The 128774-nt window shown below is 38.0% G+C and overlaps 4 protein-coding genes across 10 annotated transcripts in view; 2 read left to right on the top strand and 2 right to left on the bottom strand.

The window, feature by feature from the left end:
- HNRNPH3 (heterogeneous nuclear ribonucleoprotein H3) overlaps positions 1-250 on the bottom strand; it is a 7578-nt gene extending 7328 nt beyond the window's left edge. For 2 of the 3 annotated variants that reach the window (XM_026059952.1, XM_026059953.1), the window contains exon 1: positions 36-250. The gene's annotated coding sequence lies outside the window, so the exon portion shown is untranslated. The remainder of the gene's footprint in view (positions 1-35) is intronic. The other variant, XM_026059951.1, reaches the window with a different exon arrangement.
- A 262-nt stretch (positions 251-512) lies between these two features.
- Positions 513-18702, top strand: PBLD (phenazine biosynthesis like protein domain containing). 2 transcript variants are annotated; one of them, XM_026059962.1, is made up of 9 exons: positions 513-1076; positions 3348-3447; positions 6081-6179; positions 6706-6815; positions 6933-6962; positions 7474-7562; positions 8727-8905; positions 10724-10786; positions 15828-18702. In XM_026059962.1, the coding sequence occupies exons 1-9, from the start codon at positions 993-995 to the stop codon at positions 15938-15940; spliced, it is 867 nt and encodes a 288-aa protein (XP_025915747.1). In that variant the 5' UTR covers positions 513-992; the 3' UTR covers positions 15941-18702. The 2 variants fall into 2 exon arrangements, with proteins under 2 accessions (XP_025915747.1, XP_025915748.1); XM_026059963.1 differs by lacking the exon at positions 15828-18702 and adding an exon at positions 12043-15818.
- Positions 18703-20289: 1587 nt separating this feature from the next.
- Positions 20290-35563, top strand: ATOH7 (atonal bHLH transcription factor 7). Of its 3 annotated transcripts, XM_026059967.1 has the most exons (4): positions 20290-21288; positions 21399-21507; positions 24619-24714; positions 33639-35563. In XM_026059967.1, the coding sequence occupies exon 4, from the start codon at positions 34245-34247 to the stop codon at positions 34731-34733; it is 489 nt and encodes a 162-aa protein (XP_025915752.1). In that variant the 5' UTR covers positions 20290-21288; positions 21399-21507; positions 24619-24714; positions 33639-34244; the 3' UTR covers positions 34734-35563. The 3 variants fall into 3 exon arrangements, with proteins under 3 accessions (XP_025915752.1, XP_025915751.1, XP_025915753.1); XM_026059966.1 differs by having other exon boundaries at positions 20290-21507; XM_026059968.1 differs by lacking the exons at positions 20290-21288; positions 21399-21507 and having other exon boundaries at positions 24688-24714; positions 33948-35563.
- Positions 35564-45047: 9484 nt separating this feature from the next.
- On the bottom strand, positions 45048-94936 carry MYPN (myopalladin). 2 transcript variants are annotated; one of them, XM_026059964.1, is made up of 19 exons: positions 93990-94936; positions 83695-83870; positions 82036-82114; positions 79824-79971; positions 77854-77925; positions 77505-77646; positions 76219-76242; positions 74041-74157; positions 72923-73289; positions 69866-70453; positions 68061-68208; positions 55654-55875; positions 54953-55102; positions 53009-53088; positions 52363-52489; positions 50669-50876; positions 49804-49969; positions 47419-47552; positions 45048-45294 (listed from the first exon to the last, which is right to left on the bottom strand). In XM_026059964.1, the coding sequence occupies exons 1-19, from the start codon at positions 94934-94936 to the stop codon at positions 45125-45127; spliced, it is 4065 nt and encodes a 1354-aa protein (XP_025915749.1). In that variant the 3' UTR covers positions 45048-45124. The 2 variants fall into 2 exon arrangements, with proteins under 2 accessions (XP_025915749.1, XP_025915750.1); XM_026059965.1 differs by having other exon boundaries at positions 82036-82087.
- Positions 94937-128774: the final 33838 nt, after the last annotated feature.

The raw sequence follows: 128774 nt of genomic DNA, 5'->3' as shown, positions 1-128774 counted from the left end.
GGAGACCGGCTCCCTCCGGTCCCCTCCGCACTCACCAGCGGACCCTCGCACACCCCTCGACGTGCCCCGGCAGGAGCCTCTGCCTGGAAGACGCCCCTCGCCGCTCCCAGCCGCCCGGCGAGTTAGGAACCTACGCAACCCCGGCGGGCAGGATGGCGTCTCCGCCGCGCAACTATCGCGATAGCCACGCCGCGCTCCTCAGCCCCAGCCGGCAGGGAGCGGCACATGCGCGCCTGCGGGCACGGGGCGCCACAGCGCATGCGCGGCGCGACGGCGGAGGGGGAGGTGAAGCCGCCCGCCTAGCCCTTTCATGGGTAGCGCCGTGCGGCCCCACGGCGCATGCGCCCTCGGCGCCGCCGTCACGCAGTGCCCTGTGTTTGCTTGGCGCCAAGAGGCGCCCGCGCGCGCGCGGTGGGGGCGGGCTGTGTGAGCGCTCCTCGCGCCTGCGCGCGCGCGCGGCTCCCTCCTGTCACGGCTGCGCGCGGGCGCCGCCTCGCGCCGGCCGTTGGCCGTTGGCCGTGGCCGTTGGGGCGCCGCTCGCGCGCGTCGCGCAGCGCTTCCAGCTCTTTCGGAGCTGGCTTGGGAGGCAGGTGGGGGAAGGCCGTGCGGCTGGGGCGCACGCAGTGGTGGCTCGGACCTTCTCGTCTTTACCGCTGTGGTGAAGCGGGGGCAGGCCAGGCCGGGGAGCCTCTCACAGTTCTTCCCCTCCCAAATGCCTCACCGCGGGCCCGTGAGGGCGTGACTGGCGTAGGTAGCCAGTGCTGCAAGACAGAGCTGGAGATCTGCTGTAAATTACTAAAAACAGCCAGGTGTCGAGCGCCGGGGGCGAGAAAGGGGGCTTGGGTCCGTGTGCGCGTGCCCGGAGATGACGGGGTGGGAAGCCGCTGGCTCCTCCTGCTTTTAGGGAAACATTAACTTCCAGAGCTGTGCTATCATTTGGAGAGAAAGGGGAAAGTACAGTATCAAAAACAACGCTAAACAGGCGAAAAAGAATGCAGATTCCCATTTTTACAGTTGATGCATTTACAAACCGGTCATTTTCTGGAAATCCTGCGGCAGTTTGTCTGCTTGAACACGTGAGTTTAAAAAGTTATTTTGCGAGGGTGACTAAAACGGCATTTGCCTTTCTGTACTTGAACTGAGCCTGAGCGCTAAGGACTGAATTGCACTTTCTTTCAGGGGTTCAGCTTGCAAGCATTGTTTGCTGTTGCTCCAGAGTACTTCTGCAGGGGAATTAGCACAGCAATACCTTTTTCAATCAGATTGGTTTTGTACAAGACATGTATTTTGTGTGTTTTTACAATAGGCTAATTTTATTCGAAGTGAGTTAAGCCAAAAAGAAACATTGAGGATTCAAAATGAAATGTCCGAAAGGAAATGCCATAACATTATAGATAGTACTTCGTAGGGTGTTTTTTTTTTTAATTAAGTATTTAGGGCTTTTCCCTCCTTTTTTCACAGAAAGAAAGAGAGGGACTATAGACCTGGATCTGAGTCTTTCACCTTTAGTGTGTCTGGTTCGACTTTAGCCAGGTTTAGACAAACAAGTCTTTATCACCTGAAAGTTGCATGATAGTTTGAGTGCAGTTGATGGTAGTTGATGTTCTGAACAATTTTTGTTCTAATTGGTACACTGTTGACAACTTCTACCAAAAGCTATTTGTTAAACTGGATTAGAGAATTTATTAACCTTTTATTATTTGCATGGTGTCACTTGGTGAAAATTATAAGTATGAAAATATAAGTACTGCAGTCAGTGGTAGCTTGTATTGACAATATTAATCCTATGAACGTTCTCTCATACAGTACAGCATACTTGCCAGCTCACTGGTAGTTAAGATTGAGAACATACCACTTTAGAGGTATTTTTTTGCCTTCTAAAATCTAAATGCTCCCTCTCAAAATGAAGTTCCAGTAAAATTATGAGCTTCTAATTACGTTTTTATATATTAAATTAACTTTATTACATTAATATATATTTACCATGAGGGTATGCATGCTGCCTTTGGGGTATTTAGGTTTTGCATTTTAAAGTTTTCTCCACAGTGCTTAGGGTTAGAGGCTTCAGTTTCGTGTAAAAGGTGAGATTCTAATTAATTATTTTATTCTAAGCTCTAAGAAAATATAATGCAGCTGACAGCAAAATTTCTCTTCTCCCCTGTTCCCTTCAAAGCCTCAGCAGATGCTTTACAAAAATTGTTGAGAGTAGTGCAAGAAAGAAAAACCTTTTCTGCCCTTCAGAAGTGCCACAGGATGGCAGTATTTCAGTACAATTCCGGTATTTTTAATAATGCTTTGGCTGGCCTTTGTTTTGGATTGGTGTCTTTGGAGTAGTTGACAGCCAGAACCATTTTCCTGGACAAAACAAGACTGTCACTATAAAAGGCTAGGATGTTGTTTCATGGTATAGAAACCACTGTGCAAATAGATGTCTATTATACCAATCAGTAATTGTTTCATATCTGTTGTTTGCGATCATTAGCTAAAGCTGATTAAAGTTAGTGAGGGTAATAAATAAAAACAGCAGGGCACATCTTAATCTGTCAGATATTGCCCCTGAGCAGCTTATTTTAGTACTTTCTTTCATTTGTGTCTTAATATTTTAAAGACCTCAAGTTTGGCCAATTAGTCGTCAGCATAATTGTTTGGAAAGCAGTGGAACAAGGGGGAAATAGAATTTTGTGCAATCACTGTAACTCATGTATCCTGGGATCACTATTCACTGCTTATATCAGCAGGTAGTTAGAGCAGAATGTAGTGAGCTTCAGCATTTGTCTTTCAGGTTTATCTCCTCTGAACTTACGCTGGTTTATCATCTTGCTCCCATCTTTCACACAGTAATATTGAGGGTACACCAGTAAGCACTGGTCAGCCATCTTAGCCATTGTCTTAGCCATTGCTACATGCTGCTAGCTGGCAAGGAGGATCTGGATGGATTTTTCAGAGTTACAAAGAGAGTGGTATTTAATTTGAGTTGCTGTTAGTAATGATGTACCAGCATGACTTTCGTCGTAACCTTAGAAAAGATTTGTGTTCATGGACAAACTGAGTTTAGAATAGGGTTTTTTTTTTTTGTGTGTGTGTGTGTGTGATTTTATTCACCGTGTTCCAAGAATTTGTAAGCTACTGGGACAGATATTTAGAAATGCTGGTGTATCACAATAATAAAAATAGTTATCCCATTTCATGCTTAAAGATTTGGTTTTATTCTCAGAAATTATTTTGAACTAAAAATAAAATTATGATTTATTATAATGGAAAAATGAAATAACTGTATATATTTGATAGAAAGTTTGATTCTGCTGCTTATGGCCTGATTTTCATTGGGTTTGTTGTCTCAACATTAGGACTTGAATGAAGACTTGCACCAAAAAATTGCAACAGAAATGAACCTCTCAGAAACTGCCTTCATCAGAAAACTGCGCTCCATGGATGACTTTACCAAAAGTGAGTCATTCTGTTTACCCAGCAAAATCTCTTATAAAGAAGTAGGAAGACACTACAGGTACTGTTTTTAAGGAGTGGTACTAATTTATAAGACAGCAAAAGCAAAATCTTGGAGTTGTCATGCATCTTTTGCACACATTTTCTTAAAAATATTTGTGTTGCATATCAAATGAATTTTACAACAGATGAACATTTATTATTCATAAAGTAGGCAAAATATTTTAATACCTTTTACTAAAAGAACAAGTTACATATAGAAAATGTATACTTAAAGTGCTATGCAAAGGTGCTTCAGGTAGTACTTCCATTATAACCAATACTTTCTGGAAATAATTCTGTATTACATAAGCAGAAGAATAGAGATGGAAAGAGCTTATCTTTTATATAGAAGACTGCAAAGTGAATAGAATCTGTTCAGTAAATCATCATTCTTTTTCCTTTAGTGTAACAGAAACTTCTGATTCTATAACGTGCTGTTGTATCATCCTTGTACATTATAATATTGTAAGTTAGGTTACATTTCACTGAAACTGGGATAACTGTAATGTGTTATTTGAGGTGGGTTGTCCCAAACTCTCATGAGCTGTCTATGGAGCCAATACTGAAACAAGCAGGTTTCCAACAAAATGGAATTGAAATTGCCCAAAGCAAACACATTAGGCTGCTCAAACATTTGATTAGTGTGAGTGACAGAGGGGTTTCACTGGTGTTCTCTAATAGTGTATGTGAGGGAGGATGAAAGAGGGAGACATTGAGGAAGACAGAAAGCATCAGATAAAATTGAGTCTAGTCAAAATTGCTGTGTTTATTAGTTTTCGGCTACAGTGGTTTGCTGATTCTGCTCGCTTTGCAGCTATGCAAATGGTACTGGTGGCATAAGTAAGGGACTGGAGCCCCACTAACCTGGAGTTAGATTCCAGGTTAAGGTACCATATTGCCATACCCTCGGTTTTGATATGATGTGGTGGAAGAGACAGATAAACAGAGCTTTGGGGTTATAGACTGTCTGAAAGAGGCCCTAAAACAAGCAAGCAAAGAAACTGTTCCATGTCATTTGCTGTTTTGTTGAGGGAGCAGGATTTTGTACAGGCTCCGTAATTAAAGAGAATTTTCTTGAAACAATAACTGTTGTAACTTACTCCTATTGTTAATAAATTGGAATTTTGTTTCAGGGTTAGACTAACTGCTTGAATCAAGCAGTTAAATATTTTTCATTTTTCATGGTAACATTTTTCATGCTAACACCTTGCCAATACGTATAATACACTTATTTATTTTCAAATCTTCCATATCCAACAGCACATAAAATGCCAGCTTCTAGTTCATTAAAGTGCTTTTGATATTAACAGGACTAATGTTTGTGAGGTCAGACCTATGCAGTTGCAGTACAGGGGAAGAATTTTTTGAACCAACTCAGTCACTGAGCTATACCTAAGCATGTGTGAGGTATGGCAGAAGCGAGAGGAGTCCCAGCACAGAGTGTTAGGGACACCAGAATGTCACTTACAAGACCATCATCTGCTTCTGGAGCATAGGATGATTTAGTAAGGACTCCTGGCCAGACAGTATGTTTCTGCAGGACTAGGAGTTTAGGATCAGTGCATTTCATTTAACGTTCATTAATGAAAATCTGCAGTATTTCAGAGAGACATTAATTTATGAGAGAAAGAACTGTTTTCTTAGCCTGAGTACAGCTGTCTCTCTCAATCATCCAGCTGGGTGTCCTGGGTCACAGTATGCTTGTCCGTCTCCAGTTTGTCATGGCTGACTCCATTTCCTCCTACTTTCAGCCATCATTTCCACTTGGGCGAGTGCATTAACACCACAGCAGGCTTGGCTCACAGCTGGCTTCCATGTCTGCCCTATTTCAAATTGCTTCTCTGTGATTTTCCTCAGTTCAACCACTAGGTTTTGTGGTGATTCTATTTGTTTTCATTATGTAGGGGACTCTGACTTTAATGCACTAATTTTTCACAACGACAATAACAAAACTTGGTTATATGAAGTCTCTTTTCTTCCTTTTGCACCTTTTAATCATATTTGTATGGTAATTATTCATTTGAAATATATTTTCATGAGCTCTGTCTTAAATACCATAGTGCAAGAACTCTGCAAAGTTTACAGGAAACCAAAGATAGTGCACTTGGCTCCATTTTTTTTTAAACAACAAATGTGACTTTTAGTGAAATTAAGGATAAATATACGTTAGAGGCTTCTACCAGTGTTGGCTGCTGTTTCAAGCAAAATAATTCTTAACTGACATAGCTCTCATATAGATTCCATTATACTAGTAAAGCTGTCTTCACTGGTGTATCTTGTTTTACTCATGGGGAGAGAAAATGGTTTTACTGTAGTGATTAAAGAAAAGCATTGTTTTGCTAGTAGGCAGCTGCTTTGCTCTTGTAACAAACTAGCTTTCCTATATTAGTAATATACTGGCTCAAAGAAGAGACATGACTCAAAAGCACTGGTTATTCCAAAAAATCAGTACAGAATAGATTCCTTAAAATGTGTTTACGACTGAGACTGATTATAACATGCATTTTGATTGACTGAAATGTCATCACTTTGTAAAAAGTTTTGAAATAAATTGAAGAAAAAGGCTCTTCCAAATAATAAAATTTCTTTTTAAGGTTCCTGCTTTGGGCTGAGGTGGTTCACTCCAGCCRAGGAAGTTCCTCTCTGTGGTCATGCTACGCTTGCGGCAGCTGCTGTATTGTTTCATATACAAAGTAACGTATTTTTACAAGCAATTATTGTAACTTTTAAAAATTCCTTTCTGATTAAGAAAATCTCCCTTTATTATTTCCTACCGCAAACACACTTAAATCTTTGGTACATTTAGAGAATACATGCAAAGACCTTAGATACTGTCTTTTATAACTGTTCTGTAATTCTACATTCAGATTCCCATGCCCCACTATCACTCTTGTTAAAAAAAGAGTCCTAAGTATGCAAATTTCATTTGAGAGAGATACAGTAGAGTTTGATAAATAGGGAATATTGGCCCTTCTGTTAAAAACTCCTATACATTCTGGGGATATGCAGGAAACATTCACTGGTAATTGCTGTGTTCATTAGCCTCAGCAGCTTATTGAGTTAGCTGGGAATTTTGTCTCAGAATACAGTTTCGCTGTGGTTATATTTTAACTGCGTAACTAACTTTCTGAATATACTGGGCTACTCTAGGAACTATAATAATTTAGATTCAATTCTTAGATTAAATATACAATGAATGTTGTAATGCTGTCTCTCTAGAAAACACAAATTCAGTTCTCACTTTTGTGACTCTGAGTGGCGAATTGAAAGCTAGACAAGTGGAAGATCATATTGTCCTGGACTTACCGCTTTACTTAACCTACCCACAGGTCAGTGAAATTTTTATTCATAAAAGGCTTTAAAGAAAAAATATGTGTGTATACGTATACTCCCCGAATATATTTATCTGTACACTTTTTTACAAATTTTTTTTTTTTTTGCTCTAGGTATTTCAGGAAGTAGAAGAATTAATAAAGGTAAAAATAGAATGTGCATGTGATGTTCAAAGCACATTTATAATAACTATACTTACTTTTGTATACTAAAAAGACTGAGAAGTGACAACATCATGTTGCTTGATGCACTCCCCTAGAATATGAGGTCTGACTACTGCAATTCAGAAAATGGAGTTCTCCAAAATGCTGCGGCTCAACTTTGGTCTCTCACTGACTGGAATGTCAGTATTTGAGTGACATCTTTCAGCTTGTTTTATGCATGTGAGGTCAAGTCTCATGTCCTTGCCCGTGCCTCAGTTCCTGAATTTCCTTCCAAGTTGCCGTCTACAGAGCTGTTATGCATACCCATATTCATTCTACGTGCACTTAGTGCATTTGCTTTTCTTGCTTGCATGTACTTGAGGGCTGCATGAAAGACCTTGCATAAGCCCTTTTCTAGTGGGGGAATTTGTTCTAATAAAAATTTTAATGATATAATATTTTATATTCAAATTACTTTGTTTTTCTTTGTTTCCTTTAACTTTTTCACCAGGCAGCCATAGGTGACATGATTGTTCAAGATCTCTGTTATTCGCCTGACACAAAGAAACTCCTAGTCCGTCTCAGTGATGCTTATGAAAGGTGTTTAACACTTTTTTTTTTTTTAATCAAGCATGTAGAAATTGTGTCCTCTTGTTTAACCACTATTCCTGACATACTAGGTTCTTTTATCTATTTTAAAAACAGATGGAGATTAAAAATGCTTTAAACTCTCATGTTAAATAGTTATACAATCTTCCCAGATGAGCGTATTGAAACTGACAAGCTAAACAAGATCAATCTGAAACCTACCTCCAAAAAAGGAGGTATAGGAAACAGTTGTAACAAGAATGTATTTTTCCCCATCCTGCCGAGTCAGAAATGATTCAGTAACTTAGCAGGAAATTAGGAGCCCTGTTTCTTCAAAAAAAGAAATAAGAGTTTCATAGCTGTAGAGTTCCACTCACAGGGACAGGGCACACTGGCAGGATGGCATGTATTCATACTCCCATTTGACCATAGTCTGCTTACACATACTTTACAGCATCGTAAATAGCTTCATAGAGAAAATTCCATTTCAGATTATTCCAAAGCACTTTTTAATCTCATAGAGAGCTGCATTTGATTGGTGAGTGAAATGTGATTTGAATATATATTGTCCAAACCCGAACTCTTTAATCAGGCCAAATTACTATTAATTTTACTGGCAGCTTGACTTAACTGATGGTTTGAAGACTGAGCTAGTGGGAGATGGAAATATTCCCAGCTGAGTATTCAGTATTTTTACCTCTTTTGGACTTTATTTCGTAGGGAGGTTTCTGCAACTTCACAGAACTGAGACTGTTGTACAGTGCTTTAGGATCCTATAAGGATCTCAGTGGTGGTGTTTGCTTGTTCTGAAAATAGGTGGAGTGGTTACTCTTTGCATTCTGTAGTGCAGAAATAACTTTTCCAGAGATAAAATACTAAACAAATGTGCATTTTTGTAGCTTATATTCCAGGATACTCAGTTTTCAGAAATATAGATAGAAAATATATGGTTTGAATTTTTTTCTTTGCTCACTAGGAGCATGTTATATTCAGTGCAGTCTTCTCTCAAATGACGTTGGCAGAACACTCAGAATCTTATTCTCCTCTAACCTCTAACATTACCTGTTTTGAGATTGTAGAGAAGACTACTTTGTAGTTGATGTCTGATACTTTTCAGTACTTAATTGATGTAAAATGAAGAATATGGGCTATTAAAATACTGTAATTAAATTCAAGATCTGTGTTGGAAGAACTGCAAGTGAGCGCACAAAATTTTCTGTCAGCTGAGAAGACGGGAAAGGTGAAAGGACTCATACTGACTCTTAAGGGAGATTCCAGTGGAAAACATGAAGGCTATGATTTCTACTCCAGATATTTTGCACCTTGGGTTGGAGTTCTGGAAGACCCTGTTACAGGTGTGTGTTTGTGTGATAAAAGACTCTTATTCTTGTCTCAATTCAGTTGAAAAGTTCTCATTAAACTTCATAAATCAGGTTTTGTACTTTGGATTCTTTCCTCTTTTATAAATGATGATTTTATATGGATAGCAGGAATATACTTATTAAGGTAAAAACTTTTATGACCGATGCCAAACTCATTCAGAAAGAATCAGCTTCCTGCTGTCATCAGGCCAGATATTCCTGCCTCTTTTTCAGATCTTTTCCCTGTAAATGTTCTAATTGGAGAAAAAACAGAGACTAGGCAGGTAATGAGTGAATATTGCAGAAGAAACACCCATTTCTGTCACAGTGTCCCATAATTTTTGGTGCTTCAGCTGAGATATTGCCTAGTTTCATGACATTTTACTGTGGATATTCTCAGCCCTATGAATAATATGAATTCAGTTAGTTAAATGTTCAGAGGCAAGAAGGATAGTTTTCTGCTTCCTGTGCTGTACTCCTCAGTGAGTATGATAATGATTGCTGCAGAAGGGTGAAAGTAGTGTTGTTCGCTTCGTTACCAGTTAATCACAGGATAATCATTAGTCAGCTGAGAGCTTGGTCAAAACCTCTCATTAAATATTTTACTAAAAAATTGAAAACTGACCAGACAAACTAAACTTTCTTAACTGGGATAGTGCGAGTAATTCATTGCTTTAACAGAAAGAAAGGTTTACAAGAAATGTAAGCCAAGTGTTTCAGTTGTTTATTAAGCTTCCAATCCTGCTTCCTCTTAAGAGCCAGAGAACAGAGTCTTGTGGATGTATCTGTTCCCAGAGCTCCTTCTTGATGATCTGTGGGAAGACTGGTATTGATAGGTAGAAAAGGCTATTGCTTATCTTCCATCTGTGAGTGACCTTTCTTTCACAGAAAGACATGTTTTGAATATATTGCAGAATTATACTTTTAGTAGTGTTATGGCTTTGTATTATCTTTCTTCATAATGATTTCTCAATAATGCTACATGGTCTTGTGTCCTTGAGCACTGATAATTATAGTTCGCAGTAGAGTTTCCAGCAGAGCTTATTTGCCCGTAGTAGCTAATACAGACTGAAGCAGCATGTCTGCCTATGGATCTGAGAAGTCATCCTTAGTTTTTAAGCCATCTGCCAGTAAGAAACAAACTTGTTCCAAGTTGGTCTTTTATTTTCCAGAGGCTGTAGTGAGACCTTAAAATCTCTTTGTGTCAAATCCTGATGCTTACTGACATTCAAGAGGTTTCTACTTTATGTCCAAGACTGAAAGAAACCTGAATTTCTGATGTGAAAACTGTTAGGAGAGGGAATTTTTTCCTTTCAGGCCGCCTCTTAAGTCCACCTATTCCTATTCTTAACAAAATATTCAAAGGCCTGTTCAGACTCTTTTGTGGATAGCTGTTTATATTTCAGTGAATAACATATCTTGATGTGTAAAATTTTGATTTTGACTTTAATATTTTGAAATTTTGTTACTAGGAAATTTCATTTTTGGTTTAAAAAAAAGAGTAGTTTGGCTGAAGTATTTTAACCTGTACTATTTGTTATTCTTACCAACTGTGGCTTATCATGAAGTCCCAAAATTTCCATTGAAGTCATAGGATGAGAAAGTAATATAGCTTGATCATGAATGAATGAAATTCTAAAGTTTTAAGTTCTGTCTGCTTTGCAAACTCTTAGGAGTTTTTACTCTAAACATACTCACGTAGCCCTTGATTTGTTTAACAGCACTTGATTTGTTTTACATTTTGAATATGATTATTCTATAAAATAGTGATTCTAATTTAATTTTGTACTTTGTCTTCTCATTTCTTTTAAGGGTCTGCCCATGCTGTTTTAAGCAGCTACTGGTCAGAGCAGCTGGGGAAAAAAGAAATGCTTGGTAAGAAGAACTGTTTTGTTGCAAAGCTGCCCATTTATGTGCAAGCTACCCACTATAAAAAGAAAGGATTTATATTATTGCTACAGTCCAAACTCTAATATCACATATCTTTCATTGAGCTACTGTGTATGTAGTACAGACTGGAATACTGCTCATTCTCCCTATCAATTTTCTTAATCTTAGTAGAATAATATGCAATATTTTGTGTGTGAGGCAAGCTGTAAGAAATTACTTTCTTCTCCTTGTACCAACATGACAGACAGTGCCTGCAGGGAAACTGAAGTGTTGGTTTCTGGATCTTAACTCTCTGCAGTTAGTTTTTGATCTCAGGTTTTGGATTTTACCTCTCACGACCTTTCAGCATAACTGAAGCTTGAACTGAACTTCAGATGATGTTGATTATTTGTCCATTTTGACTGAATTTGGGTTGTTTCTTGTTCTCTATGGTTTGCATTTTGGGTATCAGGGAAAAGGTATCCTGTCAGTATTTTCATTCATAATGTGTGCTGTTCAGTGCAATTTGGACACTGGAATGTTAGCTGGCAGCATTTTCTTTCCTTTCATATGTATATAAAGGTGAGACTGAAAGATGGCATGTGTTTTCCATCTGACCTAAGAATTTGTTGAGAATGACTCTAGATTAATCCCTTCAGTGACTTCTTTAGGAAACCTTTTGATTTTAAAATAGGTATTGTTTTTATAGCTAGATAGGAATAGATTATCTATTTTAACATTCTGATTCTGCTTAAAAATGTGCTTTATGCTACTGGTTTTTTGTTTGTTTGTTTCTAATACCTATATATTTAGGAGCAAAGATCACTTTTTGCTCAGGATAATGTTTGTTTGCACTGTAGCAAGAAAGAATATAAGAAAGAATGGGCAATTAAGTTTCAAGAAGATAAAGAATATGACTGTTTCAGCATGAATTGGCCTTAAATATATATGAGTGGGGATAAGATACATGGGCCCCAGCAAATTTTATTTGCTTGTGATATTTTATTTGCAATCTTACTTTTAAATGTTTAGGCCTTAGAGAAGGAATTTGAGATGACCGGATCTCTGAAGTCAAAGAACAGATTTATTATTGGTATTTTTGCATCTTGAGAAAATAAATGAGATATGTTAGTTGGGTCACACATTTTGTTGTTAAGCAAGAAACTGAAGAACTCAGTGGAAAAAGCCAAGAGAAACTGTTATACCTGACAGCATCGCATAAAAGAAGCATTAGGTGTCTGTCATGCTTCTCATGTTTCTAGCACTCTGCCAGGAAATGGAAGAACAGAAGCAGTACAAAATCACCTTGGTACTCCAGGCCCTGTCTGGCTTCCTAAGGAGGCGCGGGGGAGTTATCATTCCTTTGTGCACCTGACATCAGTTAAGTTTTCAGTAACATTTAGAACAGAGGTTGGACCCTTGAACTAATCAGGTTCCTCGTCGATAAAAGTAAATATTTTTCCAAACAAACAACTACCGTGAATACTTGCCTTCCTATATTTGGCCAAATTAATCTCAAAATGGACTTCTTTTGAGAATGATAAACTCTTTGAAGGACATATTAGCCCTCCATAGCTCAGTATGATAATCCACAGTGACTGAGACCCTGTGCATCATGGACTGATGGAAAGATTTAACATTCTGTTCTGAAGATCTCATATTTGCATTTATATCACACAAATCTGTGGTAATTTCTGTAAAGTTGGAAGAAAACCCATACTTTCTGAAGAGGAGAAGGTTACAGAATGGCTGTTTCTCAGAAGGTTTGACTTTTTTGGATGTTAATGTGGGATTTGAAGCTTTTCCATCCCATCAGTGGACACTGAAATCACTGCATTACACTAAGTAATCAACAGAAAATCTGTCTGTGTTTAGAAGATACTTTCTTCTACTTTTACGTTTTCATGTATTTTGTTTGTACTGGATTATGTCTCCTCTTTTAGAGAAACTAACTCAAACAGCAAAGACGATTTGTGCTGTAATCAGTTCCCCTAAAGTATTTAGGCGGGAGAAAGAAGCCCAACATCCCACAGGGGATTTTTCATATTTCATGCATGTGTGTCCTCAGACGTCCTTTTTATGGAAGTTATGCAATATGGATTTAAAGAGGACAAGTTCATTTGACATCTGACCAGTTTTCTCCATTCTAAGATACCTTTTACAACTATACATTAGGAATACAAGCTTTCCAAACAGGTTACAGAAGAATTTCCAAAATATTTTAAAGAGAAGGAGCTTTATGCAGGACACTTTTTAATTTAAGGGAAAGCTTAAACTCTTTCTGTACCTCTTTACTTCAGAGAATTGATTTGTAGGGAAATTTTGCCTCTAACTTTTCTGATTCCTTCTCAATATAGAACTGGTTTGTGGCTTTTAAGGTGGGTTTTTTTTTTTTTTGAAAGAAAAAAAACCCCTGATAACTGAAAGATACCCATTCACAAATTTTTCCAGGATTACTTTCAGCACAAGGTCCTGTCATTTAACTTTTCAGCATTGTAACATTTTGGTTTTTAATGTAGGAATTGCTTCATAAGGTAGAAGAAATCCACCCGTATTTGGGTGTTTCCCTAATCTGACATCTGATCAAGAGAAGAGTTCTGCAGCATTGTAACCACAGCTTTCATGTTTTCCAGTTAATCTTGGCATATAGACTGATAGAATTTACTGTCTTTTTTAGTAGATACTCTCTTTCACTAGGGCTACCTCAGATTTATACATTAAGTGTAACATTTCTGCCAAAGGAGAGGTGTTCTCTCCATCAATCACTAGGTTCGTCCATCTTCTTTCTTAGATTAAAAAAGTCTTGGAGATCTTAAGCTTCACTTAAGCGATACACAATAACTGCCTAAAAAAAGAGCTTTTTCATCAATCCTTACATAGGGATTAGAAATTCAGCCTAAATAATAACTTTTAAAAATAGATATTTTTATAAGAATGACAGTTGTTTCTGACTTGATGTCATTATCATGACATCATTATCATGACATCATGAAGAAAATTCCTAAGTCCTCAAATTCTGTAACCAGCAGTCATTTAGATGTATCTAGTCTAATAAGAAACTCCTCAACACAGCAGGTTAATATTAGTTCAAGATCACCGGCCTCCTTGTGAAGGCAGGGATGCATATCTGCATACTAAAGTTCAGAATCTTTATACATAAGCTTAAACTTTTCTCTAACTCAGACTAATCACAGAGGAATTCAGGGTGCTGTGAATTCAGCTGCTGTCTATTATTTCTACAGATCAGAATGTGCATATTTGTTTTTATTCTGGGAATAGTTTATATAGCAGGAGATTTTCCTGGTAGATACAGATGTGGAAGGGAAGCACAACTGGATGATCCAAAAATCAAATGCACACCTGAGATGCATGAAAGGCTGTGAAGACATTGCTATTGAATGAAATGTTCCGGTTAATGAAATGTTCATTGCGGGTCTGTTTACTTTCAGACATAATGTGAAATATCAATGCTTTTGTGTGACAGAAAGAAATGATCAAGTATCTTTTTCAACTTGGGTAAAGTTTTCTTAGGTGTGGTTTTTTTTACCTTCTCATTTGGCGATTTCTTTAAAAATAAAATAAAATGGCATGCTATCAAAATAATCTCAGTAATCCTGCCATGAAATGTAAAGCAATACTTCCACAGTTTAAAAAAAATAAAACCAAAACCAAACTTCTGAAGATTTGAAACAATTTTCCCCTTTTCTTTAAATCTGCTGTCACGAGAGTGGGAGAGCTTAGCTGTGGATCCGCATTTGGCAATAATAGTTCATCAAATTTAGCATGGTCTGGTTCTTTAGAAGTCCAAAATATTTCAAGTAAAAAAAATTAGTGCATATATAGATATTGTTGTCATAAGTTAAAAACAGTAACTAGCACGTCTATAAATGGAGAAGAACAGAAAGTATCAATATTGATCTTTATATAGCTCCAGTGCACACTGTTTTGGAGTGCTTTGTCTCAGAATCTGATACCCTGTTTTCATAAGAGTTTTCTTGTCAGCTGCAGTTACGAAATTGTTTTGAAGTGTACTATATATACCGTCTGTTAGAGATCCTGTACTCTGTTGGGATCTGAATACAATCTCTATCAAGTTTACAAACTGCTGTTTTCAAACAGTGAGGAAAAATATACCCTGTAGCTTCAAACAACTTTTGTAATAAAATTTGGAGAGTAAGAAGGTTGTGAACATCAATGGTTCATTGTGCATGTACTGCCTTTTACAAAAACGAAGTGACCTTTGCCAAATGTCATCTTAATCAGGCCATTTTCTGATCAGCTAGTTACACAACTAAAACTAGACTCCTGAAAGAAGACTCAACAGGCGAGGAGAACGTTATCTTCCCACCTGAATATGACTGAACAGTTTAGGCAAAGGCTTAGCTTTGTAATTACTTACAAGTGGAAGGCTATTTCTACTCAAAATTTTATCCAGGTAGGTTAAATGATATATTCAGCATTATACAAAACAATATCTTTTCCTTTATTTAGGAATTTGGTCTCACTTGGTGGCAGCTTAAGCAGCATCTAGGTCATTTTGAAGACCTCTTCCACTGGCTACTTGAGTTTATTTACACATTGACCAAACACATTCTTTGAACCTAGTACCTAGCTCAGGTGCTCAATACCACTAAAGTGGTTCTCCATTCTTATCCAGTTAATATTCTGTGTTCATTCTTCTTATGTACGGAAACAGTCTATCCGATGAATGGGAGAATTCAAGACGCGTTCAGATATACAAAGGAAACTTGGTTGGCTACATCACAAAAAAACCATACTTTGTTACTTATATTAGCTAGTATTTTTGTCACACTCAATACACAAGTCAAGTTGTAGTCTGAGATACACCTTCAACTAATTTTCACCTGTAAAAACAATTCATCCAGGGTATCCCTGGGACAGAGTTCGCCTTGGTGCTTCTTGCTTTTTGGGGAGAAAGAAGCCTCATTTCCCTGAGTTTTCATGAACTCTGGGTGTGGATTTTTTTTATTTTTTTAATAATTTGTAATACTAGAATTGTAACTTGTGGATTCTTGTTTTCATTTAGCCTTTCAATGTTCTCGCCGTGGAGGAGAATTGAAGATTTCACTACGTAATGATGGAAGAGTTGACATTGCGGGGCAAATTGCTGTTGTATTAAAAGGAAATTTGACTTTCTGAAGAAATTGACACTAGCAGTTTTGTTGCCCACACCTCAGTTTGTTCATATTATGCTAATTCCTTCTTAGTTATAGGTGGTAGATCACCACTGTCTTCAAAAACCTTTGATTGCTTAATGTCCATTTAAAAACTTGCTTGAAAATGTTCGCTTCTGATCTTTAAGATCTTTGATTTTATCTTTTTCACTTTTTTCTCACCACTTCATATGTACACTGATCTCAGAAATTGTCCAAGGACAGCTGTTTTCTTTTTCCCCTCTCAACTGACTTTTTTTCCTTTGCATTCAAATCCCATCTTAAAAGCCATTTCTCCTTCCTGGATTTGTTTGTAAAGTTCTCTGATCCATAAAATAATCACTTTTTCCATATTCAGTCATTTTGCATGAAATATGACTACAGTCCTTAAAAAAAAAAAAAAAGTTTTTACTGTACCTAGAAATTATGCTTACAATCTATGTTCATTAATTAACTTGAATTAAGCTGTGAAAAAAATAGAAATAGTTTAGAAAAATGCTTTGTGGTTCTTTTTTATGAATAGGATTTTCAAAGATGGCTGGTATTGTGGTGGCTTATGGTACTGTAGCTTGGTTGATATTTTTAATTAAAGTTTTAGCAGAAAGATTTAGGAAATTAATAGTGATACCCTTAAAATCTGAAAGAAAACATTATTGGTTACAGTAACAGATTTTACTTTTCAAAGACTGAAATTTTGCTCCTAAATTTAAGTCTTCTGTAATTTTCTTCGTAGAGCATACTGCTTCAGATTTTGTCACTTTTTCCTTTAGTGTTCTCATCTTGCTTTTCTCCAGGTTCATTAGGAATATTGAACTGTTCCAGTTACTCTAGCTAAAACTCTATTTCTTCTTTCTAATCACTTCTGTCCTAAACGTTGCTTTAATTTTTCTTCTTTGTGATCTTTCAGGATAAAGTATTTTGAATTCAAAGGCATTATCATACTGTGGGAACAGCTGGATGTGATATAAACCGTTATAAATGACAAGGAACTCTGCTGTGCCAAAATCCCCTGTTGCCAGCTTTTGCAAATTTTATCACAACTCATAATAGCTGATGTTTTACTTAAGCTGAAGCAGCTGGAGGCAGGTAACAATGTGAGACTCCTAGGATTCATTTAGCATAAAAGTTTCTGACTCCTGTGGCTACACAGAACATATTGAAAATGTGATTTAAGTGCGCCACAAAGCTCCAGAGTTGGGTGATGAACAGAAGGAATCTCCAAATTGAAACGCATATTCTTTTTCAGTGTTTGGTCTTTTTGAACTTCTGGGACCTGACATATAATATACAAACATGGGATTATCAGATGCAAGACATGGCTATGGAGGCAACTGTCAACAGCAGTGTTGCAATGGCATATTTTGCAGCTACCTTGACCTTGCCTTTTCTTAAGCCAAATAGCTGCCCTTCCTGCTAGTGACTTGGACCTTCCTGCCTAGGAGTACTGTGGGCATGTTTTGCTGCATTTGTCACTCCATAGTGGCTTATGCAAAGAGTGAATCTGGTCCATAATCTGGGATACTTAAAAAAAAAAACTTTTTAAGAATATAAATGAACAAAAGAAGCAGTTATTGTTCACCTGTCCAGATTTAACAAATAGGCAGTACAATTTTCTTACCCAAGGGGACCAATAATCAACAAAGCTCAGTAAATTTTAAATGTACCTGCTATCTAAATTTCCTGACCAAATCGATATACTTGCTGCTTAATGCATTTTTTTTTTTTCATAGTTTACTACTACTTAGTCTCTGTTTTTGCTCAGGATAGAAAAATCACCAGAGCTCCGGTGGGAGACTATGCAGTAATGTGTTTGTAATCAACAGATTAGTTCATCAGCCATGATTTATTAATGATGAATTAATTATACCTGATTGTGCAGTTCTGCTGCCTAAATGGAGCTTTAAAGGCGTTATTTTATTAATCATCACTGTGCTAATTGCAGACACTTACAGAAGGATCACTAATTAAACATGCAACCATATGCAAAACAAGCAAGGCTGCTGAGAGTGGCAAGAATAAGAGCACTCATTTTTTGAATAACAAACTTTATTCTTCCTGAAATATTGTGTAGTTGACCTGGTGATGCTAAGACTTGGGCATTGCACATTTTCAGTCAGCAGTAAAGTAAATAAAATGTTGGGACATATTCTGTCTTTCCTAGTGCAAAAACTGTAAGTTGTGTGAAGAACTTCAAACTAAGTTACTTAGAGTTTGTGTAGCCTTGTTCACATGTTCATGCAAAGGATTTACCTATTAGTTTTATTAGCTGTATATAGTTAATCAAACTTAACCTAGAGCCAAGGTACTGAAAACCGATTGCTAGTTGCCGAGTTACCTTAGCTCCAAATAAAATGTCCAGTTAGGTTTGAAGTGAGAACTCAGGCTGATTGTTTACTCTCAAAACTCCATGAGTTTCATTTCAAAAAGAGGGGAACACACTGATGTTCAAATTTAGTAAAGTTAACTTCTAAGAGCCAATTCAGTGTGGAAAATGCAGAAAGGAAACAATACTTAAAGGTAGATTTCTGTGAATGGAATATTATAATTTAAATAAAAATTAGGGTCATTTGACCTTCAGTTTGTGCAGCACAATTTTTAGGTACTTATAATGCTAATAATGTCTAAATGCTACAGAATTTCATTTCATGCAGACGTTATCATCATGGACTTTCATGGACTTTTTTTTTCTTATGCAGGTTGTTAGGCCTTCCTCATTAATTAAATAAACCTTCCTTTCAGAGAGACTTTTCTGGGACTGCCTGTGTAAAATTATTACAGTTCTGAACATAAAAGTATGGAGTTCAGTATTATTCTAGGAAAATAGTTAATGCCTCTTGATTAAATTAAAATGTTATATCAGTAATTAAATGAAGATACAAATTGGAAAGTTGGAGAACTGTAATGTCTCTTTGTTTAGGGTTTCTGGTGCAGGGAATTTGCAGAACTGTTCTTTGCTGCTCTCATAAGAGAGTATTAATGTAGCACAGGGATGTGTTGAAGCAAAAGCTTTAGGTCAGAAGGAGCAAATTATGGGAAGGGAGTATACAGCTGAAAATTCCTATGTGTTTGAGTATTATTTACCATGAGTGTCCTACAGAAGGTTGTTCTAAGCCACTGTAAGTTTTGAGGAAATCTCTTGCTAGATCCAGCAGCCAAGATGTGAAAATTCAAATGTACATTTGCTCATGTTACTTCTTTAGCATGTGCCTCTGCAGAGGCACAGCTCAGGTAGGGGCCAGGAAGAAAGCACATAACCAAGAGGAAGGGTGTGAAATAAGGCAAAAAAAAAAAAAAATCCTTGAGCAACATAGACCATTAAGTTTGTTGCTACAGAAATTAAAGTACAGCTGAAAAGGAGAGAAAATAAAATGAGAAGCCATTTTTGTATACAATAAGCAATTTGACAGATTTGCTTAAGGTATTCATGAAAATCCTTTGCATTTATTCTTTGGTGTTTAGATGAGGATAGACAGAGAGCATTCGTTGACACGTTATTACCAAAATTGGAAAGTATTGCAAAAGGTGGAAATAAAAGATTTTACAAATGTAGATGCAGCAAGAGGTCATAGAAAGGAGCCATGTGTACCATAAGGGATAGAAGGAAAATTAGCAACAGATGAGGTAGTTGTTTCTGAGACTGAAAGATTTCTTTGTCTCAGTATTCATCAGAGTGACAGGGAAACATGCCAGAAACAGAGGGAACCTTCCCAGGATTAAAAAAAGGAAACTAAATGAAAATTAAGGGTGATGCCAAATCAGGTGAAAATTAAATTAGTTCAACTGAAAACTGAGAAATTGCCAAACTAAGCAGTTTGAATCTGAGTTCTTTTTTGCAGAGGAATAGATTTGTCATTAAAATAATTCTCGGATTTATGCAAAAGGATGGAACACAGGATTTTTCACAATCACTCAGTTACTGTCCTTATTTAATTTCCTAAAAGTTATTACCAACAATAACTCAAAAGTTTCAGAATAATGGGGAAATAAAATAAATGAAGAAATATATCAGATATTAGAAAAGTGTGAAAGAAAAGTGTTTAGATGTTGGTTCAGTCTAAGACCTTTATTTTGGTCTTAACATCTAAAACTATATGAAAAAATGAGTTATAAACACTTCTGAATTTGTTGATTTCTTTAGTGATTCACTTAGCTGTTGTGTTTTTGCCTTACTGATTGTCAAAAAAGGACATTACCTGGTTTTATCTCCATGAATCATATAAGTATACAAACTAGTTTTATCCACTTTACAGTGTTCTGTAACTTTTTTGTGACACCTGCGTGCTGCCCCCCCCCCCATCCCCAAACCAAAATCCTCTTTTCCATAAGTAATTTTTGGCCTGTGAAAAATTACAGGGTGGATTAAATACATTGAGCAAACCCAAGAAAAATCCTCAAGAACATTTCTAGAGTAGTAAAGAGGAAGGAATGGGAAAGAGATGGAGTGAGTATGTTTGTGAGAAGATGAGGATGTGCCTTGCATGTGTAGAGACTTTGGAAGCTGTAAGCACTTTAAGGGCAAGTTCCTTTTGCTACTATTTGATGTCGATGATGCAATGACAATTTACATGATCTGGGGATCAGGTTGAGAGATACTCGGCTGGGCAGAGCTGGAGCCTGCAATGCAAGAAAATCGGGAACCTGAATTTGAATCCAAACGTGGCCTCTACTAACCTTTTGTTATGCTTTGGATCCGAAGCAAAGGAGGCTTCTCTGAATGCCCACCCTGCCCCACTCAGTTCAGGTGGGAAATTCCAGCTGGCATTCTTGCATTTATTTTGGTTTCAGAAAGCCTCCTTTCTCCAAAAACATTTATGGATGTAAACAGAAATAAATAATAATCTTGATGATCATGATAATTTCAGTCAATCACATTCATAAAGAAATGGCTCCTTTCTGAACAAAATCATTCAGTTTTAAAAACAGCCTTCTGGTTTGTTTAATACATTTAATTAACATTTTATTTGCAGCAGTTTTCTGAAGACATATATGATTGACTTATGTATTTAGCATCGCAGCCTCTGTTCTTACCTTTGTTTTTAATAAGCATGCTTACTACAGCTTTCAGAAACCTTTCAGCAGTTTACATTTAATAGCAGCAATAGACAAAGTATTCATTTAACAACAAACTGCAGGCATTTTCTCAATAAAGTTACAATTTCAGCAGAAAAAAATGTAGATTAAAAGCAAACACCTGCTCCTGTAAATTACTCTGCTGCAGGTACCAACCCAGGAGACTCTGCAGATGGTTCTGTATTTGCAAACCTGACCTCAACACCCCATCATCAATCTTCGACTGATTGATTCTCTCCAAAGCAGCGCACACCATATCCCAGGGTACTAGAAGACACCTTTGAATTAGTCCCAGATAGAATACCAATTAATTGGTACTTTTGTTTTGTTTTAAAAGTTCTTAACAAAAGGTTCAATTGTGTCGTCAAGCACAGGCACCGACTAAAAGGTGGTACAATCACACAGTGCCAGGAAGAGGTCCAAAGGGTGTTGTACTTCAGGAGACCTAATCTTTGCTAGATTTCCCTGATATCTGAGATGTGGGTAAGTTGCACTATGCCCTAGGGTTGTGAGATAGATAAAAATAAGGTGAAATCATGATCTTTAGACTGGTGCAATATGAATTCATTACTTCAGTTAGCCTTCCCTTCCAGCCAAGAAAAACTGGAAGAGAGCTCATAAGCTTGGTGTGTTCATTTTCCCTCCTCACCTGTTTTCAGGTATCCTACTTCTCTTACAGAGACCTGAGACTGATTGTACTGGTCTTCTCATAACTGAGACAAACCTCCTCATTGTGCTTCGTTCAGTGTGTATCAATGCAAAACCTTGTACAATTTATTGAGACCAGTCTAATCAAGACGTCATTTCTCTGTCTGGTATAATTCATTAAACATGTTCTAGGAAAAAATCCCTACTAGATACTTGCTTTTATTTCCTATGCAGTCTTACATGTTCCTATTTTGTCACCTATACTGCCCAAGATTCATAGGAAGACACCGAGTGATACAGAGATATGTTCTGGGCTTCAGTGACATCACTAAAATATTTGAGTTGTTTTCTTTTCATTGAACATTTTGAATTTTAGAGCTTCTTTATTCTCAGAATGCCTGAGATGCATTGGATAGCTTCCACTCACCTTAAAGAAGAAATATGCTTTCCCTAAAGAAAAAGATTTAGAGAGTAAGGGAACTTAATCTGCATGCAGTTTGCCAGAATACTTTGTAGTTTCAGTATTTTACTAAATCTCTGTCTTGGAACACTAGATAACTGTGGTAGTCTTGTGTGTTTCCTGGATGCATATATATGTGGCGATCATCTAAGCTGGTATCGCAGGCTGTAAGCTGTGTGCTGAAGCCAATGCCTTGTGATCTGAATATAGCAGAAAGAGATCCAAATTTAATATAAAACTGTAAACTTGTGGAAACTATCATATTCCCTGGTAATATGTCTATGAAATGTTTACATTTTCTTCTGAAAATACGTTCTGAATTTCCAGTTCATGGCTTTCTAACATCATCCTCCAGCTATTGGATCTTCTTATGGCTCTGCCTCTTAGATTAAATAACCTCTGCTGTAAAGCTTGCATTCTTGACTTTTTGGTGCTATAGAATTTGGGCTGGAAGTTTTCCTGGTGTTTGACTCTAAAATTATCACTGATTCTTTAAACTGATAGTGCTTTAATTCAATGCACATTTTTCAGTCAGTCTGAATTACAAAACTGTGGTTATTACCATGCTCGGACACTCTTATTCTTAAGCTGTAAAGAAAAATAAAGTAGTGCATACCTTTTTGCTTCTCAAGGGTATATGAAGAAGACCAGCTGCATTAGAAATATAGCTGCAGTACTGCATTTTTTGCATTAGGGATTAAGAGCTGTGTGTAGATGATGACATTAACCAAAATATATGTAATTAAATGAGCAAGACCGTGTCATTTATTTTGGATATTTAAAAACAGGCCTATTCAACAGAAGTGGCTGAATATATTGCTGTAAAAAAGCTTTTTATTTGAAATTTCAACTATGATATTAAGGTTGAGAAAGCTCCTCATCCTCAAATTTGGATCATTCAGGAGAAAACTCCACTAAAATCTGATAGAATGTCATTTGAGAATCTTAATATCTCTAAAATAACAAGCCATGAAAAGAAACAGCTAGCTTCATGGGAGAAAAATATTCCAAACAAATAAACAAGCTTTTTGATACTAAGGATATTGGATGAAGTAAGTTTCTGCTTTTATTCTATTCACATTTTGTCGATTGTCATTCTCTCGTACCTAATGGGAAACACTATCCATTGTGCGTTCTAAATCCAGCGTTATCTATGACCAATCACTACATTAAGTGTGTCTTTATTCACAGCCAGCATTACTGGTAGCTTTTAGAATGTATCTGTCACTTCTAATTCGTTATAGTTTGTCAATGTGGCCCTTGGGAGATTTGAAAATCTAATACGTCAAATGTTGTCCTGTGCCTAACATGAACATTTTAATCTTTTGGAATTGCATTTCTTTTGATGGAGCAACCTCTGTGGCATCCTGCTGTCCATCTGGACAAAGGAGCAGATGTGTCATATGCATGTGTACGTGTGCGCTTGTCTATCTATGGCAAGGTGCAAACCAATCAAGCTACAAAGTTCCTAGTTAATTTGGAAAGCATTAATTACAACAACATCAGCCCTTACAGTTAACAGTGTAAACTTTTGCTTAAACTGAGTGTGGATTACTTAATTTGCATAACAGTTTAATTATAAAGTCAAAATGTAATGGTAAAGTCCCATAAAAATGAAGTGATGTGTGTGTGTATATATATGTATCTCCATTCATTTTCTTTTAATTCTTCCTTTTCTTTTACTCATATTTTTAATCCTTTCCATCTTTCAAAATTTCAGTGAAAACCTTATTGTACTCTGTTTTTTTTAAAGTAATGAAAAATATGCTTATGGAAAATAGAGAGATTTAACGCATGCCTTTCCAAAAAGGTTAATGCTGTTCTTTCATTAGACAAGTCACTCTGTAGTTCACACTAAAAACATTTTGAATTTAAGTCCTGGTCCACCAAAACTTACAGCTATTTTTAACTTTGCACACTTGGTTGGTCCCATTACATAAACATGTAGGATTACATAAACGTGAGGTTAAGCATGTATGTAAAATTAGCATGTATGTAAAATATGGAACTTCTAATTAGTATTCTCATTTTTGTTACTAACGGGATTTTTGTAGGACAGTTCCTCACCCAACATTCTGAAACATATTCATGGAATATCCTGTGATTTTAAAAACTGAAGAATTTTGGTCTGCAGTAGTGTATTTCAAAATACAGTCTTCTTTATAGAAATATAATATTTGAAATTCCGTGAGAGGGGGTTTTTAATTTACAAAACTTAGTACATTAAATCTGGAATGATATATATCAAATGCATTTGATCCATTATTTAAATAATTTAGCTGATTTTTAAAATATTTTTGCCTCATTGAGAAAGTCATTTAGCTAACTTTAAAAATATATTATTAAATAAGAAAATTCTTCGGTCTCAGTTTTAAGAAACACCATTTGACAGTTCAGGTCCTTGAAAATGTTACTGAAAATACTGTAACTTCTCATATGTATGTATTTCTTTGAATGGTCTTATTTATTTTTTATATTTTTTTTAGTGCGAAAGTGAGAGTTAAGAATACTTCTAAATAAATATCTGAACTGCATTGCTCCTATCCCAGAAATGCTGTTGTGAAATACTTTGAAAACTAACGGTAAGTACATTCATGTAACAGTTTTGCAGGTATGTAAACCTAAAGATAATAAGCAAAAGTCTCATTTATGTAACAGCTTTGACCATTAGGAGCTTTTAAATCATGCATCACTGACTTCAGGGGTGCCTTTGTCAAGCTACTTGCAGATCCTAGTTAAATCAGGCATTTCATATTTTTGCCCTCATTCGCTTTTGTTTACCAGCAGGAGACAAAATATTTAATTAGTTTGGGGGCATTTATAATCTCCTCTGGGCCAGCTCCAGCCACAATGCTGGACGCCACTTCTGAGTTAATTCCAGTCAGACTGGCCCCTCTAGTACAACATATGGGTAACCTATAAGCCTGTAGCAAAAGTTGCAACAGCAACTATTAGAGGGGCAGGACCTCCCTGCTGGGAAAATACTGTGCAACAAAGCAAAAAGGGGCCAGCGTCACTAGTGGAGGTCAAGGCAACACTTAGACCAAACAGCATCTGGCAAACTGTGCCAAGTGGAAATCAATGAGAAGCAGGGCAGTGGGTAGTAATTTTATGCCTGTTTGCGCAAGAAAATAGCTCCTCCTGAACTAAAAAAATTATTTAGAACAAAAAGCTTACAGCATTATCTAGCGTCACTATCTTCACTGCTGTTTTTTTCTTCCAGTCAATAGATTATATTGCACAATTTAGTCATGATTTTGTTTTGGGCAGGCAACATTTATTGTAGCATTAATTATGATTTGGAAAATGTGGAGATTTGAGGGTTTTCTTCCTTATTGGTTAGGTAGCAGATATGGAATTGTAATTCATTTTCAAGGTGCATTGCATACTCTTCTTCATATTACAACAACAATGAGCTGAAGGATTTGAAAAGAAAAAAAAATAAGAAAATTCCTAATGTTATAGACGCTAGATCCCAGCCACTGTAAACTGGTGTAGCTGAGCCCAGCTTAATCCTTGTCTTATTTTTCCTCTTCCTTTTATTCTCACTTTCTGTTCTTGCCTGTATCTCTGTATATATCTCATCTTGTGGCCCTTCTTGTTTTACCCCCCGTCTTTCTTTGCTTTTACTCTTTCCCTGAAATTCCCAATGGTCATGTTTATCTTAAGTATTGTAAGCAGAGTGCCATTGACTTCAGTGGGAGTACTTAGAGCATAAAATTAAACATACACAAGTCTTTACAGGATTATGGCATAAATCTTCATATTTTATCCCTTACTGAACCTCTTTCTTATGCTGTTTACTGCTCCTCAGAACAGGGACCCTTCCTCATATTTTTCCTTTTTATAGATCCCTTTTCAAGATGTATTTCTGTTTTCAAAATTTTCAGCAGTTATTTTCTTACTTAAACTGACTTATATTTTCTTGCACATGAATTCTTATCATATGTTGAGAGAAGCAGGTTGCAAATTGTAAAGCCTTTATAGGTACCTGTACTATAGGTACCTGTATAGGTATAGGTACCTGTTCAGTTTCTATGTTTAAGAATTTTTGTGGTTGTTGTTCTGAATTCTAAAGAAAATATCCATTTTAAAGGCTAACTTGTGAATGGTCTTGGTATTCTTTGTTTAACAAAAAATAATTGTTTATTTAGGACAACTAAAACCAAGCTATTTGCAAAACAGCAATTAATTTGTTTCCAAAAAATTAGTGTGTTTCTTATGATGCAAATGGTATAGTCATATTAGGAAATACGTAGGATAGGAATTATAGGAAAATATAGCAGTCATATGTATTAGTTATAAGAGCGTTCCATTACATGATTCAGATGTGCAAATCTAATATCTTTCGGGAGCCATCAATGGAAGATCATGCCCCCTTCACACTCCTACTGCTCCCAGCCACGTGGTCCCACCTATGCACCTAGACCAGTCTGACTGACCACACGGTAACTTGGTTCAACTTCCTAACCCAGCAGAAAACCAACCCTTGAAAAAATATTTCTGCTGGGTTTGAGAGTTGTATAGCTCACTGTACAGTCAGATAACACAGCTCACTGTGCCAGGTGGGAGGATAGCCAGGAAAGGAAAAAGGAGGAACAAGGTAGAGAGGGGCGAAGTAGCAAGCTGTAGAGCCTGGCTGTGCTCTGCACCGTCTTTTCCAGACTGAGGAGTCTATTCTTACTTAGTTGTTCCTTTGACAAAATCCATTCCATACCTGTGGTTATACTTACTGCTCTTTTCTTGCATCATCCTTGCATGCTCTTTATAAGATTCCTTTCTTTTTTATATAATTTTGTTAAAGCAGTCAGTTGGAATTTTTTTTTTGTCTAGATAACTGTCTCAGGCTGAATTTGTTTGGAAAGTTTAGCTAAAACATAGCAGATTCAACTGACATAATAAGCTGATCTGTTTTACTTTCGTTCAGTGGAATAGAAGGGCATCCGTAGTCAGTTTTGTATCTCAGACTGTGGTTTATATTACACCTAATATATATAACTATATAGTGTACCCTGAAACATGTGTGCCCACAGTCTCTGCTCCATCCCTCCTTTTCTGCAGCCACATGGTGTTGCCACTTCCTTTACACTGAATCAAGTAATCATGTGGTTGTCAGTTAAATCAATTCAGTAAACTGATATGATGGAAAACTCTACCACCATGTAAGAAAGAATGCTTTTTCCCTGGGTCAGCTTGGGGAACTGACTCACCCTATGGCTGCAAGATAGTCAGCCTTGCCAGGGCTTGGGAGGAAGCAAACAGTTAGGGACAGGAAAGGAGCAGGACTACCTTTTTTGGTGAAAACCTAAATTTTCAGCAGATAAGATGTAAAATCAAATCACACCCTCTGCTGAGATGAGATGACACCTAAACTGCATTACCTTTGTTGCTCAAGATTGTCTGACCATATCTTTTAATTAAGGAAGAACACCCTGACCTGATTTTTCCATTAAGAATTTTTGGTTCATCCATTCTTTGTAGCAATGTTTGGATTTTTTGGGGGAGTTCATTTTCTTTATAACACCAGGGTTGCTTTAATGTCAGGGATCTCATTAACCTTTGGTTATGTTTATAAACTTTTGCAACTAAGTAAATAAATCCCAGTTCACATATACTGGTTCATACATTGTTGGGTTTTGGCTGCTACCATCTCTGCAGAACCCACTTGGAACAAACATCTTTGGCTTGAGGTTAAAAAGACCATCTCTGTTTTTGTAGGGCAGCGGGCACAGGAGGTGAAGCATGGGAATTTATCTGCCTGTAATCTCAAAGATCCCCTTATATATGTAGAGGTGACTGTGATGCACACAAGTGAGAAATGGGCAGGATGAGAAGTGGATGAGAAACACCTGGAAAACTTAGAGTGTGGAGGCAGTAATAGAGGGAAGTCAGGACCAAGAGATAAATAACCCCTAGAGTACTGCTCCCTCCAGAACCTGAACCTGAACCCAAGAGTCCTGAGACTATACATTCCTCCTCTGTGAGGAAATACGGTCGAATCAGCTGGTGAAATATGTCCCAACCACCTACTTCATCTTTCCAGTCCTGAAGTACCTTGTGTATGAAAAGATAATAATTTACCATTTGGGCTACTAGTTACTCTTTTGGAGGTTTTTCAGAACAGGTTAGAAGAACATCTGTCAGCGATGATAATAGTAGAGTAGTTCGTGTCTTGAGGCAGGAGGGTAGACTTGATGTCCTCTCAAGGCTCTTTCCCTCATCTGTTTCTCAGTGTATAGTGTGAATAATGCTCTGTTATAAAGTCAGGCTCTATAGTAAAGGAAGCTCTTGTCTGGAAGACTCCTGCCTCATTGAAATTGAAAAGATAGGAAAAGAAAAGATGGTTAAAGAAGCAGAACAACATCCTAAAGAGCTGGATTCTATTCTTGCACATGCGCCGGTGCCTGTGTAATGCTAAGCAAGTTGCTTTATTTTTTCTGAAGTGATTGCTGAAGGCATGTTTATACTGCCTGGTGCTACTGAAGCTAGTGCTGAACAAGTTAATTCATGGTTGGAAGATGAATGGAGTCTCAGCGTTCTGCCCAGCCTAGTTAGCTCATAGAGCAAAACTTACACGGCAGTACCGCTTCCTGTATCCAAGCTTTCTTGTACAAAGCTAGCTGAACTGGGAACGAAAACTCCTTTGTGCCAGATAGATGCTTCTCCCTTGCGTAGTTCCTATGGGCTCCCTTTGTGGAAAACTTCAGGCCAGCTTTTGCGGATTGCTGAACACTCACAGGTGGAACTGACATTGATAGATACTTTATTTTAAGCACACCAAAAGCTGTATGATGCCACGCACTCAGAAAATGCCCCAGCTTTGTAATGATCTATGTCAAAGCTCTTTTTGCTGTCTTAGGTAGTGCAAAGGGTTGCAATATGATTCTAAGTAAATGGAAACATTTTTCTTTTTATGAACTGTAACGTATATATGTATGTGTATATATATGTAATAGTAATCACATTCAACACATAATATAGGTGAGAAACATTTTAAAGGTTCAAAACAAGTTCTTCTAGTACTATGACAAAATGAGCTCTTTCTCATTATTCCTCTTTTCAGGTGGTTTTAAATCTGTTGTAGAAGCATGCTTTAAAACAAAGTTACATTGCAAGATTGTTCTGTGCAGGATTACTGAGGAAAGTTATGCTTTATGAGTCTCACCTGGGGGAAAGCTACTTGAGAAAGATCATATGGAACAAAAATGGGATGACTGGCAGGGAGAAAGTGATAAACTGAGAAGAAGGAATAGTGAGAGGGTAGTATAGCAAGTAGGCCCTTAAGTGTGGTTGGGAGACTTCTGCTTGCTGAACTGTTAGAAAGAAAAGCTTACCCCAGAGAGCCTTTAGGGCAAATGAAATGTTGTAAGGCCTCCATAGAACAAGGTCTTCAGTATGAGGTTCGGAGGCACTAGACAAAATTATTGTATACTCATTTTACTGCTGTAAATAGCTATTCAACTTCCTGTAAGAGTTAGTGTCTGAATTTCTCTTCAATTTAGGAAACAGCATTCACTTGTGAATTGTTCTGTTTGCTAATTGTCCTATACCTGTGATAGATTTACAACAATGTAAGTAACCAAGGAAGAAAAATACATTATTCCCCACAGCACACCTTTCTAGTCTGTCTCATGAGCTGAGTCAAATATTACTAGAGATTGGGCCCTTAAGGACAGTCATATTTTGGTAGTTACCCACCTGCTATTAATTAAGCAGCATACGGTATGCCAGGCTTTCAGCTCTGCTCAGTGTAAACTACCTTTGAGGCTCCCACAGTGGTGAGAAGTCTTGATGAGGTTTTTGGAAAGGATCTACCTAAGAGGAAGTAGAAAGTGAGTCCTACCTAGGAGGAAGAGGTAAGATGCTTGCTTTGATATATTGCTCATGTGTGTTATTTTTAGTATAACTAGAGGAGAGAGGATGTTGAGGAATTAGACTTTAACCAGAAATGTTACTTTCCTGTCACTTGCTTTTAGAATTAGTGCTTAGCCCCAGTCATTCCACTACAAAAGTAATTAGACTGTATTTTCCATAGTAATACATACAGGTGGGAAGGTATTGAGATCCTTCTAATGGATGTTGGGATAATCAGCATGTGAGTTATTAACTTGGATATCTAGCAGACATTTTTAAAATATTTTTCATATGAAGTTGTAAAACCTGAAGCTAGTTCATTTCTTTAATTAACTGAAACTATCTCTCATTTTCCTAATATTAGTGGTGTCTCAGAGATGATGTAATAATTTGGCTTATGACTGAAAAAGCATTCTTACCTGTCTCTCTTGTTTTTCTCAGAGAAAAACATAATATTTTGATTAAAGATATCACTTTAGCATTGAAATGTAAATCAAAAATAACACTGCTGGGGTCATGGAGTAGCTCTGAATTTGTACCTGCATAACTAGAGGAAAGATTGAAATCTGAGCAATTGAATAGACATAGAACTTCCTTCTGGTAATTATAATGTTTCTTCTGCCTTGAAATTATATTTTGACATAATAAAATAAGAGTAAGAGGGAAATTCTTAAGAAATGACTGATCTGCAATAAAGATGAGGTAAGTATAAGTTCAGGTCTTAAAAAAAATTTAGCACCGTAGCAGTATGTCACAGCAGCATATATTAATACTCCTTGGAAAATTAATGTCATAAAAATCTTGAGAAGCTTTTGAAAATTTATTTCAAATGATAAAACGTTGAAGAAATGATTAAAAATAAATGGAGGAGGAAATAAGATTACATAAGCAGTACCTGAGGCAAGCTGAAATATTGGGGAAATCAAACCAGGTGAAGGAAATCTGGGAAAATTTCAGAGATATCCTTTCTATTATTGACTGAGCAACAAAGCAGTTCATTTTCTAGTTTGAGATAACTCAACTTCATATGACTAGGGGGCTATGCAAATGAACTTAATTTATTGCTATGGATAAGACCTTAATATTCCCTTTTCTGTGGAAGAATCAGACAGCTTTTCCAGATAAGAGTTAAGTGATTTTTTTTTTCTTGCACACATCATCAAACATGAAGAATTGTTTGCCCAAATAGTAAATGTGTTTATTTACCAAAAAGCAGAAGCTTAAAAAAAAAAGAAGTCATACAAAGAACAGGCACTTTGTTCTGCCAAGTAACAATTTTTACCCTGACCTATAAGCTATAAAATCTTGTTATTAATCCAGACAGATTTTGACCATTATCTTGTGATATGATAGTAGATCATTTCAGGTGCGGTTACTGCTTGTGCAGTAAGAGGTCTAAAATCTTAGCCTCTCTCTTGAGATTATATCAATGTATTACTCAAAGCATGATAATGATGATGAATCGATCAGGATGGGGGAAGATTAAAAGCATTGTCATGTGCTATCTTACTATTCATTAGTGGAGTCAAATATAAAGTTCTTGGGAGCTGTGATTTTCAGTATACTTGAAGTTTTCATTATAATTCATACTGGCATAACACATTAAGTTAGAAAGGAAAACTGCTGATGAATGAAAAAATATGGAATTGTACCATATGATATTTTAAAGGGGCACTTTTCATATTCTGGTTAAAAATTGACAGTGCTGTTTTAACATTAAGAGTGATTAATTATCTGAATTGAGTAATTACTCTCTCATGAGAATGTGATTCTATGCATGATATTTATTAACTTATGAAACACCTTTAATTTTAGTGTTCTCTTTTACATTAAAAACCCCTTGAGATTCATTTTAAGAGAGCACATACTTAACTAATGCTTTTACTTGGGCATAATAAGCTGTAACACTAAAATATGTTCTAACAATAGCATGAAGATCACAGGTGTGTATATATATATATTTTTTTCTCTGCTGCACATGCGGTGCTTCCCATGAAGTATCTTCAGAAACAAATGTCTCTAAAGTTCTAATTGCTGATCCTTCTGTGAAAGACATATGGTGATGCGGTTTTCTGAAAGGTGCTGTTTCAGCGCTCTCACACACAAAAATAATCTGAAATTGTCATTAAGAAAGTAACATTTTCATGTAGGGTAGTAGTTCTTTATGTTTGGGAGAACAGGTCAGTGTACACAGATAAGAATGTTGAACACTATAATGAAATGTGGTGAAGTTATACTTTAAAAATTGAAGATGTGGCATACATTTTGATAATGGAATAATGTAGACTCCCTACCCCAACTATCATCGCTGTTCAAGACCATTAGGATTCAGAATATTAAGAGCAGAGCAACTGGGCGTGACAGCCTACATTCAACATCTGTCATACAGGGGGGTCCATTAGTGTTCAATTGCATCCTATTGTTTTTGGATTATTCAGCCTCCTTTCATTGTCATTGCTTCTGCTAAGGATTAATCAGCTGTTTACAACTAGACCAAGTTTTGGGGTCATAATGAAAACAATTGAGCTATAGTTCTAAATAAATATGCAGTATTCAGTCCCTAATGAAAAAAATTACTAATTTATGAATGCTGGTAACAATTTAATTAAGTTTGAAATCAATACAGATAATAAATCATTGTGTGGCAGATTTTTTTTTAACCTTTTGCATATCTCGTAAAATAATCATATGATGTTTCCTTTATGTAGACAACAGTCTTTACTCATACGAGTACAGTGGAACAAGGATGTTCTGATTATGTTAGGTGTGTGTCTGGCGGCTTCTCTGTCATTACAAGTGGTAGCAGAAATGATCTCTTATTGCCAGCAAGCAGATTTCTTTTAATGTTTAACTTGATCTTGTTTTCACATCCTCTTTTATTCTCTTTATTTATTTAGGGATATTCCTAGGAAGAAACATTTTATATTTAATTTTACATAGATATATATACTCTACATGTAAACATTTTCACACATAGTGTATTTAAAAATGGGCAGTTTTAAGACTATTTGTATACATATAGATTCTAATGTGTGTCTATAGCACAGCCTCTTCAAGTAATTTTACAATTATTTTGTTAGATAAATCTACAGCTACGTTTTTACTGTTCAAATATATTTCAAATTATTTTCATAACATTGGATTTTACTGACATGTAAACATATAATCCCCCTTTTTTTCTCAAGCCACTACTCTCTGCAATATCATAAATATTTTATACAGCATTAAAATTGTGAGTCCTAAAAGATTTCTAGTGATACTACTCGTTTCAGTATTATATAGTCTGAAACAGTAGTGTGCTCTGCCATATAGTGTTAAGCTAATTCTCTTCTGTTTCATTATAACAGTTATTTCTTCTACCCCTAATACTATCTAACCAGGATATTCAGATTTTTAGTATAAAAATACTACAGTGCACAGAGGTTTTTTTTTTTCTTTTTTTTTCCTGAGTTGCAACAGATTACCCATTGAAAGGATCTTTTGCTTAACTCCCTGAGTCTTGTGGGGCCAGGCAGACACTACTCCAGATGGCAAGTTGTTAGGGCTGGACAGAATGGCTTTGGAAGACTTCTCAACAGATGAAGGCTGTAATGTTCAGTTTTTACTGTTCTTTTTTTTTTCACCTCCCCCCCCCCCCCCCCGTCGTTCCCAGGGTGGGAAGGTACTGGGATGGAAGCAAAGTGCCACCCGCCCACCTGCTACCACCTGTTTAGCTTCTGCGGCTCCTATAAAGCCTCTTCTTGTCTGTAAGACACAATCATTGCTTGCCAGCAGGAGTCAAGAAAGGAGAGATCTTTCTTTCTGTTGCAAAGTTACATCTTTGGATCGCAACAGTTTATCATTTCAAAACACTTTCTCCTGAACTGAATCAGAACTTCTTTCATTTGAAATAGCCATTGGAATTGATGTGTTTTTAATCCATTAAGATCTTTTTTGGATTAAATGGACCCTTTTTCTTCAGGAATTGACATTTTGAGAATGGAAACTTCATTGTTTTCTATCTCTTTGAGGTTAAAGAAACAAAAAGAATGAAAGCATCGGACATTGCAAACTGTTTATTCTTTTGTTAAACAATAAGAAGCAATTTTCAGACAATTCCAGAAGAGCATACCTTTTTTTTTCCTTTTTTTTTCTGCAAGATGCTATGAAAATATTCCTGTCTGATATCTGGAAAGAAATTTGAGAGATACACAGGCTACTCATAGAAGTGCTTTCCTTACCACTTTTTACCTACTTCATTTTAAAAAGTGAAGCGTGCATGCGTGTGTGTGAAACTAAAGCTGCATCAAATATGAAAACCTGTAAATCCAGTCATTTGGATTCAGGTTTAGAATTGGACGTCCAGTGCAGAAGCGGACCGGGCTGTGTAGTGAAATGCAGTTCAGAAAGGATGGAGAATGCTGCAAAGAGAAGACTGGCTGCCAATGCCAGGGAGCGGAGACGGATGCAAGGACTGAACACCGCCTTTGATCGTTTGAGAAAGGTAGTTCCGCAGTGGGGTCAAGATAAAAAACTCTCCAAGTATGAGACCCTTCAGATGGCTTTAAGTTATATCATGGCTCTCACTAGAATACTTGCTGAAGCAGAAGGATACAGTACTGAAAGAGAATGGATTAATCTTCACTGTGAACACTTCCGTCCGGAGAGCTACCACCAATATATGGGACAAAAAATGGCAACCGACAGTGATTCTTATGCACAGAGGCTAATCAGCTATCATCCTGAACACTTTCAGATAGCTAATTAGAATTTATTATAAACTAAATATATTCAGCAGGCCAGATGTGTAATTTAATAATTGGAAAGAATTAACCTTCTTGAATAAGGTAATATTGGCATTATAATAGCTCATTCTTGTTTACATCTTATAGTGTTTTGACAAAATAAATTTTCTTTGAAAACCTTAAATCAATATGCATTTAAGGAGGTTGAATTTATTTGTTTTTACTGACAGAAAACACATACTTTTAATGTCAAATATTTCAGACAATTCCTTCATAGTTCATTTGATTCTTTTATTAAAAAAAAGCATTATTTAATGTGGTGGGTCAGGACAATATTTTACAGATCATGGGCCAACTTGGCCCTTGCTATAACTAGATGGAATAATACCAGCTATGCATTTCATTCCACATACTTTTTTATTTTTATGTCAGCTTTAAGGTTGTATTTTTTGTTTTGTTTTCACATTAATGGCTCCCAGGGAAAAAAAGTTTTATAGTGTATTGGAGTTCTAATCCTCAGAGAACCAACTTTCTTAAACTTTGTAAGTTTGACATATGGGTTCCGGGCAAAGTTGTGTAAGTTTGCTTTGATCCAACTTACGGTATCTCTTGTATGCTCAAAACAGAGCTAATCTCGAGTCATGTACAGAATGTTCTTATTTTAAATGGCTGTAAAAGCAAATGTGATTATATGCTGTAAATAAGAATGCTTGTGTGAAAATAGTCTAAACTTTTAGGTTTTTGTAGGCTTTACTAACAATGTTTGGGTTTTTTAGTTCTTGGTTTTTTAAGTTTTATGTTATCTGGAAACAATAGATTTTGTAAATCAAAAATAAAGTGTTTCTATGAAATGTTGTTACTGAATACCTGAAATTCCTACTCTGGGAATTGCTTATTGGTGGCTTTCCTGCACTGAATGTTGTACTACTTCTGTCACAGTCCTGGCAATTTTATGTGCAAAAAAATCAACAAGCAAATGTTGCTTGCTACTCATTTAGAGTAGGAAATGTGTTTTCTGTACACTCCACAAACAGTCTTAAAAGACAGTGTTTGGTCTACAAAAAAAAAAAGTGAGAAAGCGTTCTTGCAAAGCAGTGGAGTTCAGTTCAGCCCTGCTGGTGCCCTGGATTTTTTGGGGTTTTTTTGTTTCTTTTGCTTGTGGAAGATCAGAGGGATCTGAGTAACAGGCGGAAGAGGAGAGGAGGTTGGAAAAGTAGAAAAGTGAGTAGGAGCAGGACAGCTGGAGAAGCAGATGTGTTTGTAGCAGGCTGTAGAGTCCACGAATTGCAAATGCAGGCGTCTGTTGCGATGGCAGCAAGCTGTGAAGCCAAAGGCCACTTCTGCTGGTGCTGCTGTCGGGCGTTTCCAGAAACAAGCTCCTTGCTAGTCTTAGCTGTGTGGGAGCRGGAGAACAGGAGCTGCTGTCCCAAAACAGCTGTTGGTGGGTTTCCAACAGGGAAGGCTGGCAGGTTCCCTGCTGGCTCCTGCCATAGCTGATATTCTAGAATTCTTCCAAATGAATATCTTTAATAGGAGTTATTTTCAACAATTAAGCAGCCTTCAATGAAAAACAAAAGCACCAATAAAAACTGAGCTGTGTTTTGGGGGAGAGGAGCTCTGCTGCGAGAACGGTTATATACGACAGCCTGACCTTGTTGTCTGTCTTGTCTCAGAACCCATCTTGGCGTTTTGCCCTTAGGCACTGTCCTGCAGACCAGTGCGTTTCCTAAGTCAGGAGTTGCACTGCTCCTGGAACGAAAGCTGCTGGGACAGGCTTTCAGGTCTAGGTTAAACACATATTTTAGAGGCACAAAAGGGGCATTGTATCTTGTGAGCAACTTTCTTCTTTAAGCGCTGGTATTCTGGCACCTTTTTTAATGTTGCTGTATATTCCAGTCTCTCTAAATGTAGTAATTAATAGAGTTAATAATTAAAATATGGACTACTTATGATTTATATTATCACTTTATTGGCAAATGGAGAGTGTCCTTTGGTTCTATGGATTAAACCTTGGAAGATGAAATCACTCACTGATTTCATTACAGAAGCTTACATAGAACAGAATTAGTTTTTGTCCATCATGTGGTCAAGTTAATGCTGTTTGTTAAACATAGAATTAAGTGTGGTTTTTACTCATCGTTAAGTGAGGAGTTTATGTATGTAATACTGGTCAATACAACCCTTAATTAACTCATGTGCCATCTTACACTAATTCATTAGCTTAAACTTTGGGCATTGTCTTTCTCCTCTTTTGCATTACGGTGGTAGGTTTGTGGGTAGTAGTGTTTTTTTTTTTTTATCCTGAAAGGGGAATATGATACAAGTAAATCACGCTATTATATAACATGCAAAACTTGGCTTAGTGAAAAATAGCCTTCTAAATCTTATGTGAAAGAGGTAAGACAATACAAAAGTAGAAGTACCAGATTAATGTGTAAGAACGGTACTGATGCATTTGTGCACTACAGGCATATAATTTAATCTTATGGGACATGGCATTGCCGTTTATCTATATATAATGTACATAAAGTTATATAACATATATGTGTATATGTATGCATATATCTCTTCCAATTTTCTTTCATGCAGCGTTGTAATTCACCATCTACTGCAAATGATGATTGATATAAATTAATAATGGATTAATATACAGTGAATGATTAAATGATAATAAGCTCACATAAGGAAGAGCAAATCAACATAACAAGTTAAAAACTATGGTCATATTACCACAAATTACCAAGAATTGAAAGTGAAGCCCTGGAAGGGGCTTTAGTACAGTGGATGGCTTGTTAACACATTGTGAAATAGTCCATTGCGTCCACCGCTGCTCTTGACCAGTATGGTAAGATTAAAGCCCCCATCCTCTCGGACCTGGTTGTGCTAGGGGGAGTCAAATGTTTCGTTGGTCTGTTCGACTGTGGTGGAATCCGTGAATAATAATTAGTAGGGCAAACATTGTCATTGTGCGGAAGGCTCTGGTTCTTTTCTCCTGGGGGGTGGTGGCTGTGTGCAGTGTTAGGCTGGAAGCTGGAATTTTAATTTACTGTAGCACTGGTGGCAGCAGACTAAGTTCTTTAGCATCTGTATAACTGTCTGTCTGTATGTTATCTATCAAAGCTTTTTGACCTCACTTTTTTTGGCAGTGGGAGGAAGTTTAAACATTAACAATATTTTCTGAAAGCAGTGTGAAGATCAAATATTCTCTGCGCAGGTTTGGACTTTCAGGTTGGACTTCTCAAACTCGGTGACTCTTCGGGAATTCATTGGTTTCTTTGCTTGGCTTTCCTTTACAAATATTTTAGTGACTTTTTTTGAGTTTGATTTTCACTCCCAAGTGTTTGTTCCCTGTGGACTGTTTAATGCTTTTCAGATAATAGCAGTGACCCTTGTTCTGTACCAGACTATACAGGTATGAGCTTTTGAAACCTCCTCCCCGCAAATTACTTTTGCTTCCAGTGGGGCTTCAAATTAAGTAAAAGCTTAAATGCACAGAGCTTGATGTTTGATCAGGGGCTGAGTTTTAAGAGCTCAGAGATTTTTGTCCCACTGGCGCAGTGCAAAGCTGAGATCCTTCTATCGATAGTATCAGTACACAGAAATTATAGAACCACATTATCGTGAAAACATTAGGATGAGAAATGCTTGTTTCATGGAATATTGGTTGCATGTGTACATGTTTCACTATTGAAATTCAGTGTGAAATTCTAATGAGCTGTTTGTGGGAAATCAGCCTTTATTCTTCTAATAGGTTCAGACTGCGTTCCAGGGTTTTCTCCTTGAAGTAGCTGTAGTTACTCTTTTTCTGTGATTCTTTGAACCCTGTTTTGACAAGGCGATCGCAGTTATTTTGGAACAAAAAGCTGTGGTGACTTTTTGATTGTCGGTGGCTGAAAATGGGAACTAGGGTAGCACGTTTCCAAAATATATGTTAGTAAGGGAAAGCCAGTGGTTTTCTCATGTCTGATTATTTAGGTCATCAGAGGATATATATTAGCATATCTTATAACTGTTATTCATTCCTGTTTTTTAGGCTTCTGTTTCGCCTCTCACTATAAGGTATTTAGGGCAAAGTCTGTTCCATATACACGTACAGGGCAAAGCGCAGTTCTTGACTGGAATTCCTAAATGCTCATGTAATATAAATTATGCGAAGTAAAAATGTTGCTAACCTTACTTGTGGTCTTGTAAAGTCAATGACATTGCAACTTCGTTGCACGGGGAAGGGTAAATATTGTTAGTTTTTTTTTAATATTTAGCCAAGTTTCCTGTACCTTGTTAAGTAGAATTTCCCTGGTGAAATCTGCGTGGAAGTGACTGCCATGATATGATTCAATATGTACAGATTTAAAAATATGATTTTTCAATCAAATCTTTAATTTTCCCAAAATATGTTTCCACCTTAAGATAATGAGTACCTTTACACGTAGGTTTCCAGCTACTTAGGTTAAACAATATGAACACAGTTTTCTGTAATTCAGTAGTGGAATTTATCTAGATTTTTAAAATCCAATAATAATGTACAAAACGGCTACTTTTTTGCTTTAAACAAGTATAACTGTTCTCTATAACATGTTAGTAATGTTAATCATTTTCTCTGATATCTCTATAAAATACCCAGTAAAAACAAATGCAGTGAGAATAAAGAAACAGTTATTCATTGAAGAAACAGTCCAATGTTTCCTCTACACAGATTTGTTGTAACAAACATTGATTTCAGCCATTTCTTGGGCACTTTTTAAAAAATGCTTTGTTTTGTAACTTTTGTTAAACTTCAGGAAAACATTGCTTAAAAATTCAAAGCAAAATCCCTGTATAGTATTTAAATGTATTTTCTACCAAAGAGTACCTTTTAATACTGTGCATACTAATATTTTTCCAATTTGTAGTTCAGTTTTAATTTGTACAGAAATTAGCATGCAAAATATATCTTAACTTATACAGAAATTGCTGAAAATGTCTGCTTATGTAACTGCAAAGAGTAAGGGGGACATATTTGGATAACTTCCTACAGTCTGGGGTGCAGAATCAGTTCTTTCAAAATTCCAGGATGATAGCTTCAGTATTTTTCCATTTCTTTACAAATCTGTATGTCACGTGCCTACTAAAGGATTATATGATCCTAAAGGATGGGCAGTTTCTGAACAGAATTTTCCATTGATTGAAATGAAGAATTCCACTTAAATTCAAAACACATGTGGCCCAAGTTTTCTTTTTATTATGCAATAAAAGGTTCTTTATAGTGGATTTGAAGTCTAAGGGCATTAATAAAGGAGTTTGATGCTGCTCAGCAGAAGGGATAAAACATGTAGGAGCTGCTTTAGCTCATGGAGCAATAGCTGAGCTAAAATAGCTTTAAGAACATTGCCTTTCACCTAGCAGTCACAGAAGTGCATAAAAATCAAGGCGTGTAGGAATAGAGAAACATGGTAAATTGGGAAAGCAAAACCAGTACCAGCAAATGTAATGGGGACACATAATTCCCCCCTGCCCCATTCCCTTCTAAATAAGGGCTACAACATTCAGCTTCCTTTGAGTGTTGGTTTTACATCTGCCACTCATTTAAAAAATTATTCTGTAGTCTAATAATGACCCCTTTTACAAGGAATGTGCTGAATCATTTAAGTTGAAAACACATAAGGAGAAGAGCAAAATACAGTGTGGTTTGTGTGTTTGGCCCTCATTCAGTTTTCACTCGTCCAGAACTGGATGTACAGGTGAGGGCTGAAAAAATAAGTCACCTGTAACAGGCCTCCAGTGCCCTCCTGCACAGAGAAAGTCCAAGGCGCTTTGGTCTAAACCCAGTAAAGTGATATGCGGGGGGAGTTGTGTGTGGACTGGGCAACCAGCGTGATGGACGCATCCTGCATGAATTTTTGAGACACAGTGCAGTTCAGCTACTGCAGTCTGTAGGTAGCAGTACATACCTAGATAGGCTTTGGGGATTCATTCTCCAAGATGTTGAGAATTTGGCGGATCTCCTGACCTTCAAGCATGCAAACTGTTCTAAAGAATCCTTGACTCCTTTTCTGGTACCCCTGAGAAAACCTGTTCTTTCAGACTTTGATGGAGGGGCTGAGGTTGTCAGAAAAAGAGTACATAATTTAAAACTGGGGCAGAATGGGTATTAAGAATTGTCCCCAGTTAAAATGTTTAATGAATTTATGTTTAAAAAAACATCCCAACTGTATTTCACAACTATCTACTAGAAGCATGGCTTGTATATATCTGACATGATAGTATTTTAGGATTTTCTTCTACATGATCTAAGGTCTGATTCTATTAATTTCATCAGCTGTCAAAGCCAAGTTCTGAAGAAACCTCTGGTCTTGCTGCACACTTTCACAATTGTTTGAAGACAGGTCAAGGACACACTCTTGTATGCAACTCAGAAGCATTTATTTAGTTTAGGTGAGATGAAGGGAAAATACATCATTGAACAGTCAGGTGCTTGTTTTTTTCCTTTCATATGCACTTAAAATTTACTTTAAAACTGCCATTAATGTTTTCCTCCCATTGAGAATGACTTTGGATCAAAAAATAAAAAATACTGACTTTAATCAAATAATATTACAAAATAGAATTTTAAGGCTCCAAGTGAACTTCTTTATATTGGAAATAGTAAGGCAATTAACAATGAATCACTTCTCCAGTATTTAATATTTAGAATATTTCATTATGTCTTGCTAATCATTTATATGAAATCATTTTCCAGAAACTAATGAGTTTAAACCTTGTAGCATTAAGAACACAGTTCTTAAATTCTCATTCCAGATTTGTTCTTTGCAGTATCTATCGTTACTGTTAATGGTTACAATTGGCAACTGTTTACATACTAAGATAAAGACTGCAGATTTGGCTTTTTGTATGAGGTGTGTGCTCTCATCTGCTCTTCACATGAGCATCCGTGCGGCGTTCAGAAGGTGTGCTCCACCTTCCCTGTGGAAGCAAAGGAACTCAGTCCAGCTGCGTTAGGCAAGAAGTCCAGTGGTGTCAATGCAAGCTGCTATATGATGCTGCTGAGGGCTGGGCCTGCATCAAGCTGAGCCAAACATTTTAAAGCAAAGGTGTAATGCCTTTGCTTTCTAGAATTGCAACACAAAAGTTGTCATTTTCCCTATTTCTTGAAATAAACTGTGCCTCTGTTATGTCACATACAAAACCATGACTAGGAGGAAACAGGGAACTTCTGAATCAGAAAACATCCAGTTAGTGAGTCTTTTTCCACAAAGTCTTATTTGTGACAAGAGCGCATAAGTACTACTAATTAATAGCATTTAGATCCATTCGTGTAAGCTTCTTTTACATATTCATTTTATAGGCTCAGTGTATGCAGAGCAGAAATGTTCTGTAGCAGTTAACAAGAACAAAAATTAACAATGACTACAGACCGTTTAGGATCAGATTCTGCTTTTGTTTGTATCGGCTGCACTCCAAGTAATTCCATTGACTTCTGCGTTGTGTAGGGAGGTGTAACAGGTAAAGTTCTCATCCTTTTGCTAGTAAATACAGTGAAGAGACACTTTCTCTTAGTGAAACTTCTGGGGCCTCTTCTTGAATGACTAAAGATTACTCCTTCTTATACAGATTTTTGGGAAAAGTCTTTCACCGGTAGCTTTTTTTCTTTCCCATTTCCAAAGAACTGAACATACTTTTTTTTTTTAATGTTGTACCACTTAACTATCAGCTTGTCTATCGAGGTTTATAATGATGTAAGTCTGGAGACATTCCACTGAAATCACTGGGAAAAGGATGAAGAGATACGGTTTGCATGTTTCCTTTACGCACTTTGTGTTGTAATGTATACCGAGTTCCTTGGGCATGCTGTCTGATGTTGTAAAATGTGAGAACCACTACTGCTGTCAGCAATACTAACAAGTATGATTCCAGCACTGGTAACCTGATATTTGCTAATAGTAAACATACTGCTAATCCTGTATTCTAAACTTTGTAAAGAACTTGGGTAACATGATTACTTTCAGAGCTACAGTTGCTTGTTAAAGCATGAGTTAACCCAATCAAAAAGGAAAAGTTTGTGCTTGCTTGATTTCTTTAGTTTGTACATCTCCATAGGGTATTCAGACAGGCAGTGGAAGGTAGAATAATTTAGAAAGTGGAGACTAATTTAAGTCAGAAGGAACCTGAGGAGGTCACCTGGTCCAACCCTCAACGCAAAGCTGGGCTAGAGGGCTAACACAGCATGCTAAGCAGGACAATAGCTTACCTAAGCCTATGCTAGGTATAAAGCCTGATGACTGATATACAACTTTGAATACTTTGGATCAAAATCTACTTTTCATTTCTGGCATGAAGTAATGGGACAGGGCTGTAGATGGGAGCCGAATTTGATCTTTTCTGTCGTAATTTTCTCTCTTCCCATTTCCCAGTGGTGGTGGATTAAATATGCAATGTCCAATAACTCTCCTCTGGATTACTTACCCAAGAATAGTCACTAGCATGGGAAACTGAATTTTGGGCTGCCCAACTCTGACTCACTTTGGGTTTGGTTTTAGAATCCCTAGGCCATCCTGAAAACAATTGAAGAGAAGAGGAGCAGCAGGTTCTCTGTTCGGGAAATCAGACAGACCCACAGTGTGTCTCAGATTGGGTGCCCAATAATTGAGTCACCTGAATCAATGGATCGCTTTTAGGAGCTATTAGTTCTGTTTTGTTTGCTGGGGAAGAGGTACAATATGGGCAACAAATGGTATTTCTGCTTTCCCACTTCAATACCTGGACTTTCTTGTCTCTCAGGATAAGAATGTATTTTAGCTTCCTGGTCTGTTCAGGCTGGAGTGAATTACCTGAGATTTCTAACAAAGACATAAAAATTGTAATGGTGGTTTTGTGTTATGATCCCCACTCAGATAGGAAGTGGAACAGTACTACAAATTCACTTCCTCTGAACCCTTAGAGAGCCAACAGGTAGTGACAACATAAGTTGGTTTTGTACGAAACCCAAGGGTGAGAGGCTATCTCAGTCTCTGGCTGTATCCGGTATTCTTTTGCTCTTAAGATAACTCAGTATTGTTCTCTTTGCATTTGCAATGTTTTTCAGTTACATTTTTAACTTTGAAAAATCCAAATAGGATCTAAAAATGAAGTATCTGTTAATGTCTTTTTTCATCTCTGTGACTCTGATCAGGACTTTGTTGCATTCTGTAATCATGTTTAAAGCGATAAAAAAGAACTGCTTGAAAACAAAGTCCAAATAAGAGCTATAGCAAGAATTTAAAGATCATCTGTATGTTCACAGATTCTGAGTGCTGGGAGGTGTTCGTACAACTGCATAGATGCTAAATATATTTAAATCAATTATGAAGTGTCATTGCTTAACACCCTCTGTTACACCCTTCTGCACATAACTGTTTCTTAGATTTATAGCCTTTTTATTGAATTAATGGAATTCTATCTGTTTTAATAGTAAAAAACAGACTTGCAATCGTTTCCTAAATGATAATGAAATTATTTAATTCTACCAGATCATAATTTCTTTTCATTTAGTTCAAAAATGAGCTAGATGGTAGATGCACTTTTTCTTTTAGACATGTTAAAAATTAGGAAAAGGGGATTGATATTTAAAAACCCTGAAATTACAAGCTTGATATCATCTGTATTTAAAGGCAGAGAATCGCTATCATTGTATTGAAAAAAATATGAAGCACATTTGGAAAATAATAGTTTCAGCTATGGGCTCTACAGAACGTGCTTCAGACAACAGAAAGTTTAGTTTCCTATGTTAGAGTCCTACACACGTCTTGTGCCTTACTTTATGAATCAATGCACCATGAGTACACGGTTCATGGAGCACACACACACACAAATATAAATATATAGGGTATACAGCTGTACCTACATGAAATGCTATACTTATCTAGCCTTGAATTCAACAAATCTAAGGTTATCTGGCATAGTCATATATAAAAATGAGTTCCATCTTTTCCCTTTTACTTGTGCTTTGTGAATATCAGGCATGTCTTTAGAATTACATTCAAAGTCATGTTGTTTTCCCTCATTCAGGATTAGTATTATTTAATGTCAATGTTTTCACTGGCAGTATTCCAGCTAAACATCATCAATCCTTAACACGGCTTGCTACAGGTACAGTAGCTTTAATTCAAGCAGTAAAAGTGGTATTGGCTTTTAAGTGCTGAAAACTACATCCGTTTACTATGTAATTCTTAGCAAACTACACAGTACTGAATTTATTGCACAACACTCCATACCACAATCATCCTGCAGTAAAATACTACGCAAAAGTCTTGTATATGTTACATGCAACAGTTGCAGCAGCATTACACTTATTACAAACAAGTTGCTTGTAAACCTTGAGTATCTTGACTTGTACCTCTTTATTTTTTTCACAGTTCTAGTACATCTGCAGGTATAACTGGAACGATTGTTTGTTTGTATTTCAAAGTTCTTCACTTTCCACTACATTATGAGATGGGGATGAAAACAGCATTGGGCTTTCAGTAGTGGGGAAGGCAGAAAAAATGTCAAGTCCTTGACCAGTAAGGTTTGCATACCGGCTGCTACCAGGTCGGAGCTTTATTGGTTGTGGAATTTGGCGGTGCCACTGAGCTGAAGCAACAGAAACAAAATGGGCACAAAAACCTCTGATTAAGTTAGCAATGACACAACAGAAATCAATACAAGCATCTGTGAAAAGTCACTTCCAATGCCTGGAGAAAACAGAATATTGTTGTTGCCTGTTCTAGGACCTATTCCTTCAAATATTATCATTCACTGAATTTAAATGTTGGGTGTTCTTATTGAAGGTATGGATGGATTTCCAGCCCTGCTCAGTTCAATGCCAGTGTTTCTCTTGACTTCAGTAAGGCCAAGACATAATCATTTAATCTTTGAAGCCTTCTCCAAAACTCTTTGGAGAAGAAACTCAATCAAAAATAGGCATAAATAGCATGAACAGCAATGAACAAACTGGACATGACTCTAGTTTTGTGCTACTCCATTCTCTGGCAGCTTTTAAGATTTTGGGGTTTTTTTTTGGTGTTTGTTTTGTTTTTAGAAGCCACAACTTAGGGAAATATTTAAAACAAATGGTTACAATTTTGGTTACCCTCTACTATTTAAAACTAGTAACAAATGATTCCTAGTTTTGTTAAATATACTGAAATATAATTATATCAATAGTTATAGAATGCAAACACTTATTTAGTGATTTAAAAATAACATGCAATATGTTTCCATGTGAACAAATACTGTTATAATATTGTTATAATATTTAGCTATTATATAATACTTAACAGTTGTCATTCGTGAAACACTTTACAAAGGCAAATGAATATTATCTTAGCCTGTATTTATTCATACAAAAGCTCCAGCTCTGCACCCAAACTTGACAGACATATCTGTCAGCAATTAAAATAAAAAAGCAGAAGTTCAGGCTACAGTACTCTGAGAATAGCTTAATGTGGGAAACCTATAATCTGCACATTAAGCATCAGTAGGAAATCCTTATTATCTTTCTACACTGAATTTTAACTCTGTCTTTCTGGAAATATTTGATAGGTCTGGAAAAAGAGCCTCTTTTTTTCTTGCAATTGTCAGTATGTTTTTATTTAAAGCAATTCTCTGTTTATTGACTGTACTTTTTTTCTTTGCGCTTGGAATTGCAAGTATTGGACCAACCTTTAACCCCCTGCCCCAAAACATTCTAAATAGTACAAATAAAACAGGTTTCTGCCGCTTCCCTTGGTGGACAAGACTTGCAAACTCTTGAGAAAATATGGCTAGAATTGGGAAACGTTTCTTATTTCCCTTCTTTTTCCTTTTTGTAGCTTGCATCCTTCACGTGAAAATTAAATTTATCTCCTCAACATTTGGAAAACTAAGGAATTAGTTCTCATTTTTTGTGATCTTTTGTGAATCAGACTCTCAATATTACATTACTATTGTCTGTATCACCACAAGGTGGCAGAAAACTGACAAAGATACACTGGTAACTTCTGGTTATTCCTGAGAGTTAAGTTGCTTCTTTAAAATGAGAAGTAAAAGGTTCAAAATTGTTCTTTTCAAAGGTATGGCTGTACAGCAATAGTTTGTGGCATGTGTTCTCTGTTTTATTATACTAGTTAGGTGCTCAAAGTGTGCTCTTTTAGTTTGGTTTGGATAAATTGTCTTAAATACTACATACATCTCGTATAGATGCAGAGTGAATAAATGATGTGCTGGAACTGAGCCTTCCAAGTCCTAGACCAACAAATTATCATCTTAGCTAGCCTCCATTAATTAGGCAAAGTTTGCATCATACTTGCTCAATGGAAGAAGGTATCTGCTGGCGCCCTTTCTAGTGCACAATTTATTCTTCCATCTCGGGCCAGTGCTATAACACTGGCCACTGTGTTAGAGGAAACAGAGTCAGGTTAACTTGGCTACTTGTTTATTATATGTTTATGTGTCTGAGGAACGGGGAAGGTGGAAGGGGTGGAGTATATTGTGCAAAACTCTTACTCTCTTTTCTCTTTACCTGCCTTTAAAGAGATGCAGAAGAGCTTAATCTGACCATTTAACTGTATAATTCTACCTCCTCTTGGTGACCATTTTAGGCTGAGGTCATGCTGTGACACTGCAATTTCCAATCCACATCAAAACTGTCAATTTAAGGACTGGGAACTAGATTAGAGCTGGGACCAGACAAAGAAGATAAAATCTGATTTGTTTTATTTACTAGCCCATACCTACCATATATGTCAAGTCTAGCAGTGCAAGAGACAATACCAGCTTCATTTTTTGCGGACAAGGTGTACCAGCCAGCATCTGCTTTCCTGGCCGGCTGAATCAAAAGGCAGACGTACCCTGTTGTATCTTGGTGCATACTGGGAAAACAAGTGTTTTGGAATTAGTATTTCTCAAGAGTATATCAGCTTTGAGATTTTACATTATGTACATTAAATACTAAACTGATAAGTCATAACTTCTATTCCTAAAGGGGTAGCAGACCAAGACCTGTATACTCAATAGATTTGCTCTAAGTATGGCCTCAGCCAATGATCTGTGTAGCTGAAATCTATTCTTGCTCCTCATAGTTGGGCAAAGCCATGGCATGATAATGTCAGCTGAATTTTTGCTCTGTATGCATTAATACTGGAGTTGTTTATTGAATTTCAATGAGCTAAACTAGTGCAAAGCTGCTGCAGGGCTGTACTGTATTTTTTCCTAGTTCAGAAGGTGGAAGAGTAACATAACAAAATACCAAGAACATCTGTACAAAGTTGTGATATTGTTCACAATAGTAATAAATGGAAGAAATTAGAGCCATCTGAAACTTTCACGTGGCACTCTTTTCCATCAGAAAATGCTTCAGTGGCAAAATCTTAAACATTAGTTTGGATGAAACTCTAAAAGAAACCTGCTTCATTTTTCGCTGATCTTTCTTTGCTCTTCAGCAGTTCAAAACTTTCTGGCTGCAATTTCCAGGCAAAGCTATTAAATGGTATATCACAGAACTGATCTCTAGAGCAGCTCCCCTGGTCTCTAAGTTGTGGTCCTTTTAATCAACCCAAATATTTCCCTCACCATAAAGGAAGAGGTGGGAGATAAGCATATCAGAATACTCTCAGTTGCAGAAAGTTCTGAGATTTTACATTTTGTTTCCGTATGAACTGGAATGAAACCTCAAGCCACAGAGTTTCAGGTCAAGAGGACATTTTGTGTTTCAGGCAGCCCTACTAAAAAAGGGAGAAAATATTCACCCTTTGCTACTTGTGCTACATAATTTGCCTGTAATCTTTATAATGGGACATAGTAGTATGGAGGCTCATGTATCTCCATATCATGATACAAAGAAGGTCTCTTGGCTTCAAGCAGGAAGATAATAATGAGGCAAGATAAGGACAAGCAAGGAAAATGCTGCCCATTGCTCGTGTGGATCCCTGGGGAGCCACAGGAAGCCTTGGGGGCAGGCACTCTGGTTATGACTGGCTGAAAAAATAGAGTTGTTACAAGCCTAATATAATTTCTGGCTTTGTGAGGTGTGGGAGGTTTCCCTTAGCCATTCCTCTGCTGAGCTGAAGCAAATGCTTGTTTTCTAAGGCTTCTGTGAAACAACTGGAAATGAGGCATTTTAGGCAGTTGTGCATTTTACATAAACTACAGTGTTTGCATGTATATGATCAACATTCCTGTATAAGTACCAGTACTTGAAATAAATCCTTGGGCAATCTGCATAGAGGCTGAGGAATAAAAACTGCAGGCTAGAGAAGATCAGAGTTAGGTGGACTATTTGGAAAGGGACAGGGAAGCCACTGGAAGGTAATATCAAGTAAACTTTCCCTCATGATCACTGTGCAGGCATAAGAAGTGCTGCTACTGAGCCAGTTTTCTTTGCAGATAGTCTGCAGGTTATGCATGTGAAAACGTAGTACTTCTTGAAGTTGACAGCAGAGAGCCAATGACTGTATCAAAGCAATAGTTGGAGCCAATTAAAACATTAAAAATTAGATTTATATAGAAGTAGAAATCTTTAAAAAAAGAATGAAAGCAATTAATTTCTCATGAACTACAGCCAAGCACATTCTTTTATCATCTTTTCTTTTTCAAAACCTAAATAGTGATGTATCTGAACAGAAGAGCCGAACCTGAACATTGTTGCATTTTATAAGCATGGATCAAAATCCTTGCCTATATTTGTTATCAGCCTATGTATATGAAATGCTAAACTCTCTAAACTCCTGTGCTGCTGGGCATTCAAACCCATGTTCTGACTGTTCTGTGTCTGAATTCATCTATAGTTAGAACTGAACTGAGGAAAATGCATTTGGAGAGAGAATAAGCTGCTACAATGCATAACAAATGTCATCTTTGATAACAAGATGCCTTTGGGCATATGGTCCAAAAGGGCTATCGCTGCTATCTCAAACAGCGTCTATATTATGCTCTGTGCCTTCATTCCAAACCAAGGACATAGCTCTTGTTCACCTCGCAGTGAAGCCACTTTCTTCAAGCTTTATGCGAGGAAAGAAATAACTCTAAGAAAAAGAACACAACATGTGCTTATCACGCAGCATTTCATTGGAACAACTGGCCCACCCACAGGATACTCGAAGCATGGGTGTGATGGTACAGTACCTCATCCTCTCTCTGTTTGATGGGATGGTTTCATTATCCTTCTTCCAGTAGAATACGGGGGGTGGCATTCCCACTACTCTGCACTCTAATCTGACCGGGTACCCTTCAGGAACGCCACAGTTCTGAAGCTTCTCCAAGAACATGGGGGCTCTTTTTACTTCCTTTGCTGAAAAAAAGAATGAAAAATTGTTCAACTGGTATTATATTCTTTCCTTTACATTGAACAATAGGGAAGCACACAACCAAAGATCATTCTCATGATATCATAGCAAGTTATGAATTTTTTAATGGGATATTGGAACACAGGTGAGAAGCTACAGCACAGCCTTCTTAAGGAAGCATGAAGAAAAAAATATGCAAAACTGATGTTTATAAAAGGAAGTATGCATATATATTGAGTCTAAACCTGCTGCCATTGCAAGAAACTAGTGCCAGATATAGTCCAGATCTCATAACGCTTGCTATTAAAGAATAGCATTCAGGTTTCTCTTTTCCATTGAGAGGAGACCTCACTGGATCTCATTTAGGAGAGTTAATGTATGCTCATACATAACAAATTTAAACCCTAAACATTTTCTGGGGAGAAAATCAAGAATGTCATTTTTCCAAGACAAGAGAAGAAAAGTGATGATGAGACACTGTACAGAATTGTCACAGGGCTCGGTGGACAACAGGAGTGCACCTAACAACTGAGCACCAGGTCCATTTCCCTCCGTCAGATGAGTTTTATAGCCGTTAAACTCTGCTACCGTCAATGGATTAGCTATTTATTTATACTTACCTGTAGGGAAACTAAGCACTGTACTTTCAAGGAAATCTATACAAATAACTACAGCATTATGACTAGTTTTTCAGTGATTCTTACCTACAACAGTGAGCTCCAGACTAAATGAATTTTGTCCCGTTTTATTAGTGGCAAGGCAAGTATAAGTTCCAGCATCGTTTTGTGTGAGAGGATCAATAAGCAGAGAGTGAACTCCAGTCTCTCTGACCAGCATCTTGTGAGTGCCATCTGGTAACACAGGTTTGCCATTCAGAAGCCACGTCAGGTCTGGAGTTGGTAACCCACTCACCTAACAGACAGTGAAACAGCTAGAGGCAAATGGCAAACTGACACAGATTTTTAGTAAGTTCATATGTAAGCCTTTATTCATATGTCACTTGAATGATATCAGAATCTAGGACAGAAAGATTTCTAAACTTTATTTTAATTTCTCAGCTTTTTTCATTCAACTTTTTTTTTTTTTTTTTGCTGATTAGCTCCAAAAAGGAGAAAAACAGAAAACCAAAAAATCCCAAGAGAAACAAACACATGATAATGCCTACGTTTTTCTTAGCAGTAAAGGAAGAAAGAAACTTGGTTACATAATCAGATTCACAATAAAAACTCCTAATAATCAGTTAGTTTCCAATTTTTTTAGTGATGAGTATAAATCAAAACTCTGAATCTAAACCACTACGTAGTTTAACAGAGATGAAAACAAAACCTCTTAATCTAGCATGTTATAGAACACTATAGATTAATCTAAGCATTTTACAGAAATGTTACAGGACTCTACTATACTCTTTAAGATTTTTCCAATAGACAGAAATACTTACGTATGGTCAAAATCTTGCTCTCCAAACAATATTCTACAAACCAGAGAAAGAGAGAAGTGGAACTTGCCCAAATGAGAACTGCTTTCTTCCAGGTTTGTGCAATACCAGACATACTTTAAGGCTTCGCAAGCTCTGCCAGGAGAGCAGAGCTAAGAATAACTAAATTCTCTGGCATGCTCCCTCGTAAGCTTTAATTTGTAAATTTAGCAGTAATGAATCTTACTCGTCTTCAGAGAAGCATTAACTTCTACTCCAGAGCTTCTACTCCCTTCTGTGTGGGAGATATTTTGGGGCATGGAAGAGTTCAGTGTCAGCATCACCACCTTTCAGCCTGTGCTGTTGGGACGCAGAGAAACTGCCAAAATATGATGGAGCAGCTGAATTTCTTAAAGCTATTTGATAATGGAGTGCCCCCTGTATGTACACTGATTTCTGACAGCTCTGCCATGTGGGGATTTGAATCCAGAAACTGAGGTGTTTCCTTGTCTATGCATTCTGGGGAAGCATAAAATGAACTAGGCTCTGTTACCTCTTTTTAGAGAGTGGGAATGTTTGTTTGAACAGAATACAACATGCTGAATCTTCCCTTTTTTGTGATTTTATGCAATTCTGGATTGTGTTCAAGAATCTGATAATGCAACAGAAGGACCTGTCATTCCCAGATGAACTTTGGGAGTTTGGATTGGTAAAGGATAGGGTGAACATCTCTAGTAATTTGAACAACCCTGTAAGTGAGCCTTCTATTTTGGGGGTTGTGTTTTCTGTGTTCTTCATTCCATGCAGCATGTGTTGAAAAGAAATGCCCTGAATCAGCTCAGAGAGAATGGTAATAAGCAATAATTAAAAGATGAAGCATTAACACTTTATAAGAAAGCATTGACTCAAGCAATAAAGCACCTGAAAACACCTACCAATAGAGAGACAGGGAAAGTGAGAATGAACAGAGGAAACAGTTAATACCTTACAATCCAATCTACAAAGTCGCCCTTCATGTGCTACCATGTCACCTGGAGCCTGTAGAAAATACGGCCTGAAAAAGCGTTCTTGAACTGCTTCTTTGTCTCCTTCTGGCACCCGGGACCGTGTTCTGCAACACAAAAACTGCATGTATATGTTTGGAAGCCAAGCTAAGTTTTTTCTAATGCTGAATAAAAGGAAAAAATGCAGAAAAGGATGAACAGATAGCTTGAGTTAAAAAAAGTCCGGAAAGAAATGCACTGATTGTAATTTAATACTTACATATTTTTCATTTAGAAAGATTATCAAATTAGCTATATCATATGGTGTCATTGGATTCCCAAGTTCTCCTTTGTTTCTTTTTGTTTCTTTGGCTGAGTTACTTTTTGCTAATCCATCCCTTTATTCTAACTCCACTGCAACTAGTAAGTGAAATAATGCTTTACACTGAAACTTCCCTGTGTTTGAAGATAACCTTCAAAAACATTATATTCTAGAAGTGACCTGATGGGAGGGAACTACTGCCATTATTTCCATTTAACACTTGAGAACTGAAGTACAGAGTGCACTGAAGTATAGTAGCTAGTTATTTTGAATGCCTTGATTAAAAAGCATGAAAAAGGTCTGAAGGACTTGTCTTTCCTTTTACCTGTGAGACTGAATTGTTGATATTCGGCCCCGAATAGGAATAGTCTGAACCATCAGGTGACCTGAACAACTGATTCTCCCCTGCAGACCAGAGTGGAAACAGAATGTATTGTTGGTTAATAGCTCATTTCATTTTAAAGTACAAATATTTCATCTTTACAATGCGTTAGGATTTATTTGTATAAAGTATGTGAACTACAGAGTTTTTAATATCTTTTAAAAGCAAGTGCTTCTAGCATGTTGTGAAGTGCAGTTGAGGAGGGGTGGGGCTTCTTCTGTCTACATCAGTGTATTTCTCAGACTCTCGGGCTCTGGCAATGCATTTAGCAACAGTGCTATATTAACCGGCTTAAGTACTGTCCTTGGTTGTTTGCTCCTTCCACTGTGTCTCTAACTCCTTCGTACTAGCTCAGTTGTTTGTGCTGCCACATTGAAACTGGAAAAAGTTAGGCTGAAATATAGCTCAGAAAAAAAGGTAGTTTTTCAGCTGGAAAAAGTTCCCTGATCTAGTTGACTGTGCTGCTAAATACACAGCTGAGCTAGCACATGGCGTTGATGAGAGTGGTATTATGGGACAAGACTATTTGCAGATCCATGTCATCACAGCCTAGGTAATGAATAATTTTGTTCAGTAACTCTCCAAATTTGATGCACCTGTTTATTTCCCTTTGCTGTGTGTTTCAGGAGAGTCCAGCTGTAACCTGGCATGCCCCTTTGTCGGATTTTTGGAAAAGGTTTGTTTGGACACTTAGCATGGGGATCACAGGGTACATGGGCCTGCCTCCGTGAAGGAGTAACAGAGGCTCTGTCTGCATCAGTACATTAGGAGTTGGTCAGTAGATCAAAATGGTCGGTGTTGAGGGCTTTACATCTATAGTTAGTGCAGTTTGAGATTTATACTTAGGACTTGATTTGGTCTACTCTTTTGGGTCCAACGTCTCTACCACAAAGCTAGGTGGTTTGAAGCTGTGTAAATGGTCRGTCACTGGTTCTGGCCCTTGCATTTCCTTTGGGTTAAAGCACTTTTCATAAACACCTGGAGCAGTGTTTCTGGTTTTGTTTCCTCCAAAAGGAATTCAGTTTGTACACAGCAAAACCTTTCTGTGAATCAAACTGATGTGCAGCAAGGGGTAGAGCTGGGAGATTGACTTCAAAACCACGATATGGCTTGGAGCCTGCGTGCTAATGTAGAGAGCCAGAGCTTAGGCAGTGTGCTAGAAACACTGATAAAAGGACGTCTGCAGTCTGCTTAGGTGCAGGGAAGCTTTGGAGGGTGTGTGCAGAGATGTCTAACAGCCTGGTTATGACCAGTGATGTTTATGTGACCCAAATGGAGGGAAATACTTTGGTCAAATATTTTATTTGTGAGTTCATGAGAAATGTTGAATTCACACCAACTGAAAGGAGGAAAGAAAAAAAAAAAAGAATCCTGAAAAGACATGTATGTTTCTTTTAACTATTATTTACAAAGTGAGACCTTCACATATCTTCCAGACATCTTTTTGCTTTGAAATCAATGGGCAGTAGTTGTCAAAAAGAAAACAAAATATTAGGATGTAAAAAGAGGAGAACTAAACAATAGAAATTACATATGACATTTTTGGTAAAAAATATTCTTTCTGTCTGAAATATCCTGTCTGTCTTGTCACTCCATCTCAAAAGGTAACTGTCAGAAATAGAGGAGGTTTGGAACATAGGGCAGGAGTTACTAATCTGAAAAAAAATATGTCCTGAATGATTGTGCCTGGGATGAGTAAGAACAGGGAAGTTGTTTCATCATTCTTCATTACATAGTTTCCTCCCCTGTCCTCTGAAGCATCTGAATTTGGATACTGTCACCACTTGAAGTCAGACTAGGTGGCCTGATCTGTGTGCCTAATAACACATCTTTAGACACACTGAAGATGAAATAAGCATTTTTGTAAAGGAGAATAAAACACCTTACTTGTGGGTTTGCAGCCATAATTGTATAGTTGCCATCATCATCATTAGTTGTAGCTCCAATATGTAAAGAACACGTTCCATCTCCTTCTCTATTCATTTTGAAATGTGCGTTTTTCTTTGAAATCTGCTTGCCATCCTTGAACCAGTATACCTGTATTGATCAGAAAATCCCTCAGTGGTTTACACTTGCTCTGTAGTGGAATAGTCACTAGGAAACATGTAGATAAGAACATGGCACACGTTGAACAATTGCTAGTACAAATTTTAGAATACTATAAAGCTTGCAGATCAGTTACAACATGGAATAGAATTGTTCCAGGTTGAAATTAGAAGGCTACATGTATCTTTTACATAGCTGGGATTGTCAGGCTCTATTCTCTTGGCTATAGAAGCATTGTTACTTATCTCAAATCAGCTCTCATATTTCTGAAAAGTTAAATTTTATGTTTTTATGAAACTCTGTTTTTCTTGGAGGTAAGTGGTTGTGAGGCAGTCCATGCAGCACATTAGGTCTGATACATGCTGAGTAGCAGGTATTGTTATTTTAACAGGTTGGGGAGAATAATTTGTTTTAGAGCTCTCTCTGCAGAGCCATATACTTAGAAGTGAGATTCTTCAGGCAGGACTCTTCAGGCAGGGTGTGTAGAAAGTAGGGGATAATTGATTTTTATTCCTCTATAGCTGACAGTGAGGATTGCCTACCTTGGGAACAGGTATTCCAACTATTTTGCAAGTGAATGTAATAGGAGATCCTTCCATGACCCGAAAATGCTTGAGTCTCTTATCAAAAATTGGTGCTATGCATTTGCCTGTAGGGATTTCCTCGTGCTGGACTTCATCGTCTGATTCATCCACTGGGGTACGTTCAAGGCGAAATTCTATCTCATTCATGAGCCTCTGCTCAAAGTTTGAAATCTTATATTCCTGCAGAATGAGAGAGGGGATGAGAGAAGCAAGGTACTGAACAAGATTAGTCATGTTCACTTGTATTTCCAGTCATTTGCACTTTTAGACTAATTTTAAAATGAGTGAAAATTAAAAAAACTATATAAACTGTAGCTTATGGAAGAAGTCTGAATTTGGTCTGCAGACATAGATTCTCACTGCATCTTCAATTTGCAGGATTCAGCTAATGAGACTGAGTTTTTTCAATGGCAGCTAAAGAAATAAACATGTAATTCCTCTAAGTCCCCATGAAAAAACTATACTGCTGCACACTCTTGATCAAAAAAGAAAATTAAAATATACCACTTTTTCAAGGATTTGTGTTCAAACATTAGACACCTGCTCATTACAAAACCCAATACTGTTATATATTTCAATGCAGAATCAAATAAGGAAAAGAGGAAGCTAGCAAAAAAATGAACTATTTTCAGGTTAACTTAACCTGAGGCTAAAGCATAACTAGATTTATACTGGTGTAACTGAGAAAGCAAAATATGTCACATCCTAAATCCTTAGCAGAATGAGCATTCTGTGCAAGAAAATTAATATATCCTGTGTAAAAGACCAATTCTGGCTTGTTTGATGTCATTATGACCCTCCTTCATAGTCCCTGAAGTCAATTAAAAACCTCTCATTCCTTAGCCGAGCACTGCTTTGCAGCAGGAAGTCTCCTGTCAGCAGCAAGAGGAGTCTGTCCAAATGTCCCTTGCTTTGATATGTGAAGTTTCAAGCCACCCAGCCAACAGCCACCTTCAGTTTTTGACACCGAAGGTAGTTTATCCTGGGAATGGCAGAGGAGCACACATATACCTGAACTGACTTTCCTGGTACCAGAGGCTGCCTAGCTACATTAACTTAGCCACTTGCAGGAATATCTTGCTTAAATCATTATAAGATAACTTGTGGGGAAGCTTGTACCATATATAGGCCTTTGCCAATAACCAAATTAGTTTGTTCAGAGCTGGGTTTGTGCAGAGCTTCTAAGTCCAGAGACTGCAACCCTGCTTCTGTTGAAGGACATCCTAGTCTGAGCACTGACAACTCCGAGAACAGGTCTGGGTTTTGTTCTGTTTCTCTGGCAATCTTCAGAATCTCACTTTAATCTCTTGGAGAGTGATATTATGATGGGTTTTGTTGCTTTGTTATATGAAGGAAATTATCTGTGGCTCTGAAGAGAAATATTTGAGCAATTCTAAACACGCAATACTCATTTTGTAAATAGAACTTTAGTGAATAGTGAGGATGTAGCCTATCCTTAGCTATTTTCCATTTGCTGAAAAAACAAGGTCAGAAAATGCATCTTGTCTGCAATCCTTTATGAAGTTTATTAAAGAAGCAGCAAAGATCTGCTAGCACCTGACTTCCATCCCTGATTCCTTCACGCTGCTGATTATGCGGTTGACCACTAACTCCCAATAAGTGAGGAGCAAAGGTGGAGAGGCAGCACAAAATTTTAGCTAACAAAGTTCTGTTTTCCTTGGGATTCCGTAGAGACAGAAGTGGCCAAGGCTTGAGAGGCTGCAGGGGAGTTTTGAGGAGAGAGGGGTCTGGGATTTGGGGGTGAGAGAAAGAAAAGGTGACAACCATGAAGCCTAAGTTTAAAAAAAAAAAAGAAAGAAAAAAAAAAGATGGAAGTTGCCCTGGTAGAATAAAGGCTCTAGTAATATCTCTCTTTGGCACTGTAATGGTGGATGTTGTACATCGCTCTCTTCATCTAAAATCTTCTTTTTTCGGGGTTGCTGTAAGGTCTGTTCTATTAAGGATTAGCTATGGAAGGAAAAGGCAGATGGCTCAAGGTGGAGAAGAACTGAGTATGAAGAATAAACTCCTTGTGTTGGAAACTGGAGTCCTCCTGCACTTCTCCCTATTTCTTTGATGCTGCAGGGCTGTTCCTTCCACACAGCGTTGGAGCGGTGCCTGTAACGATGGGGTAACAAGCAAGAGTTCACAGCGAGCTCAGGTCGCTGGGTCTTCACTTCAAGATACCTTCCTTACGGGAGCACTCTCCCTCCGCTCTGCCAAGGCAGTCTGCTCTGTTATACTCTCTCCAAATGCACCACTGTGTGTACTGCTTAGCAAAGCAGAGGTTTGGAACTTGCAGGTCTGCAGAACTGCGTGAGCCGTGCACCAAAGGGTGGAAATCTGCCACTAGATGGTATCGTCCACTTTCTTAGTTGGCTTTGTTTGCTCTGTGGTTGCCCAACAGCTGGTGAGCAGCGAACAGCCTTATAGAGTTTCATCCTGTTCAACTTTTTTCTTTCACACGACATGTCTCAGCAAATCACTTTATATAATTGGCCGAACTCTAATCTCAGTTATGCCAGTATGAAACTGGAGACACTGATTTCTGACCAACCAAAGCTATCGTTTTTCCCTTTAGACTGTGAGTGAGTGTTAGTTACAGAGTTCTAAAAGAAAGTTAAGCAATCAAATTTTTCCCCCGATATTGGGAAAAGACTATGTGTTTTGGGAAAAAAAGATTCAAGTAAAACTCAGAGAGTGACTGCTATGTTTTAAGAAGCAGCCACGTCACCAAAATGCACTGCAGTCAACTTTCATTTGTAGAGTCTCCCACAAATTAAGGAGTTCAAACCTAAATACTTTGTTGCAAGCAGTGAACTGAAAAACGTACTTGGACTTTTGTTTTTCTTCCGTTTCTTTGAGAGCTGTTAATAGATTCCTTCATGTTGTTTACATAGCTCTTGACAGCAGAGAGCAAACGCTTTAGCAAAAAATTATACCTACTGAGGAAGGATTACCTTGACTCCCTGAAATTTCCAGTAGGACCTGAAGATGCTATAAATAGTTCTTCCAAGGATGGATTTGTTTTCAGTGGTTTCACATGCTGTGTGGCCTTTGGAAATGTGGAGGCTAATTAAGGATTGATTAAGTTAGAAGTAAGCTCTTTCCCTCCCTCCCTTTCCATCATTTTATAATCTGACGCCATGAAAAAAGGTCAGGACAATACAGCAAATATGGTACAGAGATTCTTATTTCTGCATGTTTAAGCATGTTACTGTTTTATGTGTAATGAACCTCTCCAAAATTATGTAATTATTTCTGGATATTGGGTATTTGACAGTCTAATTTTAAATCTAAAGGCACTGTTTAGCATATAGGTTTCTCATTTGTCATAATATTTGAACACTTTTGAGTACTGTTATTCCCTTTGTAAAGATAGTGAATTAATTATTTTTCAAGTATCGTATATTTATAGGGCAACAGGGCTAAAGAAAGAGTAGGTGAAGTGACCCACAAATTAGTTATCCCAGAAGCTAGACACAGTAAATTCATGAAGAATTTTTATACCAGGAAGGCAACTTTGAACTTAGGTTAGAGTGAAATGGGCGGGGATGGAACGTGTTAAGAGTTCCTGGGGTGAGACAGCAATCTGCAAGCAGCACTTTGGAAGACTGAAAATTAGAGCAGGGGTTTGGGCCTGCAGAAGCCAATAACTCTTAGTTTTACAGCGTGACATAATAAAGAACAAAGGACAAAACAAGCATCTACTTTCACACAGTAAGCAGTTAAATCTGGGAGCTGGCAAATCAGTTATGGCTTTTTGAACCTTCCCAATGGTTAATATCAAGCAATACTGGGTGCGCCAATGCTCCCTAAACTTAGCTGATGTCTTAAAGCACCCTTAGTCCCTACTGTCACAGTTCAAAGTCAGAGGCCTGTGTGTGGCATCCTTTTTTGGCAGAAGGTAAATTTGCCAGTGGGCTGTCCTAATTATATACAATTTTTAATTGTATTGAGCTGCATGCATGTTTCATTAGCCCTACAAAGTATGAATGTGATGACTTTTTTCAGAATCATGTGATTAATTTCTAGATCAGTTTTTTGTTTTGTTCTATTTGTTGATGGTTATGTCAAAAGAGGATTTTGGAAATGAGAAAAAAACTGATGACAAGAATAATGTTTCAGATTAAAAGGTGGGATAATGATGTTGTACCTTTGATGCTTCCTGACTTGTATAGCTGAAGATTGGGGAATCATTGCTTGCTCTCTGAAGTCTGAGGGTCAGTTTTTCATCATATGGTATTCTCTAGCAGAGGGAAGTAATGGGGTTAGGAAGGCATTACCATTACACTTTTAAGGCATCATGTTAATGAATTTGGTGTTGGCTTCAAAACAAAATGCTAGTGAGTGGAGTTAGGAGGCAATGAAATACTGCAAGCTCATGAGAGAGTCCATTATTGTTTATAGATAGCTGGGTTAGATCAGCATTTTTTCATGCTGATTCTTTTTTTCAGACTCATTGCTATCCGAAAGAAGTTGTGGTATGTAATAAGAAATAAATAGCACGAGTGTTGCTGTAGCCATGACGGCATACAGATGAAAGCAAAGCAATGCTGATAGAGATAGTTAACATCTTTTATTACCTCTTCTCCAAAGGTACAGGTTTCTCTCAAATTGTCTAACCAACTAACATAATCAAATTAAATTTAGAGCCATTATTTTCAATCTTAGTTAACCTAATGTTTCCTGCATCTGTTTTAGATCTGAAAAAGGGTTCTGTGCCCATCCTGCATTCTTTTCTTCCTGACTGATTTGTAGAAGGTATTAACTTCTTACAAACTTTACTTCATTAAGAAATAAGGGCAATTCCTCCTTTTCACTTTTCTGCTTTGCAGTAGAGAATATGTTGGGGGAAGGAGTACATTTCATGGGGGGCCAATCTAAAGTTAATCATAGCTTAATCAAGCTTTTCTTTCACACATTTTTTGAGTGTATGGGATTCTGGAAGCATGTGCAGACACACAAAGATATAAAATAAAAGTAGCAATTACCAGAACAAATACATATTGCTGCTTCATCAGCGCCGAACTGTCATTACTGGCGGCTGCATCTCTGCCCGTGGAAGCCACAGGAGTCATTGTGTTTCCGTGCAGCCGCACCAGTCTCCCTGGCCAGTAATGGTGCAGGCTGACTGCATGTGTTTGGACTGCTCATTTTAAGGAGTTACGTTCAAGGAATTACATTTTAAATCAGAAAATACTGAAGTTAGGGTTCCTACAGCTCCCAAATGCTGCTTGTATGTTGTATTTGTAGTTCAATTTTTGTCTTTCTAAGTGTGTTATTTTGTATGGATATCTTTTTTCTATATGTATATAAATTTACACACAAAGCAACAAGACTACATTAATATTGCTGTAAAAATTTTAGCACTGACTTACATAGCTTGAAGGTGTCGTACCAAACTTCTTATAAAGAACAGAAATCTCTGAAATGGGTGAAAATATACAGTTGTATAGAGAATGTAATATTGGGGGGGTTTGCTTGGGTGGTAGATTTTCTTGTTGGATTAGCAAGAACAGTTAATAGTTGTTAATGTGGCTTTCTGAAAAACTATTTTTATCATATAAGTTATAAAACTATTTCTGAGTATGATTACGTAAGTGGAGCAGGACAAAGTGTTTGTGGTTGTGGTTCAGACAAGTATTTCGTAAAGTGTCACACAAAGAACAAGGCAATTTAATCACTGGGTAAGATGTTAAAACCAAGCTGGAGGTCAGCATAATGAGGCTAAAAGAAAGAGTACAAAGGTTCAAACTCTATTTTGGGGTCAAAAATGCAGGGGTTTGGGTCATTTCTGGCAACTTTCCTGGAACATGGCATTTTCACAGCCAGGAATTCACACATTTGTTTAATATATGGGCCAGATTTTTTAAAGTGCGCCATATTCCAGCTAGAAAACTGTACAATTCTAGCTCCTATCTGGGCGCATACATGTCCTGTACAAGTTAAAAAAAAATATATATATATATGCTGAGAAGGCTGTAATTTTTTTAAACCTAGACATTTCACTTCCATGCAACAACCTTGCATTAGCAAAAGGGGAGTAAGCAGTGGTGGTTGCATTAATACTGCCAGAGTACAGGTAGAAGAGCAAAAGTCTGTTACAATTGACCAGAGCGAAGGCAGGAAATACTCTGTTGAAAATGCACCTTAAGCAGATCTGTACCATTTTTCTCCAGTTCTTAGTAGCACCTTGGAAGCAGACTGGGCAGGATTATTGCCTCAGAGCTGTGTAGTTTATTCGGGGTGTGATTTGACAATGCAGCTGAATCACTTTAGTTGCCAGCTTGTGCTATCAGGGGCATTCCCCCACTTCCCTCCCTGCCCGTGTTCATCTGCTCCCACGCTTCCCTCCTGCCGTCACCAGTGCTCATCCAACCCTACAGTGACCTGTTTCACAAAGGTAAGCTAGAAGAAAATTAACCCAAAAGGGAAAAAAGAAAAAAGAAAAAAAAAAGTGAGCAGTTTTCTGTTTGACTTAGTGTGGTGAACCACATTTCCAAGGAGTCAGGCAAGTGCCAGTGGGAAGTTGGGCCAGATGGAGAAGTGAAATGCAACCATCCTTGGGAGCTGCTAGCATTTGCCCGGATTTGGCAGTACTGTTGTAGAGTTCAAGTGGATGGTTGTAATTTGGCTGGCATGGTGTACTGTCTTTAGTCCAAGCACTGGATAAGCAGGATCACTACATTGTCGGTGGCTAATTGGGAATGGTTTTGAACAGAAACAGAAGGAGGCAGAGCCAGTGCAGCTGCTAAAAGGAGGGTCATGTAGTGCACCAAATCACGTGGAAGGGTGAGGACTCTATGCTTTCACCCCTGATGTACTTGCCCAAAGCTCCCTATTTGCCTGCACTGCCCTTTATCAGGGCCTGACCCAAAGAGGGGTTTGTGGAAGCATCGGTTTGCACTATGCCAGGTTCATAACACTTTTCGGTGCATAAAGCAGCTTAGGTCTTGCATAGAAATGGCACTGGAATTGCAGAATAATCCTGTTGTCTTTAATACAGAAAAAAATTAGGGATTGCATGCATGACAGCCTGAGAGAGCAAGTATGCATACAGCTAAAGAAGCAGAAGCTTTACAGCATAAGGAAGCAATCAGAAGTATGGGAAACAAAATCTCCTCACAGAATATACAGGGCAGTCTTGTAAAAAGGCTTGTTGAATAGGTACAGCTTCATCAATACATCATGCATCTGCATCAGACACATCATTTGTCTCTGTTATGGATTTATATAGTCCCATCACCATCATTTTTGAGCACCTGAAGGCAGGGCACCTTTTATGGCAGGGCTATTACCTGCATTTTACATATGAGAAGTTGAGGCCCAAAGAAGCTAAGTGACCTGCCCAGGTGAACCCTATTGGTAAAAAAGAGGAATTCCATAGGCTCTAGCAATGCTGATAAGTTTTTTTTAGGCATCTTTGGTTGTGAATATGAGTCCTAAAATCCTGCATCTGCTAAGAGGTATTTTGTTGTTGACTTCAGCAGGATTCAGATCTTAGTCAAAATAAATGCTGGAAGTTAGTAGAAGGTTGTAGCATCAAAATAATCTGATGTTGACATGGTAATCCATAGAAATTACCACAACTAGAAGGGCTGGAGAAACTTTATTCAAATATCCCACATACTGTTTAAAAAAATAATTATGATTGCCACTCATTGCCAACTCCAGACAAGTTTCACAATTTAATTCCAGTTTTGCAATTTATACTAGATTGGCTTTTTAGCAGAGTTATTCTAAACCCAGTTAACAGTTTATCTAAGGAACTGGTGTATATTGCATCTCAGTTTCTGTTTCCAAGCTTTCCCTTGAAGCGCTGCTTGACTTTAAAGTCTAATCTAGGGTACTCTGGCTGAAGTCTTTGGTTTGGTTTGGATTGCCTCTCTCTCCCTGGGCAGTGGGAATCAGAATACAGCAGATCCAATGTGGATTTTATTCTTCACTTATCATGTCCCATGGAGAGATATCACTGAAGAAACATTTCTTGTAAATGATTGTGCCCTCTTACATACTTCAAGGCACATGAATACCATGCTATCCAAATGTAAATACAAACCTTAAAGAGTCTAACAAGTCAGTTGTAGCACAGAGCTAAACAATATTTGAAATATAGTTCAGCTCAAACTGGTAGTTCAAGAGGAAAACGGAAGAGAAAGCAAATGAAGTGCACACCTCCAAATCCCACAGGCTTATCAGCTGGAGTGAACAGCTTAGGAGTGTGTGCAAAAGCATGAGAAGCTCAGGTTTCCTTTCCTAGGTGATGAGTTCTACAATCCAGGGTCCTTACCGGAGGAAAACCTGTCTCTACTTGGCTGTTGATTAGATTTAGATCTTGGGAGCACAGCTGCAAATGACTGTTCAAGTATTCAGTGCCAAGACTATTGAGAGTTTATACTTCTTAATACCAAGATCTTGTAATCTGTCTTTGACAGGTTCTTAAATCTGTTTTCATTTCTATTACAGAGCAAACAAGCTTCCATGAGGACTCCTTGGGGTCAAATTCCCATCCAAAATTGTCTATGTTTGCTGACCTTTGGGACATGATGTGAAGCTTGTTTTTGAGCAAACTTTGTTCAGAGTGGCTGAATTAAGTGTAATTCTTGTGCTCTGGGGAATGGAGTTCTTGATGGTTCTTGGGACCTTTCTGAGACTGACTGCTCAGTATGGGAACTGACGTGTTTTATCAGTGCTGAGGGATTAGCCGTGATGTGGCAAGCGTGATGAGCTGGGTGCTGCATATGGCTTTACAGGCCATAGCTTTTAATGATCCAAAAGCTTTTGGACAAACTTTGTATCTCTTCTGCTCTGAAATTTCTTGTAAAGTATTCGCTAGTGAAAGTGGACAATATTCATTTGAGGGCTATGAATAATGGCACCGTTTTCTAAACAGCTTGAGCTTTATTTTTGGTCCTAAAAATAAGGCAGGAGCCATGCTGCTATCTATGTCACATAGACACAAGACACAACCAGAGAAAATTGCCACATGGTATTCTTCACTGTAAATGGCACATATATGTGGGCACAGTTTATAATTCTTATAAGCAAGTTACAGAATGGATAACCTGGGCCTGGGTACTTAATCTTTAATTCTTCCTTTCCTTTAACATTGCGGTTAATTCCTTTACTTTTATTACAGCACAGTATTCTGAGATTTATCTACCTTTTTTTTTTTTCTATCAGTTATATAATTTGTATAGCAAAGTTTTGAGGAGATGATAATATTGCTGTTAATTTTTAAGATTTGCCCATAAAACAGAATTTCTTTTATTTGTAGTCCCATTGATAAGAAGCCTGTGAATAGCTTGGGCATGGCTGCTCTTTTGATTCAACTAGCAGATGAATTACATACAATACCTGTTTTTTTCCACTTGCCAAAATCCCCCCAATTTGTCTGCCCATTCCTTCCTGCACTAATTTGTTTCTACATGACATGTTCCAGCTGAACCCTAACAAGATACTTTGTTTGCAAGCGCTCATAAGGAAAGCAAAAGGCCCGATAGACTAGATAGAGAGCACCAACAGTACCCCATACCTGCAGGCAGGGAGTTAGGCTGTTCTCCTGGGAGTGAATAGCTGTGAGTTAACTGTCTTCAGTCAAAGGAAGAAACTGAACTGAAGTCTCCCATATCCTGGGATTTATCCTAACCTCCTCCTGCAATTGGATAACCTAATTCTCATTTAGTGTGTCTTGCATTTGAAAGAATTGAGCAAATCCTACTGAAGAGCTTTGGAATAATTGAACTACATTTGTTTAATGTTCCTATCTGTTGATGAAACGTCACCTGCAATATAATACACTACCATCTGCATAAATAACAGGTGTGGTGGTTTTTTCTGGTAAAAATGACAGCTTGTTACTACATGTACTTGGTCAAAGTTGCAGCCAGAATCTTAGCACAATCATATTTTTATTTCTGTCAGCACTGCATGACTATCGTAGCTGTAGAAGACTACAGACTAATCTGTTCTGTCTCATGCAACATCAGCAGAATTACCAACTACATTCTCATTCTAGATTTCTTTATTGTTGGTGATGAATGATGTACTGGATGAAACAGAAGGAATACATCTGGATTAATGGATATCGTGCTGGTTGCGTAATGCTGACACATAGCAAAATCTTGACTTGTAAGCTAAACACTTTTCATATGGAAGTCAGTGACAGATAATAAATAGAGCACCAGGATGCAAATCACTCATGTCCATTGCTGCATTTTATAGAGTAATATAAAACAATACCAGTACTTTAAGACACAGACTTGTCACCTGCAGCTTTCATTCTGGATGATTCCTACATGTTCCACAGATATTGTAAATGAGATTAAATGCTACTATTGAAATACTGAGACACAACCGAGTTCTCTCAATAAGAAAAATGCTATGGGATACATCTTATGAGAAGGAATTTTTAAAATAGCATGTCGAAAATATAAGGAAGCCACCCTTTTAAGATTCTTATTGGATACAGTACTTCTCCATTCGTTATACTGTGATCTTTTATACACAGGATAGTTGTGTTAGTATTTATGAGAAAGTGAATAAGAAGCCCTTTGCTGCCCTTATAATAACCAATTTAATGCAGATGTGCTGTATATAGGATGAAAATGTCTCCTTTTTAATTTTGTGTTAACCACAAGAGGAAAAAAGATGACAAAATCTATGGGGGTGAATTCAGCATGCCAATATATTATTCTCAGGATGTTGATTTTTGTATAAATGGTAAAGGAATAGGAATTTTGGCAAATACTGTGCATCTTCTAGTCTTTAAATAATTGCTGCTTTTATTGAGGAAAAAACTCAGACTTGAATTTGCTAGAGTCAGCTAAAGCAGTGACTTTCCCAAATGTGGAAGAATAAAAGCATTAGTGATTCACTATGGGGACTGAGGGGGAAAATGAAGTGACTTTTACTGAGCAATCCTAAAATTGTTGTTTTCTAGTTAATTACCATTCACATTCTAATCACCATAACAATTAAAGAAGTGCCAGCTTTGAGCTTCTTCTGAGTTTGGGGGACTTTGAAATCAAGATTTTGGTTTGTTCTCATACAGAATAGTAAGTAAGTATATAAATAACTTTTGCTGTCAGCAGATAACTTTGACAGTAGTAGTGACCGTTGTTTCTAAAGGGGTTATCATGCAGTTAACTTGAAACACTGAGCGGTATTTCACAGTAGCTGTCTAAATAATTTGTCTTACTATCATAGCAAGTACAAATCGTAACACTTGTGATTCRTCTGCAAAACATACCACTTGCCAGTTGTTTTACTCAAAGTGGTTTGGCAGTGTGATCTGTCAGAAGGAAAGGTTAACAGCAAAATTAAAAAAACAGGGATTACACTGCAGTTGTCCACAGAGGATAATTCACTCCATGGACTCCATAGCTTTTTGCTTATCCTTGCAAGTTCTCTGTCGGAAGGGCTGATAGACATTGTGGAAAGTTCCCTTATTCGTGACAAATCAGGGCAAACAGCTATTTGTTGTGTTAAGCCTGAGCTGGTGGGACAACTATAGATGGCTCCATGGCCAAGGTGAGGGCAGAACAGTTGCCTGCAGACGGAAGAGCTAGCCTGTAGTCCTTAGTACATCCTGCTGGTATTCAAGGGCAGCCAAACCTGTCTTACAGTGATTTCAAACTCAGAATATTATTTCATTTTTTATTCCTGCTTTAATTTCTAAATTTTAATTTTAATTGAATTTTAATGTCACTGCCCAGATCTGGTGGATTTGTTGATTCCAAATAAGACTGAACTGATTCCTTGAGCTTTGTAAAAGGCTTGTTATTTTGCTAATAGTGTCAGCCCTAATGTTTGGTGCCAGTAACAACTATCAAAAACTTTATTTGTTAAGGTCCTAACAAGTTCCTGTCAATTCATATAATTCAGGAGATTTGGAAGAATATGTTTATTGCCAAAAAATGAAAACAGCATTTTAGTTCAACCAAAGTAAAAACAGAAACTTTTTCTTTACACAGTTTGATTACTTTACTCCTTAGTTTGTCTTAGAAATACATAGTGTGTGAATGTGCAGGTGTGCAATGAGTTGAGCAACTTGTAAAGTGAAAAAAATAAATCCAAGGTACAGAAGCTTCTGTGAGAAGAAAAAAGTTTTACATTGCTACCATTCTCTATTAAAAATGTAATTCACTCACAAAGTAAAACCTCTACAACCGCATCCCCTCATACTTCCTATTTAAAACTCCAGTTTGCTTTTCCACATTAGCACTTACCACAAAAGGTTACTCTGCAAAGTAGCGTAGCAGCTCAGCCACACAGCCATACAAACATCTATTGTTCCACAAGTCATAATACATGTCTTGTTCATGAGTGAAATTTATTTTAATAACACTTGATTTTCTTACCTGCTGACTACTATGTTGATTAACATCCTCTCTGAAATGCAGTTTTCTTTCCAGGTCCTTTAGAAGTGCCACTTTATTGTCCCGAATAGAATCATCTGTTGATAACGTCAGAGGCTTCAGATTTTTTTTTGTTAATCCCTGTGTTGAGCTATTAAGAGAAAATTCTGTTACTAGCATGCAGCAACCAGTATATTTTTTTGTCACCTGACTGATATGATATGTTAAGCTTCAACTTTCTAGAGGAACCTATCATTTACTTATGCAGAAGCTAAAGCATAATATAGGATCTGATTTTTGGTACTATTTTAATGGTGCATCCCATTCCCATTAATGCCAGTAAGAAGGAATTAAGGTACACATCTAAAAGAGAATAAGCATAATAATACTATAATAACCATCTTGGTTCCATTTCTGGAATAATGATTTCACAATGAATGCCCAAGACATGTACAGGTGTTTCCATAGGTACACAATTAGTACATTTTACTGTATCAGGCAATAATTTAGAAAGTTAATACAATTTCTTATCCATCTTCATTTTATGTTTTCAGCGATCATTCACTCTTTCTGTGAACTTTTACTTCTTTCACTTCTTCTACCCTTTTATGAGACCTTATGAGTGCAAAGAGAATAGTTGTGCTTGAGCACTTGTGCACCCACTCTGAGGACAGGCTTAGGCAGAGTTTTAGAACCTTTACTCTGAACATAACTTTCTTACGTATGCCTGCCCACAATGCTGGGGCCATGAGGGATGCCACGCCACGCATGTGCCACAGGGTGATTGCTGCACTCCGGAAGAGACTGGTTACCTTTCTGTGCTGCGCAATTGGGAGGTCTGAGAGTAGGAGTGCAATAGTGGTTTGAAGGCAGGATTTCTTCACGGAGAGAGTGGTGAGTGCTACCTACACAGGGTCGCTTTTTTCTGTTAGAATTATAGATTGGTGGATGTAGTATCGGGAAGATAGTTAGGAGACTGCGTCTTACTCGTGGCTATCACTGCCTTGAAATGTACCATGGGTAAAAGTGGGGAAAATACTTCTTACTTTGTGCAGAATTTGGAGTTCTTAGTCGTGCTAACACAGGGTTCATGTAGTCTGTAAAAGGGATATTAATTTCAACTCTACCAGTAAAAAAGGGACTCTTAAGGCAACAACCTTTCCTGTACATCATCATCCTTTTTTGCTTGTTTGGAGGTAGCCATTCTGTCACAGCAGTCATTCTGACTGTCAGTGGAAACATTTATGTGCAAACCATTAACTCTCCTGAGATTTTCCAGGGGGCTTTAAATATAGAAGGTATTGCAACCAGAAAGATACCTTTTCATAAGTTATTTCTTAGATTTACCTGGCCTAAGAAATAACTTATATTATGAGGTATCTTTTAAAACTTTACTCATTGCTTACAATAAATAAGAATGTTTTTATAGCTCATATAGACGAATAGTCTTAGAGTGACTAATCCTGCATGCTCATGAAATCTCTTTTCTCCTGCTAATGCAGTCCTGGGAATCTCTGCCTGCGCTCCAGAATTCTTGTCTGTATCTCTTTTTAAACTCCCATTTCTCTATCTTCATTTTATATTACCCTTGAGGTATCTTGTTACAGAAGCTACTATCTCTTTCTTCCTTAACTGAATGTAAAGGTTAGATGAAATGACCAAAATATATGAACAGCTTGTGCTTCTATTTTATGAATGACTTACATATCAGCAAACTTCCCACAGAACCCCTGAACAGAAATGCATCTTAGTTTGCTTCGTAAGTATTTCTTGCCCCTGCTTCGACACATGGGGTTTACGCTACTTACGTAAGTGGTGTACTTCTGGGCAGTCCCATTGCGTTGGTTGATGGCACAGTAGGAAGTGAAGGAAGAACAGCACTAAGAAAAGCTACTGGATTCTGCATCCGGCTGGTGGGGGAGATAGGAGCAGGAGTCACACTTTGTGGCTGAAACTGTTTCCCGCTAGATGCAGGAACTATTAATGGAGGCACCATGGATTCTTTAGGACTTGGTAGAGACTGTTCACTTCTGCTTGTAAACCCTCCTGAAGACCTTGACTGGGCAGATGGAGAAGTTCCTATGAAATTTTCCTTGTTATTTGTTCTTTGGGTTCCTTGAGGGACATTGCTGAATGATGTCACTGAGGAGCTAGAAGAGGAATTGGTGGGTGATGTGGTCTGTGGTGGTAGGAACTGCTTGGGTCGGGTGTAGCTGAACGATTGTGAAGGAGACGCTTTGCCTTGTTTGTACATAGTTGAGGTGAGCTGTTGGTTGAGTGAAGTAGCAGAATTCAGTAAAGCTGAGCTGAATGACAGCTCTCTTGTAGATGTCTGATGCAGTTGCTGTTGTTCAAGCAAGACCTGGTTGTGGAGCTGTTTTAACTGCGTCTGATCACTGCATTCAAAATAAAGATGAGCAAAATTGGTCATAAGCCAAGGTAACCCCCAAGCATGCTGGCCGATTACATTTCCATATGTAACTATCCACATGTGAATTGGAAAAGGAAAAATTCTATGCCCTGTGACATAGAGGTAGGGAAAGCTGCTACATGACGTATTCTGTGACATTATGGGAAGAGCATAATGTTAGCTGGCTGCCAAACAAAACTTTTCCTTCCTCTCCCTTGCCAGTGTCACAATAAAAGCTTTTTGGTAGAAAATTATTTGACTGAAGATGATTCTTACATTTTAAAAGAAGAAATATAAAACTCTTACCTGAAGACATTTTGAGGGATAACATTGTCAAATTCTGCTCTACATCACCATAGTACCTCTCCCCTTGTGTAACTGAGAGTAGGATTGGGTTTATAGGAATTTTAAATGAGTATTTGCAATCCAGATTGCAGTCATTCATCTCCAGTTAAAGTGGGTTCTGAAACCAGCATTTTGGCTAATAAAGCTGTGTAACAATCCGCCACAGCAGAAAATAGTTTAGGTGGTGTTGATGTTCAGTGACAGGCCAGAGAGTACATCATTCAGGGAGGATGTGCATTTCATGCCATTTTTATTTCCTAGATGCTATTTATTGTAGAGGTCCTCAGGGTTTATTTACTCTGCAGTTAAGGAAATTATTTTGCCATGTCAGTGGTTCATTTTGTTATTGTGTATATGGAAATATAGCATATGGAAAATAGGCTAAATTTTCCCCTTCCAAAAACATAAAGGACATAGAGGATATGAAAAATGATCATGTAATAAACTGTCCAATATTAATTAAATATTGTTAAAAAGTGAGAAATGTAGATTAGATGTAGAAGTAGAGATCAGCCAAAACTGATACTGCCAAACCAAATCCATGAAGTCAACAGAGCTCCTTTTTAGATAAAAGAATTATTGTTTCTATAATTTATGGCACAAAAATCATATTAAAGGCAGATTAAAATAGCAATTTCAGGCTTTCGAACACTAGAAAATGGCAGGACTGAAATTGTGCAGTCCTCTTTTTTTCTCTTTCATCTGCATAATAATGCACTCATTTGTTACAGTTTTTTTCTGAGAGAAATCCTGCTTTATGCAAGCATTGGGCAACATAAATAAATAGAGCTTCTGCTTACCCCTTAAACACCTTATAGCACTGAAAGAAAATAAGGCTGAGAATATGGGGCTAACAAATAAAAATCATTGCTCCAAGTTCTGCTTCTGCTATATGATATGTAACTTCTGTTTCCTCCCTTGTAAAGTTGGTACTATGAAATCACATCCCTGCTTAAGAATACCAACGAATTACTTTATAAAGTCCTTCCTGGGCCTTTAGTTAAAGCTTCTGCCTGTTTAAGAAATAAAATGAAGGCCTCCATATGCTCTTTGGAAACTAGATTGGGGAGGTTCTGAGCATGCTGAAAGGTTGTTTCTTTATTAGCAGCAGCGTGTACAGGCGTACCTCGGAGATATTGCGGGTTCAGTTCCAGACCACCGCCATAAAGCAAATATCGCAATAAAGTGAGTCACACAAATTTTTTGGTTTCCCAGTGCATATAAAAGTTATGTTTAAACTATACTGTAGTCTATTAAGTGTGCAATAGCTTTATGTCTAAAAAAACAATGTACAAAATGTGACACAGAGACACAAAGTGAGCACATGCTGTTGGAAAAATGACGCCGATAGACTTGCTCGATGCAGGGTTGCCACAAACCTTCCATTTGTTTAAAAAAAAAAAAAAAAAAAAAAAGAGGCAATATCTGCAAAGTGCAATAAAGCGAAGCGCAATAAAATGAGGTATGCCTGTATTCCGGAAATTGTCCTCTAAGAAAATTACATTGTGCCTTAAAATTTCCCCTCAGACTTACAGTGCAGTAATCCTGCAGGTGCTTATTTGTTCAAGTGTTTTCACATCATCATACACCTCCAAGTTATTTTATCTGTTTTAGGAGGAGATTACTTTTGTGGGATATAAAGTCATGAGGCATAGCCCTGTGGACCTGCGTTTGCTTCCTTTAATATGTATAAGACAAAATATGTCTGCTTTTAGCAAAATTATATACTCAGAATTGAGAGAGAGACATTTGAAGAACCTGCTTTTATTTTGCCGTACACTAGCAGTATTGTTCATCCCTTGTTTACAGCAGAAACCAGTGTGGAATTAAAAAGGTATTTAAAAGCAGAAAATATTTCCTTTTGAAATTGGAAAACACTTTACTTTTTTCAAGAGGAGTATACAGAAAAAATCTAGCTTCTAAGACTACAGTTTAGTTAGACCAGCACCATGTGATAAGGACTTTTTTTTTTTTTTTTTTTTACTGTGCCTGAATTTTTTGCACCTAGTGCAATAGTGTCCTGGTCTATGAATAGGTCAGGTACATGTGATAATAGAGATATTGAATAATAACAGTGACACTACTGAGACTTAGAATCCCTTTTACTTACAGCTTTGGTTTGGCCAGTACCGGTGGGGGCTCCTTGGAGGGCGATGTTGGCTCTGGTATTTTTGTTGCCTGTCCATTTATCCTGTCCGGGAAATAGCTGGGTCTGATTTCGTTTGCAGCCCCAGGTCCATCCTCTGATACTGATTCACTTTTATCATCTTCAGGCAGCTTGAAGTGCACACGGAGACCTATCTTGGAACTTGATCTGGGTTCGTTGTGGTTCACAAGAACACCTTCGAGTTTAGGCTTTGGGGGCTGGTTTGCCACAGGGTGGGAAGGAATACTTGGGGGAGGTTGATGTTCAGCAGCAATTAAGTTGATGGAGCTCATTGTATGAAGAGTAGCAGCATTACTTCTGTCTTCGGATGCTAAAATTGCAAATATTAAACTTCTGGTTATACATAAATACCATGAATTATAATGAAATAAAATCATGAAAGTTGCAATTTGCAAAAACTCTCCCTAATGTCCTGTCCAGCTGTTGGAATGAGTTATTTGACCTCATTTATTTAACAACCAGTTCCTTAACAAAGGAATGTCATAAAGTGAATAAAAAAGAGCCATAACTAGTTTGGAAGATCCTTTAGTGGTCTACAGCCATGTTGCCCATGAATTCTGCCAGTGTCTTCAGGATACAAACTTTCATTACAGAGGAGTCGCAGCTTTTTTAGTTGCGAAGAGCACTGCCAGACCTCTAAACTGGGGGCAACAGTGTGCTGTGCCTTCATGCGCTGGTTCTTCACTCACCTACCTGCTTTGTGCCTTAGGAAGGTAAATCATTTAGGCAGTATCGAAGGATCTGTTCTGAGGTTTCCTGCTTTGGGCTCTGCACTAAAGGTTTACAGAAACAGCAAACTAGGCAGAGACCACAGAGATTCCAAAAATGGCTACTGCCCAAATCCTGAGGTCAGACAGTTCCCTTTGAGGAAGGGCTGCTGTGGGATTCACTCCGTAACGTTGCTGGCTCCTTCACAAGCGTCAGTGGTGTGTTTCGAACTGGGGAAGGGCACTGTGAAAAGGCAGCAATCTGTGCGTTGGATACGCGGCCTGGGCTGCACTGTGCCACAGCCTGCTGTGCTTACATTTACTGGCAAGCAAAGGACTAAAAGCATCTCTTACCTTTGACAGTTAGATGAGCTATACTAGATACTGTGCCATATTTATTGCTCGCGGTACATGTAAAACTGCCAGAATCTTCTGAGAATACTTCAGCGATTACCAGAGTACAAATTTCCTCTGCAAAGCATCAGAGCAGTGTTATTACTTTAAGCGAACGTGCATTGAACAAACACACAAAGACTCGGCTACCCTGGGGGACATTTCTTTAACGTTTTCCACCTTGCTCAGTTTGATTTTCGTTTCATCTGTATTAACAATTTTGGCAGGCTTTGTGTGCAGCAGCTGTTACCAGCATTGTGTGCAGCAGCTGGTACCCTCTGTGCTCCAACATGCCCAACCGAAGCGAGGAAGAACAGGTGTCAGCAGTGCTTGGAGAACATGAGAAATGTCCTCCTGTGCACATGAAATGCAGCCTTTTTCTCTGAAGAACTTAAAACTGAATTTGGAGAAATACAGTGGACTCTGACCTCGCAACTCACTAAAACATGGGTTTTCTAAATCTGTTTGCACATTGAAAGATTAGTTATAATTAATTGGGAACAATTCAAGTTGAGCCACCCTGTAAGGTGAAGAGATGCAAAATGCATACATTTAGGCCAGCATTTTTCAAAAGTGCCAGTGCAGCTTTGCAGGTAGGGGGGATTCTGCTAATTGTCCCTATGGAAAGTTGCCTTTTCCCTTCTTTGTGAAGACTCATGTAAGCACCAAAAATGTGTGTGCAAAATTGTACTAGGAAAAATGAAATTCTGTCTTGAAAAATCAATCTGGGGTTAGGATATTCCTGTCTGGGCAATATCTGGCATGTCTAGGCAGCAACTTCCAGCTGATGACTACCTATGGTGGTGGGATTTTACATATTTTGTTTGGTCAGGTAGCTGGGAAAGGGAGGAAGGGTAACCTTTCAAATATATTGAAATGTGGGCTGATAGCGTTTCTTCAGTAGTCAGTGCCTACTTTGCTACCGTTTTGCAAGAACCTTTCCTAAAAAAACACAGGTTTAATATTTTCTCAGTATTTCTGTAGAAGACTAAAGCACATTTAATTTTTTTTATTTCATATCATCACTGAGGAGAATCTAGTAGCAACACAGAGATTATTTGCTAACAGCTATAGGAGAATAATAGTTTATTATAGTACTAGGATTATAGAACTGATTTAAGGCATTATAGTGTCTAGTTTATAGTACTTGGATTTGCCAACCATTGCGTGCATGGAAATCCAGATTCCTTCTGAATGAGTAGCAGGCGATGAGGCAGTGACAACTGCACCCAACTGATTACCCTCTAAAAACTGTTTCACATTACTCAGCAGTGATGCCACTGGACAGTAAAGGAATGGCATCGGTGCGTTCTGGTGGAAGCTCCATTTTTTTCCTTCTCAAGTCTAAGAGAGTGTTGCAGAGAAAGGGAAAATACAGGATTTCTCAGAGTCTCTTTCAAGACACTTGTTGGGTTAAGAAACTTTTAATAGGGCAGGGAGAAGGGTTATGGAATTCCATATTCCATAAGAATTAAAACTCATTTAGTAATTTTCTCCTTAAGAGGGGCAGTTTTACTTTTTACCAGTGAAAAGCGTAACTACGAGAGTGATTGTCTCGTGGAGAGGTAATCAAAATCTGTAAGGCTTCTCTGCTCAAATCCTGCAGAGTAGCCTATGTTCTGCTCTGACCCTCAAAATTAGCAAATCCAGCCACTTTTACAGGATTTGCTGATACCAGGGGTGGAACACCTGATGTGACACTCTCGTATTACACTGGTAGGGAGCAAAGGGAATGGCTGACATGGCTAAACATCTGATGCAATGCTCCCTAACTGGTAAACCAGATAAAAATAGCTCAGTCCTACATCATCTGGTGTACTTCTGATCCCCAGATACAAGAGAGTTTCATACGTTCATTTTGTTAATCTTTAGCTCATAAGCAGGTAACAGGCCCTAAGACGGAATTGTGTCAAAGCAGAATAGAAACATTATTTTCTTCAAAATTATAAAATCAACTCAAGTTCTAGTGCATTTTACATCCTTTAAACATTCTACAGTGCAATGCATCTCACCAATAGCTACAGAACATTTTTAAAGTTACCTTAATTTAATTATGGAGTTAAAATAATTCTTATTTTGTGAGGTTAAATCACCATATTTATATAACCAAAAAGGAATAAACCTTTAGATGATACTCACCTGCTTCAGCCATAGATCGTGGTTCTAAAGGGAAGAACAGAATTAGTAGATTGAATATATTTACTTTTGCCAATACAATTAATTTTTTTCTTAAAGACTAACTATAAAGCTTGATCTTCTCTTTATGATGCAATATTCCTTTTGATGCAATTTTCTGTTTAAGAGATGGCAGAGACAACCAAGCCTTGTACTCAACAGTGTGTCAAGTCTACTGAATGTTTTTCCTTATTTCAGTTGGCTAAAATTTTGGTGAAATATTAGACTTAAACTTGAAACTGTTTTAATGAACCAGTGTTTGTCAAATTGAATCTTTTGCCTGATCTCTTTGTAGTTTCTCTTAGAACATTTACACTGAGATTTTCTACACCAACACAAGGTGCTGGAATCAGATCCTTAGTCAGAGAAGGTTTTGGTGGAAATATCTAGTTATATTTAATAATAAACCATTATATCTTCATGCTTATGTTTTATTTAGAATTTTTCTTTTGAAAAAAAAAGTTCTTATTTACTATAATGCTATAGTGCACTATAGTATATTTACTACAGCACTTATGAACAGGAGGTAAATTCTGCACGAAGTAGTTTTTTGCAATCTTAGTACTATTTTAGTGTGTCTTGAAGACAGTTTCTGAAACTATTACACAGTGAAATCAAGTTATGATAAAACGTTGTTTCATTCAGATTTGTTTTAGTGTGAGGTTTAAAGGACTTCTATCAAGTTTTAGCAGTTATAGCATTCCAGAGAATTTTGAGGAAACTGCAGACATTGGGGCTACATTTGAAAATGATAGTAGGAGCATATATTTACAATATCTATCAGGTAGCGTGTGCGCACACATGAATGCATGAGCGTACACATGTATCAAGTCACTTTTGCAGATAAATAAGCAATTAACAGTCCATTAGCATTAGTATAATAGCACTTGACCTTAACTGAAAGATGGGGCACTTTACAGGCGATGGAACTATACGTAAATGGTTATGAAAAGAAAACCAAACACAGCAGAAATAAGACTGAGTCAGAAGAAGACACTGAAATAGCAGACAGAGGAAAGTAGAAGGCCAGATGATACAATAGTTTGGGGAACCTCAGACAAATACTACCTGTGAATATTCTGTTCAATTCACCCCCAGTTTTGGCTTTTGGGACCCAGTTTTTATTGTCATAAAATATGGCTTAGGTAGTTCTTCCTATTGTGATAAGAAATTCCAAGTGTTGCTAGGTTAGGAATTTTGTTGTGTGCCTATATTATGTTAGATCCAACAGTTCCACACAGGAAACATACTTTTCTGCAATATCCTAAAATCTGGCGAATCTGCTATCAGTGTTCCTTCTCTGTACCATTCAACCTTTGGGGAAGGAGCTCCTTTCACCCGACATTCAAAGACAACGAGCTGCCCTTCAGAAGCTGAAATATCCTGCAACATCTAATAGAGAGAATGAATAGACATGGTCAGTTTTATTGGTCCAGAAGTAATATTGATTTTCATAAGATTTCATAAAGCCACTTAAATCTTTGAATGCCTTAAAATGTATAAATAATTCCTTTTTTTCCTTTGATAGCTATAAAGTTTTAATTAGCTCTCCATACAATTAGCATCTTTAATTTTCAAATATGTCATAAAACAAATTACCTTTGTAAATACAGGAGCAGCTATTATAGGTCTTCCATCCAGTCCTTGCAAATAGTTAGTGGGGCTTTGAGCCTGTAGATTGCAAAGCATCACATGATGAAGTTCAGGTATACAGAGGATATTATTCCATATACAGGAGAAGCATGGTGTGTCCTTGCATGCTAATTAAATCTTTTGAAAGTTAATAAGCTCAACTACCACTCCTCTTGGATGTTAAATGGAGAGGGCTTCCCATTCATAAAGTAAAAATGTTATTCTAGGTTAACTAAATTCTGAGACTGAATATTGAAAAATGTATTGAGCTTAGGATAGCATTCCTGTTATAGAGCCTTAGACTAAAAAATCATTCAGGTGCTGTATACTGGAAATACAGAAAGTGTTTGTTTTTTTCCTAAGAAAATTGTGTTCCAGAAGGAAGTGGATACCTGACTCTATGCCGAATTGCAAGGTAAATCCTTGTAAGGTCACCTGAGCTCATGCAAAGTGTGTTTTATGCTCTTGGAATGGCACAAAAGAGATGTTAGTGGGGAAAAGTGCAAAACAGAATATTTAATGGGGTGAATAAAAGTTGCTGTCTTGTAGACTGCTCGTAGTGATCTTCCTGGATGGATTGCTGCCTGAGTGCCATAAATGCTGTTTTAAAACATTGCCTTATTGTGGTAATCATGTCAAAAGAGACTTTATTGCAGTGTATTATAATACCCATCATTAATACTTCAGGAAGGCAAATCTATGTAGGCTGCTTGGTGTAGACCCCTTTTAGGCATCTGACTTACAAAATATTCCTGGATGTTAATAAGGGAAAGTTAAGTCATGTGTGTGACTGCTACTCTAAATCTCCTTTGCCAAAACCAAACAGATTTACAGAGGTGGAGTATCACCCTATTGATCTTCAGTGAAATCAAAATGAAATTACTTTCTCCCTGGCAAAACTTCCTTATATAACTTGATTAATAGCATTTTTCTTTTTGATGGGAATAGAAACTGCCCCAAATCAGCGGAATTAGTCATGCAGTATCTTTGGAGAACATAGACTAATTTTATAGGTAGTGTCTTATAAGCCAACAAGATTGAAAGTGGTAATTTTTGAGGCAACTGTCAGTCCAGAGTTAGGCAGCCTACATCAATATGTATTACAAAGGCTTAATTCTATTGTCATTGTAGTTGAAAGTAAACTCCCATTACTTCAGCTATTCTGTGCCCGTTTATTGGTTACCACCTAGTTCTAGGCTGTAGACCTTTTAAAGGCAGTTCAAAAGGAGTTTCTTGTTAACATTTCAGTTTTATTTGTTTATAACTTTTGAACTAAATATGGCTAATAATTCCTATTAGGAAAGAATCCATACTTCAGAGTAGTCTGATAGTTTGCAACAGAAAGGACGAGAAATACATGCTAAATTAATTAGAAACTCCTCAATACGGATATTGAAATGTTATGTGCTAAACAAGCATAACTACATATAAAGTAAACATAGTAGTGAAATGATTTAGCCTAAAATAAGTCTCACATAAAGAAAACAATCTGAAGTGAGTTTTGTAGAGAGAGAGGAAAAAATTATCGTCTGTCACTGTTGGAAGCGAATGAGTCAGTGGGCAGTATGAAGACGCAAGCGAGCTTACTTGCACATCCGAGTGTCCTTCACGGCATGCAGGGTCTGACCTGCCGGAGTGCACGCGGTGCCTGCCACTGCCTGGGCTGCCGGCAGCTGCTCCGTTTGCTCACCGCCGCAGGGCTGCCTGCAACCTGGGGATGAAAGGTTCCCTTCCCTCTGCCAGGTGCTAAAGGTTAGCTGGCAGGCAGAGCAGCTCCGTGTACGTGACTACTGCATGCTTAGACCGTTCAAAGCTGAAGTTCAACACAGCAGAGCACAAACTAGGAAATTTGGGTGTTCTGAATCATAAGCTGTAGAAGAAATACCTTTTTAAGGCTTTTATTTTTCCTTGGAAGTACACCATATTGTTTCCCATACCTGATTAACTGGTATTGACGCAGGCTGAACCAGTACAGACACAGGCTGGACCATAGCAGATGATGCCCTGGAGGTTTCTTGATGCCTGGCTGCAGCTTTAGCAGCAGGAGATGCTGCATTCAAAGAGATGTCAGCTGGCTTTGGGGTGCTGTGAAATATGAACCAAAAAGAAAGTTCTGTTGCTTATAGTATTCTTGTGTAGCTGGAAGCTGGAGCTACGTGTGTCCCCTAATTATGTCCTTCCCAGCTCCATGGCAATCTCAGCCTCACTTCTGGGATTGGATTCCAATTGATCTAAACAGATATGTACTCCCAGGTAAATTGCATTTTGTAAGAATTGGGCTGCATAAACTTCAGTTATGCCAAATGTAATAAAATGGCCTGGATTAACTCAACTGTGGCTTGAAAGCTGCTCTCATCAGCTCAGAGCAGCGTGGAAGGGCAGTGCCAGTTTCTCAGTTGTGCACGCTGCTCCCTGAGATGTATGAAGATATGAACCTATAAGGTAATGGAAATACTTTGGTCTGCTTAGATACAGAATCAATAATTTTCTGCTGAAAAAGTAGAGAGAGAAGTTTTCTGACAAACATCTGATGGAGTTGTGGTAGTGTACAGGTTGGCACCTGTTCACTTCTGTTAGGTTGTTTCTATATGGAAGTAAAACAGCTGGCCCTATTTATTTTTACTGCTAAGTGGAATAACGCAAACAATGAAGTCTTTTTACTCCATTTCTTCAAGTATTGCATTGGCTGCTCTGGCATGTAGCATGGGCCCCTCAGGAAAGCCAGCCTTCAAACCAGAGAAAGCCTTACTCGGGTTGAATGTACAGTTGCTGAGATCACTGATTTCTCATTCGAAATTTAGAACATTTTTAGCAGCTGTTCTCATATTAATTCCCTTCAATTACAGGTGTCCAGGTTCTTGTGATGACAGCTGGAAGCTAAGCAAAAATAAAAAGATGCTCTATTATACCCAAACCTTATCTTTTATGATTCTATCATTTGAAGACATCCAGCTACAGTGTCAGAGCGGCGTTTCTTTTTTCTTAAGAAATACAGAATGCAACACATTTCTTCAAAATTTAATGAGGTAAGCAACCTAGAGATGCCATCAAATGATCAGGATCATGGTCAACGCTACATTAGCATCTAATGATGTGAATGAGAAAACAGTGTTATACCTGAGACATTTGGAAAAGTCTGAGCTAGAACTATGAAAACTTAGCAACTGATCCCAAAACCTGTGAGCCTTTCTTGCTCTGATGTTTTATATTAACCCCTAAATTTGTCAAAGTCAATGAACCAATCCAATCTGGAGTATTTTATGACTTTGAGGTAAAAAATCACGTAAGATTGGATTTGCCTTATGTTGGCTTGAGGTCAGTCAAACACACTGTAGTATTTTGTCTTGTATTTTAAAAGAAAATGAAATATGTAGTGAATATAACCTGCTTTAATAAATAATGAAAAAAAAATGGGAATATAAGTCTATCTGATCAAAATTCTCTCTTTGTGAAGCACTCATTGCTTTTGGGATTGAATTCATGTATACAAAGGAGTTCAAAATAAAACATCAATTCTTTTGGTTTTCAACCAGTCTGACTATCTTCCCAGTTGCTAGAAGGACTTCTATTGATTCTAACACCATTGGATCCGGTTCTAAATGCACAGGGAATGGATTTCACTTTGGAAAAAAAAAATTCTGAGGCTTTAGGTTAAATGTGTCTGGCAGTTTTTCTTTCCTATATACTCATCAATTCAGTTAACTCCAGTTCGCATATATTAATTTCCTTATATTAAATCTAAGTAGTCCATGAATAGTAATTTTCTGCCAAAGCCTTCATGACATATTATATTTCCATGTGAGAAATTTTACTGCACTGTATTTTCAAGGCAGACACTTAATGCAGTATTTAAGTCAGGTGTAGTCAAACAGCATCTGTTTTAGGAAATTAATTTTAGTAGCTTAATTTAGCATATTTCTTCTTTTGTCTACATTTAATATAAAAGTTTCAAATAATATTTTAAAGTTTGTTTGAGCACACAAACATATGCCTATTTGTAAAACAACAACAACAACAAACCCAAAACCAAAGCTTAACATGTTGGAAGCTGCAAAATATTAATGGAAACCAAAATTTCTACACTTACTTGTGTGTTGTTTTTTTTTTAACTATGAGAAATATGGGAGATTTAGTGTATTTCAAACTTACTGATCCATTTCGTCTTTGATGGGTTCTCCTTCAGACTCAGAAGAGGAGACTCCTACAAAAAAAAAAAAAAAAAGAATCACTTAGCAGAGTGATTTTTGGAGAAATTTGTCTAAGAATCATGCAAACCTTTACTAAGACTTCCTCTAGAGCATTCTAAGGATATATATTATAAAGCTATGCCAAAAGAAAGAATCACATTGCAGTGGAAATTAACCCAAACTGCATACTGTGTAAGATGCAGAATTGCTATTGACATAATGCGGATTTAGGACAATATGTAATTGAAATGAGGAAAACATCATCCAAGAGTGAATTCCCACCTGGGTGCTCCTCAGCTTCTCTTTAAAATGACCCTAGTATGATTTAGTCTTTGATTGCTGCTCTGGGTCAAGTAAGAGCTTTTTTCTCAGATACCTGATTCTACGAGAAAAAAAAAAAAAAAAAAAGGTGTGGAGGAGAGAGCACTCTGGAATCACATCTATTATTCTTATGCTAGTGCCTTGTAGYGCAGTCTGGAGAAGAAGACTTTAGCTGAGTTTACTAACAGCTGTCTTACTGAGGCATTTTACACTTCTGATTCAGCCTTCACTGCATCTGGAACGTGCACTTTCTCTGTGCTCCCTGCCAATGAGCATCTCCACCAGCCGTGGCTTCCATCCAGCCTCCACTGAGTTAGGTAAAAGCAGGCCTTGGCCCCAGTCTTGAGAACTAGTAAATCCCTGCCAAGCACAGAGATCACCCATTAATGTCAGGGGCAGTGCAAATGCTAAAAAAAGGATTTGTCCTTTCACTGTCAGATTGGAGACGTGAAAGAAGAAAAACAGCAAGGGAAAAGTACCCTTGCATTCAGTAGGGTAGGTACTTTAATTTATGAATGGTCCCACTGTTGTCAGTGATGGTACTCACAGTATGATATTTCTCTGCCTGGCAACTGAAGAAATACAGAAGGAGAAAAAAAGATTCTGTATGTGTATTTTAAATTCGCAATCCTGTTAGCACAATGATGGATGCAATTTAAAATCTTACCAAAAAAAAAAACCTGACAGAAAGACATATAACAAATATCTTAAGCCAGGTAGGATATATTAAATAACGTAAGGGGAAAGAAGAGACTTAAATTTGCTGATACATACTCTGTTTTGTTTGCAGCATCTATTGCGCAAGTAAAAGATCAAATTGCTAGCATGTATTTTGGTTACAAGGTCCCAATAGCAGGTTAGGATCAGGCTACTTTCACATTTTTCTCATTGAAAAAGGCGAAAGCCATCCTATATTCAATTTCTACTAATGGCTGAAGGGAAAAGGGATTAATAAGAATTAGATACAAAGATAAGGCTTCTTTTATTTCCCTAAAGTAACCACAGACAAAAAATATAGGGTGGCATCAGAATCTCTATATTTTTAGACTTTCATCTTACAATGAGATCTATTCAATCTCTGGGAAGCAACACAATAAAAATACATGTAACAGGAAGTCATAATACTTGTTTGAAGGGTGTTTTATAGTGAAATAATAAATGTGTTAATAAGGACTGAAACTGTTAACTTCCTGCCAAGTATTCTGTGCAACAAATCTAATATACAGTTACTATACAAAATACCTAATTGTATCATAATCTTGTATTACCAATTTCATTCCGCAACAATTGCTAACGTTACCTTCTATGTAAATCTCTGCAGAAGTGGAGTCTGTTCCATAGATGTTTGAAGCAAAGCACGAGTAACGTCCTGTATCCTCCTCAAAAGCTTCAACAATAACCAAGGAGTGGCGATCTCCTGCCTGGATAATTTGAATGTCTGGTGAGTTTTCAAGTTCCTTTCCTTCACAATACCACCTGTAAGGCAAAAAATGTTGTTTATCTAGGCAAACAACTTGACAACTAGAATGACAATGTCAGAAGTCTTTCTCACAATAAAACAGGTGGGTTTTTGCCTGAGGGTTTAGATAGGGTACTGCAGGCAAATTGAATCAACAGTCATAGGAATAAACTATTTATGGTTTTCAGACTATGTAGTTGCAGTAAATAACAGAACTCCTTTCTTTGCTGTATTTAAAACATATTAACAAACTAGTTTACATAAGTGAGTCTAGCAAATACTCTTCTAGATATACAGATTTCATTGGGAAAGTAGAAGAAAAGAGAGCTCTGAATTTGAAACACTATCCATCCAGCTCTGAATTCCTCTTGAGATACATTCAGATCTGTATTGTGGCTTAAATCATAGCAAAAATAACTGAATAAACAAATTTCCCTCCAACTTGGGATTGCAAAGTTCATGTTGATTTAAGATGTGACTGAAATTTACTGTAATATATCTGTATTTTTAGACAAGTGGCAGAATTTGAATAGCCAAACGGAGGTGCGTTCACCTTTACCCTATCTCGTCTCATAAACATAGATGTATATAAAACGCCTACAAACAATCTTTGTGTTTTCTGTTTATTGTTGCTTTCTTAACAAGGTATGGTTGGTTATGCATTTCGTGCATATGGGTTGTCATACTGCTGGAAAATTTTTCATACAATTGATTTTTTAAAATTTATTCAATTGTTTCACCAACTATAAATGGTAACTTGGTAAAAGTGCCTCCTAGCCTTTTGATATCTACAAATGCTGTAAAAGCTATGAGAAACATATTTATTATCATATTTTTCAGCAAATTATACTAGTTGTGGAAAAGCTGAGGACAGGTATTTCAATAATAAACTATATTAATGAGTATTTCCTAGCTCATGCTATAAGGTACTTTGATACATTTCCATCTCAGATCATTAAGAAAAGCATTAATAAATACATTTGTCTAACCATTCAATTGTATTTGCCTCTTGGAGGCACAACTTTTTAGAGCAGTTTGTGATATAATTTGGCCGTGAAGAAATCCCCAAGGGAATATCTTGGCAAAAAAGTATAAGGCAAGTCCATACCATGGAGAACCAGAATCTAGTAGAAGCATAATGTAGAACTGAAAAGTGAGCCTCCAAGGGCCTGTGAGGTATGAGGGAGTACAGAGCTGGAACTTAAGTGCTGATTACATAGCTAAGAAGTAAACCGTGCACTATTTGTGCACCATCAATCCTAGCCATCCAGCGTGGCTTTCTTAAAGTAGACAGGGTATTCCCCAGTCTACTTGGAGTTGCATATTACTGTAATCTGTAGCTGTACAGTCAACTGACTTGGGTGTACAGCCTGGAAACTGTATGGGTCAGTCTTCTGCAGGGGAGTTCCTGCACGGTAGAATGAATCACCCTGCTTAACACAAAATTCCCTTTTTACAGGACAGTACTTTGTAGCTAGAGAGCTGGAGCTTAAAGTCTTGTTTTGTGTCTACATCTGTTTGCTTATCCTCTTTTAGAGCTGGCAGCCTCTGTTGTAAGAAGGACTGAAAATTGGTCTTAGAAAACAACCTTTATGGAAATAACACTTTCAATTGCAACAGGCAGTCACGTAAATATTATCATGTTAAAAAGAATGAGAATAGGGTGTCAAATGCCCCAGCTCTTTTCCCTGACATTTCACAGCTGATGTACAGATTTGCTTCTGTAAAATACACTCACATCCCTCTTGCAGTTTTACCAGTGAGAAGCTGGCACTGCTTTATACGGACAACTTCAACCAAAGTTACCTGGTTCTCTTCCAGGTAACTGTTCTCTAATTGAACATTAGAGTTGTGATAGACAAGCTCGAGGACATGTGGCAACTGTACTTTAAAATGTTACCAGCCTGATGTTGGTTTCTTTGCTGGAAATTACTCACTAAGAAGCAAGGGTGGCAGATGCAGGTGCATTCCCAGGCCACGTGCCTCAGTTCGGCTCTAATGAAAATGAGTTTGCTCTAAGACACTAGAGTTATGGATCTAGGATAAATGAACATCTATATCACTTTTGCTAAATGTTAATAACCTCCAAAAGAAGGGGCTGTGCAGTCAGGAGGCTACAGCTGCATCTTAAATTGCCACAACTGTTTGCTTGAAGTGAATGTGAGCCAGAGCCGTAAGGGAATGTTCCTCTGTCCCTCTGCATTTTGACTTAGCTCATTTGGTAGGTTTTCCACCACTCTGGTGGACAAACTGAGATGCTCTGAGATACTTTCTGTCAGTGAGCAGTCTGCCTAGGACAGCCACTTCGCTCCAGGATGGCTTTCAGCAGCCTTTCACGCTACCTCTTAAGCCTCAAAGAACTTTGTTGAAGGCATTTCACAATACAGCGTGAACAGCTCTCTGGATATTTTCCAAATCCAGGCAATGTGCAGCACCTTCGGAAATTTAAGAGACAGCTGTCAATATACAAAGGGAGTAACGACATCAGCACATGCCCTCGGATACCAGGGGGGTTAGTACACATAACAAGATAAATAAGAACTTACTAGGTGTTCTGGCTCAGACTACAGGTCTAACTAACCCAGCATCCTGTCTCTGACAGTGGCCAAAAGAAGACACATAGGGAAGAGTGTAAGAACAGAGCAAGTACATATATAAGAAATGCATATATTTCTCCTGAGTATCTACCTAGTCCTCAAACATCTTTTTTTAGAATGTCTGAGGGAACACTGTGAAATAAGTGTAAAAAGGCAAATTCACTGGTCTTAAAAAGATTGTCTATAAACTGATGGATTTAATGGATTTCACTATCACTATATATATATATATATATATGTCACTATTATTATTATTTTACTATCTATTACTTCCTAGTAGATTAGATTATAAGGTTCTTTGCTAACATTTTCCTTTGCAAATCCTACTTTTTATTCCTGTATGGTCACTTAATCCTGTCAATAGTTTAGGTATATACATATTTATTTTGAAAGAGTTGGTTTTCATTTCTGTTCAAAATATATTTCCTTTCAAAATAATGATTTTTCTAACTTTTTTTCTTCTGATTGAGCTGTAATTCCACCACAGTCCAAGGATCTTCAGATCCTCTAATACAAACCCCTTCAAACAGAAAGAACAGCTACATTTATTTTAGATTTTGCCCATAATGACTTGCCCAAGTCAGTTATTTTCCCCACTAGTAATTAGCTATAGCCTTATTTTGATGGCCTGTGCTCCCCAGAAGTTCGTATTACGTTTGCTGTTCTGTTCAGACATGTAGATGCAGACACCACACCTAGCAGTGGAGATGAAAGACAAGGCACTTGGTATTCCAAACACAAACAGCTAATGCTTGCAATAAAGCAACAGCTCTACCAGCTGTGAGTAAGTAAAGGAAAATTTTAGCAGTCCCGAGGGAGAAGTACAGTAATGTGCACTACCAGGTTGGTTGAAAAGGTCCTTTGAAGACGATTAGTGCCATTTTTAGGTTCCAGACACAGAAATTATATAGGATTCCTGAGATCCCAAAGGGCAAATTTTTTGATTTTATACATGGTTTATTTTTCTGTTGTGTTCAAGAGTTGCAAGTGGTGATAACTGAGGATGGTCACGTTTTCAGGAGAGAACACCTAGGGTTCATGCACAGTTGTGTGACTACAGTCACAAATTGGGTATTTGAATGTGCAAATGGCCATTTGGATGTGTAATTCATGTAGGCAATTGTGTAACTTGGGAGCTGAGTCATGGCACTTACTCATGTCTTTTTATATACCTACCTCATGCCTCTTCCTTATGATGTAGTCTTGTTTTATCATGTTAGCTTTAGCACTTATGAAAAACTATTAAAGAGAGGAATATCTATGTTCTAGAATTTGATCTCATTTTCAGCAGCATCTTTTCAGAATGTTAAAATAACTTAAGCAGTACAGTAATATTGTATTTTGGTGTCCTCTCAAATGTGATTCCTCACTCAAGTGAAACAAAGCAAAACACATTACACGAAATGTTGTGATATAATAACCAGTAAGATATAAGAACTCTTTGTGTTCCTACTGATCAGCTTTTCCAATCAACCTGTTGTGTTTGCGTAGATAAGTCTGTATTGCATGCCTTTGTGAGGCAAAACCTAATTTCCTATAAGCAAAATTAAAAACAGGTTTTGCCTCTTTGCAAGCTATTTCTCCCAGTTATTTTAGTAATACATGAGTAGTATATTCCTTTAATAGACTCAAACAGACGATGAAGCAGGATTGAGATACTTCTTTTCTTTGCAGTTATTTTTTCCTTTGACCAGTCCAAAATTTGCAATGTAAGTGATTTAAAACTTCAGGAGTAAACTTCTGTTTCAAACCTGGGTTTAGTTTTCCTATGCAATTTGCTCTTTAGTCACTAATTTCATGTTACTTAATGTTAAATTATTTTGAGATAAAGCCAAGAAAAAGAGTGTGGTAAAGATGCATTATCTTTTTGCACTGCTTATAAGTGAAGAACAATTATTTCTGTCTTGTAAGCTTTAGGGAAATCTTTGGTATGGCTGCTTATTAACTTTTTATTTTATTCCTACCATCGAAACATTGTACTTGGTAGCAATGAAATGTCATTTACAAGAGGAGTTCTGACATTGAGATACGTGACATGACTAAAGTAGCAATACTCTCCGTTGCTGACATTTCATTCCTGCCATGAATTGTAATGATAGCTTCATCATACAAGGCAGGTTCACATTAAGCACAGGCAGTGTCATCCACTGTGCCAAATTCATCCTAGGTATAAATCCATTGACTTGATTGGAGTTACACGTAACAGAAGTTTGGCTCTCTAGCCTCGGAGTTCTAAAACAGATAACTGCTTTCATTTGGCAGAAGGAGAAAAAGATTCTTAATCGATCTTATGTGATTTTAGTGTCTCTAAAATCTGTAATTAATTGCAGATCTGTTTTCCTTAACCAAAGCAGTGCTAAAATGCACCTTTTATGCTATCTATGCCTATGTTAAAGAATGCTTTCATGGAAACCGTATGACATACAGCCTGTTTTTAGAACATCAAATCCTCATGACACTTCCAGGATGGCTGTGTATGCCAAACCATGCAACGTGATTCATAAGTAAAATTAACCTAGGAGTGATGAGCCAAACAGTTTGGAGAAATGTAGGCACCTCTGAACTTGAAGGAATAAGGAGTGCTCTCCTCACGGAGAGGAGTGAATGTCATACCTATCATTAGTCACATAGAAACAGAGCTGTAAAAGGAAGCTTGGGAAGGAGGTCATCAAAACCTTTAATTCTTTGCAAATATGCCAGACACTTCTCTTACATGCTTATTTCTAACCAGCACTATAGTCAGAGTAAATTAATCAATCAATAATTGTGGAAATGTTCTTTAATTGTGAGCTAATGTTTGAGCCCGCTACAAGCCCATGTACTATAGGATCAATCTCTATTCCTCTTTTTTATGTCACTGCATTTATTCATTATGACACTGCATGATGATACTTTAAAAAAGGAGTAATATTTCATTGAAACTTCTTTTTAGATAGACAGGCTTAACCAGCTTTCTCTAATGGTATGCTTAGTTATGTTTCTCTAAAACATGTGGGCTTATTTACAATGATACTAGCCAGTTTTATATTAAGGCTGAGTTACCTTTAGAATGATTTGGACAGGTCTATATTGAGCCAAGCAGGTTTTTAGCACTTCATGTACTTATACTTTCAATCAGTTCCCAGCTTGTTCTCTTGTTCCTCCATCCAGTTTTCTGTCCCTGACTGAGCCCTCCTATATACCAGCTAGTTACCCTCCAAGCCTGTAAATTATACTGCTTTTACCACTGCCAATGATATTTTGACCCTGATCCATCATGTATGTCATTTACACCATTTTTTACATCATCAGTTGTTTTGTACTTCCTCATTTTCAAACACAGTATTTTCCATGGTATTTCCATCATATTTTCGAGTCCTTTCCATTCCTGTGATACATCAGCTTGTTTCTAAACCTCTTATCTCTCTTATAATCCAAACTATATCAGTATAACCATCTGATTGCTCCTAGCGGTGACTGAGAAACTACATGACAGAGCTTGCTGAATCTTGTTCTTGTTTCACAATGTTCTGGATTCCCACAGTACCACTCCTACATTATAAGTGTATACACGATGAGCATTATAAGTACCTTATGATTTATTTCTGTGATTAGGAAGTCCAGTGTAAGTGACAGAGGACATGGGACATAGTCAAGCATGAGCTGGCACATGAGTGTCCAAGGGAAACTTGTTTACCGAGCAGGGCCTTCAGCTAGGTTGAGGGAAGAAGAAATCATGCCTTAGAGCCAGCCAGCATTAAGCTTTCTTTCATCAGTTGCTGCCTTGTCAATTATTCCTTTCTTGGGACTGCTGATTTTTGTATCTATCTTGTTTGTCTGTTAAATACCTCTCTCCCTTCCTTGCATAGATCCATAGATTCTGAATTAGCCATAAACCTCAGAAAGCTGTTACCCTCAAAGCAAGGTGGTTGCCAGTTCTAAGCCTGGCGCTGGAGACAATTCAGCAGCTACAGCCAGCAGGATGCCTTCTTCACTACTCTGGAAGCTCTGAGCAGCAGGTCAAAGACAAGCACTATTTTTAGTGAACAGTGCATTCTCACAATTCCCATGGTTTGTGGAACACGTACCCCAAAGTATGTTATTTTCTGGTTTCCTTTTGCTGTGACAGTGACTAAAAAGGCCATGATCACTGGCAGCATATGAAAATTTATCACTTAGGCAAATGGATTTCTTTACACCCTTTCATAGAGTTACTCCTACACATCGGAGCTGAAAGAATCTTGAATGAACAGGAAAAAAAATTTGTTAACAATTATAATCAGGAAACTCTTTTCAAGCAGCTAACCTTCCAAGCTTTCTCCTTAATACAGCATGTATGAAAACACACACACACACACACACACGCACACGCACACACACAGGGAGGGAGAGAGAGTTCAAACTTACCCCCTTGTGACTTATCTTTTGTTTGTTAGTTTAAATTGTGAAACTGAAACCTGAGCCCAATCTTTCCCTTTTTCTTGGCGGCTTGGGGCTGATTTTCCCAATGGGACTTCTTTGTCTCTGTCCCTGCCTCCCTTGTCTAGGGCAGCAGCACCTGAGTGAATGATTTCAGGGTAAATTAGCCTCTCTCTTCCTTCATGCACTGAAACCCTCATGCCCTGACAGGCTGCAATGAATGCAAGGTGCCTTCCCTTCTGTCGCTTCATTCAGAGCATGCTTGAGCAGTTAATGCAACTGGCAGGAGCCTCATATTCTCTGGTAACCTGTTTGTGTGCCCATGCCCTTAGAAAGGTACCCAGTCCGTTTTGGACTTCTGGGTTAGCTCTTCTAAGACCCTGCTCTGGCTACAAGCGTGAGCCAGCAGAGCAAGGGGGCATTTCTGTTTGGTGCTGTGCAGTGCCTGACTGCAGTGTATTATCAGTGGAAAAGGCTGGCCGATACCTGTTTTATGAAAGTGTAATGGCTCCCATATTGACTGTCATGCACATGAGTAGCTTAATCTATTATTAAAAATAAACCGAATCAAATGTTGAGATAGAAATTTCAGTGGAAAAGCTTCAGTTTTTTGGGGACAAAAATAAACCCAGCTTACAAAGATCCTGTCATGCAATTCCATGAAATCAAGCAGTCCCTGAACTGAGTGCAGAGGCGTCCTGGCCATCCGTGGATCACCATGGGACGACTCATTGTTCTGGGTTTTCTGATTTGCCCTTGTGAGGCTTCAGTGACTTTATAGTTCAGCTTCTAATTCAGATACTTGTTAAATGCCTAAACTTAGATGGCATGAATACCCCATCAGTTTTATGTTGTATCAAAGGCATAGGTATGGTGCACTTTTAAGAAGATGGTGCTGTGGCCTTCTGGAGAAATGTATATATTTAACAGTGTGTGCCAGAGCATATGTGTATAAGTGAGCAAGTCAGTGTTCTTTTCTGAATACAAAGAAAGCGGGATTGAGTTTGTGTACAGATGTATACACATAAGAGAAAATTATTTCAGTTGTTTTCATTGTATTATAAATAGTGAACAATGAGAGAAGAAAAAGTTATTTCTCATGTCTAGGTTAGGGATTCTATTGACATTTTTAATATCAAAAGGTATTATCAAGGCAAGTGGCTGGAGAAATCAGTCTCAAAATCTTTAGAAGCAAGAGATGTCTTCAGAGAAGGGTGCTAATATCTAGGGTATGGTAATATTCCCTGTCTGTTCAGCTTTTCTGTCAAAAAAGTAAATTTCTGGCACTGTTTTCTTCTTTGATCAGACTTCTCTAAGGCCTTCAGTTTAAGGGCTGAACTCAATACAACATTTGTAGCAGTGAGTTTGGACACAAAGCATAGTAGAAAGCATATTCTTCCTGAACAAGATATTTCCCTCCAGCTTCAGCACAGATACCTGTTTTATAAAGAAACTATTTAGTCTTTTAGATATTTACATTTCTGTCATGGACAAGATACCCAGTGTGGCATCATGGGTCAAGGTCTTGTTAGGGATTGAGAACCTATGGGTTGCTGCTGAAGGCACTAGTGGGACAAAATAGTCTGACAGTCACAGTTCAGAAGAGGAACCTATAAGCTGGGAAACTTCTTGTCTTCATGACAAGATTGTCCATAACTGAAGACAGGCCAAAACAAGAGGATTTGTTTGTAGATCCTTGTTCCTATATCTTTAATAATGTGTTATAAAAGCTTCTTTCTTCTGAAAATATAGCAGCTGGTGTGTCACAAATTGTGTCAGAAATCCAAGGGAGTGGAAAACAAAGATTTTTTACCACACAAATCTTTGGAGCGTCCATCTTTGGACATTGAGATAGTTATCACTTGATGATGGTGCCTGTTAATTTGGTGAGAAAGATGATAAAGGTGTTGACTGCGGTAGAAGTGGTAGTAGTGCTGTACCCATCTTTGCCTAAGTATATAAGGAAGTCAAGGACTGTAACGAGATTTCATTAGATGAGCTGACAACTGGAAAACGTGGACCATCTGTGAAGCTCAGAGTCCCTTAATTAGATGCTGAAGACACAAACATTTCTTTTCAATATTTAGAAAAGCAACAGAGATTTCTAAAAAGCCAAGAAAAGGACTGGCAGCCATCTAGACTAAAGGTATTTATGATACTGCAGATGTTAGACAGGATGAAAATACGTATAGCACTTTTCTAGAAGATAGATAGAATTTTCCTTTCTTTTGGATTTGTGCAGTTCCAGCAAAGGAAACAGAATTCCACCATTGTAAATGAGAGGTAAATTTGGCCCTATGAGCTCTGCATGAACAAATTTAGATTTAGAAATACCGATGAGATCTAAGAATTTTCGAGATAAATACAAAAGTTATAATAATCTGTTTCTTATTCCATTGATGTCACTGATGAATAAAGTGTAGCTCTTTCACGTTTCCTTTCATCTCCAGTGATCTGTGCAAATATCGCCTATTTGACCTTCAAAATCCTCATAGATATAGGTGAAAACTGTAGCATCGGATTTAGCAGGCTAGTCACACAACATGAATAAGTATCAGTTAATCAGGGTGTTTTATACACAGTAAAACAGAAGTGATTTTTTTCAAGGTCATACAGGAATTATTGTCAGAATCTGAATTAGAATTGAGCTGCTCCTGGCTATTTGTGTAATGACTGAAATGAACTCCTTTCTTTTCTATTCATTTATGGAGTTTTTTTGTTTATAGGAACCTATATTCACTCATCTCAAATACCTTCAAACATCAGCCTGAGGTCTCATGGCCATTGGTGTTTTTAGCTGGTATACACAATCAATCACTCTTTTTATTTCCATAAAGATAACTAGCATTTCTCATTCAGGTGGTAGCACTTTCTTTTAGTTATGAAAGTACAGCTTTTTAAAAACAGTTCTCTAAAATTCAAAGACGACAATATGTGCCCCAGAATGTATTGTCTTAAAATATAGGCAACCTTTTGTATGATTTGAAGAAGGTAGTTGTTTTTCTTAATCAGTTTTGATAACCAAAATCAAAGGACTTCAGCTACAGACTACTGAAACATATACATCAAAATGTCTGAGAAGGGTAAGGCATACACCTAATGGTACAGAAATACAAAACGGCAAGTGCAGAATATGTTTACCTGACTTCTGGTGCTGGGATTCCTACCACAATGCAGTCCAATTGCACTTTGGTTCCTTCAGGAACTTCCCTGCTCTTCAGTTTTTGAGTAAAGCGTGGTGGTTGTCCAATGGGCTCATCAGAATATGCAGATGCAGATTCTGACTCTGTTTTTAACTCTGCACTTGCTAACTGACTGATAGATTCCAAGTCTGCTGTCTGTTGATCATCTATTTTTTCAAACGATTTCTCTGGTTTATTTTCCAAGTCTTGAGATACTGGAATGGAAAGTCTTTCTCTGTTTTCTGATGTACTAGAAAAGCTAGAGCTACCTTTTTGAGCAGGCTTATTCTTAGAATCAATTTTGCTCCGGTAGTTTTTGCATGTTCGAGGTCTTATTCTTTCTGAGTTGTGAGCTTTGAAAAGTGACGAGAGCTCCTCAATAAAATCGGCTGCCTTGTTTAGGAATTCCTTTTTCGATTCTGATTCAGAAGGAAGATGCTGTTTCTTCAGATCTTGAGAGCTCCCTTTGGAGCCCTTTGTATCTCTGACATGGTCCTGACAAAAGTTTGAGTGCAGGCCATTGTCTGACGTTTTCAAAGCTGTAGACTGGGCCATTTGTTTGTTTGAAACTGTTTTTCCTGTGTTTTTCAGCGGATCAGAGGGATGATGTGAACGTGCCTGAAGCTCTTCCCGTTTAGTTTCAAGTGGATTCTGATCAATAGCTTGTCTTGCAAGGTTTACACTTTGATCTAACTCTTCTTGGTTCAAAAAGGCAGAGAGATCTGGAAGGTCATCTTGGGCAGCTACCTCATCTGAATCGCCAGAAGTGTTGCCATAATGGAAATTACGTGAAGCTGGTTCTGATCTACTTCTTTCTCTGTTCCCTTGGTGTTTAGTTTCAGCTAAATAACTTTCTCTCAGAAGTTGAGATATTGAAGTAGAGGATTCTAAACTGTCGTCTTGCATGCTGTCAACAAAAAGGACAAATAGGAGCACACCTTATCAATAGCAAATTTGTTGATTGCACAGAATCACAGGCTTCTGAAAAGCAGAACACAACATTTTCAAAGTCCATCTGTGTGCTGACTATTAACTTGTAAGGATGGCCTTGTTTTACAAAAAGCCTGCTTCTGTACACACTCAGCACCAGGTACTATTGCCTTTACTCAGTAAAATCCATTTTTTATTGCTTTTTACTATGGGTAGCGTGTATGGTTAAAGCAACTCCAAGTATAATAATTTGTTCCAGGCAAAACATCAACAACAGAGGTATTAACTGAGTTTCAATGTGAAAATCTTTCTGATTGCTGATGTGTGAGCTAAGAATCAGGCTCATCAGATAGATTAAATGCTGGGTATTTCAAGGACTGAAAGTTGTGGGGGAACGACAGTACTTTTAAATTAAATAAATTTAGCTTGAAAGACGCTGAGGTAATAAGTAGATGAACCCTCAAAAGCATTTGAGGGATGAGAGGAGGAAGGGAAGGGGGACAGAAACAAAAATATTCTATAGTGACAATTCTTCTCTTAAAGATATTGCATTATAGGAAACAATAATGGTGTTCAGTGTACTATACCTTCTTAAATTAAGCATTATTTCTAATGAATTATCTATTTACAGTAAGTAAAGTAGAGAATTACATCATTATTCAATATGAACATCACTTGTACTGTAGGCCTTTCAAAATCATTATCTTACATCATGCTGGTTCTGAAAAAATGTACCACCAATGAGAAGACAGTATTGGAAAGCCCAATTTTAACCTGACTGCCTGATAAGTGAAGCTAATTCTTCCCTTTTGATACTTAAGTCAGTACTTCTGCATGTTATTCTCCCTTTTATCTACACAAGAGCCAACATGAACGTAGAGGGTTCAGACATCCTATTAACACAATCCTCTTAAGGTGGCTTAATTATGAAGACAAATACTATTCACAACCTTTCAGAGAGATATTGAAACAAGTAAATGCATGACTATTAACTGAATCTGTTTCTCAGAAGATGCAGTGCACAGTATCTTTTCCTGCTTCATTTATGGCTCTCACAGATGAGCTCTGGCAAGTCTTGCTGTGATGGTTTCAAATATTACTACACTGAGGTTTCTGATTTGTCCCATTGCAGAAGGTACTGTTTCTGCAGTGGCATCAAGAGAAGGGAGCGTGCATGCCCTTGCCTCAGCTATTTCTATTCACAGCCTTATGTAGTAGCTTAAGCTGCCAGAGAAAGAGAAGGAAAGTAAAAAGGGCATCTCAGATGTGAAAGGCATTCTGCTTTGCTGGAGGCACAGGTACCCCTGGAGAAAGGCTGGTAAAAAGCAGCTGAGGTGGTAATATCTGGTATTGCTACAGTATTTGCTCCATAAATATGAGTGACAGCTCTTCTTCCTTATTTTTGAAAATGGAAGCTTCCTTTTGACCTTTTTACATTCCTCTTTGCTGAATGAATGTAAAGCTATTATATTCTGATGTGTATTTTGAGACCTAAATCCCTCTATCTGATGCAGATCCCTCTATCTGATGTTTTATTTTAGTCATATGAAACAAGCAAAATCAGTAAAGATAACAAAGGCATCAAACCAAAATTTTGATAAGGTTGTGCCTATAGGAAAAATGACAAATAAAATTGCATATAAATTATATGCTTCTAAACACCTAGTCTAGTCCGCAGTTCAGATTCCAGTGCTAAAGCACCCCTCGCCTCACTCTTAAAGCTGAGCCAGGTTCTGCAATACTAATCAAACACTTGATGTTAAATTATCTGGCACAGTGTTTCAGTGAAGCTGTGGCACATAAGAGAACACTGATTTGGGAAGCCCCAAATTGTTGTGAGCTGTTTCATGACTGGATAGAAAATGTAATATAATCTCTTAAGAGAACAAAGAGGTCTCCCTGAGGCATAAAGTTCCTGCTCTGTAGATACTGCTTTTGCTTGCTCAGCTTTTACCTCTTAAACAGCTGTGCAACCTCACTGAAGCCGAATGTGTTTAAGGGGTTACGTTATCTTGTTTATGTGCTGATAGCGTACTCGGTGCTGTAAAGGTCACAGCTAAATCTACAGTTTCAACTCTGAAGATCTTATATACATTCTAACATTAGAAGTTTACAGCCTGAAAGACAAACCTCACACGTGAATGAACTGCAGACCTAGAATATGGCTATAACGTAGGGCCAAGTTGTCTTTAGACCTGGACCCTATGGAGCCTCTTTTTATCCTACTTAAAATCTGAATGGAAAATGCAGAGCCATAGCTGACTCTTTTCTCTGCACCATGCAGCTGGCTTAGTCTGAAAAAAAGAGAGCTGTGTATGCTTTTAATGGGAGGTCATAGGAGGTAGAGTCCCTCCCAGAATGTCTCTGGAGGGATGCAGCTTCAGTACAACCTTGTTAATAAGTGGCTATGGCTAAATGATACCATCTGGCTTTGTGTATCTTTGTGTAGTTTTAGATGCTGCAGAGAAAGGTCGTTATATTTTACATGGTTGGAAAGGTGTAACTATTGTATAATTTGTCTTGCTAGGTCTCTTGATCACTCTTTCTGAAACATTTCAGAATCGCACGTCTTCATTCCATCTCAACGTCTGTAAATGTCATCAGAGCTGAAGAAAGAGGATGCAGATCTTTAGAGAGCACTGGACAGTCTAAAGAGGAAATGCAAGCAGAGAAACAATACTGTGTGATCAAAACCTGTTGCAGTCAAAAAAAAGGTAAAGGACTACCCCATTAGTTGCGTTAAGAAGGTTTATGAAATCATCTGACTGGCTGTTGAAGGTTCCGTTTCCCTCTCTGTTTGTTTGGATTTCTCATTTAAGTGCCATGTCTATTTCCACAGAGGCTGTTAACCAAAATGCAGCTTTTCTGCAGACAACCATAGTAAAACAACTGTTTGTTCATGATGGATATTTGGGACTTTGTTCTGGGTCTTGCATGTCTCCTATTCATCTTTTGAACAAAGCGCTGAAACACAAAAGAAATAATTTCTAATATGAGGAGACTCTCTCAAAGAAGATACGTTTGGATTGGCAAAAATAGCTGTACAAGGTTAGTCTGCAAAAAAGTATGGTGCAGAAGCCACTGTGTGATAATAAAAGGAGAAAAATTACATGAAAATTACTGCAAAAGGAACAGAAACAGGGTTGCTTATACCTCACAAAAATATGAAATGCTTGATGCAATGAAAGTAGTCATATCAAAACTTCCTTGCACTGCTGGTTCGTTCTGACTAGCTGTAATACAGTTGCACAAAGCACCGTCCATTCAGATGACCAGACGAGGCAGCACAGCTCTACATGGAAGAGCAAAACCCATTTGTCTATTACAGTCCCTCTGTGAACATGTGGGAAGCAAATGGACAAATCTCTGGTTCAGCCCTGTCTCTGCCCCTCTGAGGACAGCTGAGCAGGTGTGCATGGGAAAAAACAAGCAGCTGCTCAGCAAAGGAGCTGCAACAACTTCCTTCCTTCTGTCCATCCACGCAGAAGGAGAGCAGAGTGCTCCTTCTGGCATGGGGAAGCAAGATATTGGTGAGAATGAATCTGATGCCAAATTCTTTGTTCTTAGACAGCCTGCACTTTTCTTCAGAGCACACTCAGAGCCGAATGTTGTATCTAACTCTTTTCTATTTTCAACTTGTGTAGAAGATAATTTTTTATTCTATTTTTAGAAAGGGAGAAGTTGGGTACTAATCAAATGTAAAACTTAAGGTAGTACTTGGCCACTGAAGTTTTAAAATGTTGTGAATGACGTGTTATTTCTAATCAGATGGAAAATGTTGAGTTTCCAGACAACCCAGTTATGAATGAGTCTTGAGAGATGTCTGGTTTCTTTTTTTAACTACAAGGAGTAGTACTCTTCAAGCAGTACAGAGGGCTGATTGAGGGAAGCACTGGGTAGGCTGAAACCATCCAGATTTCACAGTCGGGGAGAACAGTTTTGTTTCGAATGAGGCCAAGCATGCAGCCGGACAAGGTCTCTGGACTGGATAGCCATAAGGCTGAATTCAATGTGTTTTCCGAAATATCTATTCAAGCCTTCTTTCCAGTGAGCAAAAAAGGCGCTACCAGAGGAACAATTGTGCTGTCCTAGGTTTGATTAATTGATAAATAATAATGATAGTGATTAATTTAGCCTTTATATAGCTCCTGTCTAAGCTGCAAAACTAAGATCCAGGTTTGAATCCTGTCTTTCTCTTTGCTTGACCTTCTGGATTGTTTAGACTGAGGATGTGCAATTGGCCTTGATATGCCCTCCCTTTAATATTTTCTGATTGAGACTTTGGAACAGAAATGTCTTTGAGGCCTCACAGAAACCACCCCGCACTCCACCAGTGCATATTGGGATAAACCTCTGGGAGAGAGGCAGTGTGTGACACACTGCTGTCATCTCATGGAGCAAAAAAAAATGTATACAGTATTCATGGCCATCTCAGAACTCTGGTAAGGGCACACTAGACAGGAATCTGTGGTGTCAAAGAAAGCACCAAGAATTTTGCAGACTGAAAAATCTCTATCTTAATGAACCGGTATCAAGGGAGCGAATTGTAAATAATAGCTCTAAACTGGTGTCATTTAGGACTGAAAATGGGATAACTCCAGCAGTCAAGAGTTCTCCATTCTTGACTGCTTCTTTAGCTACAATACCAACAACTAATGCATTGAGGACAACATTTTTTGCTCTCCCTGTCAACCAGGACACTAGCAGCAGTGACCTTGGACACCTGTTGTTATTGAGAGGCATCAGAAGGTGTCACAAACAAGACTCCCTGCATGTACTTCTTCAGGCTGTTGAGCTAGTTTCCGTTAGCCAAGTAGCTGCACAAGCATGCTGTGCCTATATTTTATTAGCAAAGTAATCTTTAGGATAAAATACACCCAAAGGTGGAATTAGCTTCCACAGTTTGTTTTGGCAATGACTTGACCTAAAAATCATTTTGTGGAAGCTTGCACCATGTCAGGTGGTGTACCCCTTCATTCCCTATTGCATGGGGCTTGTTAGACTGGTTGCTCAGTCAGTACCAAAAGAATCTGGGCTCTTCCTAAGAAAACAGCAGTAGTGAAATCTCAGCAAAACTGAAGGGATTCCTGGATATGTCTGAGTTCAGGTCATCTTTTTTTATGATAAGAGACAGCTTTGAATACTTGATGCCCTAAAGGCAGTTTTTTCAGACAAACACTCCTTCATGTAATAAAGAGGTTAGCTGCAAAAGAAGCATTTAAACACTTTGTCTTTCGGTTGGATTTAAAAATGAGTAAATGACTCAATACATGTTGTTCCTGTCTAGCTTTTCAAGCTACCATATGTTTAATATAAGACTGTTTTTGTATGAAACCCTGGTATCAGAACATGGAGCAAAGCTGCTTCTTTCTTTGCACAGTGGCACCTTTATGGGCTTTACACACTGAAGCTCTGGACCTGGATGTCCAGCACCTCTGTTTGGAAACTGGAAAGCCTGGCAAATATTAGAGGCTATATCCTTTTCCAATTAATTTAATTGCAAATAAATTCCATTTACCCATACACTATTGAACACTAACAGTTGTATGGGTGTTCCTACTGTATGGAGATGACAGAAGTGATCTGTCTTCCAGACTTTTGAAGATCACAATCACATTCTTCTGTGCTTGCAGGAATTCGCACTTAGCAGTTGCCATTGTCACTGTTTCCGGTTACTGCCTGTTGACATGCTGTAGCTGCTGTGCGACAGACTTGGAGACTCCAGGCATATGAAAGGTTAGGCTGGAGCAGAGAACAAAGGTTAGCTGTCTTGTGTGTGTTTGGGTGTGTGTGTGTAAAAATATTTTTAATAACTGTTATTAGAAAGCTACTTAAAAGAAAGTGATTTACTTTGCTGTTTTAAACACATTAGTACTTTTGAATTCCATTTCTTGTAATGAATCAGAAAGTCAGGTTACTGAACTCCCCTTTCCAAGTAATGTAATTAAATAATGGAATTTGAAGAGGGATCCTCCAAGTCCAGGAGCATACCAGTATCTGATGGAAACAAAATTCCTCTAAGAACAAGTAGGCTAAAGGTTATGTCCATGTTTAGGAAACGTTCTACTTTGTCATGTATATCTTTCAATGTAATTTTATATTCTAAGTATGGTTTGCATTTTCTTTAGTCCCTAATCCATTTTATAAATTCCAGACCTTAAAACTGGTCTGGAATAAATAAATAAATTTGATTGCAAGAGGCTGGTAGTTGCATCTTGCTCACTGTTATATGATTTTATAAATAGTGAAAAGATGGGTAGCGGTCTTTTAAGTATCTTCACATATTGCTGCCATTGGCTTGAATGTAAATACTGTTCAAGGGATTTCTTAATTGTAGTTATAACTGATGTATGGCTGCTGCTGCTTCTGTTCAGATAAGCAGTTTGAGGCCATCCTCTGTAAATATAACCTGTAGTAGTCCAGCTTCTGCCCTTAGCTACATTGCAGTATAAACCTGGAGTAACTTCTTTAAACTGCCCTGGATTTACTTGGAGTAGCTGTGAATCACTCTCTCTCACCTCCCAGCCCCTCTATTTCTAAATGCCAAACAGTTGAATTTTTAAGCAATTTCAAGTGAAATGCAAACTTTTCCTCTACAACCATGAATGTTAAAGCTTGAAAAGTGTGATGGGAAGCTAAAGGGAAGAAAGAATGGAAAAGGTAAATATAAAACATCCAATATTTGAAATTTTGGGAAATTTCATTATTTTTAAATAAATCTTTAATGATTTGTGAGTTGGATGATGCCTCATGTCTTTTGAATACTCGTGATTATGGACTGGGGCCTTAACTGGTAAAACTACTTTTAAACTCCCTTTAAACTTGAATTCCTACCTGGATTTTTATAAGAAAGGGAATATAGAATTATTATCTATACAGAGTTAAACAATATCATGCCAAATAATAAATAATTTTAATTTACAGAGATATATTTAATATGTGAATACTTTATGAACATTATGTAAATAATATCAAACCACAAGCAAATGATTTGAAGCTAAGACTATTTAAAAGAGTCTATATTTCTGTAGCAGAGGATCCATCTAGACTGCTTTTTGGAGTGATGGTAGCATCTTCTACAATTCTTTTCCTCTTATTTGGAAGTGTTTGCCATTTTACCCATAGGCATTTGAAGGTGACCCAAAAGGTAGAAGCACCTATTTTGAAAGAAACTTCTAGTGCTAGAAGTGTGAGAGGTGAAATGTGTTCTCCTTCATTACCTCTGTATTTTGTCCCTAATGTCTTTTGCTTTTCCCACTGACAGCATAATCACACAACCCACACAAGAAAAAAGAAAAAAGAGTTGGACTTTATCCTCTCAGAAATGGGATGGGATAAATCTTCTCTCCAAATCACTCTACAGAAGACACTCCAGTGAGCATACGCTCACTTGGAACCATGCCATTGAATGCTTGCTCATCTGGCCTGTGACCTCCAAGTTACAGTAGTGGGGCATCCTAAGCAGTGTAAAATATTTAACTCTTCTTCAAGGAAAAAGCATGCTCAAATCTCTTTATCTTTTTAAACAATTCCTTCATACTATCATATAATAGAAAGACCCTTGTGCTCTTTTTAGTCTGATCACAAAATAGTCTTTATTTTTTCATGTTTAAAACTATCCCTTAATAGTGATCAAAGCGAGAACTTAGACCCTTTCTTACCCTTGCCTTAAATTCTTTGCCTCCTCAATGAATCTTCTTGAACTACAAAGTAAGCAATATCTTTAAGAAAATGCAGATAAGGTCAAATTGAAATTAAAATAATTTTAGTCAGACTTTTAAACTAGAAGGTCAAAAAAGAGAACAGATGGCTGCAGTCTTTGAGGACTGCCAGGGATGTTCCTCCATCCTCCTCTCCCATTGGCCTGTGAAGGCTGGGCCACAGATGTTAGGACAAACTCCGAGTGTGGTTCTTCAAGTGCTGCAGGACACGCTTTTATTGACTCAAGTAATGCTTGCAGTCCAGTCCCCTTTAGGGATTAACCATATGAGAAAGAGTTTACATGAGTGGGTCAAAAAGATCGAGTAAGTCCACAGTTTGGTGCTGAGTGTGCGTACAGAAGTCCGCAATGGAAAATAAGACTAACAGTGAACAATGTCTTTTACTCTGGAGCAAACACAGGCAAACCACGCTGCAAGCCTTTCATGGCTAAAACTGCAAATTCACTTTCATGAACTGTGACACAAATCATTTATACTAGGTCATTTCTGTTATTCCTGTTAACTGTGCAAGTGAGCAGTGCAGAGATCCACAATGCATGAGGCTGAGGATTGCTGGAAGGTCTTAGTTCAGGACTGAAGGTACAGCCTAGCTTTAAGTGTTAAAAAGTGATTTGAAAGTTTTGTGCGTGCTCCCTCTAGACTGGCAAATTACTGCAGTGCGTAAAGTGCTGCACTGGTAATTTATGTGACTGAAACCCTGCGCAACGTTCTCTGCGTTGTACCCGTGCACGTCAGTGGCGCCGATATCAAGGGCATGGCAGAGGTGTACCTGAAGACCAGAAAACTTGTATAACTTGTAAAGCCAGATGGGGCAAGCACAAACTGGGCAAAGAAAAGCCCTGGAAAGCAGTCTTTCTGTTTTGGAGGTATGCAGTCTAGATGGCGTTTGCACATCTTTTTGTTCAGTAATTTAAAAACTATGGGCTGTTTTGTTTTTCAAACAAGATTCAGTTTTCATAAAATGTTGGTTCCCAGTGAGAAAGGAAACCTGAGCCTTAAATTAGACACAAAAAAAATCTGACTTGTATTTTTGTTACAAGTTTTTTTTTCCAATTGCACCTTTCACTCTGTTTTTCACACTCTCACTGTATTTTTTCTCTTTGTCTGCTGTTCTCTCTTTTTTAACTTTTTTTTCCGTCTTCTGTAAGAACCTTGCAACATAAAAAAAACTGTCACACTAGATTCATATTTACTAATTTTGATGTTTAAGTGGAATTTAAATTAGGCAGAATTAATTTGCCCATCCTTGTAGAATATTGCTGTTTTTGAAAACAAGTACTAAACCAGTTATTAGAACAGTGAACTGGGTTTTTTTTGTTTTGTTTTGTTTTTTGCCAGTGATATAGACTATGATTTAGCCTGCATTATCCAATTGCTGTTATGTTTGTATTCACTTATAAAATATACCTCGGCTGCTAATTCTTAGCAGCTGTTGGTCAGAAACATTCCATTGGAACCACATCAAAACCTACTGTAAAATCTCTAAAGACTGTACAGGAACAGCAAAACAGCACAGAACACCCACTTCTCTGTCATCTTTGATAGTCTCGTGAGTACAAAACCTTACTCCTGAACTGACTGTAAATGATATCTGATATGTAAATAAGTAATTCTGTTCAGCTACCAGAACTTAGAAACTTCCTGTTGTTGTTTAACTTTGTTAGCGCTTTCTGAAAGAGAAAAAAAGGGGAAATAAATAAATCTCCTGACCTTATGCACCTTCAGGAGGTGTAGAAGAGGGAGAAGAGCAGTGTTGAAGTTTATGAAATGGTTCCATTAACATTTGCTGATTTTGTTTTCACTTAAACTCTAGAGCTTCTTCAAAATGTAAACCTCATGACCAAAACAAAACGGCTGATCAAGTAAGCAGTGCCTTTAGCATGATTTGTATAAAGTTCTGTTGACGTAAACTCAAGAGCTACTCTGTTCTCTTGTAAATTGTTGGCGTATTATTTTGTAAAATTTAAGATGGGCTTCTGATTACTGCTTAATGCTGCAATATATTGGGCCAAACATTTGCCACTGACAGTCAAATGCTTTTCTGAGAGAGAGAGAGAGAGAGAGAAAGAGAGCAAGGGAGATAGAGAGCTCAAGGGGGAGAGCTATGCCCTTCTAGCAGGACTGTTCCTGCAGCTGTTGTGTACATTAATCCAGAGAGCAGATCTCCCAGCACTAAATATAGCCAGTGGGGTCATTTTACATGACAAAATAAATAAATAAATAAATAATAGAAAGTAGTTAACTATAGGGTCGTGTTAAATTAGGCTTGATTTTGTTTAAGAAGGAAATTCAGATTATGGTATCTTAGTTAAAGGGTGAATACCCAAATGTAATTATTTCAGAATGTGGAGGGAAGAAAAAGCTGGAAGAAGAATACAGTCCCGGCAATGAACTTTTCAGGTCATTACTATCTTCTGTTGACTGTTCGGAGGAGTCAGACTGGCTCCAAGGGAGTTTTGAGACCACCAGTGCTATTCAAGCCCTTTATAACGCCGCAGAACACTGTTTCTCTTTCATTGTAATACACATGCCCCAGCATAATTTAAGTCAGCCACTTTCAAAATGATTTATTCCCTGTATATGTCTTATCAGCAATAATTAGCATTCAAATATACATGCTCATCAAACCCCTCTGCACATGTGCAGCAAAATCAAAACACAGACCAATCTAAAGTTGAGGCATTACCTTTTTTAATTGCTCCAGATGTCGCTGCCCAACCCTGGCAGTAAGTAGAGATGACAATTATCCAGAAGTGTGAGATTAAAGTTGCAGAAGCAAGGGTCCTTAGGAACAGAAACAGCTAGGAGTCCATACGGTGAAGGAAGTTAACCTTCGTTTTTCCGAGGATGGCTGTAAGAAGCTGGACAACCTGTCACCACCGGAGCAATAGCGTTTGTCAGTTTGCAGGTCCCAAGTTATTTTGAGCAGCAGGAACCATGTGCCCACGGAGCATTCCACCTCATTGGACAGGAGACTATCAAGCACAGGGATCCCACCGCTCCGGCAGCACCTATGGGCACGGAGTGCCGTCTCCTTCCCCTCGAAACGTCCTCTGCGGATGCTTTTGCAGGTTCTGCTGATTTATGCAAGGGGCAGTGGATTTGCACTGTATTACCCTTGTCTGCCTGGTTTATACTTCAGCCTTTTAAACAGAGTTGTTCTTGTTATTATCTCTATGTTTTGATCGGAACTCAAAGATTACCGTCACTGGGAAACCCACTGTCAGGTAACAATTTAAAAGTTTTGCAGCTCCAAAGACAAACTCGGCAAAAGAGTGTGTGTGTGTATTATTTTTAATAATGCACTATTCCTGACTTCTCAATGTTCAATTCAATAAACAGTGCAACAATGCACAAATCCTTAAAGATGGCCTTTAACTACAAATCCTCAAAAAGCTAGAACCTTCCCCCAGTCTGGGGAAAAATAGTTAGAAGAGGTAAATGAGACTTAGCTGTAAGTAAAACTGAAATAGCAACATATGTGAAATAATTTAAAAATACTTTAAGCAGTACACAGAGAAAGCCTATTATTATATAGAATACCACTGTAAAATTGAGTTTCTGGTTAAAAACGTGAGTGACTAAAACCTACCCTATCACTTGGAAAGTGTAGAGACTAGATTTTCTTTTCTACTCATTCTAGATACCAGCAACAAGAACAAAAAAATCTGTATTACTAAACTTTCCAGCTTATCAGGAATGATGCTTGATTACTGATATATTATTTATCAAAAATGCTGGTGACAACTCCAGTTTTACAAGATTATACAATGATATGTATGTAGTATGGGGAGTCAGTAGATGGCCCTTTCCGCAGCTAATGGCATGATTAACTGACCTTTAGACCTTCTTCCCATTTTGTCAAAATGTATCAAGTGAGGTAGAACAGAGGTTCTTGCATGGGATGTAGTAGTCAGGAAGAATGTTTTACATGTGACTTTTTCATACTGCATAACAGTATGAAAAATCATAGGTAAAGGTAAATCCCCTTATGTTTGAAGGTGGTTTTCTTTCTTTTTCTCTCTCTTTATAAAATATTATTGTCAGAATAGCTTGTGAACATCAGTTTGTCGTGTGGTTTCTTCAGTGATATGGAGAAGTTGTATAGTGAATCCAGCCCTTCTTTTGGGGACGAGATAGGAATTTTGTGGATTTGGTGATGTCTAATGTAAGTTTATACCTGGAACAGAGGTCAAGTGTGTTCTTTATAATATTTGTAACAGTTGATGTGAGCCATACAGTGCTGACAAGAAGTGGATATTGATACTGGACTCACACTGCTGTGGTTTGGACATTACAGTTGCTATGGATGAAGGCTACAAAATCTGAAGCCTGAAAATGAGGTTCAATGTGTCTGATAAAATAACTGTAAATCCATGTAGACTTCTGCTGAGATATAATTATTATAAAAATGTGGTATAGTCACTCCTGGTATAGTAACTGGCCGACTGTAGGCAGTAATAAACTGCTTGATTTACTTACACTTGTAAAACGTTTCTATTCAAAATGAACATACATTTTTAACCAAACCTAATTTTTCAAAGTGGCTTCTGGCTTTCAATTCCAGGAAAAATTGTACTGGAATACTTTTATGGGAGAATTCTTAATCACAGATGCCACTTACAATTTCTAATCTCAAGACTTTTTTGCTTAACAATCTTATATGACATAGAATACCTTAAGTATTTTAAACACTTGTCTGTAACTTAACATGTCTTTGCAATTGTTTATGGGAAGTGGTTGTGTGTAATCAGACTTTAGAGTAACTCTGTAGAGATTATATTTGAAGCTAGTTTATATGTCTCTAAATGGCTTAAATTTGGGGAGTTTGGGCAGGAGGGGGGAAGCAGATTTATCTGATTGATAGCTAAATAATCTGACCGGACTGCTAGATAATAGATAATTCTGTAAGTGATTTGCTAGATATAAGCAGAGGTTCAATTCTACAATTTGCTGCACAACCCAGCAATTCAGCTGACAAAATGCGCTGCAATTATGGAAATCAATTCTCTATCCTTAAAGTCAGTAGCAATTACATAGCTTTTAGCTTCCACGCATAGAATCAAGAAGCAAATTTAACCATTCTTGACTATATGGGCAATTAAGAACATAAATAGGGAACCAGCAATTTGCAAATAGTTTAAGTGGTGCATGGCCAGTTAGTGCATGATATGCAAAATTACACAATCCAAAGTGATTATTGACTGAAGCCCATCTGATCCAAAAATATATGCAAAAATTTTCAAATGCAAAAGAGACTTTTATATAAGATGCTAGAATCACAAAATCTTTGAACAATCTATGCAACAAGTGAACTAAGGATTATACAGAAACAACAGCACTGAGAAACCTTAAAAGTTATGAGCCTTTACTGTGACAGTCAGACTGACCATAGTAACAGCAAGTGGTCCAAGGACAAAACTTCTAGGAATTGCAGGAAGTTAGGGCATACACAGTAAACATGCAGGCTGCTGCAAAGCCATCATCTTGGTAGAGCAATATCAGAGAATTTCAGATTTACTGGTTTGCAGATGACAGCATAGAGTCCATGGAAAATACTGTTGTATCCCTATGACTACATTTTTAGAAGACAGTAAAATCAGGCTTTTGAAAGCTGAGCACTAAAAAATCTTACTGTGGCGCTTCGAGATACCACGACCTCTGGCTTTATGTCCTCTTGTCTTTGCTGGTCAGCAGAATGGAACATCTACCCCTCTAGATTAAGACTCAGCATTTGAGAATAAATTACATGAGCATCAGACATGCTGGCATTCCCCACATCTTGTCTGTCAGAGCCCAAAGTACTCTTTGGATGACTTTACAAGCAGAAGAAATGAGTCTTGAAACTGAACTTGATACATGCCTGGTTGGCTGTTATTCCACAGTAGGATTATCAGACTGTAATTGCAAGAACTTTCAGGTTTTCTCATAAATGGAAAATTCTTGATCTTCTAAATATTATGATGAAGTTAATGTAATCCTATTAATGGCATGTGCTGAACCATTAAGAAATGAGATGCTTTGTTTGGTAGAGAACAATCATTAGAAATTCAGCTGGACTGCCCAAAATTATATGATGAGACTCTTGGGGTCATCTGAAGGCTTCCTCAATATCAGCCACACTGTCAAGTCCAAGAGTGAGCTTGCAAATATGCCTGCGCCTGGAAGGTGCCCTCTGAAGTACAGTATTGGAGAGTTTTAGAAGCTTAGAACATAAGAAAGAAAATGGTACCTGAAGATCTGAAGAACACATTATCCTTCACAACATTGATCTACCACCCTTTTTTTTTCGAAACAGCTCAGAGAAGAGCCAGAACTTAGCATTTACAAGGCTCTGGCATACTATCCCAAAGTCACTAAAGCAGATGAGCACTTTTTTGGGGCAAGTGGGTAAATAGATAGGGTTGCCATAGTTGTAGTGATTTCAAGGTTGCCATTAAGCCAGTAGTACATATAGAACAGCATCATGTACCTAGCATATAGCATGTATTTGCTTCATTAGTTTGGAATAAGAAATTCTTCAACTCAAGCTACCTCCAACGCACAATTATATGTGTACAAAGGTTTATTTCAGTTTTAGAGGTTAGTTCTGGAAATAGTGCTGACAGCTGCTGGTTGGCAGTAAGCTTTGGGACAGATATTACAGAGCAGCCCTGATTAGTTAGATAAGATACTTATGACAGAAGCTAGTGATGAAGAACAGCTGGACAAACTTCAAAAATGTCTTCTGAGAAGGAATACGGCTTTAGAACAAAACACGGCTGAGGGCTGCAGGCATTTACTGCCAAAGGAGCATCACCTTCAAGTAGGGCTAGAACCAGAGAGAGGGCAGAGGCAAGACCGGAAGCTCAGGAGCGAGCTGAGACTCATGGAGGTCACACTGAGCCGCAGGCAGCCCCAGAAGGAAGAAAAGCGACTGTGCACCAAGCTGAGCCTTAGCAGTGCAACTCCCAGAAAAGAGGACAGCAGTACCACAAAGAAAAACTTGCTGGCAACATGTTTTAACAATTGGTTTGTGAAGGGTCTGTGATTTTAATGAAGACCAACTGGACTAGACCAGGCCATTTTCAGATCAGCTCTGGTCATTTTATGCACAGCAGCTGTTGGTATGTCTGTTTGGAGATCAAAGCAGGTCTAAGTGATTGTTTCTGCTGTTACTCTTTAAAAGCAAGTACATGAAATGGTACCATAGCTCAGGTGATGCCTTATGCCTCATTCAGCCAATGGTCTAATTGTGTAGTGTGGACACATCTGTCAAAACACATGCGCAGAATCACAAGAAGACGTTGAAGTCGCAAAGAGACCTCAGGAGCACAAGTCACGGGGTGGCACAATCGTGCTGCCTTCTGGAGCTGATCAGTCACTATCAGCACCCGCGGCATAACCGGAACTGCTGCTGCTCCTCACAGCCTGTCAAATGTTTCAGCTAAGCATCTGTCATCTGAAAGGGTCTGTATACACTCAGGTATCTTTGCCCACAAAAATAGCCTTTCCTCACACAGCAGTGTCTCTGGTAATGAAAGCTCATCCTAATATCTTGTTGTCTTTGATCAGTTCTTATTTCAGGAGAACATAACAGTGCAGTGTGTTTAGTCTGCGGTATTAAAAAGCACCACCATTGCCTACAGGAGAAAATTTCCTCTTTTACAGCTCACAAATTTCTTGGCTTAGTTTCTAAACCAATGAAAGGAGTTTGCAATCTGATTAAAGAGAGGGGCAATGTCGCGCATGTCACAGGTTGTGTTTCTGTACTAGAAGTGTCAGCTGATGGGTAAGTGTGTTATGTTGCCATGTCTGTCACTGCAAGGGACAGGCAAGAGTGCCAGGGCAGATCTAGAGACAATTGATGCATGTTGTGTAACACATTGGCAAAAAACCCACAACGTCCTCCCCTCCCCCCCCCCCAAAAAAAAAAAAAAAACATGATCCAGCACTGTTTAAAAGTACCACATTGCAAGGAGTGTGGTGGGCTCTGACATGCAAGCAACGGTGGCCAATTTCCTTGCTCTAACAGGACACCTAAGTACCACTAGACTACATGCTCTTGTGAAGAAGGTCTGTGTATCCTGAGAATTACAACTGGGAATTGTACAAATTTAGATCCTCCAGGAGTTTTGTGTGGTGACTGGGAACTGATACACAGGTATGAGAAACGACAAATCCGTGTTTAGATTGTTAACAAGCATGAACAACCCTTTAGTGTGTCCTATTGCCTCTCTGAGTGTGACCAAGGGGTTCGCATCCAAAAGGGTCCAATTCTTAGCAAGAAAAACTGGTGTCAGATATATCATAGTAACTTCTTACCACACTGTCGCGAATGGGTCTGTGAAAGTATATATTTGAACACTCTGATCCTTGCCATTAACCTCATAAAGGTGGTGTACAACACAACAGAAATTTGCTACTGATTTAGAGGGACATAGTATATGCTTTTGCAAACCAAATACTTGTGTTGCTGCTTATAGGATATAATTATAAGTTTCACATGGACTTTATTAAGGCACAGTCTACAAAAGAAAGACACTCAAAAGAAAAAGTGATACCTTAACTCATAATAATTACACTTGAGTCTGCAATTTTCATAAATGAGAAAAAGTTTTGAGAAACCATGCAGAAACTACCTTCTGCACAAAAGTTTTATTGGATGTTTTCTGAGTGGTGATTGGGAAACACCCAAAATACAATACAGCGGCAGACTGTGTTATTGCCCATGAATATGTGTAGTAGCAGCAATAATCACTGTGTTCTTGTGACTACCACATGTCACTTTAATTATGCAGGGCAGGAAGATACTGTTCATACAGCTATCTCATAAACTGAAAATGCTTTACCTATTACTGTTTTTATTCCTATAAAGCTTATACCAGATCCACCAAAACTTGTAAAAATGTCTTAATCTGCAGCATGTGTGCTAGCAATAGCTTGATGGTAAAATATTTGCAGTGTGATGTTAATATTTCTAATGATCTCCATAAAATAAACCATACTGTTGTCTACTTCTTGCAATCTGTCACTTATAAAAGATTAATATTGAATTGATTGAAGAATCCTACTTCCACAAAGGTTTATAAATGCTTCCTCCTTGGTACAAAAATAAAGGATTTTTAGTGTGTATTTTAAGTTAGAAAACAAAAAGAATTGATTAGGATAGGGTGTGCTATTATATAGATATGGTATATATCATGGAAAGTGAAAAATAAGATGCTAGGTAAGCACAAAAATGATGAGTAATTGAAATACAAGAGCACAGAATCTTTTTGTTGTGCTGTGTTATTTTGTCTGTTTTTATGTTTGCCCGATAACACATATTATAGTTGTTTTGAATGGCATAACTTTATTTAAAAATCACCCACAGCTACTGAACAGGCACTAGAAGTCAGTGTGATTAAAAGCAGAAAACTTACAGGGCAATCCAAACTCATAACTACCTTAATGTGATGGAACTACATAATGTATGGCCATCAACATAAGGCAGTGCTTTCCAAAATAAAGGAGTCTGTATCTTCCAGTTAAGAGGGAAGGAAACACTGGGAATTATCTCCTTAACCTAAACATAACTTAAATTTAACCTAAAGTTACGTGCTCAAAGTTTGATGTTGTGAATATTGCCCAGGATTCCCATAAACGCCATGTGGGATCCTAGTAGGTGCAGTGAAATTGCAAAAAAGGAAAAAATTCAGCAGATCACCAGTTGAACTTGCATAACTTATCCAGTAAAGCATTGCAATATTAAAGATAGAATAAATTCCCATTTTTTGCACTTCTGTATAAATAACTATATTACAAAAGGGAATGTATTCCTCTAGTGCATACAAAAGAAAACAAAATATATATAGCAAATCAAGGGAGCACTTAATAAACAAATTAGAAAGAACTCAGGATAAAATGCTATTTAGAGAGTTAGCATTCTATTTACATATAAAACAAGCTAAATTTCAAGAGTGTGTTGGTTATGTTTGACAGGCTTTTAAGGACTCTATAGACTGATAGATCTCTTACATAGTAGAAGGGGAGAGAAGGGGAAAACTGGAAAAGGAGAAAAAAATCTCACCATATCTGAACAAGATTTTCTACAAGATCAGTGTTTTGTCCATGATTTTACTCCAATTCCAAATTAATATCAAAATTATTAAAATTGCCTTTGTAATTTGTTCTAGTGTTCTGATAGGATTTTAGATTGAGATGTTTCTTAAATTCCTATTGAAAATTCTGGAAACAAAATTGAAATGTTTCATTTCTATGAAAGTACTCAGTCCTCCTTAAAATTCTGTGCAGTCAAGTTCTACTGACTCTGGGATTTTGCAGCTCTCCAGGGAGCCCCGTGGAGCGGAGGGTCACGCACCCATTGTTGGTTTGCATCCCACCAACTGCTGATCTTGTTCATCCCAAGGCTGAATTCATTTCTTTCCAATTTGGAGTATGAAATAGTGAATTAGGTAAGCTGGCTTTAACGGGCTGAAGGAATAACTTCAGAAGAGAGGCTTAGTACCTCTGTAATCTATTTGCAGGTTGAGTATGAATGTTGACTCATAAAATCTGCACAGCCATATCGTTACACTAGCTTATTCCAAGGGCAGTGAGTTGTTCCCTGCCCATGCAGCTTTGGAGAGCAGCAATTTGTCTTTTCTTAAAGCATCAGTGATTAGTTGTGGTTTGAGGTGTTATGTTTAAARGTCCAGTAATTTGAACAGCAAGCCTTATTTCCCTTTTAGATTATAGATGTTAATGAATTATCTTAAGGCCATTGTTCTTTTGGTAAGAAAAGTGCTTACAGCAGTTTTCTGGATGTTTCTGGTAATGCTAGTTCAACAGTGATCTGCAAACCACATGTAAGATAATATCAGTTGGACATTTTCTATTCATATCATTATGCAGTGCATCTCTTTGCCTAAGCCTTCCAGGTACTGTGTGATTCTAACTCAGATTCTAATTTTAGAAGGGGAGACATATCAGAAGGATGAAAGAAATGGTTGCTCTTTTTTGTAGACAGCACAAATAATAATGTTGAAACATTCCTTCAGTGTCCATTTCTTTTTCAACCAGGCCAAAATTTTCAGTGGCTTTATCATTACCAGAATAACACCCATATGAGGTTTGCCTGAGTGTCTCTACAGAATTTTTCAGTCTCATAGTTATTCGGGTGAAATGTACTAGTGATTTATAGGCTCTGATGCTGTTTCCACCAAAATGAGTGATTATTCTGTCCCTAACATCAATAGGAGAATAGTCAGACTTTTCCAAAGAGTTAGTTATAACTACAGTAATAAAAAGAGTCTTTCAGTCATCCACACACAGAGCACAATCACTTCTACTGTCTTCATCCAGTTTAATCTAATGTTGCACTGATTTGCTTTTCAATATGAATCAAGAAATAAAAATATATCATTATTTTGTTTTGTTTTAATAGAGTTGGTACAGCTTAAAAATGTTATAAAGATTTTTATAAAACCACAGACATTATCCCCAGAACATGGAATTATTGATGTTACAGGGGGCTATTGTAAAAGGGGATTGTAAATCTGGTGTGTAGGTACATATATATTTTGAGACTATGCTGTATAATTCCGTCACACTGAGTCTAAATATTCATTCCCATTACAATTTGATCTTGGAAACTTGATCTTGATTTTGATCTGTTAAATAAGGTTCAGTGCTTACCTCTTTTAAATCCCCAAATAAACTACCAGATAATCATCGGTCTTTCCTTAACATTAAATTTTGGATTCTTTAAGGTGGATTCCCTGCTTAAAAATTTGAAGAATACCTAGTCTTTATTTTAAATGAAGATCTTTTTTCTTGTTTAATATTATGCTTTGTAAGATCCTATCTTGTATAGTATTAGGGTTTAAAAGAACTTGGTCAACTTGCAAAGATGCCTATAAAACTAAAGAGTTAGCAAAAAGTCTCTGTTCACAACCATTTTTATATCTGTTTTACCATTCCCTGTATAGTTAATATTTTATCAGGTTCTTCTAGATTCTTCCTTTTGTAAGGGAATTTCTTTTAAGTTGGGATATCTAAACAGCATTCTACCAGCAACTGGGTGCTTTAATTTGCTAGTATTCAAATTTTAAAGTGGATAGTTTCCCTTTATGGTTCAAATATTAAGTGCAAGAGCTCTGCCTGGGAATGCTCATATGGCTGAATAGGATCTCCTTGAAGTTACCATCACCTCTGGGTGCAGGGTTTGGCTCACATCAGCCTTCTTTCTTGAACAGGGTCAGAACTGCCAGACTTTAACAATTTGTAGAGCACACAGCAAATATTGATATATAGAGAGTGACAGTTGCCAAAAGAAAGAAAAGTTTGATGCAACCTGTTATATAACATTGTTTTTAAAAGTCAGCAAAAATCAAATACAGAAAAAATAGAGGTAATACAAATGAGGATTCCTATTGATTAATCCAATGACTGGGTTGAGATTATGCCTGGTAAGCAATAGAAACACAGGATCAGAAATCAATGGATTAAAATTGATAACCCAGAGACCAGGTTTAATTAATCGACAAAATAGCAAGGAGACATGTTTTTCCGTTCATGACTTTCTTTGGGCAAGTGAAGCAGGAGGAAGCTTGGTTTGACATTGATGCCAAAAACAGACTGAATGGTGTGAGATTTACAGTCAGGGTTACTACTCCCAGCATCTTCAGAGACCACTCTGACACTATAGGGTTTCACAGTCCTGATTCTGAGACATGACTGTCCAAAACATACCTTAGAAGGAGATCTGACAATGCCAACTCTACTGTCTTCACCGAATTTGGGGCTCCATGTGATATGTGAGATTTGCATTCCTACTGTGACCTTCTCCTTTCCCCTCCTGTCCCCTTTTATTTCCTCACTTTGTCTTATTTTTAATAAGTCTGGCTTACCAGACAAGACTAATTTTGCTACGTTCTTTCAGGTCTCCAGCTAAAACAGCAGCTGTTGGCACCAACTTGGTCTGATGCTGGTACAGGTTTGCCAGATCTTGGTGTAGCTGGTACAACCATGTGCTGGGCTTATTTCCCTCATCAGTGAGATTATAATTAAGAGAGGGCACTAAGATAAACACTGTGCTCCTTCTTTTGCTGTTCTTTTCTGTGCTTTGCTCTCCCCTTTTTTGTGTTTTGTCTTACTTGAGCTTCAGAGAAAACAGCATTAGACCCTAGCAGCTGCAGCTCTACCCATTTCCACTGGCTTCTTTACCTCTCTTCAGAACTTATGTCTCCAAAACATCTAAAAAGGATGTTTATTGCCATGATTAATACCAGCTGAACAGATTGTCACAAGGACTGGTACAAATAGTGGGGGTATTTTGTTACCTAAGACTAGAGGAAAAGGAAACAAGGAAGGTTACTAAAGTGAAAGCCACATTTAATACTTTGTATTTTGAATGTTTTAACTTTTTTTTCCTTCTGTACTGTAATAACAGTTTTAAAATATTTTTCATGGTAGATATATCTATGGTTGATATTAAGCAGACCTGGTATCCCAAGTGTTCTGCATTTGTTAACTGCTTAATGTTGTCCAGTGACAGGGTCATCATATACATGAATGCTTTTGGCTTTGGGTTGAGATTAACACAGCACCACATTGTGGATTGTGTTTTAAAAGTTAATTAAGAGTCAGTGTAGTGAGGTGTATTTTGTAACCGCATATATCTCGGTTTCCGATTACACATTTATTAAACAAAGATTTACAGTGCAGTCCTTATTCTTATCACTTAAATGGCATTGCACACCTAGAACTAAGAGCAGAATTTCATCCAGGATGCTTACACTAAATTCCAAAATCCGTAAAAAGTTAACTGAGAGCCCACCTGTAAGTGCTTTCAACAGAAAAGAACAAAATAATTCTGGCTATTATTTGTGGAAACCTGATTAATATTAGTTGCCATGTAATAAGGAAAAGATACTCAGAGGTTGTTGCCTTCTGTCTGAACTAGTAATATATACTGTTTATATAAAATACAGGTATCTTCAGCACTTGTGAATAGCCAGTATCTTTTTTTCTAATTAAGTATAGTAGCTTTCCAGTGGATTTTTTTGTTTTATGTTAGAGGCCCTGAGGCCTACAGACAATTAAAACGCAGGGGACTAGACAGCTAGTAGTAGCCTGAGGCAACTCAGCCTAATGGTAGTGTATGCCAGGACTTTTAGAATTTTAGAATAACCAAAAATAGAGTGAATGACTGGACTTCTGAGCTTCAGAGACTTTGACACCAACAATAGACAACAGAACTGTAGAGAAAATCAGCCTTAGTCAGATATTCAGTAGGACAAAACCTTCAATAACTTTGATGACAAATTATATTGAGATACATCCCTAATTAGAATGTCTTAGCTAAAGGCTTGTTGCTAGAAGAGAATAAGGAGAGATCATTCATGGACAGTCAACATTTTTTAACAATTTCTTGAGCACACTCAGATTTTTGTCAGTGATGTTTATGGCAGTCAGCTCAGCTCTGGACTTGTGGTCATCGGATCTCCTTAGCTAGGCAGGCCTGGGATACAGAGTTTGGAGGACAGCAACATAATTGTTCGGTGGGGTGGCTGGAGGAACTAACTAAGGAGAGCTTGAGATGCAGGAGAGGATGGTAAGCTCCAAGGACAGTAAACTCCAAGGAAAGGAGAGACTATGTACAGCGTAGTACGATGCTGCAGTAGGATGAGCTGAGAAACAGCCCTGCCTGAAGCGCTATAGGTGGGGAAGAGCTACGATACCCATATTTACATGGAAGATGTGATCTCAGCGCCTGGTGGCCACAGAAAAGCATGGCAGTCTTTGTGCCAGCCTATAAAGCAAAGCAGTGGCCTGTGGGGTGGCGGCATCATGTTGCCTGGCTGTAGCTAGGGGGAAGAGTGTGTTTTCCCCCCCCTAGGCAGTCTGAAATCTGCAAAATTCCACGTAGTGAGGTTTTAAGTAGAAGCGTGTATTTAGACTAACTGTTAGGGCTTTAAAAAGGTAAGCAAAGCTAAAACCTAAGAAAAAGTGGGGTATCAGTTAAAGAAGAAATACGTAGTTCCTAAGACTGCTAAGTCTGAGTTGGAGGATGTGCGCTCAGTTTAGCTGCTCTGACGAACCACTTAGAAATAGAACTCTCAAGTGAACTAGAATATATTGGGGGACTTTGCTAGCCTTTATAATACAAGGAATTTTCAGTAGTCCCTATTTTATAATTCCTACTACTTCTATGTCCTATATACTAGATAGAAGTGTTTTATATGAAGAGGGGCAGTGGGGAAGGCTGGTTACCAGATCCATTTATAGTAGATAAAAGGTATTTTACAGGATGTAGTACTTTGCAGATGTATCTTCTCTAGACTGGGTGAAGGTATTTGATTTTTACTGTCATCCTCCAAGTATATCCCGAGTGAGTTAATAAGCAGTACTAGCTGCTATTATTTGACCCTCAGTGCATTCAGAAAGCACTGACTCTGCCCTGCTGTCTGATTGTACAAACAAGGCAAGAAAGCAACTTCTGCAGCTCTGTGGCTTTTAAAATATTCCTCCTCTGTCTTAAAACAGTGCCACCGTTCAGTCTAGCTGGTTTTGGCATCATTCTCAAACTCTGCATCTATTTAGGTGACTGATTTGAGAAACAGTTAATGTTTCACCAGCACTTTGGTGTGTCACCTTATTATACTCCCTTCCCTTGAGCTCAGTTTAGCAGCCCCTCCCAGTGATTCTGGCACTCTTCCACTCAGGCTGCCTCATCTGTCTGGAACTCCTTCCCTCAGGCCACTGAGTCACGTTCCCACTTTAAATGCTCCTTTTTTCATTGTAATTTTAACCTGACTTTCATTAGAATATGATTTGTGAAAATTTATATGGAGATGCACTGCAAAAATGATTTCTGTATAGTTACTGATGAAGTTTCAAAGAGAACCTGGGTTTTTTTTGGATGAATCTTTTCTTTACTGACAGAATTAATTTTAAAATAAGTTCTTTGTCAAAACACAAGCAAACTTTCAGAAAGGACAGATATGAAAATTAAAGTCCTTTGATAATACCAGCTTATTAAACACCAGCAGTATCTAAACCACTCAGGCTAGCTAAAGAACAAGCATTATTCAGGTAACATAAGCTTACTTACCAAAGTAAGGATCATGAATCAGAAGGTGGAGCAATAGCATGAGGTACTAGCCATCCTGTCCAAACGGACTAGCTATGCGAGTTGTTAACTGGGCCAAATGTGATTTTTGCATAAGTGTATAAGAGAGAGAGAGAAAAAAAGAAAGAGGCGAGGATATAGCTTTTCTATTAGGAAACTAAGTAAGAGCTCTAAGTCATTTCAAATGAATCACCTAGTAATCAAAAGATGTTTATAACTACTTTCCCAGGCCACATTTAAGCCAGTGGTTCTGTTCACACAGTTGTCAGTCTCCTGAACCATCTAGTTTCTAAACACTCAAAATACCAGTTTACCCAATGAAAGGAGTCAAAAGATATATCACAGGATTTAAAATATATTCTGATCTGATAAACCATGCATATTACAAGCCAAGTTTAGACCAATTGGTACATCTGTGACATATAGTAACGCCATGTGCTATCACACAAGTTATAAAAAGGAATTTTCCTTCTGCCTAGGGTGCCTTGGAAGATGCTTTTTTAAATGTCTCACTTCTTTAGGCTTTACAAAAGGAAGAACATTGGAAGACCCCAAACTGTGACACTAACTAAATATTATGGTAAGTATTTTTCATTTAATCTAATGACTAAAGGCCTTTTAAAGCACAAAAAAAACATTATGGTATACTTATCTCTGTGTGTGTGTGTATGGAAACTCAATGCTTGAATAAATTTTAGAAGCATGTGCTTAATGTAGAATCAGGAGAACATAGTAAATTGAGACAACATTTATTTTATAAAAAAATATTTTATAGTTTGTAAATTCAAACATAGGACATGAAGACAAAGCCTATGCCCTTGTTAAGTAGTTAAAAACACGTACTTTCAAATTCCATACAGATCTGAGTGAAAAGCTAAGGGACTACCTGTGTTGATCCATTTGTTTATTCTCATTTGGTGTGTTTATATAACTTCATATTGGCCAAGATTTTGAAATCTGATTGACTAGAGACAGTTTCCTAAATCTATACTCAATTTTTTGAAAGTCAAACTACATGTATTTAAGAGACTTACTTTGGAAAGTCTCAACCATAGTGTTTATAACCTATGAGTATCACATATGCAAACTCTTACTCCTGTATGGAGAGGATCTCTTTTGCTGTGTATTCAGCTGTTGAATAAGATTTAAGGTGTTTTGTTTGAATACCAAAGTTTAAGTGGGGGCTGGAGCAGGAAGGGGAGCCAAAACTCTGCTGTCATCATGTTGTGACGGATACAGTTTACAGAAATGCATTTCAGTTTGCTGACTGTACTGCACAAAAGGAGTATAAACATGTATTTTTTCATACTTGACATATTCAGTTGTGTTTCTGTTGAGCTGTGATATAAACCCATCAAGACTCAGCTAGTTTAAATTGGCGTTAGTTCCATTCACTTCCATTGAAAAACAATTTAGCCGAGCTGAGGGTTTGACCTAGAGGAAGGGGAGGCAGGGAAAATGGCAGCTTTGACTTACTGGCCAGGGAGGGAGCGAAAGAGAAAGAACTCAGTGGGAAGAACTTGCAGAGTTTTCCCAGCTTTAGACAAGATCATGACGTTTAAAATCCAAGAATCTCTGATCATTTTGACTTCCAAGAATAAGGCCTCTAGTAATAGTCTCCACCTTGCAGAAATAGCTAACTTTCTGTGCCCTCCCATGGGCTCCTTTTGATTGTACGTTGAAACTACTAAGGAGGGATAACAGTGCTCTAAGTGGTATTGTTTCCTTTCCTGGATTTGGAAAGCTTGAGAAAGAAACACTCCACTTAACTGTACTCTTCCTAATCCTGAAACACTTGTTCTCCATTCATGTGGAGCAAGAGAAAACCTTCAGTTCCTTTGCAGAGATATGAAGACAGTCGTTCAGAAAAGACCTCTCTGGTCTAGGTTCTGAGATGCAGGATTTGATGCAACCAAATGTCTACGCCAGAGAAGATGTGACAATGAGCATGTTATTAGTTTCGGATTTTCTTCTTTTTATGTTGATCACTATACGTGCAAAGAAATTATGCCAGAGGCAAGCTTGGTTTTTGAATCTTTGAATTTTCAAGTATTTAAAAAATGATAATATTCCTTGAAATATAGATATAAACGTAACTTCATTTGGTAATTTCTTGAGCTTTTTAATCTCAGTTCAAAATATGTAAGTGTAAATATTTTTTAAACAAACTTTTAAAATCTATTTGTTGAACAGTATTTCTTTTAGCTTGCTGTGGTTTTGTTAGAAAACATCAGGAAAATTAAAATAATCAACAGAACCTATTTTATAGTTATTGGGGCAAATAGTGAGATCTGTATCCAGTCAAAATTAACTGTAAAGCTAATGATAAAGGACTGTAAAAGTGAAGACTTTAAAATTTTATTTATTACAATTAAATTTTCCAAACTAAATCTTATTCAAAAGGTAGCAATTCTCATAAGCTTGACCTGACAACATGCAAACACTGTAACCCAAACACTAGATTGTGAAGAGATCATAGCTGATAAAACTCATTGGAAATTATGACTATTTGTAATGGTTTTGAACAAGATGCTTCTAGGTTCATGTCTGTTATAAATTCTGCAGGAAGCCAGTGGGGATTATTCTAGTTATAAACAGACTATCTTAATGCTTACGGCTATTATAAACTCAGACGGGAAGCCAAGTAGGTTTATAATGGTGATGAACTATTTAGAGGCTCAAACTTGCAGAAGAGGCCAGGAAAAATTACAAAGATCACATCATATGTTTCTCAGGAAAAACGATTTTTATTGCTCATACTATTTATTAAAAAACAACCACTTGAAAATGTCAGGCCAAATAAGCATTATTTTCACTCACTTTTTAAATAAATGTAAGTTATACTGAAAGGAATTTGATTTGTAATATTTATATAGGTTGTTAAAAAGAGCGTGTGCCTGGCTGAGTTTGCCACAAGCTTATCAGCATACAGTACTGTTTCTGTTGTTTATATTTGTGGAAGTTTTGGCCACATTGTGCCCCATATTTTTTGCGAGTCTACTGGCTAAAATATGTTGTGGATGTGTTTTGTGGTCTCTGGTTGTGGATGTCCCCAGTGGTTTGTTTGGTGAATAGAAGCTGTTATGTCTCAGTTTAACATTAGGAAAATGCCATTTTCCTGAGATGTTTTTAAGAGCAGTCTCTCTTCAATCTGCAGGGGTCCAAGCCCTAGGACTACGCTCACATTTATGTCTATGTATGTTTAAGGGTCATTCTTCTGTTCCAGAATCCTGTCCAGAAGCAGGAAATAGCTCTGTATTGTTCTTTTATAAGGGCAGGTAAATATATGTGTGTTAAGGGGGACTGTCCAGTGCCCCTCAAATGATCATTTCTGACTGGGATCAGTGATCACATTTAGTGGTGTCTTAGTGGCTTGCTGACATTAATGACAAGAAAGCCTTCATAAATCCAACATGGGTGATGAATCACTGACACCTCTCTCCCTATCCAAGAAAAAAATGTCAGCTAAATGCAATGGAGGTTTGGCACAGGTGGCTGCTCTACTGTTTCTGCTTGAAGGTGATATATAGTTGCTTTGGCTTCCCCTTTACAAGCCTGAAGTTTTAAATTTAAACAAATTTTCTATGATCATAGTCCAAATAAAGAAACAAAGATACCCCCAAAACATTGTCCCAAAACTTTCTGGAGAAAAATGAGAGGCTCTAAATCATTTGTATTAAAAATCAACAACAAAATTGTCAGTGCTTGTGCACAATTCCAGTGTCAGTGAACAGAAACAAAAGATCAATAGCTTGTGACCATTTTACTCTCCTAAATGCAAGCTTAGTAAGTACTGAGAGGGAAGGTCTCCAAGAATATCAGGAGTCAATAGGTTAATGTACATATGAATTGTGCACTTGATAACAGCAGTGATTGCACTTCTCACATTGTTTTGAGGATTAGATTGCTTTTCTCACACAGCTTTCTTTCTTTCTCTCTCCAAAATCATACCAAAGTTTTTGAACTCTTCTAGTCCAATGCTAAGATTGAGACTTACATCATAGGAAATCCAGAGTTACAGTCCTCCAAGGACTCCAAGCTCTGACTGCTCACATACATTATTTGTGGAGCTCTTTAAAAGCCTTTACAAGAAAAATGTCATTTTCCTTCTGTCCAAGAGTCCTCATCCACTGTTAATATTTAATCCATTTTTTGAGCAGAGATCTCCTGTACTGAAGCTGATCCAAGTGGCATAGATTCACTGCCTCATTGACACTAACATTTCAGTCCATGCGACACGAAGTATCTATCAGTTGCTAACTGCACCAAGGTAGATCTTAGGGTATCACGCCCCTCTGGGTTTCAGTAATGTATGTGAAGTCACGAGTCTTATACCGAATTAAATCATGAAAAGTGCAAAAGCACTATCCAACAATTTTTACCAATCAGAAATACCTTTGTTACAAAATATTCCCATATTTTTGAGAAATAACTACCAGCAGAAAGAGCAGAATATAGTCTGAACTTATTGGTCACAGTTTATGCCTCAGAGTTGATTATTTTTTTCCCATCTATTCTTCCGCGGTCTCCTGTCACATGAATCAGTATGTCCTGACAATCCTCTGGGCGCGGGGCCCCAGGCTAGTACAGCTAGCGGATGGCCAAGCCCTCTGCTTCCCGAGAGGCATGCTGTGTCTTCTTCCCTAGGCAGCCCTAACGGCCGGCCGGTTCCTGTTATGCCTGTTGTGCTCTCTGATATTCAAATGTTTCCTCTTTTTTTTTTTTTCTCCTTATCTGCAAGTCTTATTCTGGTCCAGCACCTTTTCCTTCACTGTTTCTGTTCCCACACCCAAACACATCCATGCCTATCTTCCCACCTGCCTTGACGTTTTTTCTCTCAAAATCATATTCGTCGTAAAACCAAGGGCTTTATCACCTAAAAACAGAGGTGGAGAGAGAGTTGGATGTCAGTAAAAATTTAGTCTGTCTTAACAGAGAGCAGGGGCTTTATCATGGTGTCTCTGGTTTCCATACCAGTACTATTTATTTCCTCCATTCCCACTTCTGTTCCATTAATGCAAAGCTTCAGTCTGTGAATTAATGCCAGCCCCTACCCCAGCTCTCAGAAAACAGACCATTTCTCTTGTTTTCACAGCTGGACTTTCCCCCCTGCTGTCTCCCAAGAGGCCTGAGAGAACAGATCCTTTCCTCCTCCATTTACACCAGCACCATTCTTCCTGCTTTCGCAATTGGATCACTCTGCACTTGGGGTAAGAAATTACATGAAACAGTCCGACACGGAAATTTGCAAAGAAGCCAAGGGTGCTCACCATGAAGCGGCGTGACCTGCCTGTGTGTGAGCCTCGGTGCTGCTCCTGTCCTCTGCCTCTTTGTTCTCCTCGGTGCAGGCTGCTACCTTTCTGCTTGCTCTTTACGAAATAGTAAGAAGGCTAATTTTAGGGTGCTTCATCATCCTGCCATGCAAAGACACAGTGTCATGTCAGAATCAGCAGCATGTGGCACCACTTGGAGCTGCTATTTTATAAGCTGAGGTTCAGTGTGTTCTCAAATCGGTCTTTGCAGGGCAGAACTGGCTCAAGTATTGATTTTGTATTTCTGTAGAAGTGCACCTTAAAAATCAAAGATCAGTGTTTCTGCCTGACCAAAAGCCTAGTTTAATGACATGGGGATTGGTGTCTTAGCATCCAACGCTTAAACCAACTCCCTGTGAACAGAATGGCGTGAAAAAACACAAGAGTACATGGGAATTTCCTGGTGCTGTTAAATAGTATAATAGAAGAATTCATGTAATAGTGTAAAATGTCATTCCAATAGGAAGAGAACGTGCTCCATGCGGCAAGGGGCTGCATTCCCAGCCCTCTGTGTGGGATGCTGGAAAATGTTCAGCATCTTCAGGCCCAACCTGCAGGCAACCAGGCACTTGCTGTGTGGCTCCTTCCACACTGCCGGGACATGGGGTGGTCGCTCTGAGTCCCAGCTGCTCTTTGTGTGGGTTTGGGGATATTGGATCCATGCAGAAGTCTGTGAGCACAAGAGCTGCATACCCAATGCAAAGGTCAGCTGGTTCCCTGCATTGTGGTCTTCCTGTTCAGGGTTCATGGTTGTCCTTCACTGCTCTTCTATTTTCTTCACATCCGTCATCCTATGAATAGCATCCTTTTGGCTGCCTCAGCTATATTTTGTGCCCTGGAAGGATGAGTGCAATGGGGTGTTGCAGGTTTTTGTTCTTGGTAATCTTAGTTGAAGGTATGAATGCTCAGCTTCTCCTTAAACAGATCTCTTAATAAGGTGTCTTGAGTTAGACACAGAAGTTGAAATATTTTAGATTTAGCATTTATATAGTGAGTTACCTTCACAAATAGGTCAAAAACTGTTCATTTTTTCACCATATCCCCATCAAGTAATAAATAATTGGCCTTACTAGTAAGCATATTTACATTTGAACCAGATAGAATCACTACTATGAACAGGATGGGCAGACAGGGAACTAAAACATGGTCTTATCTATAAAATAATAGAGCAAATAAAACATGCATACTCTATATGTATGTGTGAGTATGCCTGTCTACATAGGTACTTTCAGTAATTCACTAACATCCAAATATTGATACCGTGAAGAATATAGGATGAAATGGAAAGCTGAAATGGCATAAAAACATCTGCCCCTACCTTGTTTGTGAGGTTATTTGCATTCTAAAGCCCTTCCTTTGTCTTAATCAAGGAGAATCTTCCACGCAAAGGCTTTTCATCACAGCTAGCAATTTCTCACAGCAAAATGTTGACATCTCTAATTTCACGGTATCAGCTGTTTTGGACACCCATTTCTATTTTCTGTAGACTGTGACACATCAGAGTATAAAACAAAGAGGTTTGAAGTGAGGAATTAGTGTTTAAAAAGTGTGTACTGACTGTTGCCAGGAAAAAGTGGAAGGAGAGAGTGGACAGTCCACGTACTTTGTGTTTCCCTGTATTAACTATATAGAAAGTTTTATTCATTAATACAGTAACCTTCTGAAACATGCATATTAACCAAAGATGTTTTCTCGTAATAAAGCATAAAGTATACATTAGTTAACACTATATATGACTTTTTCATTTTTGTATTGTCTGAACAGGTGATTAACTGGGGTACAATTTGCAAAAACAATTGTGCTGACGGCAGTCACCAGGCAGTAGCCAGGCATTGCTATTTTAATAATGACAGTACAACTGAAAATAGTTTCCTGCTTGTTATGTCCATTAATAAGAAGGCTGTGCAATTGTAACAGGAAGCCCTCTGTGCTAAGGTACTTAGAAGGGATAAATCCCTTTGCTGAAGATTTAGGCTTCCTTTTTTCACTCTCAGTGCAAAATACTATTTTTTTTACAAGCACTAGAATGGGCATTGGAAATTTTGAGGCATCCAGCAGTTATCCATAGGCTCATCTATTAAGCTATACATATACAAAAATGAAATTATTTTGATGTGTCAGTCAAAATTGATAAAGCATTGGTAGAAATCCAGAAAACAGTAAACTCTGTGAGATTGCCACTGTAAAATTCCTACCATATTTCTCACACGGTGAGACAGGGACTGTCCGCTCTCAGTGGAGTAAATAAAAGTCTCTGGGATGCTGGGCCTCTGCGGCCAGGCCAGGCCAGGCTGCAGGGATCCCGTACCCTCCCGTTGTCGCACCTTCCCCTGCTCCCCCAGCTTCTTTCTGGCAGCACGGTCAGCACAAGCCTGCTCACCCCCATGGCTCTGTTGCCCACTGCAACTGCAGAGCTGCATTGGGGCAGAGATTTAACAGCACTGGGTGCAGCAGCAGTCACGCTGAGGAGCAGCAACTCCGAGGCGTGCTGTGCCGTCGGGGTACATACTCCCTCTCCCCCGCCACTTGTGTATCTGTAGCCCTATGAAGGAAGGGGATTTCTCGAGGCATGAAGATAGACATGGTATGGCTTAATTGGCACAGAAAAGAAAACTTCCCAAGACAGGTCGTAAGGGAAATAAAAATATGGTTTATGCTTAATTTCAAGATACATTTGAAYTATTTAATTAACAGTAATCTGATCTTAGCACTAAAATAATTCTTTTAAATAAATGGCTATGTGTTACACAAGGAAGGTGAGGTTTGTGGGACAGCATTATATATTGTTTCATGTGTTACATGTTTCTTATTTAACGTGTTAGGCCAGTTACACCAAAATACTTTTCTATGTAAAACTTCTGCTAGGTGTATTAACGTTATCTTCAAGTGCATGGACACATCTCCACATGCTGGTCAAAGGACACATTGCACAATGAATGACTGTTAATATTTAAAATCTACTCCACAGTGTAACTACTTGCAGTTACTATCCTGGTGGTCTCATACGTAAAGGGAAAAGGAGTTCAGAACATATGTATAATAGCCACTGCTAACTTTCAGTTCATACCTGCAGAATGGAAAAGGGCAGATCAGTCACATCTCTCCTTTAAATAACAAACCCGTTTATTTGCTACCCTGAAAGTGCTGTATCATTTAGACTTTGTCAGCTATGCAGCTATCTCATTTACTCTATGTATGAATTTAACATTTCTGGTTTTGATCTTTACTGATAAAATTACAACCCCAAATGCTGAGAAGTCCTGCAGAGTCTTACCTATTTAGATGCACACAGGAGTGTTTAATGGCTGGCCAAAGCTATCCCATTTACTTTTTTTTTAAATACTTTCCATTAAAGAGCAAACAACCTCAAAGATATCAACTGTTTTATCCCATAGCTTGCAAAATCATTTGCTGTAAAGCATGCCTGATCCTGGCCCTTTTTACTTCCTGACCTACATAAACCTGGACCACAGAACTACTATAGAAGCTGCTAAATAAGGAAATTCCACGTTTGGATTCCCAATCCAGTTCACTTACATAAATTGCAATGGATTTTTTTTTCCCCAGTACTTAGCAAAATCTTATAAAAAAGCTAAAAATGGGTCTAGTGTGTTGACTGAACTTACTGTTGCCCCACTAAAGATACACACTTAGCGAAACAGCTGTTTTAACATGCCCGGCTTATATACGCTCTGACACTGAGTCCAGCTTGTAACCTGAACGCAAAATATTTGACCTACCAGAAAATCGCATCCCTTTCTATTAAAGAATTTTTCTCATATAGTTTCAGCATTAGAATGAAATGCCCGTTGTGGGAACTGGAGGCCCTAGCCCCATCCGACTCCCTGAACCCCAAGCCCCAGCGGGGATGCTGGCGTTGGCACGGCTTCCCCACGCCGCAGCAGCAGCATCGGCAACACCTCGGGGGAAGGCGTCCGCGATGTGGGAAAGTTACTGGCAGGTACCCGAGCACGAGCAAGCAGTTCCTTCCCCCTTGCAAGAAAACAGAGGGAGGGGGCTCCCCAGGTCATACGCGCTTTCACCTTCTTGTTTTAAATACAGCGATGTAATACAACGATGCTAGTGCTTGTAGTGTTTGAATTCTGGGTTTTTTTGCATTCACTTGTTCCAAAATCAGAGTAACTAAAGCTGCAGTCATCAACCCAGAAAGCATACTCAAGGTAACAGCACACCTGCACTACTCGGACTTTTGTTTTTCCTCAGTTTTGCTGTACTTTTTTCCCCAAACCCTGGGGAGATGCAGTTTTCTCAGCAACCGTATTATTCCGTCGTGTCTCCTCTCGTGCTCACTTCTCCCTGTCGGTTGTGAATTTCTCAGCTTAGCCTCTCCATAGGCAAATAGCAATTACTTGAGTCACGCGGTTACTCATGCTCTTTATTCACCACCTGGCCTTCCCCCGGGAACGCTGCCCGCCTCGGGGGGCCTCGCTGCCGGGGGCACCGGGCCGGGACGCCCTCCCCGCGCCGCCAACGGCTCGCGCGGGCCGTTAAACGGCCGCCGCGGCCGCCGCGCGCCCCTTCTCCTCCTCCGGCGGCGGGGCTGCTGCGCACCACCCGGCGCTTGGCCCCGTGACGTCACGCCGCGCCGCCGCCCCGCAGCACGAGGCCGGGGCGGGAGGAAGTGGAGCGGGCGGGGCGCGCGCGTGCGCAGCAGCGCGGCCGGG

This window comes from Apteryx rowi, unplaced genomic scaffold, assembly GCF_003343035.1.
Source record: "Apteryx rowi isolate R43461 unplaced genomic scaffold, aptRow1 scaffold_162, whole genome shotgun sequence".
NCBI classification, from domain to species: Eukaryota; Metazoa; Chordata; class Aves; order Apterygiformes; family Apterygidae; genus Apteryx; species Apteryx rowi.
This window is presented reverse-complemented; position numbering and strand designations above follow the sequence as displayed.

What these genes read in the sequence shown, in the direction of transcription:
- ATOH7 (XM_026059967.1), top strand. Translation starts at nt 34,245, where the DNA reads ATGCGTGTGTGTGAAACTAAAGCTGCATCAAATATGAAAACCTGTAAA.
- MYPN (XM_026059964.1), bottom strand. Translation starts at nt 94,936, where the DNA reads ATGCAAGACGACAGTTTAGAATCCTCTACTTCAATATCTCAACTTCTG. An exon ending in CTGCTCCTGTATTTACAAAG is followed by an intron (nt 77,647 to 77,853) that starts GTAATTTGTTTT and finishes TCTCTCTATTAG; the next exon opens with ATGTTGCAGGATATTTCAGC. An exon ending in ACGATCTATGGCTGAAGCAG is followed by an intron (nt 74,158 to 76,218) that starts GTGAGTATCATC and finishes GATGCTTTGCAG; the next exon opens with AGGAAATTTGTACTCTGGTA.